The 136,032-nt window shown below is 42.2% G+C and overlaps 1 protein-coding gene across 1 annotated transcript; it reads left to right on the top strand.

The window, feature by feature from the left end:
* Positions 1-14,913: 14,913 nt before the first annotated feature.
* MYH15 (myosin heavy chain 15) lies at positions 14,914-132,444 on the top strand. The gene is made up of 43 exons (XM_048493758.1): positions 14,914-15,035; positions 18,226-18,372; positions 25,092-25,195; positions 26,144-26,287; positions 32,473-32,629; positions 39,227-39,254; positions 42,938-43,031; positions 44,153-44,173; positions 46,210-46,302; positions 53,704-53,767; positions 54,660-54,758; positions 56,601-56,704; positions 57,307-57,445; positions 61,225-61,343; positions 62,688-62,837; positions 63,357-63,527; positions 64,208-64,387; positions 66,150-66,282; positions 70,432-70,499; positions 73,059-73,146; positions 73,290-73,407; positions 76,204-76,327; positions 79,985-80,121; positions 80,750-81,005; positions 84,564-84,806; positions 86,835-87,011; positions 87,464-87,609; positions 90,185-90,275; positions 93,035-93,424; positions 94,563-94,689; positions 105,713-105,831; positions 106,285-106,481; positions 109,090-109,439; positions 111,107-111,231; positions 118,171-118,286; positions 118,899-119,091; positions 119,964-120,167; positions 121,984-122,109; positions 123,415-123,585; positions 124,093-124,197; positions 127,340-127,435; positions 129,597-129,734; positions 132,315-132,444. The coding sequence occupies exons 2-43, from the start codon at positions 18,282-18,284 to the stop codon at positions 132,330-132,332; spliced, it is 5,814 nt and encodes a 1,937-aa protein (XP_048349715.1). The 5' UTR covers positions 14,914-15,035; positions 18,226-18,281; the 3' UTR covers positions 132,333-132,444.
* The last annotated feature ends 3,588 nt before the right edge of the window (positions 132,445-136,032 follow it).

Below are 136,032 nucleotides of genomic sequence, written 5' to 3'. Positions count from 1 at the left end.
CATTCCTCAACAGAATCTGAATTCTATGCACAGTCATATTTTGATCAGTTTGTAGAATACAGAGGAAGGGAATATTGACTTGCACTTGAGTGCCTCAGAAAAAAGACTGCCTTGATGGATCATTTACTGTGTTAGCTTACCACCTTTCTCTCAAGATGCACAAATATACTCTTGCTCTGGACCAGAATTTCAAAGACTTAGCAAATAAGAATCATAGCAGTTGCTCTACTTAGAAGAAATCCCAGACCATTCAATGATCCCAGGGACCTTTCCTTAAACAGAAACTACCAAGACATTGCTTATGAAAGTCTGTTTTTAACAGCAAGGTGACTCATTTATCCATGAACATATTTTTCTCAAGAATCGAGTCAGCTTAATTCACATACCTATAGCCATGTATTCAGTGGTGGGATCCAAAAATTTTAGTAACAGGTTCCCATGGTGGTGGATTCAAACAGTGGCATAACGCCAATGGGGCTGGGCAGGGCACGACAGGGGCGTGGCCGGGCATTCTGGGGGCGGGGCATTAATAATTTATCTGTTACTGTAAAAAACTCTTACTGTAAAAAAAAGTTCCTAATTTCCAGCTGGTATCTTTCTGTCCATAATTTAAACTCATTATAGCAAGTCCTATCGTCTACTGCCAACAGAAACAACTACTTCTCCTCTAATTGACTGCCTGTCAAATACTTAATACTTTCAAATACTTAATTTTGTTTCTAGAAATCAAAAGAAGGATACTTTCCTTAAACAAGGAACTTTACCATATTTCTAAAACATGTTTTTAAAACAGCCCAACAGGGAGAATTATCCCGTTTTCTACCTTTGCTAACCAGCCACATAAGAAACAACAGGACTTTATGATATGGACCTAATGGAATTTCTAACAGAAAAGCACACCCAATTAGTAACCCCCTCTCGGCACACACAAATCATTAGTAACCCACTCTCAGGAACTGATGAGAACCTGCTGGATCCCACCTCTGCATGTATGGTTAGGAGGGAAACACCAGACTGGGGATCTGAATTGCTGGTGAAACTATTAGGGGAAATCTCAACTGGTAAGTTATCAGCTTATGCACTTGTGAGTAGCCATTCCAGCCTACTGTCCTAGCCTTAAAAGTGTTCTACATTTGAACGAGAAGAAGATCTGCCAGTATGAGCACAGCTTTCACCAACCTATGACACACAGCTATACATTTTTAGAAGTCTTTACAAGATGCTCTGAAAAACTCTTATAAAATAATCCAGTAGAATATCTGGTGTATTAGATTTTATTTTTAAAAATTTGTTTGCGTTGTTTATAGCCCGCCTTTCTTAAAGTGGATTGCACAGTGTAAGTCAATGAAATCAATAGGAATATCCAATAAGCAATGAGGTAGGGTTAAGACCAGTGGTGAGATCCAAAAATTTTAGTAACAGGTTCCCATGGTGGTGGGATTCAAACTGTGGCGTAGCGCCAATGGGGCTGGGCGGGGCACGGCGGGGGCGTGGCCGGGCATTCTGGGGCGGGGCATTCCTGGGCGGGGCTGTGGCAAGGATGCAGCCACTGTGCCGGTCCTTGGGCGGGAAACGAATGCACGCAGGCGCAGGCTGCCACACACGCCAGTGCACCTCCTGCTAGACTGCGTCAAGTTCTGCGCGCTACTGCTGAGAGGAGGGGCGTAACTAAGGCAAAAATCATGTGGCAAAATCACCAATTAGTAACCCCCTCTCGACACACACAAATAATTAGTAACCTACTCTCGGGAACCTGTGAGAACCTGCTGGATCCCACCTCTGGTTAAGACTGCAGAAATCCAAATCCCAGCAGAAATCTGAAACAAAGCTGAAACAAAGCATAAATATTAACACAACGTGTTAAATAATGAAGAAATCACGTAGGATAATACATACAGCAGCAAAGCATCTTCCTGAACCATTCAAATATAATATAGTCTTATTGCCTTTGTAAAAATATCTTACTGAATAATTAAGTTTTGCATAGTTTGCAGAATACCAGGAGACTAGGAGTATTTCTGACCTCATCAAGCAGGCAATGCCATAAGGTGAAGGTCACAACAGAGAATGCATGGGTATGGTGGTAAGTATTTGAAGTCTCTGCTTAGATAAGTAACACGGTTATGGCAGAGTGTAGGAGGAGAGGCAGTCCTGCAGATATGAGTCCATGGCCATGAAGAACTTTGTGATAGCCAATATTTTGAGTTAAACTCCATAAGTGATGTGCAGCTAGTGGGGTGACTGTAGAATGGGTGCATGTTCAGAATACATGAATGTGTGCTCTAATAATAGGTGAGATGTGGCATGCTTCATCAACTGAAATCTGTGCATGGACTTTGAGAGGAGACCAACATAGAGTGCATTACAGTAATCTCGTTTTTATATTACAGTGGTATGGATCCAGATCAGTTGAGTTAATGAAGGGAGCCATCTTCTGAGCTGAACTAATTTGGAAGAAAGCGTTTTTGCAGCTGTATCAACTTGCTTATCCAGCAAGACATCTGGCTTAGTAAAGCTATTTATTCTCCCTATGATTTCTTCAGACTTGGAAAGCAAATCTCTCTTTCATTCAGAGCAACCTTTTAAAGTAGGAAAACATTGGCTGCTGATAGAGATTTAAGTGGGCTGATTGGTAGGTAATAGCTTCATGTGACATGTTGGAAAAAACACTTTGACAATAATAGATAAGGGTCACCAAGTGCCACTGTCGCTATGTTATTTGTGTGATGACTAATCCAATCCAGACACACAAAAACTTTCCTGATTAGTTTCAGTTCCATTATCTGCTTTCTTCAAATTCTGGCTGTGACTGGAAATTTTTTCCAAAACATATGAAATATAGTTGGTTTAAAACATGTTCATCTAGATAACAGAAGGCCCATTTAGAAGACAATATCTAGCACATGAGTTCTTTTGCTAAATTTCCAAGACTATTTTAAAAAACAAAATGGCAAGATCTTGTTTGCTCAGGGCCTATCTTTCAATCCCTATATTGTAAGTCATCTCCCGTTTGTATGCACCAGATGGCCTTTAAAAAAAGGACATTTCTGTATGTAAAACCATCCCAGCCATTTGGCATGTTGCCTGCTTTATTTCAAAACATTAGAGCTTCTTCATCCTCTAAGGAAAAGACACTGACAAACTTCCAGGGAAGTCCTTTTACTTTGGCTATTTTAATCTGGCTATCAATGCACTCAACAGTCTATGGTCGATTCCCCATGGGGAAATTCTATCGAGATCAAACCAAGTTTGTAAAGAAACCGCACCTTTTCACTGGGATTTCAATCTCCCCACCGCAGCATGTGTTCACCGAAGACATATAGGCCTATCTTGGATTCCAGAAATGTAGCAATCTCCACTACCATCCTTTGCGGGTCTCTCCTGATTGGCTGGCGTGCCGTGTTGGGACAGGAACCTGAGGTTTGCTCGTTTGCAAGGATAAACATTTAAGTGTTTAGGCACTTAAGCGGGTTTTCGCTCGTTTGGAGGGGTGAACGGTTAATAGTTTAAGTGGTTTTTCATTATGCTAACATCTCTTGCCAAGACCAACAGTGAAATCGAAACCCGGAAGAGGCTGCACGTGCATCACTCAGAGTCCGCCAAGAGCTGATTGGTCGCTAGACTTGCGTCACACTCCACGGCGGGAATTTTAAACACGGATTGGACCCCTGTTCCTCCCCTCGAAATTGGATCGGAAGCGTGCTAAGAGGAAAAGTTGTACTTGCAAGCCGGTTCTGCTGGGACGCGGGATAAGGAGGAGAACGAGAGCCAGAAATGGGATGAATCCCTGTTTGTCACTCAAGCAGTGGGGAGTTCTTGCTGAAACTTTGATATTTCACGTGATTATCATACGATTAATGGACTGTGGGGAATCGACCTATAGCCGACAGTATTCACTGCTTGGTGAACAGAGGCGTAGTGCGGGCGGGGCAGGGCGGGGCACAACACCCCAGATGGAGCCGTGACAGAGGTGTGGCCACGCCATGGAGGGGGTGGGGGTGTTCCAGGGCATGGTGGGGGCGGGTGCTGCCGCAACAGGGACTCAGGGCGTGCACGCACCCCAGGCAGAGTTTCCCCTTGCTCCACCTCTGTCAACACCCTAAAACCCTAAAACCTGCAGTATGGCGATCCTTTACTTTGGTACATTGTATTTATGTATCAAAGAAACATCGGTTAAGATTCCTACACAATCTTTTTATTCACCCAGTATAATAGTATGGTAGTGTCTATCACTATAAACATCATTGATTCAATTGAATTCTCAATACGCATAAGAGGGACACACACTGTAAGAATGAATGGATCTTTAACAGAAACTTGTAAGATATGGCTATTTTTTATTTATATATGGACATGCTTATTGATACATGTTTTATTTATGATGTATTTACATGAGTATTTTCATAATATGAATTGACATTTATACGTTATAATGTTAAAGGCTAGTCCTCCTGTATATTATTGTAAGCATATGGCTTGTACTTTAATAGACTGAAGAATGTTGAGATCCAGAGAGATTGCAGACATTTTATAAACATCAATGCTGAGGAAGTGGACTCATTATATAACCTCCACAAAATGGGCCCAGAACCAGGGGGCTTGTCCTTGGACTATTTGGACTATTTGGCTTTTATGTAGCCTCAGATATTTGCATTTAATGTTAGACATCTTGGTCCCTGCTATGCTATGGGGCAATAATATGACTAATTTATAGGATTATTGTAAGATTAACAGAGCAATCTGCATGAAGTATCTTCTAAGCAGTACATATATGCTAAGAATTGTTATTAAAGAAAACTCTATCTTCTCCAGATACGTTTTCAGGACTTCTGATGATTCGCCTGACTTTGCAATTAAGGAGAATTAGAGCTGGTGTCATTTGTATGTTAGCAGCACATCACTTTGAATCCCCAGACAACCTGTATTTATATGTACTTAATAAACAGCACAGCAAACAAGATGTAACAGACAGCAGTACCCCAACACCACCTTCTGGAATCAACAAGTAAGAGTAGAACCACCAAACCCACTCCCAACCCAGCCAGCTTATCCAGAAGGATTCCATGATCAACAATATCAAAAGCTGCTGGGAGCTCTAGCAGAATCAAAAGGCACAGACTCCCCCAGACATGGACTTGTCCCCTGAGAAATGGACACGTTCTGACTGGATACGTCCCCTGAGAAAGTCATCAATCAGGATGAACCAAGGCTGTATCTCTTCTAGTTCCATGCCTGAATTTGGATCTAGATAATCTTTCATAGGAAGGACATGCAAAGATTCTGACCAGCAAAGATTCTATCATTACCAGTCTTTGCTTGAGGGACAGATCTAAACAATTTTAAAGAGAATGCTGAAGTATTTTAAGCATTTTTTAAAAATGTAATGAGCTCCATTGTTAGCTGCATAGATCTATGTAAAAAGATCTTCACACTGTAAAGTGTGGAAGCATTCAGAAATTATTTAAGTGTTGTGCATTAATTTTTTGTAAATATTAATAATCCAAGCCTATGTAGTTATTCAAGTCTAATTGCAATGGATTTGAAATGGAGTAACTTTGCATGGTATTGCACTGTTCATATAACAAAGGAAATGAAGTAAAGTTCCTTCTGAATGAATTTGCAGAATTGTCTGTTTGCTGTTTAAAGACTTATAAATTGCCTCCATGTGGCAGGCAAGCTCCCACACCTGTCTTCAATTGCTTCAGCAATAGAACAGCAGAAGCAGAGAAGGGGGAGAAGGGGGCTATGATATCACTTCCAGGTGATGACCTAGAAGTGACATCACAGCAGTTGCAATCTCCTTCTCCTCAGATACTTCCTTGGCAGCTAAAGGCCTGACAACCCTCTCTGTTAGCCACATATGTTTGACTTTGAATTCAGTCATACATTCCTGAGAGTGTATAACTAGACTGAGAGTGTATAACTAGCCTAAGGGCATGCAGCCAGCTTCTCTGACAAAGTGGATATTCCAAACCAGAACTCCCAGATTGTATTCCAGCATTCTGATAATAACAAAAAAAAATGTATTGTTCGTATCTTTGATAAGGAAGATGTTACCCTTGACGGCAACAGTTCCATCATGATCAATCTCTTAACAATTTGAGAGACAACTAAGATTTTATTGTGTAAAAAAAGAAACAAGAAAGTGTACAATTGAATTAGAATATTGAGGGTCATTACTGATATGTGTGTGAAGAAACACATGTTGTCATTTGCGAAGAATCTTGGGGGGAATCACACTGCCCCATATCTTCTGTTCAAGATTCTCTAAGCCCCCATGAAGTACACAGGCTGATAATATCTCCTCCCTTTTTGGTACAAAATCGAACAATTGATTTGGTCTGTTTCTGGGCCTGTTTCCCACTTATGTAGTTGTCAGCTCTGGAATGGGTGCAGATTATTTTTACTTTTGGGAAAGTAGCTTATTGGCTTCTCCTGCTAACAACTATCAGGCCATCCCTGACAACCACTGCCTGGTGAGCAGTAGGAGACAGACTCTAGCACCCCAAAGTATCTTTTGCAAACAGTTGAAGGAACCAACATCAGGAAACATAAACATTTCAGAATATGCTACCTTTGGATTGAAATCTGTGAGGAATGTCTCCCTGCTTTTCCAACTTTCCTATTAATACTCGCTAGAGAAAATGTTGAAGTGTCCCTTTAGATTAAACCTTCGTGCTGTAACACGGAGCCCTCATAGTTGGTTCATGAGTGTCAGTGAAGACTATTAAAAGGTCCAGGAACTCTGTCAGCCTCACTTCCTGAAACTGAGTTCTGCTGCTAAAGGCATGACCTATTTAGAAGTACTTAAGATACAATAATGATCGAATGTCAGCAAGACGGCATGAGCAATGACAGCTTTGAAATTTATCCCTACTTAGGCAAGAATGGCTGAGAAAGGGGGGCGGGGTGAGGGGAGCACTTCAGTATATGAATGTGTTATATTCTGCCAAGCACTCTTGTCCACTTGAAAACACATTAGAGATTAGGACTGCCAATCTGCTTTGAAACCAATAAAGCAGGTGGCATTACTTTCCTTTTGTGATCTGACACTTTCTTTTGATCTCTTCTTACACAACTTGTTAGTGACTATCCAGATACTAGGCTTTTTTTGAGACCAGGAATAATAGGGTATTTTCACACACCATGAAACCGATTTAATTACTTTCTTCAGCACAGGGCAAACTGTCATTCATGTACTGGATAGGTGGATGTGGCTGATTTTTTTTTTCCAAGAGAAAATTCAACCATCTGCTCACCACCTGGGCACTGTTTCAATACATTTCTCACAGCTTGAGAAAAGAACCCAGAGCACTCGGTGATGAGCTGACCTGATTTCCCAGTGAGTGAACCTGCTAATTATCATGGCTGCTACTGCATGCTCTCCATGGTGCACAAGTTCTGCATAGGAACTTCTGATAGCATCTGTTCATTGTAGCTTCCTTGGGGAAGCTACCAAACTTGGGTAAGCTCACCCACTATGAAAGCTTGCACTTGAACCTAGAATTCATACAGCAGAAACTGCAGAGGGAGCAACAGAAGAAAGCTTAAATATTGGGATCATTGCTGATGAATGTGCAAAGTGTTACATGCTAGGGCATGTGAAGAATTATTCGAGGCAGACATCCCGGTTGCATAAAGTCTGCCCTTCAGTATTCTCTAAACTCTCAGGAACTAAAACAGACTGATCTCTTCACAGATGCACTCCTTTCTTTGTTTAACTGAAACTCATTCATTCTTTTGATTCTTTTCGGTCCTTGTCAGGAATTAATTTTTAACAGTTACTTTATTTGTAAAGTCTTATTTTTGTACATGTCTGGGAAACTTGTGAGTCCATAGAGCCCTACAAGTTGTCTTTGTGGACCTGTAGTATGGTGAGACTTGTCTGCACCAATGCCAACCATATCACCAACAGTGCTAGTTATTGTATTGTCGAAGGCTTTCACGGCCGGAATCACTTGGGTGCTGTGTGGTTTCCGGGCTGTATGGTCATGTTCTGGCAGCATTCTCTCCTGACGTTTCGCCTGCATCTGTGGCTGGCATCTTCAGAGGATCTGATGTTGGGAAAGCAAGTGGAGTATATATCTGTTGGAGTGTCCAGGGTGGGTGGAGAAACCTTGTCTGTGAGTAACAAAGAAGGCAACCAGGTCAATAGTTGAGGGCATCTGAATAGAAGTATGAGTAACAATGAAGACTATAGCATGAGCGTAACACTGGAGATAGCAAGGTCACTGGTGGGAGCATCTGAATAGAAGTATCCTGGCCTTTGTTTCTTTTGTCTATCGCATACCATGCAGCTGTGGACAAGTCTACATAGGAACCACCAAACGCAGCGCACAGACACGTATCAAAGAACACGAAAGGCACTGCAGACTATTTCAGCCAGAAAAATCAGCAATAGCAGAACACATGATAAACCAACCTGGACATAGAATATTATTTGAAAAAACAGAAATTCTGGACCACTCTGAAAGCCACTACGTCAGACTACACAGAGAAGCAATTGAAATCCATAAGCACATGGACAATTTTAACAGGAAGGAAGAAACTATGAAAATGAACAGAACTTGGCTGCCAGTGTTGAAAAATACTAGAGTCAAGACAGTGTCTAACCAGCTCCACACAAACACAGGATGACCATAGACAAAAGAAACAAAGGCCAGGATACTTCTATTCAGATGCTCCCACCGGTGACCTTGCTATCTCCAGTGTTACGCCCATGCTATAGTCTTCATTGTTACTCATACTTCTATTCAGATGCCCTCAACTATTGACCTGGTTGCCTTCTTTGTTACTCACAGACAAGGTTTCTCCACCCACCCTGGACACTCCAACAGATATATACTCCACTTGCTTTCCCAACATCAGATCCTCTGAAGATGCCAGCCACAGACGCAGGCGAAACGTCAGGAGAGAATGCTGCCAGAACACGGCCGTACTGCCCGGAAACCACACAGCACCCAAGTGCTAGTTATTATTTTTTTCCCCTTAATTTTGAAGGGGTTCAAATCTAGAGGAAAGCACACGCAGCGCTTAAGATTATATGGCAAAACAACAAAAAGCAGTATAATTTAGTATTCTTTCTTGTACTAAATTTACATCACATAATAGCAAAAGAGATCAATATTTCTGAGTAATTATCATATTTGAAACTGAACCAGTTGCAACATCTTTTCTAAATGCCACCAGTACAGACACCCTCACTCAATGGAATGACTTGTACTCTTACATCTATGTCTTTTTTTCATGCTTTTGGAGTTTTTAAGAAAATGGCTGTAATTTTGCTGTGCTCCTCAGCTTTTCCCCACATTTGAATGAAATTTATTATCTGAGAGTATTATGATCAAATCCTAATCCATTTTTAATCCCAAAATATATGCATTGATTTAGGTACCATTATGACCATTAAAAAGAATAAGCAGGTTTTACCATAGCCAGACAGCCACTTGAAGATTATGGCATTACTTTTGACACTGTTTTTGTGTCTATAGAAGATAAATCTTATTGCATTCTTTTACAAGAGGCAATTGTATTAAAAATAGACTAGTCACGGGGATATCTTATCGAAGTTCATTTTGTTTCAGCCTTTAGCTAGAGAAATATTGACCAGCAATGTCCTCTTCAAATAACCTGTATAGTTTGTCTTATTTCTACACTGAGAGGAATAAGGTCAAACAATAGGTGACATCTGAATGAACTGGAATACTACCACACTGAAAACTGTGCTGTAGTAAGGAAGAGAAATCTGCCTTTCTTGACAGGTAACTACAACTTCAAATGGCACGGATGCCAACATACATCTGTAAAAGAGTTCTATAATGAAATTCTCTCCACTTCTAGTTATTTGGTACATAACACTTGATTTCTGACTGTATTAAATATTGATACAATCTTTCTCTTGTGATGTGAGCTCTAAAAACATTGCTACTACATACTGAGTTTTGAAATGATTACAGGTCCCTCATTAGGACCGTTTGCTCCAGAAACTGACGGAACCGGCAGGCTGTCAGAACTCTCTAGTTATTAGGTATGGTGACACATGCACACAAACACAGATTTGCCCGAATATGGTTCAGGGCCTATCTGTCATATGGCAATTCTAGTGGAGATCCAAATAGGATAAAATTAGGAATGAGGTTTATTAAGGGCAACAATGGAGGTTTTGTTAAAGATGATTAACATCACCTTTGTAAAGTGCAACAACAAGCTCCATGTTGAGTAACTATAATGTCCAGAAAGAAAAGGTTACTCTGGCAGGTGAACTCTATGGCATTATACTCCACTGGGACCCTGTCCCCCCTCCCCAAGCTCCATCTCCATGTTTCCAGGAATTTTCCAACCTGAACTTGGCAACCCTAACTCTAGGTCTTCACATCCCTGCTGAGTTCCCTCCCAGCACCAAACTCTCTGTTTCCCAGGCACAGCCCCCGAATTTCCAGGAATTTCCCAAATCACAGTTGGCAAAACATATTTATTTATTTATTTATTTATTTATTAAACTTTTATACCGCCCCATCCTCCAGGGGCTCTGGGCGGTGTACAGCATAAAACATGGTAAAACAAGTCACTAAAATCTTTAAAACAGCGGTAACAAACATTAATAGTAATCCATAAAATAGCTTAAAACTCATAAAACAGCAAAAAACCATAATACATAATAAAAGGCGTCCGACCCCAATTTAAAACCTACCCCCATGGATGGCAGGACCCCTCAATATGAGGGGACCCTGATGTAATCTGCCCTAGGGGCAGGGCATAGGGGCACCATGTCAGCAGCTGGACACTCCAAACAACACAGATGCTTACAGGCCCTGGCGGAACTCACCCAACCTGCAGGGCCCGGACAGCTGGAGGAAGGGTGTTCCACCAGGCCGGGCCAGTGCCGTGAAGGTCCTGGCCCTGGAGGCCAGCTCGCGATCACAGAGGTCAGCCACCAGTAAGTTGGCCTCTGCAGAGCCAGGAAGTTGGGACATATGGGGTGATGCGGTCCCCGGCACCAGGGTCCCAGGCAGCGCCAAAGCCCAAAGGTCAACAAACCCACACCTTGAAGATGATTCGGAATTCAACCGGGAGCCAATGCAGCAACACAGGCTGGATGTGTTCTCTGAAGGCGCCTCCTGTGAGCAGGCGTGCTGCCGCATGTTGGACCAGTTTTAACTTCCGAATCAAACGCAAGGGAAGGCCAGCGTACAGCGAGTTACAATAGTCCAGCCTGGAGGTGACCGTTGCATGGATCACATACACATTAATTGGTTCAGGTCTCTCTACTGGCTCCCAAACCCCTAATTAGAATATCTGGAGTTTGCTGAGAGCTCTGATAAAAGGTGCACTATCAACACACTCATGTCTCTGGAATCACTTACTGCGCAGACCATTCAAGCAACAGTATACTAGATATAATATATAAACAATAGCTTTAAACTTGGCTGGCTAAGAATAGCTAATTACCTCTCTGTGGAAGGTATTTAGGAATAGAACATTTGACCTTTACTTAAAAAAAACTTTTTAAGTGTTAGGCTCCAGCTTTTGCACGAGCAGATTCTTTGATGTGCCATTTGCACTTGCGCCTCCAGTTAACTGAACATAACTTGCAGTATTCCCATTCTAGAAGGAATTTCCTTTCAGATATGAACCCCAAACCATGTAAAGAACTGATATTGTCTGATAAACATGAAAGCTGCTACATTAGTAAAGAATTTTGACTAGAAACTATTCTAGTTTGAAGGAATGGCGTCTCAACTCGCTACAGTATTCCATTATATAGCAACAGAGCAGTTACCTGGTGAAGGACTGGCAACATTTAATAGATAAATGATGCTTGCACTCTGAAAGCACAGATACTCCACACTTACTGGAAGGTCCACAACTTCCAGTCTCAGGCAAGGCCTACACCCTCAGAAGAATGAAGTGACGATAAAGTGGTGATGTTCTGCAATGGTATAATTGATTTCAATGTATTGTCAAAGGCTTTCAAAGCCAGAATCAGCTGACTGTAGTTTTTCAGGCTGCATGGCCACCGTCTGGTAGTTTTTCTCCTAATGTTTGGTCTGCATCTATGGCTGGCATCTAAAGAAGTATGTCACGGCAAGATGTATTTCTCTCCACAGCACAGAGTGAAGTGATTTTGTGGTGGGCTTTATTTTGTCCAACTATATGGTGGAGTATAGTGGTGAAATCCATTATCCCATTTCAGAATGCCACTACTTCATCATCACTTCATTCTGCTGAGGATGTAGGCCTTGCCTGGGATTGGGAATTGTGGACCTCCACGGCCACACAGCCCATAAAACCCACAACGGCTGGTATAATGGATTACCTCTCTGTTCCCCTTCAGATAACAGGGAGGGGATCATATATTTGGATAGTCTTCAATTTAGAAACCCTCAGCAAACAGAAATTAGATGTGGTAGAACTTTTGTCCCTGATACGTTAAATAATTTTATGGAGATTTTGTACATAGATGAACACTCAGAATCGTATCTTCCACCTGTAGCCTGAAGTGGTACAGTCCAGAATGCCTTCTTCTTTGCCGGGTCTCACTCCAATGTGTAAAGAGGTAATAGACTTAGCTCAGAGTTCCATCCCACATACAGCTTGGCTTATACTGTGCTGCTGTTTTGGCCTCTTCATGATAGCTTCCCTAACTTTTTTTTAAATACACAAGTTTAAATTGATGATTTGTTTTCAGGCTTTACTAGTAACCAGGGTTCCTTCATATCCATTTACGCATTTTTTTGATTTTCTAAGATATCTAGAATAAGAGAAAGTTTTTTAAAACCCAGAACACTCTTCTAGGTCTGTCACTTTTTCCTATTAATGGGAACTTTGAACATATATCAAACGCATATCCAAGAGTATGCTCCACATTCAGACACAACCAGCTATGTGCAACTGTGTGGCTGTTGCCGAACTTAGAAAACTGACTTTAAAAGAAAAGGAGGGGAGCACATTTTGCCATGACATGCCTCTGAAGACTTAGTTTCCCCCTCTCCCACAGACCTATTGTCACTGTTTGTTGCTGGGCTACTAATCATTTAAATAATTAATGAGCAAGCCATTAACTCAGCCAGGGCTTATAAATAAAGCCTATGTTGTTTGGATACGTCTGTGCTATTGATGTTATTTTGTGCATATGTGTCTTTGTGATGCCCTATGAGACTTGTAGTCTTCTCCTGCACCTCATTTAATTAGCTGAACCAACTGTCACTGACATTGCAGAGAATTACTTTCACCTACTGGGTAGATACAAATTCAGCCACAAGACAGAAGGAAATGAAAATCCATCACCACAACTATTGTGCAGCCACAAAAGTGCCTGACAGCTGATCAAGTTGGATGGCTTCAAGTCAAGGAGATCTGAGGCTCAGTTCCTGAGTGGTCATGATGGTGGAAATTGGGGTGTTCCCCTCGAAGTGTGCAATACATGTAGAAATAACTGGCAAAGTCTATGATTCTTGTGTCCGGTTCGTGAGCTTCTATAGCAACACTGTCCTAGATAGATCTTTGGTCTGAACCAGTAAGGCTGTTCATCTTCAGTTTTCAATGCAGTTCTCCATGAGCAGACCTGCCATGGAGAGGTTATTCAGCTAAAAACCCACTAGGAGGTGCTACGTGTTAGAGCCATTTGGAGACATTCTTGCCTAAATGGCCATGTTCTCTTTGTCGATGACAGAGTGGGTGTCAGTGAATGCTCCTTCTCTCTTTTCTCCAGAAGGTATTTCCCTCCTCAAACCTGCAGGAATTTGGTAGAAACTGGGGAAGTTAGTGAGTTTACTCTATGCCCTTGCCTGTCAGCCATGACAGACTCACTCTTCCCACAGGAAGTTTTTCATGGTCCCACTGTACAACTGCCAGACTTTTTCTTTTCCATCATGATTCAGAAGGGCATGTAAAAATGTACTTTGTGTAGTGCAAAAATGATCTAGGTGGACAACTGTTATCTCTGTCTCCTCTCTGGATGAGGGCCATAATGTATTGACCTGCAAGTCTTGTCAAAGGTTTACTTCTGAAGCAAGGAGTAGCCACTCCTCAAAGTTGAAGTCTGCACTCTGGGACAAAGTCCTTCTATTGTCCGATGCCCCCCTTGGTCTTAGACCTGGAACATTTTAAAAAGATGTCTATTTCAGCTTTGGTATGATTGATGCATTTGTCGAAGGCTTTCACGGCCGGATTCAACTGGTGGGTTTTCTGGGCTGTGTGGCTGTGGTCTGGTGGATCTTGTTCCTAATGTTTCGCCTGCATCTGTGGCTGACATGCCATGGATGCCAGCCAAAGATGCAGGCGAAATGTTAGGAACAAGATCCGCCAAACCACGGCCACACAGCCCGGAAAACCCACCACAACAGTGGGTATGATTGGTTTAATCTGTACAGTGATGACCCCAAGGTTCAAATTCCTACTTGTCCATGGAAACTGGCTGGGTGACCTAGGGCCATTCATACACTCTCAGCCTCAACCCTGGCTAGAATTTGGATGGGAGATCTCCAAGGAATACCAGGGTTGTGACATGGAGGCTGGCAATTGGAAACCATCTCTGAAGATCTTTTGCCTTAAAAACCCTACAGAATTGTCATAAGTCAGTTGTAACTTGATGGCAAATAACAATAATCCTTTTTAATGTACTGTGAAAAGATTAGAGGGGGCATGCACAAGTCTGATGTTCACTCTTGTTTGACTCCCTTTTCTGAAGAACAACATCTTACCATGTTTCTAATGAAACTGTGTCTGAATAGTTGTTGCTTTAAAAATAAACTGGTAAAGCACAGCATTTCTTTTCATTGTATGCACTTTGTGAATGTTACATTAATTAATAGAAGGGTGGGAAGGATTAAACCAAAACCAAGTAGCAAACCACTCCCCAAGGCATTCCAGGCATGCTTCAATCCTGTTGTTTGTTCCAGGGTCCAGCAGACAAATATAGTAACAAGTCAAACAACTGATGCCTTCTACATCCTTATCATCAATGACCTTGGCAGCAGGTATATAAAAAGTCTCAAGTAAGCAGATTCCTGCTATTTGGTCCCTTACAGTGTGGGGTAGGTATCAACCTTTCTTTATTCTAAATATATTTATAAATATATATTTCTAGTCCAGAGTGCTTTAATGTTTTCTCAGTTATTGTGTTTTATGCTGCTAAGATGTAAAAGCTTTAGTACGTATACCCATAAGTACAGAGCATTGATTTAGTAGCTCTATGTACTGTCAATCAGTGCATGCATTGGAGACATGTCTTTTTGTTGAGCCCTGATAGTCTAAATGTTCAATCAACTGTAAGAACCACATTACTTTTGAAAGGAGATTTGTATACTTTTTATCCAGAAGATAGATGGAGGTCTTGTTTTCTGTCTTTCTAAAATATCTTAAAGGGCTTTTGAGTTATGCAGAATAAGCATCCTGGTGGATCAGCTTTCAGAGATATATATAAGTTAGAACTGAGCTGGAATTCTTTAGGAAACTTACAGACCAAGCCAGTTTGCATTGATACCACAAATGAGAAAATGAGATTGTGGGCAGAAATATTGAAAATTGTATTTCTGATTTTAGTTTCCTTTATATATTTCACTTGTTAAAATGTATGTTTTTACAATTGTTACAACAGAGGTAACATAATACATTTGAACTTTCCCACACTTCTGCACCCACACCACTGACATCCCACACAATACTTGCCTAGTCCAGGTGATACATCTTAATTACTAGTGTGTAAGAATCACATAATTCATGCTATTATTATTTTCACTGTAATACGTCATCTGAGAGCATCAGTGAACTTAATATTCATGCAGCTTTTTGAAACAGAGTGGCCTTTACAGAAGAGCTTATTGTGGCAACGTTTCAGTGAACGAAAGTCTAAGATAGATCATTCAGCTTTGATGCATAAATCCTTGCTTTCTTAAGAAAGATACCCTGCAGAGTTTCCTGTCTGGTAATAGGAGATCGCAAACTTGGGTCAATTGGTACTGATGCAGTTTTGAAGAGATTTTAAAAGTTAATGAGACCTCCAACACAATGAGTACCCTGCATTCTAGTTTTAACAAGGCTGTTTGAACATGGAAGAGTAACAGCTTCCATCATGAAAGCATAGATTTACATTGCAATATGAACAAAGAATCTTCCAGCTCCATCAAAAGAACATTCCTCTGTTCTGTTTAAATGCTAAAGTGATGGGAGTTCTGAATAATTGTGAATTTAAAGGATCAAATTCCATCTCATAAATTAGTGGAATGAACTTTGGGATGGAATTGTGATCCACTTTTAGCCTTTTCTGCAGTAGAATTCAAAGGAAGATCCTGGATTCAAAACAAATATTAGTGCTATTTAAATTTTGAACTATAATAATCAGTTAATGAGGATCATACTCATTTTATTAACTCTGAATTGTGTGTCTGATAACAATAATATCTGTGTTGTCTAATGCAGCACTTGTTGTCACTGACATCTGATGCTAAACACTGACTTATTGAAACTCCACCGGATTTAAAGCCGAGAGACGTTTGGAGGTGGTTTGTTTGTATGCCTCTATCGATGAGAGAGTTCTGAGAGAGCTGTGCCTGGCCCAAAGTCTCCCAGCAGGCTTAATCTATAGGAGTAAAGAATCCCGAACCCTAGATTTATCCAATTCAGGAATCCCCTAACTCTTAGCCATTATTCTATGCTGCCTTTAACCCTGAGTTAGGACAGATGAAAGATGCCTTTATTTCAATAGAAGGAATAATGTTTCAGTACTACTGAATTTTCAAAGGTGTTTAGGCCAATACTGGATTCTGCTGACCCCCACAGATAATAGTCACGAGATCAAAGTAATCAGCCACATCTGCATACCTCAGTTCTGGTGTTCTGTAAAGCAGAAAAGTGGCTTCATTTCATTTTCCCATATATATGGGAATATACACCATATATATATGACATCCCTAACAGCTTTGCTGATCTAACTTGTGCTGCACAGAAAGGGCCATTGTTAGAATGACTGGGCTTTGAGTCAGGAGACCTGGATTGAAATCCCTGTTCTTTCTCTGGTTGATCCTGAATCAGTCCCTAACCAAGGTCAAATGGTTGTTGTAAATAATATTAGGGAGGGAAACACCATGTATGCTGAACCCTAAAGGAACTTCGGCTTCTATTTTAGATGCCGATCATCATCTTGTAATATTTATAAAAGTGGCATTGGTACTGCATATGAAATGTTCTGATATCTGTAGCCATTTATTCAGTAAACAAACTGTGGATCCATGAGACATGGCTAGCCCATAAACCTGAAAGACTTTGCAAGGACTCAACCCCAGCATGTGTTTTGCTACATCTGGATTTAATGTTGGCACATACCAAGACAGAATCGATTCCCTACCCTTCACCATCGAACTGACTTCATTGTCTCCCTCATTCTCATCAATTATGATTTCCTGCAACAAAATCTTATGTTGTTTTCAGAGAAACTTAAACCCCAGCATCACTTTTCCTAAGATTGTAATGAAACCACAATACATTCCAACATCACTGGAATCTTAATTTATGAACTAGTTAATGAGAGCCGAGGCAGTCCTAGAACCTGTTTTGAGTGCCAAGTTATGGCTGTATGTCTCCAAGCATATGTATAATTCAGCTTAAAGCTGCATGGCACTTTTTGTGCTTCTTATGGCCTATTATGGCTAGAATGGAATGGCATATATTTGAAAAAGAAAAGAAAAGAAAATGAATGAATGAATGTATGAATCAATCAATCAATCAATCAATCTAAGAGAAAATTTCTAAACAGACACGAAGGCTGGCATTAGTTGTTACTAATTTTTCTTTATAAATGAATTTAATTGCAGCAGGATGTGAATAAATGGCTCAAAAAGGTTTTTTTTAACTTAATATCGCATTGAAAAATATTGTGTAGAGAACAGAAGTACAAGATACTGCAGCTCTAGTAGTGCAGCGATATATGAAGGGAGCAATGTTAAACAGGTCTTCTCATGTTGTTCAAATAGGGCTTACTCCTAGGAAAGGGGTTCTTATGATTACATTGTAGTACTCCTTCCCATATAGAGGAAACCTGTGCAACTTTATCACTTTTGTTTCTCTGCTGTGCTGTAGCTCCAGTTCTAACAGATATACGATGCAGTTTGTCTGGGGTGGGTACAGAGTCAGTGTGTAACTCCACCTGGACGCAGATGTTCTCTAAAAGTGCTTTGTCTCTTTCTCAGTCTTGAGCAATTTTATGTTCTGCATTTTTTTCCAAACTAGGTTGCTATATATACATCTTTGATTTTGGGAGCGCATTCACCAGCTTCTTTGCCAAGATGATGGACATGTCGGAATTTGGGGAAGCCGCACCTTTCCTCCGAAAAAGTGAGAAGGAGATTATGATGATGCAGACGGTGGCCTTTGAAGGTAAGGCACTATATTCTGTTAGCCTGAATGAATTGCTAGATCAAGTAATAGCTGATGAGCACATGTTGAGACATTTTATTCATCTGTAGAAATTATAATCCATGTTTATTTGCTTTGAAAAGCTCTCAAACCAGTTTACGAAAGTTAAATGTAATGCCCTTTAGCCAATGACGAAGGAAAAAATCAACCCCAAGAATCCCTGACTAATTATTACTAATCCAATGAAGCAAGAGTGTTGGGTCACTTCAAATGCTTGGAGATGTAGAATTTCTTGATTCAATATCTAAATGAAGACAGCTGGTACCTTATGAATATTTCTGGGAAGTAAGTTCCATAAATGAGATGTTGCTATAGAAAAAGCTTTGTGGCTAATTGGTTAATTTTGCACAGCAGAAATAAAATGTCTTAGGGATGTTTTAAAAAGCATTTCGGGGAAGAAGTTCAGACATTTCTGTTTCCTAAAACATCCCCAAACATTCTATTTGTCTCAACCTGGGTTTTTTGAAAATTGCTAAACAAGTAATTTTTGTTGAAGGCTTTCACGGCCTGGAAAACCCACCAGAACCAAGTAATTTTGGTTCCCCAACCCAGTTTGAAGATGTTTCCTGCCTACTAACAAAAGCAGGCAGGAAATGCTGTATTTCTCCTGCCTAAACATCTTACTTTCATTTTCACCTGTTGCGTTCACCATTTTGTGGGCTGCAGCAGATTCTCATGAAGATTCCCCACCGAAATTTCCTCTGTTTACCGCTCATCTGCGCATAATTTAGCTGTAAAAAGTGGATGAATAAAGTTTGTTTTGCCTAGCAATATGTGCATATTTGTGTCATTGTAACTTTGCAGACATCTCCCTGGAAACAAAAGGGAAAAACGACACGTGTGCAGGATCGCTAGGCAAAACAAACTTTATTCATCTACTTTTGACAGTGGAGGGCATGGATGAGCTGCAAGCAGAGGAAACTTCAGCGGGAATTTTCTCGGAGAATCTGCTGCAGCACACAAAATGACAAGTGCAGCAGTGAAACTGAAAATATTTTTGTGCAGCAGGCAGGAAAAAAGATCAGTTTTGGTTGGCAAAACCTACCTGCGGTTTGGGAACACAAAATGCCAAAACATTTTCTAATAATGTACTAAAGATGTTATATTTATTTGTGTGGAATCTGACTTTGTCTCAGGTTCAGAGTACAAGCAGGTCAGGACGTCACCAGGTACATCATCTTTTTAAAAAATATACAGACAGACATCATCTTTTCACATATCCTCTTACAGAGACATTTGCAGACTCAGCCCCCTTTATTAAAAGGCCCTCACTCACAGAGGTATTGGGGTTGGGGAGCTCATACACTGTTCCATTCTCATGCTACCACCATTTATTCATATACTATTGTATGTATATAAACCAAGATATTAACTTGTATATATGTTTCTTACTCTGAGACACAACTCATAGAGTTAAACCAAGCAAGAAAATAACTGTTAATATGAGCATAACTATGTAACTCTTTGAGAGCCAGTGTGGTATAGTGAGACTATAGAACAATGATTAGGATTGTTGGATTCATGTGGACAAAAAATGCCACATGGGACAGAGGCTGTTTCTGCACGGATGGAAAACAGCACCCTAGGAATGGTAAAAACACTGTCCCTGGGGTGCTGTTTGCACAGCTGACGCTACTGCACCACAGCAGCACTGTGCTTGCCTCATTCAAGAGGTGTGAAAACACTGCTTTTGAACCTTGCTTGGGCCATTTCTGCATGGCCAGAACAGTGGGGCTGCATCGGCATGGCTAATGCTGATGCAAGCCCCCGGGCCATTCACATGAACGGCCCCGCTGACTGTGCAGCTGCGGGAGCAGGCTCCGCATGGCCACGCAGCCCCCCAAACACCTCCTTACCTCTTCCTGGCTTCCATCGCTCTGTGGAGGCCAGAGGACATGCCTCCTGGCCTCCGTTCCTCCAGTCATCGCTCTGGCCATGGGGGCATGGCCAGTGGTGGGATTCAAATAATTTAATAACTGGTTGTTTACAAGCACCTTTTTAACGACTGGTTCTGCCGAAGTGGTGCAAATCTTATGAATCCCACCGCTGGGCGGGTGTTTGTCCCCTGGCCTCCACAGAGTGACGGAAGCCAGGAGGAGGTAAGGAGGCATTTGGGGGGCTGTGCGGTGAAGTTCAAAAGTTCATGCGAATGGCCCAGGGGCTTGCATTGGCATGAACCATGCCATGCAGAAATGGCCAGAGTCACAGTGAAAAGGTCAGTCAAAAATCCCCTATCATCTCTCTTACCAATGGAAAGGCTGGTAGGATCAAATGCATTTTCTTTCTAGGCCTGTGCTAACTCATACTTTGCTTTACACATTGGTCTTTACTATCCTCAACCCATGATTTATATTTCTGTTTGCTGCTCATTTCTTAAACAGTAGCATGATTTAGTACTTCTTTGGCAGAATTTCCATTTTACTTGACAAAATAACTTTCCCCTGTAAATTCTGTGATGACAGTGATGTTAGGATCTGGTAAGAAAAGCTATAAAAATGTGGTAGGCATCATCTCTTCATGGATGGTTAGCAGTATTATCTGAAAGCAGAGAACAGCTGTATATAACCTCAAAATAGACCATCAGCCTGCACAGGGAAGGACATTGTGATGCGCATACTGTTCTTAGAGGAGAAATGTACCAAACTTTAACAAATCCTCTTACCATTTATCCATACCGGCAATTCCCAACAGGATATATTTAAAAAGAGAGCTACTTTATTGCACGTGGGTGACCTATGGTCCATATGGCTTGAATTCTATTAAGCATCAAAATGAAGAATATGGACTAACATTTTTAAAGCTTCAGCCACGTCTACTGGAAAATGATGCATATGAGTGTGCTGCCCTCAGGCTGACTACAAATTGCCAAGGTCATTTGTTGCTCATAGGCACAATGTGTCTGTTTATTTCAGTGATTGTTGCTCTGTTTTTCAGACAAAAATTGTCCCAACTTGCTAACAATTAATATATGCAGAAAACATAATAAATTACGGATTCTTTACTGCATGCATCATCTCAAATTAATCGGCAGTTTAATTTAAAGATGACCAGGGTTGTTTTTTTCCTATTGTACGTCTCACAAAGGGAGGGTGCATTCCAATCAGTGCTAGGAGGATATATCATTCATTGCTGGTTTTTACATTCTTAGGATGACTGTGACCATTTTTTCTTCTCTGTCTCAGTAGGTTTTAAAGCATCTCTTTCAAATCTAACATCAGATACACAAACGTGAAAACACATAAAACTGCTTTGTTGGTCTATCACAGTCAGTACTGTCTACTCAAACAGCAGCCCTTCCAGGGTTTCAGGATGATGTCACATCACCTACTGTGCACTTATTTAACTGGGGATTGAACTGTGTACCTTCTGCATGCCAAGCAGTTGGTCTGCCATTGAGCCATGGCATGTAAACTGATTTAAGTCTGCAACATAAATTATGCTTCATTTTAACAGTCATGTTAAGATTACATCTTCCCTGTTGTATCTGTCACGCAACTGTTGAAAATAGGATGCTGGACAAGATGCACGTCTGGTTTGAGTTATGAGCACCTGCTTTCCAGTCTGCACCAGGTTCCTCAACATGGTCTTTAAATGCTGCCAACCATGTTGTGTCATACTGTCAGCAAGACTAGCCAGTGTTTCCCCCTTTCCTGCCACTGCTTTTTGGTCTCCGTCATCAGAGTAAATCCAGCCCACCCACCCCCCCCCCCCGCATATTGCCTGAAGTCAACCTCACAGGAGCATTGTTCAGTAGCATGCCAAGGAGCCAGGCAGGTAACTAAGGATACTCTCAACCACAATTTTATTTTTACAAGGCACAAACTCAGGGTATTGCAAAGGATAAACTTGAGCACAGTACGGAAAATTATCAAAAAGACAGGTTCTAACTAAAGTACTTCCCATCTATGCTGCATCTGATGCTGGTAGGTGCAGGATGCCCACTCTGGTGCATCTGCATCTCCCTTTCATGTCATTCCTGTCAGTCTTCCTTCATGGCAACACACATTTCCCCAGAATTCCCAGCCCCAAAGGAACAGGTCCCCTTTTCAGGCCCCATCTCCACATGTGTTCTGAAGTCTTCAGCCAATCTGAGTGCTAAGGTTTGGGTCTACAGCCTGTTGAAGCTGCACTTTCCAATTAAGAGGTGTTAACACATCAAAGGGCTGGCATGTTACCTCTTCCTACTGAAAGGATGCGCGGTTCCTGCTAAGAGCATCTTTTGCTGCCTGAGGGAAGTAGCTAATACCCTCCTACCCTTTGAGAGAAATTGTAAATACAACAAACATTTGTGTGTGGTAGAAAACATTTTATTAACAAAATTGGTTCAAGGTAAACAAAAGCGTCAGGTGCAGCATGGGGGTCTGATCTTCTGGTCTGTGTACTGGGCACCACAATGCTGTCTCCCAGACACCTAAATTTTTCTCAGTACGCCTGCTGATGAAAAATTATCACGCACACTGCAGCTGTGAGATTCCAGATGGGCGGTGGCCACTTCCTGAAGACTCTTTGCTGCCAGGGGCGCAAGCCATCTAAGCCCACGTCTTGGCAGGTGACCCCTTGGCTTGCTCCACCCCAAAACTCCTGAAGGAGGTTCCACTAAAGCGGATATTTGCCTGCTGCCCCCCCCCCAGCTAAAGATCTGCCCCCCGGCAAATGGGGAGGTGGGAAGGCCGTCCCCGGCCTAAATAGGCCGCCCGTCTCCACCTCCCCCCAGTGACGTCAGGGCGCCCCGCGTCATTGCTTGGCACCCTGAAGCCTGTCTGGCCCGTGCTTCATGCACTACCAAGCCTCGCGAGGCTGGGGAAGGAGGCAGCATCACGGAGGCTGTCCCTTCTCCAGCAGCAATGGCCGCCACGGTCAATCGTGGCTGCTCTTTCTTATTCTTCCTAGTACTGAAGATGGCTGGATCTTGTTCCATCATCTTAACGGCCAAGGCATCTCCTGACTGCCAATGTTACAAACTGCAGGCAGAAGCTTTCCCCCCACTACATGGTGAAATATCTCCCTCCACTTGTTTTGATGTATTGTATATGAACCTTGATTATTTGAATACTACATTTAACACCCCCCCCACCATGTCCACTTCTCTCAAAACTCTTGTGTTCCCCACCCGCACAAAAATTCCTCTTCTGTAATGTGTGCATTATTTAACTGTCCCTAGGTTTAACGCTCAGGTTCACCAGGGTAGATTTTTGAATATTCCACATTCTGACCATCTTTATCCTTGTCCCTTAGGGGAAACTGATACCTCTTTTTATATTCTTTTTGAATGCCTGACTTTGTAGGATCTTAGAGCATCTTTTATTACTCTTCCTTTAGCTTGCCATTCTGAATTTTCAATCTCAGTTGCTTTGTATGTTTTGTTTTGTGATATGGCTCCTAAAACTACTATAACAGTAGCAATTTTTTTCCAATCCTTTTATCTTTTAAGTCATAGCTGTTTCTACTGCTCAAGAGCATTGTCTCATGTAGGTTTGATGGGGGAAAGAAAAACAAAGGATGTATTTATTGTATATCCAGCCTGACGAAAGGCTGGCGTAAATAAAAAAGTTTCACATGTTTTGTGACATTTGGGTGAGTCATAATAAAAAGATATTACAGTTTCTATTTTCACATTAAATTGGGAGCCTAAATATATAAACAGCAGCAATGAAATATCAGTAGCCAGAAAAACATCATTAACGGTATAATAATATAGTCAGAGCAGCAGGAAATGATCACCAAAACAAAATCAAAAGCCAACCAGGACCATTCATCTAAGCAAGGAGTGAAAAAGTGAAACAAAATATAGGACGAAACCAGCACACACACCCCCCCCCCCAATTTAGAGTCCAACCACTAGCAACCAAGACACCAGGCAAATCTCCTATGAAACATATCCCTGAGGCGTGTCACTACCATTAAAATAGCCTGGTATACCACCTCTCTGTCAGCAGGGGTACACAGAGCAAAGCCTCCAAAGAAGATCCTAATGTGCAGGGGAAGCTCTCACTGTATCTTGTGAAATTTGCACTGTGACATGTATCCATCAAGTATAATCTGCAATGCATTTTGATAGATCAGTTTTGGCATGTTGTGTTGATGTGCAGATTTCGTCTTCCCTCACTCCTACATTCTCTAGATAAAATTGCGTTGGTTCTTTCGTTTTCAGCAGTTTCATAAATGTGAGAATCATGAATATAACTGCAATTTTTCTCTTTTAACAAATGGTTGTGCAAAGTCGTGCATAAAGGATGGATAACTGGGGCAAAGTGACCCACATCCCACGCCATTAGGATGCGACTTGTGTATTGCACTGTCACTTCCAAGTTCAGTTAGCCTATTGCCCAGTGCAGACTTGGCTCCAGCTCTTGTTGCATTTCCCTTTGAAAGGGCATGTGCTAGCACTAGAGTGGTCAAGAGTTTGACCACTGGATAAAATAAGATTAAAATCTTACCTGTTAACCCACTGGATAGTTTTGGACAAGCCACCCTCTTGTCTGTCTTTTCTCTTTCTTTTTTCTATCATGCTCCCTGTTGTGTGGGAATCTCTTACCTAGCAAGGTGGTTGTAGGAGCTGCTGAGTCAATAGAATCTTGTTAGGAAATAATAGAATATGTAAGCAGTATTATGCAAAACTGATACATTGTGCAGCGTTCAGTGTGCTTGCAAGCCAATGAAAGACTCCTTTCTTTTCCTAGGGAAGAAGAAATGCTGGATTCCAGATGATAAACAAGCTTATGTGGAAGCAGAGGTTAAAGAGAGCGGTGGTGGCAAAGTCACTGTTGAGACTGTAGATGGGAGGGTAAGGTGCCCCCCCCCCCGTCTGATTAGTCACCAGCACAAAACATACCAGACATAATGAGGACAAAGGAAAGATTTTGCTGTATTCATAAGCCAGAAACTCTTAAAATAGAAAGACACAAGTATCCAAGGATGGGATACTCTAGAGAGACATTTCCTTCCTGTTTCACCACATGGGAACCCACTGTTAAAGAGGCAAATCTCTTTTTAAATTGAGCAGTTTGTGGATCTTCAGCAGCGTAAAACTGCACATGAACCCTGTTTGAATCCTGGGTGTAGGCCTGAATAAGATAGTTAGGACCTCACATTCAATTGTCCCCAAGTGTTTGTAAAATTCCCTGGTTTTCAATCTGGGCATGATCATGCAGAAATATCACTTGTATGAGCCTGAGCTTGAACAGAAATAGTAAGTCCACAGCATTCCCACATTTTCTCAAGCTATCATGTTTTTGTGAGAAGCAGTGTGGTTTTTTTTCAGCCAGCATATCATGTGAAAGCACCAATTTCATAATATTGGTCTCTCCACTGAAAGCAAGTGGGTATTATTGTGGAGTCAGGGCCTAGAAAAGGGGAAGCAGTTTTTGAAGAAAATGAACCACACATGGTCTATATCAGGGGTAGGGAACCTGCGGCTCTCCAGATGTTCAGGAACTACAATTCCCATCAGCCTCTGTCAGCATGGCCAATTGGCCATGCTGGTAGGGGCTGATGGGAATTGTAGTTCCTGAACATCTGGAGAGCCGCAGGTTCCCTACCCCTGGTCTATATTGAGAGAGGTTAGGCCACTGGTCTCACTGAGTAGTACAACCGCAGGAGCACTGGCACAGCATGGGGATGGATCCTTGCACTGGGCGACCTGTCTGCCTTCTGATATGACAGCAAGGGCAAATGTTAGTTCACTTGGTCATTTTTGTAATAGGGGGAAGACTGTGCTATTTTTTTCTTGTAGACAATCACTGTGAAGGAAGATGATGTCCAACCGATGAACCCTCCCAAGTTTGACATGATTGAAGATATGGCCATGCTGACCCACCTCAATGAAGCGTCGGTGCTACACAATTTGAATAAACGCTACAGTAACTGGATGATCTATGTATGTTTAAATTTTTTTGAACTGTGTTATATAAGAGAAACTTTATGCAGTCTATCAACAGCTCCTGTTGAGAAGATGTCCTTCTGAACTCTCCCCCCACCCTCAAATTCTTAACTGACATTCATAAGATGCTGTTCTAGTTATCCATAGAGGGGTGTTCCTTTCTCTTTATTGTATTCTTATTCCCCTTTTCTTCACCTGAATGATCTATACCTATCTATATTTACTTCTTGTTTCTTAAAAAGTCCACTGCTTGGTAAACAGAAACAGAGAAGGCCCTGTGAACCAAGATACCCCATGCTAGAGTGGTCTCACCTAGGGTAGCCTGGCATTCTGTCTTTTTTTTAACCAGAGTTCAAGAAGGATTTTATCACACATTAAATGCTGAATGTGTGTGTGTGTGTGTGTGTGTGTGTGTGTGTGTGTGCGTGTGTGTGTGAATAAGCAGTGAAATGGTTATCTCTATGGACTTTCTTAAACAGGGCTTTTTTGTCATTCAGTGGTTCTATAGCCAGTCAGATGATGTTTTAGAATGGTTTCTGTTTTAGAAAATGTTTTACATACAGCCCAGTCCTATGGGGTGGGGATAGGGGAATAGGCTGTTGGAGTGGCAGTAACTCTGGGGGTGAGAGCAAACTGGGAGGTAGAAGATAGCTCATCCCCAGAACTGCATTGGCATCCAAGCAGGGAGCCAGGCTGGGGCATCCTCGGGGATGGTGCCAATGTTAGTCACTTTACAGGAGGTATAGTGTGGCTCAGGGCTCAGACTTTTGCCATCCTCCTGGGCGGCAAAAGCCCATTCAGCCCTAAGAAGGGCTTTCTGGTGGAGCATTTTTTCCCCTGCCTCCGTGCCACTGGAAAACAGGTGCAGCAGTGGAGGCAGGTGCAGCAGTGGCTGATATTTCTGAAGCTATAAAATTGTTTCTTTGTTCTCAGACATTCAGTCAGTCCTAGCCATGTGGTGAGACAACTGTTGAATAAATAACAATACACGATAGTATTTATTTTTTAAATCTCCCTGTTACCCAATCCTTTTAGCTAGCAAATTTTGTACTATACAACTTGCTAGAATCTGGGCCTTTACTGGTATCTGCTAAACTCAGCTAATAATGTATGTCCACCAATAGGTAGCCAATGGAGATCAGAACGGCCTTGCTCATGTCCCCTCCAATGTGAGGAGATTCCAGATGCCATTTGACGTTGTCCCTCTTTGCCTCTACTAAGTCACAGCAGCAACTGCTCCATGATCTTGGCAAACTAGGCAGTTTCAGTGTTTGTTTCTAAGGCAACAAAGATGTATCGATTAGAACATTTGGGAACTGGTCCAGGCTGCTCTGGTCTGTCCTTTGTCTCCTTGTTGCTTGACAGGGAAAGCAGAAGCAGAATAAATTATGCATAATAAACTAATATGCATATGTGGCATAATTTATTCTGCTTTCAGCAGTTAGCTTTTCTCAGCTGCTCTCTATGCAACAGAATTTGGACATTTATAGGACAGATTACAGAGTCTGAACATAAAGAGGAGTTTAACTCCATTTTTAAACTTATGTCTTATGAGTCTGAGACTGCTTATGTCACAGATGGTGCAGATTGTTTTGCTTTCTAAATGTCATCTATGCAGCTGCACTGATTAGGATTCATCATTTTGTCTCAGATGAAGAGCTGAGTTCAGATACTGAAGAACTGTGTTCAAATGTATAGTTGTGTATGATTATACAACCATAAAACCACAAAGTTGGAAAAGACCACAATGCAGGAAATTCACAATTACCTCACCTCATACCCCCCATAACCCCAGCTCCATGCTCAGAAGTTGGCAAACCTCACCACACCCACACACCCTGGATCCCTGGCCAATCTGACCTTGAGGAAAATTGCTTTCTGACTCAAGTATCAATCAGCATTACTCTGAGCATGTAAGAAAGGGTCACAAGAGCTGAGCACAGATGCAACCCTTCCTGCCCTTTCTCTAATGATCTAAGTTAACAAAATGTTGCTGTCTGATGGTCATCTGCTTAAAAACCTCCAAAAAAAGCAAGTGAGCCCACCACCTCCCAAGGAAGTCTGTTCCACTGAGAATTGCTCTGTCAGGAAGTTCTTCCTAATGTTCAGCTGAAAAGTTTTTTTTAATTTAATTTCGGCCTTTTAGTTCTGGTCCAACCTTCAGGGGCAATAGAAAATTGCTCCACACCCTCCTCTATAGGACAGCTCTTCTAGTACTTGAAGTTCGTCATCATATCACCTCTCAGTCATCTTCTCTCCAGGCTAAACATACTGAGCTCTTTCAATCTTTCCTCATATGCCCCCTCCAGACCCCTTATCCAGAAGTGTATCTCTAGGGTGAGGCAAATCATGACATGTGCCCTAAGTGCCATTCCTCAAGGAGCGTCAGCCTGCACTCTGTAGCCTCTGGTGGCGACTGTGCTCACCCCCAAACTCCATGGGAAGTTTGGGGACAGGTAGCAGTTGAACACTGAATCTGGCTGGCATTCAACTGGAATCACCCCTTCACATGGAGTTCAGGACAGGGTGTGCCTGTTCAAGGCTGGCTAAGTGCAGCCTCAGACTGAGCAGTCGGTCTGACCAGCTTCAGGATTATACTGCTGTCTCTGCCTCCCAAGCCCCACCTCCAGTCAGGCGGAGCTTGTGGGGTGCAGCCAGCAGTATTATGAATTTTAAATGTTTTAAATGTATTTTACGTAATTTATTGGACATGATATTGTATTGTGAACCGCCTAGAGCCCTTCGAGGATAAGGCGGTCTATAAAATCCAATAAATAAATAAATAAATAAATAAACCTGGAATTGGTCGGGCCAATGCTCACTTTGAGGCTGGATTAGACTAGCTGGGTTGAGCTTTAAACTGACTATTTAAAGCCTGCAGTTAAAGTTCAACCCAGTCTTGAATTGGGCTCCAGTTTTATACTGCTGGCTCTGCCCCCAAGCTTTGCCTCCAGTCAGGTGGAGCTTAGGGGAAGAGCCAACGGTATAAAGCTGGAGCTGGTCAGACCAAGTGTTCAGTTTGATGCTGGGATCCACCCAGTGGAGCCCAATATTTAACAAGCCCACATGAAGTTTGGGGGAGAAATGTACTGGAGTGCTTGCCCTGTGTGTCCCCTCAACAGATACACCCCTGCCCTTACTATTTTAGTTATATTTTTCTGGATATGTACCAACTCATCAATAGCCCTCTAAAACTGTGGTACTTACTACAAACTTATCACAGTACTCCAGGGGCGATTCCGCACACAAGTAAAATAGGTTTGACCCAGTTCCCTGAGAAGGGTACTAACTTAGGTCGAAGCCATTGTTGTTCCCCACTGCAACCAGCTTGATCCCAGCTCGGAGGGCAGAATCATTCTGTGCCTCTTTGCCGCTCCGTTCCGATTGGCTACTGTTCTACGGCCATGTTCCATCTATCCCCACACAAGTTATAAAAAAAACTGCCGCAGGAATGGAGGGACGAAGGTGGCAGTTTTTGATTGGCCGCTTACATTGGTATGCAGAAATTGTGCGCCATTTGTGCGACCAGCCATTGCTTCGAACGCAAGAAAGAAGAGGGGGAAAAATTAGGCATGATTTTCGCCGCAGCGGTTCTCCAGCTGTACGCATGCCTGAAACACTCAGCTGTGATTGACTGAATGGGGGACTCCTGGCACCAGAGATTCCGCACTTTACTGGAATCGAGCTGAGTTCGAGCGTGGTTCCCTGAAAAAGTAGTAGTTCCCAACTGGAGTCAGAAATTTGACCGTTACACGGGGTGAAGCTGGTACAAAACCATGTCGATCCCAGTGGTTGTGCGGAGCACTTAGGTCGAACGCAGCTCGAACTTAGGTCGATAACGCAAGTGTGAAATCGACCTAGATGAAGTCTAACCAGAACAGAGTAAAATGATACCATAACTTTCCATGTTTGGGACATTATACTTCTGTTGATACAATCCAAAATTGCAGTTGCCTTTTTAGCTTCTGCATCACACTGCTGGCTCATTCAGCATATGGCCTATAATTTGTTTAATGTATGGTCTACTAAGACCCCCAGATACTTTCTGCACATACTACTGCCAAAACAAGTCTCCCTCAGCCTAGAATTATGCATTTGATTTTTCCTACCTAAAGGCAGAACTTTACATTTATCTCTGTGGACATTTATTTTGTTTTAGCCCTGTTTTCCAGCCTGTCAAGATCATCCTGTACCCTGACTCTGTCTTCTACCACATTTGCTTCCAATTTAGTATCATCTGTACATTTCATGAGCATTCCCTCTATTCCTTCATCCAAATCATTTGTAAAGATGTTGAACAGCACAGCACCTAGGACAGATCCCTGAGGCACTCCACCTGTCATTCCTCTCGAAGAGGATGAGGAATCATTAACAAGCACTCTTTGGGTATGATCTGTCAACAAGTTACAGATCCACCTAACAGTAATAGGATCCAAACAACATTTTACCTATTTGTCAACAAGGATATTATGTGGAACTTTATCAAAAGTTTTGCTAAAATCAATATAAACTATCTCCACAGCATTCTCCTGATCCAGCAGTGATGACATTGATACAAGGATCTTGAACACATAATTGGTGCTTGACCTCATAGGCTTACTGTAAAGTAGGTTATAACATGCAACAAGAATGTTGTCACTGGCTGTATTGCAGTGGGTTGTAGTTCTTGTGTCACTCATAATGTAATGCTATAGAAAAGATGTGGGTATCAAACCAAGTGACATGTCTGATTCTGCACAGCACAAATATGACATACTGAAGATGGAAAAATGCATCTTGGGGAGGAACTCCACACATCTTTTTCCCCAAGATGTCTTCAGGACACCTTATTTCTGCTCGAGCTATCCTATTTTGGGGACACAAAACTACCACCTCCCCCCACCCCAGTCATCTGCAAGTCATCTCCTCTTGCTGTGCGGAGCTCAGGAGCTGAGGAGATATCTAATTTTTACCACCCAACAATTAAAATTATCTTCTCAGTGTCCTACGCTGCTAGCGTCCAACATTTTTTTGGTGCTGTTGGGATTCTCTTTGCCTGCAACTTTGGGCTTAAGGTTTTCCAGGAATGTTTGCTCTGCTGATTCCGATCCTGGGTACCATTTTAGCCCAAAAAGTACGTGGTTGTGCTCTGTTCATCCTGTCAATTCAGGCAATATATAGTTTTCCACTTAAATTTTTTTTTTGATGAGCTGTCTTTGAAGACACGAACACATGCATATTAGAAGTGGCTGATTCTCATATGCATGTGTTCGTGTCTTTGAAGACAGCTCACCAAAATTTTTAAAAAGGGAACATATATTTATTGCTGGAATCAGCAGGATGAGGTAAAAACAACTATGTACTTTTCAGGATGAAAGAGCACCCAGCAGCGGAGCCTGCAAAGCAAACATCCAGGGAAAACTTTCATCAAATGGCTGCAGGCACAGAGAATTCGTGCAGCACCACATAATGTCAGGTGCTAGCAGTGGATGAAACTGACAAGAGACTTTAATGGTCGGTCGTGTGTGTGGGGGGAAGCCTCTTTCTCCTCTGGCACCTTTTTTGTCTGTGCTGTCTGAACAAAAAATTAGGAGGCACCCTTTTTAAAGACTCCCCAGGACGTCTTATTTTGTGCATAATCAGCTATTGTTTCCCCCTAATCAAGCAGCATAGACTGCTCTTGGAGTTGAATTGATGGAGTCTGAGAGACTTTAATTCTTTCCCCAAATTTACAAATTACTTGCCACATCTTTGAATGACAAACCTAATTGAAACATCTTGTTTAGATGCAAGTGCTGGTGTTAATAGAAATTACTTCAATAATTATGTGCCCATCTATCGATAACATTTTATGCTGTTCTTCCTCCAGAAAACGCTTCAGCTCACAGTTCTCTCCTCTACATTGTATTCTTATAAGAACTCTCTGAGGTAGATTAGGCTGAAAAAGAGTGACTGGTCCAAAGTTGCTGTCAGAGCTTCATGATTTTTAAACCCCAGTCTTCCTGATCTTTGTCACTACACTGTCTTGTATTATGGTGTTGATCACTTTGTTGCTCAGTTTCTATTCTTTATTTAGGGACCAGCTTTTATAAAAATTGCTCTACTTACCTTGGGCAAAGTGTAGCAGCCACTGGGGAAAGCTGAAAATACCTTCCCAAACGAGGTTGGAACTTCTAATTGCTTCCTTTTGACTTCCTCTTTAGACTTACTCCGGTCTCTTCTGTGTGACTGTAAACCCGTACAAATGGCTTCCAGTCTACAAGACAGAGGTTGTTGGGGCTTACAAGGGCAAGAGGCGTTCAGAGGCTCCTCCTCACATCTTTTCCATTGCTGATAATGCATACCATGATATGCTGCGCAGTAAGTAATTTGCTCATAACATTGTAAGATGTAGAGATCCAGCTTCCTAAAGGAGGAGCAGAATTTGAGAAACATTAAGGGAAAAAACTGTTTGAAAACATTTGTTTTAAAGGAAAATGGCCCTGAATGTAAGGCTATTCCTCCTTAAAAAACGGGAAGGCTATATATAAAAGCAGATGACCCCAAGTTTAAATATCAACAAAGCAGCAGAAGTATAAATGGTTTTTATTATATAATAATCAATATGCAATAAATAGTATAGACCACATAAGAAAATAATTATTTTCAGTCTCTCCACCACTTCGCATTGTAACTGTTCACAAATAGTATTGGAACAACGCTATTTCAAATTTTAATAGGCAAGAGACTGGATTTTTAACACACACACCTCAAGCCAAACTACTATGCAAAGACTGAGGTCCCTTCTGCACATGCAGAATAATACACTTTCAATCCACTTTTAATCCGCTTTGCAGCTGGATTTTACTGTGCGGAATAGCAAAACCCACTTGCAAACAATTGTGAAAGTGAATTGAAAGTGCATTATTCTGCATGTGTGGAAGGGGTCTGACTTCAAGACTAATCAACATGCGGCACAGTCTTAAACAGAACTACATACTTTCAAATCATTTGAAAACTGACTTTAGAAGGCAAGAATTTCCCTTGAGAATTCACTGTTAAAACGCTTTCTCTCCCTTTCCCCCTGCAATGCTTTTGAAAACACTTTCCCAAGAGACTGTTTTGTATCACCAATCCAGCAAGGATATCTTTATTCTTTCCTATCTAATATGTATTTCTAGATCAAACCAGATCTGAACACTTCCTAGAAACTAAAATGACTAAACTGAAGATGTTGTACATAATGAGAAGACAAGTATTAAAGTATCATGAATATAGTGCTTATGTGCCTCTGTGATATACTTCCTAGTGCAGTGATGGCGAACCTTTTCAAGACCGAGTGCCCAAATTGCAACCCAAAGCCCACTTATTTATTGCAAAGTGCCAACCCGGCAATTTAACCTGAATACTGAGACTTTAGTTTAGAAAAAAATGGTTGGCTCCGAGGCGCACGTTACTTGGGAGTAAGCTTGGTGGTAGTCGGTGGCTTTGATTTGAAGCAACTGTGCAACTCTTCCAACAGATAAATCACGACCCTAGGAGGGTTTACTCAGAAGCAAGCCCCATTGCCAGCAACCGAGCTTACTCCCAGGTAAAGGATCATGTTTCAGTTTGCAGGAAAATCAGTGGGGTTTAACAGCACTTAACAGGGTTACCTACACTGCTTCCCCAAAATGTGGTCTTAGGTTTAATGCTAATAATCGAGCCCAGTGGCCCAGGCCAGCCTAGATGTGGGGGGCACCACTCTGTTGGCGCATGCCCACAGAGAGGGCTCTGAGTGCCATCTCTGGCACCCGTGCCATAGGTTCGCCACCACTGTCCTAGTGGTTTCCCAGTGAGCAGCAGTGGCGTAGTGATTAAGAGCAGGTGTACTCTAATCTGGAGGAACTGGGTTTGATTCCCAGCTCTGTTGCCTGAGCTGTGGAGGCTTATCTGGGGAATTCAGATTAACCTGTGCACTCCCACACATGGCAGCTGGGTGACCTTGGGCTAGTTACAGTTTTTCAGAGCTCTTTCAGCCCCACCTACCTCACAGGGTGTTTGTTGTGAGGGGGGAAGGGCAAGGAGACTGTAAGCCCCTTTGAGTCTCCTTACAGGAGAGAAAGGGGGGCTATAAATCCAAACTCCTCCTCCTCCTCCTCCTCTCCTCCTCCTCCTCCTCCTGCTCCTGCTCCTCTTCTTCTTCTTCTTCTTCTTCTTCTTCTTCTTCTTCTTCTTCTTCTTCTTCTTCTTCTTCTTCTTCTTCTTCTTCTTCTTCTTCTTCTTCTTCTTCTTCTTCTTCTTCTTCTTCTTTCTTCTTCTTCTTCTTCTTCTTCTTCAGGCCTAAACGGTCAAGATGTTATAACATTCATAGTTGTGTATCCCAAGTAAGGTTACCGAATTCCTGGAGTTCTCCTGAAATTACAGTGGATTTCCAGACTACATCCCTGGATGAAATGGCTGTTTTGAAGAGTTGCCTATGGTATCACATCATTGCTCAGGCCTCCAGAAACCCTACCCTTTCCCAAAGCATGAGGAAATTTTTAGGAATTTCCCCAAGCTGCAGTTGGCAATCCTAAACCCACAACTTTCAAAAAGGCAATAGTAGCCATGGAAGGCCTTGATTCATCCTATGTTATGGCAATGAGAAAAGGATTTTTCCTATTTCACACTGTTATGAAATCCAGAACTGACATCCTGAATTATTATCAGACTATGACAGAACTAGGATAGGATAACTACAGAAAACAGTGTTGTGTAACACTCTAGGAACTTTCCAAATCTCTTATGGTTTTTACCATATAAATTTGGGGAATTCCTAGACCACTATGTGACACACTTAGGCTAACACTTCCAGTTTTGAGTCCTGAAGTGTCATCACAGTCTTTTATAACACCAATTGCCCCTTCATTTTGCTCCTACTGATCCATGCAGCAGCAGAAGTCTGGAGTCAAGGCTGGAGTTTGCCTACCAGAGCTGCCAGTTTGGCACCCCTATATTAGATGAGTGTTTTTGGACTGACAAAAAAGATAAACTAGTGGGTTCCACATCAAATTAAGCCTGAACTCTCCCTTTCAACTGCAATGACTAAACTGACGCTTTCGTACTTTGGTCATCTGATGAGAAGACAAGAATCACTGGAAAATACAACAATGCTAGGAAAAGAGGAAAGCCCAACATTAAATGTATGGATTCAATCAAGGAAGCCACGACTCCACAGTTTACAAGACCTGAGCAAGTCTGTTAATGGCAGGATGTTTTGGAGGACACTAAATCATAGAGTTGCCATGAGTTGGAAACAACCTGACAGCACTTAACACACACATCTAAAATGTCTACCAACTCATATGTATTCACTTTAAAATGTCCACTCACAGCCAATTGCTGTAAAACCTGTGAGTTTTTGGATTTTCTCTGTCTTGAAAAAAGCTGAATTATTTATTTGTTTGTTTTAAACATTTTTATACTGCCTTTGAATCCAATCAGAATCTGCAATGCAGCGAACATACAAAACATACCATTTAAACTATTAAAATATATCTGCATATTGGTGTCAACTAAGTTCAGATCTCCAGGTGATCTCTCCCATAGATTTTGAAAAGCATGAGGGCATAGAAAGAACCTTGGGGAACCTCACAGGGCATAGGCGAAAGGTCTATGAATCCTGTCCACATCCTCGGACTGCACAAGGTGAAAGGTATTCTACATAACTGGTCAAACCAGTACCTTGTGACCAAACAATCCTGTTCTTTGTAGAGTACATTAGTACTACTAGGCAATTCCTGCTGGAATCACTAGAAGAGAAGTAAAAACTGGTGTGGAATAAAATTATGAAACATATCCACCTGCACAATTCCTTGCACTTTTATTTTTTTACTATTTGCAGTTTCCAAAACCAGTGAGCTCCCTCATGCAAAACAGCCTGAACAGCAGTATTTATGGGATATTATGTCACTTCCTTTCTGCTGGTGAATGAGTTTGTGCACTTTCTCCAGAGGATTCACATGCACAGTGAATCACCTTTCACAATAGTCTCCCTGTCTCTGCATAGCACCATTCAGTAGATAAATATATCCAAATATGAGACAACACTCACACGTTTTTTTTAAATCTAAAAAAGGTAAACACTTATCTTCCTTTGAGTAAATACATTTGATATACATTTAGGCGCTATAAGGACTGAGGAATCTGTGAGGGAACTAATTAATCCCTGTTCACAAATTACACTGAATGCATGTAGAATGCACACTTGATTTTTTCTTTATACTTGTGTTAATCACGTTTGTTAAGCATGTGGCATGTAAATGTTCTTTTGCTAGACATAACTGGAAAGAGATATAAGTGAAATTTGAGTTGGCATTCACATAGTCCTTGATCTGTCACTTTAAGTAATGTCGGGGGATTATCTTATCATAGTACTCTTTCAAAGAAGACATCTTAATTTTAGAATGGGAATAGTCTGGTTTTTAAAAATGGTGGTGTCTGGGGACTCATAATGCTTGTACTGCTCCAGTAGTCTGGAGTTACTCAGTTCTGCCTATATTCCCTGGATTTTTCCAGGTAATAATAATTTTAACTGACATGATCTTGAAAAAAAAATCCCTTTCAGCTGCTGTGACTGTGAACTGTGGTAAGGCACTTAAATAACGGTGATAAATGTTCCTTATACGTAGGTAAATACTGTTGTACTTGAAAATAATGTATTATTTCAAGTATACAGTTTTGATACTTATAAACTGTGAACATTCAGATCCATGTAGCTGGCTTGGCAACACTTATAGAACAGTGTCCTCAGTTTATAAGTGAAGCATGAATTTTCCCAGTGATTTGTTTGAAACCTCATCTGGATCTATGGCAGCCACATTTAGCAAACCAAACTTGATAAAGATTTGTAGCCACTTGAATTAAGCCTGGCACACTTACAGGAAAAATGTGGACACTCAAATTATGACATAACATATGATGTAAAATGTCATCAGCTGCTTGGTGTGGCAAGTATGTATACAGCAGATAACATTACAGTGTGTGTGTGTGGGAAGAATATCACCTTCTTCCATCAGAGGGCAGTGGTGATGCATGGCTTACAACTGGGAGACTAAAATTTGCAAAGGCTTAGAAATATATTACCAGGGAATTTTGGGCAGGTTGCTTGTTTATTTTAAAAGTTGAGCTGAGCAGTACAATAAAGTACAGTTTACATAGAAAAAATAATGTATCAACTTAAGAAATGAATTTACATTTTGGGCATTGTGTTAGAGCCACCTGAATTATCATAAAGGTTAGTATGTAAAAGAGCAGAGCAAAATATATAATTATAGTTGGCATAATACTATATTTTGTTCTCTAAATACTTATAATTATACCATCTTTAAATGTGAGGTACTTCCCCCTTTAGGAGGCATAAGCTACTGTTAACAGAGGAAAATGCTTTCCAATATCATTTCCAGCCTAGTTTACTTAGATCTAGACAAAGATAATTGGGTTGGAATTTATGTTTCCTTTTTTTGCCGTCAAGTCACAGCTGAATTATGGCTGCCCCATAGGGTTTTCAAGGCAACAGACATTCAGGGGTGGTTTACCATTACCTGCCTCTGCATCACACCTCTAGTATTCATTAGAGGTCCTTATCCAGTCATACAATACAACAGGTGTATGACTCATGTTTGCCACTCTTCAATGGGCTGATATTTTGTGAACCAACTGCTTTTAATTCAACCCTTGTAACTTACAAATAAGTTACTTGTTTTCCTGATATAATGCCAATGTCTGGGAGTTTTTTTTCCTCCTAAAGCTCTTCCAGAGAAGTAGACAAACCACTTTACTGCCCTTGGAAGACGTTATGACCTCTATGCAGCACTGTACCCAATTCTATTTTCTGCATTCTTGGAGCACCCCCATTTCTTCAAAAACAAAGAGGATTCATTTGTGGTATAGTGGTTAAAAGCAGGTGGACTCTAATCTGGAGAACTGGGTTCTGGTGTAACCAATCCTAAGTGCTAAACCAGAAATTCCACTATGTTCTACCATGCTTGCTTGCACAGGGGAAGTAAAAGATACATAGACACTTTCCAACCAGAATGTCTTCTTTTTACTGTTTTTCATGTCACAAGGTCTTTAATACGCTAATTAACTGCAACCTATACAAATTCATCCTGTATCTTCTTCTTTGCTCTCTTCATAGTTACATTGTTTGATAAGGCCTATGTATGTCAAACCTGAGTATTACCCTCATGTTTTTTTTAAAACCAAAAAGCTGGTCCAGTCAAAATATTTTTAATCTATTTGGGACAGAGTTGTGCAACAGCTTGTACAGCGGGAATCCACATAGCACTAAATGTAGGAAAGGCCCAACAGCATTTGGTTTGCAGTCTAGTAGAATAGTGAGTTTCACCAATCCTCCTAATGATGTAATAAACAAGAAATCCAATTTGCCAGTTCATTAGAGGGAAGTCTCATCAGATGGGCTTCTGGTTCACTATATCTTGTGTGCTTTAGTGAAATTTATTATTCTGGACATGTGTTCTATGTCTGCTGTGGAAGGTAAGTGTAACAGCTGTTGCATGGCTCCATTTCAAATGGATTAAAATGATGTAACTGGAGCAGTTTCCTGGTGTAAATTCTAAATATGACATCTGCTTGAATTCAAAGAAGTAGAGGATGAATTTTGATTGCTAAGTACATCAAAGAACCCACACTTTGGAAAGCAGCTAAATGAAGACCTTCAGCTTGAATTGCAAATTTTTATATGATAGGTAGGGGAACACAAGACTGAGACCACTGGTCCATCTAATACTTGTTATTCTTACTGATGCACAGTCTTTCCCTGCACTTGAGATCCTGTTACTTGAGAGCCCGAGAATTTAATCTGGGACCCACTGTATGCAAAACATTTGCTTTACCACTGAGCCACAGCACTTCCTGTTGCCTTTCACCTGTTCTGTTGAAGCTATACTGTAGACATGTAATGACATTTTAAGCTTGTTTTTCTTTTTCTCACAGATCGAGAAAACCAGTCAATGCTGATCACGTAAGTGGCTTGTTTCACGCTGACAGAGGTTAATTTTTCTGTGTGGCTTAAGTTTTTTCATTTACATGAAACAAGTCTAGTATGCATTCTTATTTGACAACTAGTTTTCAGTGTCTTCCACACTGGCATTAGAAGAAGGAGAATTTTCCCATTGGATTATATTGAATATTCTACCATCTGGGGTACATGAAAGTTGTAGGCACTTCTAGAGATTTTCTGTCTATAAATGGAGATGGAAGGATCCAGAAATTATTTGGATCCATTTATCTTATATTCTAATAGCAAAGTTGACCAAATCTTTGGATACTTAAATCCAGTAACTCGAGCTGTTAACAAGTCAGACAAAACTTTCTACAAAACTTTTCTACAAAACTGAAAAAAGCCTCTGGTTTGCCAAAAAACCAACCAACCCTGAAATCTAAAAAAAAATTACATTAAAGAGTTTTAAAATGTCAAAAGTTATAAAAGGAATACCTGTAGCTTTAAGCAAAGGATTCTGTCAGGGACTGTTGTTAGCCAATCACGATTTCAGGCTTGGTTGTGTCTGTAAAAGGCAGGGTGAGAGAGGAAGGCCCCTTCCAAGGTTATTTTGGCCTTTGAGGCAGGACTCACTGAGGGGGTGGGGGGGAAGGCCTGGCTAGCATTGCCAGCTCCAAGTTGGGAAATTCCTGGAGAATTTGTGGTATAGTATGAAAAGGCCAGGGTATAATACCCTACAGTCCATGATCCCAAGCAGTTATTTTCTCCTGGGGTAGAAGAAATCTATGTTGTCTGGAGTTTAGTTGTAATTCTGGGGTATCTCCAGGTCCCACCTAGAGGTTGATAACCCTAGGCCTGACAGCAGCCTCTGAGGAGGGTGGGATTTGAAGATGACAGGGACTTCAAAAGGGATTTCCATAGACTCCATCCTCCAAAGCAGTCACTTCCTCCCTTGGATCCAACATTGCCAACCTAAAGGTGAGGGCTGGAGATTGCCCAGAATTACAGGAGAAAATGGCTGTTTTGCAGGGTGGAGTCTATGGCATTATACCCTGATGAGGTTACTTTCCTACCCAAACCTCACCCTCCCAAGGCTCCATGCCCAAATCTCCTGGAATTTTCCACCTCAGAGCTGGCATCCTCAGAGGGGGACTGGATCTCAGTAGCTGGAAGATCCATTGTGATTTCAGCAGAACCACTGCCACCATTTCTGTTGTGGGGAGTGAACAAGGAATCAGGTGGGCAGCTGGGAAGGTGATGGAGGACAGAACAAGAGAGGGATAGTGTTGGGGGCTGAGAGACAGATAGACAGATTTGAAAGGGAGAGAGGATAAAAATGGGGATGGCAGGAGGGAGAAAGTGAGAGTCTGAGAGAAGTAGGGGAAGAAGACAGGAAGAAAACATGGGGGAATGGGGTAGCTGCTCCCACAATTTTTTTGCAGTTTCCCTCATTTGTATATAATGTTCTTGAAGATTAAAAAAAAGTTGGAGATAGCTGAGCTACACAAAGCAGGCAGAATGTTGCAGACAAGAGAGCACAAAATTCAGAGCCAAGAGTTTGTTGCTTCTTTGATCTGATATCGAGTAAGCTATTTTTAGTGCTCTTTTCATGATTGCTTTCTGGATGCATTTTGTGATTGCTCTTTGACAAACAGGAGGCATCTACATAACTGGGTGTGACTGTTCTCCAGGTAGCAGAATTGATCACTCCTAGCCCTCAAGTGCCTACCGGCCATGTGATGGCTAAATGGAAGTTCCACATTCAGAGGCACTGTGCCACTATGCCCCCAGTTGGTTGGGGATAGCAAAAGGGAGAGGCTTTAAACTCTGCCTGTGGACCTTACATGGCATCTGGCTGACCACTCTGAGAAACAGAAAGCTGGACTAGGTAGATCTTTGCTATGGGACCAGAGGCAGCTTCTTGGGTTCATTCAGCCAGATCAATGTGATCCACCAGACAGTACAACTGTGTGTGTCAGCCCACTACAAACTCAGTATGCTTCCTGTGCTTGTTGCCTGGGGCTGCACAAACAGCACCTATAGTATAGCACATGTATGTTTGGTTAGGTAAGTCTTGAGTTGTACATTCCTGACCTCACACAATCTACAGTACTTACACTTTAGGACAAAATAACTCTCTCCCTCCATAATGCATGACTCCTAATGCAGTGGTGTAGCAATAGCTTTCTGTATATTTCAGGGATATTTTAATAAATGAAAGCTTGTGTTTAAGTGGTTAAAATTTGCCTAAAGTGTATGAAGAAGCTACTCACAACATGGTTTTATGACATGGTTTATCACCCACACAGTTGCATGATGAGTGATCATGTGCATAGAAAGCAAAATGCACTTTCCAGGGCCCACATTTCAGTACTCTACTGCCAAAAATCAGGCTTCTGAAGAACACAAACTATAACACAGAGAAGTATTGTGGCTTAATGCAGTTGTATTATTGCCACAGCGTTTTCCACTAGTCATGCTGTGAAATTCAAAACAGTGTATTTGGCAGATAAACATACTATCTGGTCATCACAAATACAGATGAACTGATCCCTGATTTGTTCACTGGGGACTGAACCATTCAAGCAGCTACCAAACTGGTTTGCAGCTGCCCTGTTGTTCTTATCTTTGTTTCCTGGATGGGCCATCAGAAACTAACTTTTGGATGATTGGGCAGATCAGCTGGGAGTTGGCTTCTGACCCCCCCCCCCCCACATTTCACTGTATCCCTACAAGGTTGGAACATAGTACATTTGTTCTGAACAGGCACAAACAATTGGATGGTCTGTTATATTGTGCCAGATTATGATGGGTAAATAGTACATGAGCCAAACTGGCAAGCAGTCAAGCTTCACTGCTTTTCACTAGCCGAAGAAGAAGAATTGGATGTATATTCCGCTTTTCTCTCTTGTGAGGAGTCTCAAAATGGATTACAAACTCCTTCCCTTCCTCCCCTAAAACAAACACCTTGTGAGGTAAGTGGGGCTGAGAGAATTCTCAAGAATTGTGAGTAGGCCAAGGTCACTCAGCAGGCTTCATATTTTGGAACGGGGAAACAAACCTGGTCCACCAGATAAGAGTGCACTGCTCAGGTGGAAGAGTTAGGAATCAAACCTGGTTCTCCAGATCAGACTCCACTGCTCTTAACTATTATACGATGCTGGCCAGGGATCAGCCCTGCTCTGGCACATGCCATAGTTGCTTTGCATAAGAATCCCTATAGTGTCTGCAAAAAGACAGTCTCTATTCCCACCTGTGTGTTTGTCCTATGAGCCGCCTGATGTGTTGGATTCTTAGGAGAACTGCCTTGGTAGACCCATAGATTTTACTTGGTAAGGAGCAGAGCCAAACCTTTACTGCAACATGTAAGGTACAAATATTCATACATGAACTGTAGCCTGTTGTTGATGTGTGTGGTAATCTATCACCCCATGAGTTAGTAGCTCTGTAATCAACATCTAGTTGAGCAGGCATGTTATTCTAGCAAAAACATTGTATCCATATTCAATAATGAGTTTACAGCATAATACCAATGTTATGGGAGCTTCAGATAAAAGATGATTAACTTCTGTTACTTCTGGCAATAGATAATCTGGAAGAATCTTAATTTGTCCAGAAGAGCCTGCAACATGTAGTTTAGGTGGACAGGGCTGAAAGTTCAAAAGCTGGAGTTACATTATGCATTTTTTTTCTTTCCTCCATAGTGGAGAATCTGGTGCTGGCAAGACTGTGAACACCAAACGTGTCATTCAGTACTTTGCCACAGTAGCAGCGCTTGGTGAACCTGGGAAAAAGAATGTAAGTGTTGGAAATTACTGTTTTCTTTTTCGGTCCAACCAGTACTTAGTAAACAACAGTTGGAAGACATTCTGTCTGCAGGTCATTGGAAGCATGGGCTGGGCAGTTGTTTTCGCTTTCATCCTGCTAGATTATTGTAGTTTGCACGGTCTTTCTCTAGACGAGAATCTGTCTTCTAGGTCTGTGTTGTAATTGGACTGACTAAACTTAAGCTTCAGGGCACATCTTCACCATACATTGTAGTGTTTATAAGCAGTTTGACAGGCATAGCTTCTCCCCAAAATCCTGGGGACTGGTACTTAGTCATAGTACTGGATACTTTCTGTAAGAGATGCCTATAGCTCCTCACAAGGCTACAGTTCCCAGGGATCTAGTGAAAATTGGTCTAGATACACTTTGAGAATTTTGTAATTAGGTCAGTAGGTGGTAAAGACTGTACATGGAAGCATCTTAGTTTTACGTTAACAGAATAATAATATGTTAAAGCATTAAACTTCTCTTCGCTGTGCATTTTTTGTTCTGGATTTCCTTTCCCTGTATTGTTAGTGATCTTTTTAATCTAATGGATCCACTTTTTGATCTGATACATAAGCACTTTTGTACAAATGAATCTTCTCTTTTTCCTATGCAATACAACTAACCCATAGGCTGGTCAGTTATGTGGGGTGAATCAGAGTAGAAGACACAAGGGAAAATACATTGAACAAGGAACTGCAGTTTCAGACTTTGGGTATATTGGTTTGTAGGAACTGGTGGTTTAATGCTGACACACTGATCAACTGTTTGGGTATGCATTTGCTGCACAGGAACTCAGATGTATACCTATAGTTATGGAGTTAGGTGTGAAGGACGGTACATGGAAAAATGTTTCCATACATGGCTACTTCTTGCTGATTCAGAAGGAAAAGGGTTAAAAATGATACATAATTCATTTTAGGAATATTTATGAAACATAATGTATAATTATAAATTTAAGATGAATACGCAAAGTCTGTGCAAAATTACTGATGGGGAGCTAGTGATCAGTGATGTTGGATTGTACTTGCAAAACTGTTACGTTTGATTAGATATTTATTTAATTTTTTTATTTCCACCCCCGTCCCCAACTGTTCCTTTGTTAGCAACCAGCCACCAAGACTGGAGTAAGTAGAGGCCACAGTTCTTGAATTTATATTGCATGAAATTGTAGAAATATAATGAATGTTATTAATAAAGGTACAGAAAATACTTTTTTATGTCTAAAGTATAAAATAGGGGCCAAATGGGGTGTGAATGTGATACAAAAGATCAGCAATTAACACCTTGTGTGGTGTTTAAGTAGCTAACAAGCATGTCTTCTTCTGCTCATAGTGCAAATTGGTGCCTTGAGGGAGAAGGTTTTACACTGTGGAACAGGCATGGAAAGAAACAGAAAATACTGTTTTTATCCAACAGCCGTTACCTATCTTCAAAGAGAAGCCTAGTGATTAGCTTTTTTTTAAAAAAAGGCAGGAAATCCTAATCACAGATATTTCATATCTGTCTGGTATGGCATCTAACTCAGTTTATGTGTATTTGCTACAAATCAAAGGCAAGTACAGATGACTAGAAATGTGGGATAAACTTGGGTCCATTCTGCACAGCGCAAATAAGACGTTCTGGGGGACGTCTTTTAAAAAGCCACCTCCTTAATTTTTGTTCAGACAGCACGGACAAAAAAAGGCATCAGAGGAGAAAACGGCAGCCCCTCATTTCCTCCTGCCCGAGTTTAAAACTTTTGCGCCCAACATTTTGTGGTGCTGTAGTCATTCTCTGTGCCTGCAGCTATTTGATGAAAGTGTTCCTGGACGCTTGCTATGCAGGCTCTGCTGCTGGTTGCCTTTTCAGTCCAAAAAGTGCATGGTTCTACTCAGCTCACCTTGCCAGTTCCAGCAATATATAGTTTTCCCTTTCTAACATTTTCTACCAGCTGTCTTCAAAGACATGAACAGATGAGATGAAAAATCAGCTGTGATTTTCATATTGTGCATTTGTGTCTTCAAAAAATTTTTCTAAAGGAAAAACTATTTATTCCTGGAATTGGCAGGACAAGCTGAATACAACCAGGTACTTTTCAGACTGAAAATGTGCCCAGCAGCAAAGCCTGCAGAACAAATGTCCAGGGAAAATCTTAATCAAATGGCTGCAGGCACAGAGAATGACTGCGGCACCATGAAATGTTGGACATGAGCAGCAGAGGAAACTGACAAGAGCTTTAAGAGTTAGGCTGGAAAAATAAGATGTCTCTCAGCTCCTGAGCTCTGCAGAGCAAGAGGAGATGCCTCGCAAATGACTTGGGAAAAAAACAGTTGGTATTTTTGCATCCTCCAAATAGGATGGCTTGAGCAGAGATAAGGCGTCCTGAGGATGTCTTGGGAAAAAAAGCTGTGCGGGGTTCCTCACTAATTAGCCTTTTTACTGTCCTCAGGACATCTTATTTGTGCCGTGCAGAATAGACCTTGGTTATGCAACTGTATAGCTGAACATTTTAGCCTTTTCAGACCATCTATATCTATCTGTCTGTCTATCTATATTTGTAATGAATATTTCTCACAGACCATGTATGTGGTCTAGCCAAAGTGAATGTGCTAACATTCCATTGATTTCAGCTGCAGAGAGTTAAAAGGCATTTCATTTTAATACAGAAATATGTGTTCTGACTTCCACACAATTTGCTCTTATCCAACCCCTTTCCTTCTCATTCCTACTATGTCTTCTGCATAAACTATATGTTAATAGACAATATTCCAGTGTCTGCTAGAGTAGACGTCAAATCTGTAAGGCATGATCATGCATGGGGTTTATAAATGCTGAGGAATTAGACCCAAAGTATTGAATTGTTTCACACCACCATATTTTCACACAATGATTGCTGTTATCAATGGAAATGTCATTATGTGTTGCTTCCCTCCCTTTCCCCCAGTGATTCAGTCTATTTCGTGTTGCAAGATTAGGTTAATGGGAGAAATGTTTGAGCACAATAAATTAATCACTATATGAATGTATCACCTTGAACCAGCCTCAGATTCTGCACACAGTTCTGAGCTGATTTACTTTGACATTAATAAAAATGAAAATGCACGTTTAGAGCTGCACAGACATTTATGCTTCTCTGCAGAACTGACTTACTAAAATGTACTTCAAATCTTTGCATTGTAAGGGGACCTTGGAAGATCAAATCATCCAAGCAAACCCAGCCCTAGAGGCCTTTGGAAATGCCAAAACCCTGCGAAATGACAACTCCTCACGTTTTGTAAGTATGCTTTATTGCTGTGGTACAGTATATGTAAAATCAACAGTAAAATGCAAGCCTACCACTTGCCCCTTAGATCTCAGGTTAAAGTCAGCGCGGATGAAGTCCAGGCCCCCCTGAGGGATATAATCAATGTATCCCTGTCTTCAGGGGTTTTCTTGGGGATTTAAAAAAGTCACTAGTAAGGCTGATCTTTTTAAAAAAATGTTTAAATCCTTCTCACCCATCCAACTAGTGTTCCAGCTTGCAAGGGTAAGGTAGTTGAGAAAGCAGCTGCAAAACAGCTCCAGGGCTTCCTGGAGGTTGCATCACTACTGGACCCATTTTAATTTGTCTTTCAACTTAGCCATAGAATGGAGATGGCTCTGGTCACCCTCACATAAATAACATTCAGAGACAGCTGGATCAAGATGAATCAGTTCTGCTGGTGTCATTCATTCATTCATTCATTCATTCATTCATTCATTCATTCATTCATTCATTCATTCATTCATTCATTCATTCATTCATTCATACCCCGCACTTCCTCAAAGGGGCTCATGGCGGTAACAATAATTAAAACAACAATAAAATTATAAAAAAATTAAAACAGCATTATTAAAACCTAATATCGGATGGTGGCTTACTATCACATATCCCCCCACCCTCCCCCAGGAGGCTAAGATGTTAAAGATGTTAATCCGGCTGGTCATTAGGGAAAGCCTGGTGGAACAGCTCCGTTTTACAGGCTCTGCGGAAACTACTCAGGTCCCGTAGGATCTCAGTTGGGAGCATATTCCACCAGGAAAGGGGCCAGGACCAAAAAACCCCTTGCCCTCGTTGAGGCCAGCCAGATGGTTTGGGGGCCAGGGATTATCAGGAGGTTCCCCTCCGAGGACTGGAGGGCCCTATTAGGGCAGTAGGGGGAGAGGTGGTCCCTAAGGTATGTGGGTCCAAGACCGCTTGAGGCCTTAAAGGTTAAAACCAACACTTTGAAAATAACCCTGTACTCGACAGGCCACCAGTGAAGGTGGCAAAGGACAGGTGTTATATGGTCCCTATTCGAGGCCCCCGCCAGGAGCCTCGCAGCTGCATATTGAACAAGTTTCAACTTTCAGATTAGATTCAAGGACAGGCCAGCATAGAGTGAGTTACAGTAATCTAACCTGGAGGTGACCATTGCATGGATCACCATGGCTAGATCAGAATGGGAGAGATATGAAGCCAACTGCCTTGCCTGGAGGAGATGGTAAAACACAGTCCAGGCTGTTTTAGCGACCTGGGCCTCTAGGGAAACTCCAGAATCCAGGATCACCCCCAGACTGGTCACAGCGAGGCTAGATGTAAGGCTTCACCATCTAGCACAGGCAAACTACAGTTGGCTGGCACCTCCCCGTGACCCACCCACAGGACCTCCGTCTTTGCTGGATTCAGTTTCAGCCTGTTAGTTCTTAACCAACCAGCCACAGCTTCCAAACACCGCTGGAGAGCTTCAGGGGCCAAGTCCAGCCGGCCCGCCATTGTAAGGACCAACTGGGTGTTATCTACATACTCATGACACCGCAGCCCAAAACTTTGGAGCAGCTTGGCCAGGGGGTGCATATAGATGTTAAAAACCATCGGGGAAAGGATTGCTCCCTGCAGCACCCGACATTCAATGGGATATTGCCTGGAACGCTCCTCTCCTGACATCACCCGCTGTCCCCGGTCTTGGAGAAATGAGTTCATCCAGCAAAAGGCTGTCCCCCGTACCCTGACCTCGGCGAGGCGGTGGACCTGGCAGCAGCATTTGATACTGTTGATCATGATCTTTTGACTCACCTCCTTGCTGATAGTGGAATTTGGAGGTCAGCCTTGCAGTTTCCATGCTCTTTTCTCCAGGGACAGGAACAGAAGATGCCGCTGAAGGGTTGTGGTGTCCCTCAAGAGCAATCCTCTTCCTAGACTGTTTAACCTTTATATGCACCCCCTCTCCCAGTTGGCCCAACTGCATGGACTGGGGTGTTATCAGTATCTCACTGACACCCTATTATATCTGTTCATGGATGGCCAGCCGGATACCACCCCAGATATTCTCGCCAGTTGTTTGGAAGCTGTAGTGAAATGGGTGAAACAGAGCTGGCTTAAGTTGAATTCAGTAAAGACGAAGGTCCTGTGGCTGGAATGGGGAGACACAGGAAGGAACGGCTACCTATAAACTCTTGATGGGATTCAATTAACATGTTCACCAACAGTCAGGAATTTGGGGGTGATACTTAATGCCTCCTTGTCAATGGAGAGTGAAGTCACACAGGTGATCAAATTGGCATTTCCCCATCTTTACCATGTCAGGTTCCTGCCCCCCTACTTGTCACATCCTGACCTAAATATAGTGATCCACGCTATGATCGTATCCAGATTATACTATTATAACTCGTTTTATGCTGGGCTGCCCTTGAGCCTGTCCCAGAAACTCCAGCTGGTGCAAAAAGCAGCAGCATGGCTCCTCACAGGAACTGAGTACATATGTCCAGTGCTCCACCAGTTGCATTAGCTACGAGTGGAGTACTAAGTGAAGTTCAAGGTGTTGGTATTAACCCTGAAAGCCCTATCGGTCAGGGGTCATTGTATCTGCGGGACTGCCTCTCCCCATACACCCCCAAAGAATGTTACACTTCATGAATAACAGCTTGCTGGTGATCCCTGGCCTAACAAGTGTCTGGCTGTCCTTGACCAGGGCCAGAGCATTTTCAGCTCTGCACCTGTCTGGTGGAATGCTCTATCAGATAAGACCAGGTCCCTACAGGACTCATTGCAGTTCTGCAGGGCCTGTAAGACAGAGCTGTTCCACCAGGCCTATGGCTGAGAATATCAATGATAATTTTCCAACAGAGCTGGCCTCCCTGCCCCTTCCTTCTGTCCTGTTTGTTCCTTTGTCCTTTCCCTTCCTTTCCCCAGTTATAGTCATGATTTGCACCTAGATTACATGTCTACACAGGATGTATTTTAATTTCTGTACTTTGTAAGCCACCGTGAGCCTGCAAGGGGAAGAGCTGCCTAAAAATTCAATAAATAAATCTATTTTGAAACATAGTCAACTTAGCAGCATAAAAGTCAATAACCATAACAACAGAATAAAATGTTATTTTTAAAAAATTCCTGGAGGAACAAGAAAAGGGTTAGGAAGAATCATTTCAAAAAATCAGTCAATGCGATATTAAATGAGAATGATTGAATCCAGCACTGAAATTAAATAGATCAGGCGCAAGTGGCAACTGAAGGGAGAGTGTTCCATAAGCATGGATTCAGCACAAAGAAAGCCTCTTTTCAGGGAGCCACTACCTCACTGTGGATTATGGGAAGATGCAGAGAAGTTAGGGTTGCCAGCCACCAAATATGGCCTGGGCTTCTCCTGGAATTACACCTAATCTCCAGGCCACAGAAGAAATAACAGCTTCTGAAAGCGGAATCTATTGCGTCACACTTCCACTAACCGCCCCCCTCTCTCCAAACTCTGCACTACCCCCAAATCTCCAGGAATTTACCAACCCAGTGTTGGGAAGTCTAAGGGAAGGGCAATGGCAGATGTCCTGAGTTGTCAGCAGACAGGAATCATTATGTTCCTTTTAGTTATTTATAACTAAACTCCAAAAAGCATGTGATACCTTTTATTAGAACTCCCAAAATAACACAAAAAGTATTCAAACTTCACAAGTTCAGCCATAATGCTTTGTCAGGTTAGAAGCTAAACACTAAAAACTGTCACATCTTCTGTTGTCCCACTTTGAAGGAGTTTATGTGTTGAATCTCGTATTAGAGAGGTCTTTGATTCTCTGCAGTTTTTAATATTTTTATTCTGGATCAATTAATTTTCTAAGAGTATAATTTGATAGCAGCTCTGTCCAGTATCACTTATCTATTCATCTGTGTGGCACTCTACATAAGGTGCAGACAAGAAGCATGAGAATCAGGGCCTGAAACATTTTTTTAATCCAGCCTGCTTATGAGTTTTGTCATAACTCAAAATCTTGCATGTTGCTCTATGTTTTTTCGATTGTTCTAATAAAAGAATAAATTGATCTGTCTCTTTATTCTGAGGGTCTTTTGCAGGACTCACCATGGGCAGCCATTTTGCTTTCATTTGCTGAAACAGTATCGCACAAAGAACAATTACACTATAGCCTTCTCATGGAAAGATGTCCGGAGATGTGTGTATTAATCCGCCACATCTTCCTGGATCTCATTTTTGTTGAAATGCTCTGCAGGGTCCTAGTACCTGCCATCCCCCGCCCCTAGTACCGTGTTTCCCTGAATATAAGGCAGTGTCTTATATTAATTTTTGCTCCCAAAGATGCGCTATGTCTATTTTCAGGGGATGTCTTATTTTTCTGTCTTCTGTTCGTCGGGCATGCTTCCAAACAAAAACTTTGCTATGTCTTACTTTCGGGGGATGCCTTATATTTCGCACTTCAGCAAAACCTCTACTATGTCTTATTTTTAAGGGATGTCTTATATTCAGGGAAACAGGGTAGCTGCCCAATTCTCCTTTAAGATTAAAGAATCTTATTTAAGCTCTGGCTTAATCAAAACCATTATCCTCTCCATTGTTAAACATAGCACTTTGATAAAACAGTGTTTATATTGCTCGGGATGGATATTAGCATCACTTTTGTTTTTATACAGTTACTCCTACCATGTTGTAAGCTCTGTGCTGCTGTAAAAAACAAAATGGCTGGTGCAACTGTATAAAAACAAAAGTGTGGCTGATAGCCATTCAAAGCAATAGAAATGCTCTTTTATCTGAGTGCTGTGTTTAACAATGCAGATTCTCTAAGACTAAAAGAGAATCTGCAGTTCTGTGACATGCTGGGGCAAAGGATGCATGACTGCATTGTCATCTTTTGGTGAGAAAGGGTACGCTGCAGTACCACTACAGACTATTTGATTTACAATAACTTCAGCCAACAGGCCCAAGGTTTAGAAAAGAATTCAACATTTATTAAATAGGCACCATGTCCTTCATATCTAATGTTTATTTCACAGGAAAATCACTGAACTGAAAATGGGAAATGATTGCATATACATAAATAACAAGTCATTAAATGTTATGAGTTCAAAAGGCTCCTATATATGTGCAAGTTAGTGTGTCGGATAAGGATCTGAAAGATCATAGGTCTGAATTGCACTGTGGCATGGAAGCTTACTGGGTATCCTTGGGCCAGTCACATTCAGCCTAAATTACCTCATAGGTTTTGAAGGATAAAATGGAGCAAAAGAGAATAAGCTACTTTGAGGAGAAAGGTACGGAGGAGGAGGAGGAGGAGCAGCAGCAGGAGGAGGAGGAGGAACAGGAGGAGGAGCAGGAGGAGGAGCAGTAGTAATTGTTTGAATTTATACTCCACCTTTCTCTCCTATAAGGAGACTCAAGGTGACTTACAGGCTCCTTTCCCTTCCTCTCCCCACAACAGACATCTTGTGAGGTAGGTGGGGCTGGGAGAGTTCTGAAGAACTGTGATTAGCCCAAGGTCACTCAGCAGAAATGTAGGTCTGTGGAAACACATTTGGTTCACCAGGTAAGCCTCTGCCACTCAGGTGTAGGAGTGGACAATCAAACCCTGTTCTCCAGATTAGAATCCATTTGCTCTTAACCACTATACTACACTGGCTCTATAGCTGAAGTACATAAATAAATAAATTAGGTTATAACTGTGACATCAGGAATACTTAGACCAGCTTGCAAAGAAGAGAAAGGGATGAGGAATATTTGATAATGTGTTATGCCTTTCTGTCTGGGAAATGACTATTCAACCGGATGGATGGTTGAAAACCACTGGAAAAAGCATAACTGAAACAGCTCTCTTGTACCAATTCCATCAATAGCAGAGAATGCAGCACTGGTCAAGTGAAGCATACAAGTCATGCATAACAGTCCCTGAGGGTTGCAGAGACAGCTATCTGGTCATGAGACTACAGAATTGAGCTGCTGTTCTAATTTTGGCATGTGAATGCAAAGCTGCAAAAACTGCAGCCTGGGTCTGCAGTTTTTCAGCTTGTGCTCTGTAATGAGTGCCATGGAGATTGTAGCCTCATCAGGCACCTGAAAAGCAACACAATATGTTATGTCCGAGTTATATTTCCTTATCTCAATTTGTTCATCTAGGGAAATAAAGCTTGCTTTCTTGAGGAACCATTGGAAAGCAATCACTGCACCATTTAATCCAGACCCCCTACCCTAAGCCAAGCTCCCCAAATAAATACCTGTCTAATTTTTCAATACAATCTCTAAGAAACCACAGTCTACACTTTACTATGTGCCTAATCTGCCTAAATGATGGCTTACCTGCATTTTTATTTGTTTAAAAATGAAATGATGTTTGTATAAGAAAGACAGATTGGCAATGGTGTATTTTGTGAGAAATTCTCAAAGCCTATTTTCCAACTCATATGATTTTTATTTAACAGTTGTGAATTGAAAATGCAGTAAAATATTTTAGAAAAAGAACATTGTTTAATATTCAGGAAGTGAAATTATAATTTTTTGCCAGATTCAAATTTGTGTTGGTGTGATGTTGCATGTGGCCTTTTGGCTGCATAAGCAATATCATTTAAGTTTATTTGGTAATGAAAATCAAATATGATGATATATTTGATAAGTATATTTGATAATGTGTTATGCTCTCATGATTGATTGATGCATGTTTTCATTAGTCACCAGCGTAATGCAATGATGAGTCCTGTGGGAGAAAAGGCAGGCTACAAGTAACATAAATAATTTGGAAAATCCAATCTTTGTCATACCAAAGTTCAGAAAAATACAGGCCTTGTGTTTATCAGTGCAGTCATAAACAGAGTTACACTCTTCTAAGTCCATTGACATTAATAGATTTACAACCCAATCCCATGGATGGGGGGGGGGGATGTAGGGATTTGTGGAGATGGTGCAGCCCTATGTTGGCAGAAATGCCTTCCCTGAGGCACTTACCCCTGGCAGAGGGGCACATGTGCTGGCAGATACCTGCCACAGGCTCCTGGGATCCTTGACATACCACATCAGCACCCCAGCACCACCACCAGCCCTGCCAGCAGAGCAGGGGAGTTCCAGAGGTATGACCGGGGCGGAACTGACATTAGGCAGCTTCCACCCCAGCGTTGCCTCCAGATGCACACTGGTCCCAGGTTCGAACCTACGCCATCCCTTTGGGTATGTGGGTCCATGAAGCCCTATGGAGGGTTTTCCAGCAGCAGGGGACTTTGCTTTTCCTTTTCCTCACACCACTGAAAAGCCCTCTGGAGGCAGTGGGTGTGGCAGCTGTACCATCCCCACTGGCCCAGGCCTCTAGATTGGGCTGTTAAAAGGATGTAACATGTTAATATTGTACCTATCTATTTTGTTGTTTCTGTGTTTTTATTAACATGTGTTTTTTCTTCTTCTGTACAAATTAGGGTAAATTTATCAGAATCCATTTTGGCACTACAGGCAAACTATCATCAGCTGATATTGAAATCTGTAAGCAATATGTTAATTTATAATTACTAAACTATACATCCTGGGTTGGATCCAGAGGTGCCTTTGAATGCATATGTAACCTCAGCTTGTGGGTTCTGTGGGGCAGTACTTGGAAGGAGTTGCAAAGAACCAAATTTAAACAAAACAGTTTACTTCGCTTTACAAATAACATTAAACATCAACATTTAACATTTACAATTCAAGGTCCTGTTCAGGTTTGCATTTCAAGTCCTTATATTTACAGTCTACTGATATTGCCAAGTCCAATTCTTCTTTGCTGGTGGTTGGTTTTGAAGACTTCAAAGGCTTGGTGAACGGGATTCAAGATGATGAAGGTTCCCAGAAAACTCTCACCATTTACATACACAAAAGAAAACCCTGAAACAATAAACTCCAACATTTACAACATAGCAAAAACAACAACTACCTTCCCAGTAGTTCCCAACAATATTGCTATTACCTTAACAAGGTGTTAAGGGCTTATAGAAATCAAGGTCCGAGTCTGGTAGCCTTGTCTTCTGCAAAGAGCTCTTGCAGTCTTTCTGCTGCTCTGAGTCTCCACCCCCTTACTGGGTCAACCCATTCTGGGCCAATCCATGGCATGGGGGTTACACATACAATTAATTTGTGCTGATCCAAAGGTGGTGGTGGTGGTGGGGTTTTCCACAGTTCCTTTAGATTCCCAGAAGAATTGCAGCCCCCATGCTGTTTCTCCTGCTATTCCAGGGAGTTCCATCAACGTTAATTAGCAGCTTTTCAGGTGGCACAGGAAGCTATGGAAGACAGGGAGGAGTGACTTAGATCTCTTCCACAAGCAGACCTCCACTTGCATTGCTTTTGATCCAACCCCCTTCAACTTGATTCTCATTCTAACTCTTTACCGTCCAACTAGATCTGCTGGAAAAATCCCGAGTGATTTTTCAGCAACCAGGTGAAAGAGGCTATCACATCTTCTACCAGATCTTGTCAGGGAAAAAATCTGAGCTACAAGGTAAGAGTAAAGGCAAGATGAATTGATGTTGAGAGTTAGTATTTGTGTGAATAGATAAATGGGCAAAAGTGTGGCACGGAAGTTATTTTGGTTAATTTAATATACTTAATTCCACACACACACACACATGCACACGCTATTTCCTGATTCAAGTCAGGCTATGGGCAGCTAACAACCTGCAAAATAGTAAACAGTTAACATAAATGTATTATGGAACTGTATGGTTAAAATTTAAAATCCTTAATAAAATTCAGCTGTGGCTTCACGGCACTTTGCACACACAAATTTATCAGAAATGTTGAAGCAGTTCCTTACGTTGTATTAGGAATCATATAAGGAAGGGTCAAAATATTGCAATAAAGGACATAATCCAGAAATTCAGGTGATGCAGTCCCTGTGTAGAGTTGATGAAGGTGTACCTTCTTATATGGACATCTTTTTTTGTATTCTTCATATTTATATGCAGCAATTTTTTTAAAGCGCTGTCATTATACTGAGATAATTCATATTGTCAGAAGATTGTGAGCTAGGTGGTCCTTCTAATATATTGAAGAGAATTACTTTTATCTATGTACTAAATTGCTGTTTGGCAAATGCAGTAATAATCTCATTTAAGTTCTTGTCATCCAGTCAGAGTGGCCCATCTGCTAAATCCTTAACCCAGTTAGCCTTTGCAGTGGTCTAATTAAGGAAGATTAAAGGAACTGTTTCAAAGTAATTTTGCTCTAACAGGATTTGGATGCACAGTATTGTACTGTGAAAATGTACATTCCATGGTAAATTGACTATTCCCATGCCACATGTTAGCAGAAATTCATGCATCTATAAACTGCCATCAGCACTTCTTGTTAGATGTCACAGTCAGCTGATTACAGCCATAATTATAGGTTAATTTCTGTCTGGATCTGAGGTCAGGGTAAGGCAGAAGAATCCAAAATCAAGCCAGAGGTTGACCAACCAGAGGTTCAGAGCCTGAGAACTAGTCAAAGTAATTTCAGGACCAGATCAGAAGTTAGGATTTGCGATGACCTTCTGAAGAGGGCAGGATCATGGCAGAGTCAGACAAGGAGACAGAATCTTTAGATCAATCTAAGGGACAGTGACGGTCAAATGCAGGCAGGGGTCAGGTATCCAGGGAAGATTAGAGCATCCTCAAATTACTAACAAGTTACAAAGACTAATAAGAGCAGCCTGGAAGTAATGGATGTGGATCTCTAGATCTGATTTCATTGGCCCCCTAATCTCTGTCTGGGGCCTACAGTCAGTGTATAGTTGTCTTCTGGCCATCTTGGGGATGGCACTATAGAGCAACAGAGAATGAGCCTGCTACTTCCACTGCATGTTGGGAGCTCTGACAGCACAGTGAGCAGTGTCCTGGAATCTCTAACCCAGAATTCTGGGTTTCAGCCCTACAGCACATGATGGGTATTGTCTTTGGATACCTATCCTGTTGTCCTAACATATGCTCCAAAACTAATGTGTATCTCTATGCAATGTCTGCAATGAATCCCAGTCCTATGCTCATTGGTGTATATGTAGGGTTTAGAGCAGGTTTTGACTATGCATCAGTCTCTGGGGTTGGTCTAGAAGGTTGCAGTCTGCCTCTCTCTGTGCATGGAGAGCATATGTATTTTGACTACATGAACAGGTCTCCTAATTTAGACACTGTTATCCAAACTGTGCTGGCATGTCTTCTTGCAGCAATACTCCCTACTGTGACGTGAGCAGGAGGCTTGTCTGTGTTGTTACACTTATGCAGAATTTTGACTGCTGAATGAGATGGTGGTTTATTAATATATCAGTTCTCCAGAGTTGAAGCTGTTTTAATGTTTCCATTTGCAGATATGCTACTAGTGTCTACAAACCCATATGATTTCCACTTCTGCTCTCAAGGTGTAGTTACTGTGGACAATTTGGATGATGGGGAAGAGCTGATGGCAACTGATGTAAGCTGATGATCATTCTGGTCAGAGATATATTTTAAAGGGCATTGATGTGAAGAATGAACCAGTGTAATTTTACTGGATACAGAATGGTCTAAACATGGCACTCCTATTCCCTGACTTCTCCTGTTGCTTTATGTCATGTCAGAATAGCAGCCACAGGTACATGCAGGCACAAACTCAATAACATTTGCATATACAGGGTATAAAAGGCACCAAAAATGTTGTGTTCAATATCAGTTTGAGTAACTTTTTAAAAGCTTTTGCATTGCTGGGAGGTATTTTCACTGAGACTAGAAAGTGCCAGGAAGAACAGAAGAGATAACTCTCAGTGACTTCTGGAAAGCAGTTCGCTATGTGATATGTGTATTTGAAAAAATACCACATTTTCATGTATTTTAGAAATGTTTTTCCATGCCATTCCTTGTACCTTTCAGGCTGAAAACACAAAACAGCAGCCTCTTGGTCCAATAGTTTCTGCTTTGAAAGATCAATACCATGACAAGTACAATCACCAGCTGTGCAGAGAAAGTTCTGGAAAATAAAGCTGCCTGTTGTTTTCAGAGGCAAATAACAAAATGTCCTGTTCTTTTTACTTTTTACAGCAAGCCATGGATATATTGGGCTTTGTTGCAGAAGAAAAATATGGCGCCTACAAGCTCACAGGTGCTATCATGCACTTTGGAAACATGAAATTTAAGCAGCGACCCAGAGAGGAGCAGGCAGAGCCTGACGGCACTGAAAGTAAGCCATTCCCTCTCTCCCCTCTCATAATGTCTGTGTCCTGATGAATGAAAGTAGTGCTCAAAGGATGGTGGGATCATTCCACTTTCTTCTCACGTGGAACCAACGTGCTGCATTTGCAATAGGTGCAAATGTCCTGGGATGGGTGAAGATTGCACAGAAAAGTTAGAAGAGAAGAGCTGATTTTTGTACCCCCCCCCTTTTCTCTACTTTAAGCAGTCTCAAAGAAGCTTACAATCACCTTCCCTTCCTCTCCCCACAACATGAACCTTGTGAGGAAGGTGGGGCTGAGAGAATCCCAAGAGAACTGCGATTGGCCCAAGGTCACCCAGCAGGGTTCATGTGGAGGAGGGGGAATCAAACTTGATTCTTTAGATTGGAGTCTGTCACTGTTGTAGATGAGTGGGGAACCAAACCTGGTTCACCAATTACAGTACACTGCTCGTAACCACTACACCACACTGGCTAAGAAATTGTTGAATGGCACACGCCTGTCTAGACAAAGCTAGCTGGAAATTGGCTCTGTTGAGGTTTTGGGCTTTTTTTCTGCAGTAGAAAACTGCAGCTGCCTCTCTGAGCAATGCTAGATGGTAATAACCTGGGTTCTACTTCATCTAGACTTTCCCATGTTAAAACTGTTTATGCAGCTGGTTTGGTCTAGGACAGTGATGGCGAACCTATGGCACGGGTGCCAGAAGTGGCACTCAGAGCCCTCTCTGTGGGCATGCACACACAGAGTTCGTCATGTGGGGGGCGGAAAATCACACCCCCCCCCCACACATCTAGGCTGGCCTGAGCCACTGAGCACGATGTGCGTGCACCGCAGTGAGCAGGGAGGATTCGACTGGCAGGCCTGGTGCCTGTGCTCTGGGTGGCTGCTGCCTGGGGGGTGTGTGTGTGTGCAGAGGAGACAGAGATGCTAGAGAGGTACAGAGCAGGATTTGCTGGAGGCTAGAGCAGGTTAGCCCCTGCTCGAGCGGGTGGGGTGGAGGAAGAGGGAGCTAACTGATTTTTTCTAAACTAAAACCTCAGCATTCAGGTTAAATTGCCAGGTTGGCATTTTGTGATAAATAAGTGGGGTTTGGATTGCAATTTGGGCACTCGGTCTCAAAAAGGTTCGCCATCGCTGGTCTAGGAGCACTAACACTTCAGAAGCAGTTGTTTCTCCATGTGCCTCTTCTCTAGGATCTGCTTGCATCTTCCTTTTTTTTAAAAAAAAAATGTGAGTCTTATCCATAGAGTGTTGTGTAATGGCCCTCTACTGGATTTGACAACTTGTACATATCAACATGAATTAAGCCCACAGATTAGGATTGCCTGATTACGTTTTTTATCTTTTTCTTTCCCCATAACACACAAAGTGGCACACATGATGTGTTCCTTTTCAATCTCATAATAATCTTAGGAAGTCAGTAAGGTTGAGAGAGAGCCCTAGCCCAAGATCATCTAGTAAATTCTTCAGCCAAGTGGGGATTTGAACCCAAGTCTCCTGAGTTTAAGCCCCGCACAGCAGTGTTGTCTGAGGCCTGCCAAGCCTCTCCCCTCACATTTTCACAGTCCCAGGCAGGCATCATAGCAAATTTACTGAGGTCCTAATGGGTTATATTTGGGTCATAAATTGTGCAAGAGCAAGAAATTCACTGCTGTGAATTACTTTCATGTATATTCATCACACATGAGAATTTGTCTGCAACATTCATGATGTTTTCTGTGAATTTAAAGCAGAGAATGAATTTGCTTGACTGATTTTTGTTTTTGTCCATGCATATTTGGCTGTATGATTTGTGAGTCAAACCAATATGATTCACTAAATAAAGGAATCGTCACCCATTCTGTCTATTTCACACCACTACATTCTTCTGTGTGATTATAGACATTGGTATGCAACCAGGTAGAGAACTGATTTTGTGAATCAGGATGTAAGCTACAAGCAATACCTTGAATCACAGCTGCTGGAACAAGCGTCACCACAATCATATCAATAGCTGACCATTTTCCAGGTGTACAGTTAAGGTTTCATCAACCATTCTTCATGTGGTTGTGCATCGGTATTCATAACTGGAGGCAAGTTTAAAAGTGTGGACCTCCTGTATGCTTTGCAACATGCTGAAAATTAGTTCCGATCTACTTATAGTTCAGATCATTTTGCAAGTACAATTCTTCTGTAACGTGGTCTAAGATGGGTGTTAGTGTGAACTAAGTTAAACCTGCTCTGTGCCTTCCAGTTCTCACCCAACTCTCCTTCCTAAACTTCCTTAATAATATGTTCAGCTCTGAATTCGGTTTTTCCTCTTGAATGTTTGCACAAAACAAGGCTAAAATTCTTTCCTCCTATCTTAAAACCTCTTATGTGGTCCAAATGTACAGGATTATTTCAAGGATTACTAATACACGGAAAGTGCTTTGTCAATTCAAAATGAGCTTGGCAAATGCTTATTATTTCTTTCTCGCTCCTCCTCCTTTGCCATCTTCAGTAATACCTCACAATTCTGCCCATTATTCTGTACTGCCTGCTGTTGGTTAAGCGTAACCCTTTCCCTCAATAATCTATGATCAGATCCTTCCATTTCAGTACCACCACTGCCATTTTAAAGCAACCTGAATGATATACCCTCTGAGCAGGGATTCTGACACTTCTATGTTCATCATAATGCAGAGATTTTTCTCCTGGGACTAAATAAATGTCAAAACACAGCATAGCAGCAGCAAGATGTTCAAATACACAATACTGGAAGAAAGGAAAACTTAAAGTAAATTAGGATCTGTATGTAGGACTAATGTTTCTCCCCCTCCCCATGCATTTAATAGGTTATAAAAGGTAATTGTGGTACAATAGATGTTAGTTGTGCTTTAATTTAATAAGTATTGTGTTTCTTTTACTAATATAAAAGGAGTCGGGCCGTAATTTATTGCACTTTTTATATATTATCTTGTATTTAAACCATCATTCTCTTGCATTTTCAACATTGTTTCAACTGTGAATCCTTAAATTTCAAGACTGGGCCAAGCAGAGAGAAGGGAGATGCTACTACAAACCTGTGCAACCTTGCAGAAAAATCTAAAAAAGAATGAAAAAGGGTTTTTTAAAATAAAAAAGTCCCAAAATCTTACTTATAGAAGTGAAAGCAAAGATTTTATGACACTGAAATCTTGGCAGACATTTGAGAAAGGAGATGCTAGAGAGATGGGTTGAGGAGGTAAGCAGTTAGGCATGGTAATGGCAGAAGCACTGGAGGAGGCAGGCAGAGCAGTGATGGGGCAGAGAGAGCAATGGAAGGCAGGCAAGTAGAGTGGGAGTGGATAAATGAGTATGGCACTACTGCCACCAGGGTTCACCCTTCCCTGTGAGTTTCTCTCAGGTCCCTATAGGTGGATAGTGGGTTGGTTGTTTGATGAGGGGCTGGCAGAACAAGCAAGGGGAGGGATTGGATGATATCTTGTATGCAACTCCCTTAGGTCCCCCTCTTTTATGTATGCAGTACATTGTTCTTTATTTCATTCTGTATTGTGTTTTTTTCCTAATTTTGAAATCCAGTCTTATTGCATTGTTTATTTTATGTCTTATACTGTTTTTAACTGCATTATTTTTAAATTTTTGTAATTCACCTTGAATCTTAGTGAGAAAGAGGGGTATAAATAATGTAAACAAATAATTATCCTTTAGAAAAGCGCTCACGTTTTGGCTTTAAAAATATGCTGGAATTCTCTCTGAATCCAAGGAAAGAGGAAACTGTGATCTAAATAAATCCCTCAACTCAAATGTGTTATTCTTCTACCAGGTGCTGATAAAGCTGCTTACCTAATGGGCATTAACTCTGCTGACATGCTTAAAGGCTTGATGCACCCTAGGGTGAAAGTTGGAAATGAATATGTCACAAAAGGTCAAAGTGTTGAACAGGTAAGGATGTGTTTAAACTACTTGGCTCCAGCCTGATACTCAGCCCTGTACATTGATTTCTCCACTCTGTAGCTATTATTATTAGTCATTTTTTTTTTGCACTTCTTCAGTCCAATCTTAACTATGCTTTCTGGGAAACCAGGCCCATTGATTTGAAAGCGGTCGTTTCAGGTAAGTACATTTAAGATTAATGTATTTTAATGTACAAGTTCATCAAATTGACTTTAATTTGTTTATCCCTACAGCTTCAATATTGTGAAGTCATTAACAGTGTAGCTCTCAGCAGAGTTACAACAAACTTTGCTTAGGATTGCAGTATAATTGAACTTCTGTAAAAGGAAGAATTCATGCCAATACTGTGGTCGGGGGAACAGTGAATAGTGAATCCTGCTGAGAAAACTCTATGAGCCACACTGAAGTCTATTTAGGAAAATATGCTGTGTTGTTGTGTTGTTGTATGTTTGTGTTCTAGTATGTTTGTGTTCTAGTAGCATTTTCTCCTGACATTTGTTCGTGTTCTAGTAGCATTTTCTCCTGACGTTTCACCTGCATCTGTGGATGGCATCTTCAGAGGATCTGAAAGTGTGTGTACTTTCACTTTAGATCAGGAGGTTTTCACACATGCATACACACAAACACACACATTTATATAGAGGTATAATTTGCAATCTATTAATTGTATTAAAATTATAACTTCACGATGTTAAACTGGTTTATGCCATACTACCTCTTCAGCATTACAAAATCCCAAATTATAAAACATTTGATGGATTTGTGAGAATTATAGTCAAGCTTCACTATGTTACAATTACCAAACTCATGATGCAGTACAAATTAAGAAAGATGTGTCTGAGAAAGACTGGTCTATTCAGTAATAAGTCTGCAGAACTCATGACACTGTGCCATTAGGCCAATATGCACAATATATATTAAAACACCCAGTTTCTAGATTATGTCAGAATAGTAAGAAAGCAATGAACTGGGAACATGGAGAATTTCAGTTCAAGCCAGTACATTTGCTTTGGATATGTGTTGCCTTTTGATAACATTACTTATTTTGCTGTTTTTGTACATGTGGGGAATTTAGTACAACAAATAACTGACTTTCCCAAGAATACACAATGAGTTCAGGGCTAAACTGAAGTATGACCAAATATTCTGTCATCTTGATCATACTGGTCAAGCTTCTTATTTATCTTTGGATAAATAAATGGACTGTAACCTTAACGTTAGAAGTTTAATAGACAAGTAGGAATCTGAAGAGAGATGTTGTCTGGAAATCATGAAATACCGCTAGTTAATTTTTCGTAAATATCTAGTAATCACATTACATCTTTGCTGTAGGTTACCTATGCAGTTGGTGCTTTATCTAAGGCAATTTATGATCGAATGTTCAAGTGGCTAGTTACCCGCATCAACAAGACCTTAGACACTAAGCTGCCAAGACAGTTCTTCATTGGCGTATTGGACATTGCTGGCTTTGAAATCTTTGATGTGAGTAATTGATACCAAAAATATCCGTACAATCAGTAAGATGGCTTTAGGTTTTCAGGGTTTAGGTTTTGTTCCCATTTTACAGTTGTACAGAAGATAAAGTTTACTGAGGACGAATCCCCACTGGGAAAATAAACCTTGTACCCCCCAGTTCCATAAGATACAGCACCTTTTCATCCTGGTCTCTGCCTCCCCACCACAGTGTGTGTCTGTTGAGGATCAAAAACTGTTGAGGATCAAAAACTGTTGAGGATCAAAAACTGTAACTATGTCCATCTTTGACTGACCTTACCTGGATTGGGATTGGGAAAAGATGCTTCCAATAACCCTACTTGGCATACACTGATAATAAGTTCATATATCCAACTGTACCTGAACTATGAATTATGCTGTCACAGTCTCCATATTAACCACCTTTGACTGACAGATATTCTTTATATATTTTGTGCTATTTATTCTGCGCATTTGCTGCAGTTCCTGCTTTAATCCTATGCAAATTTATTTTTTATGACTTCTTAGTACAACAGCTTTGAGCAACTTTGCATCAATTTCACAAATGAAAAACTGCAACAGTTTTTCAATCACCACATGTTTGTCTTGGAGCAAGAAGAGTACAAAAAAGAAGGCATCGAATGGGAGTTCATAGACTTTGGCTTGGATTTGCAGGCCTGCATTGATCTCATTGAAAAGGTATGAGAAAATTGGCTAGGACCTCTATTGATTCTTCTTCAGTATCTACTGCAACTAAACAAAGGCACTGCTTGGGGGCACTGGTGACTGATACGTTTGTCCCCTGAAGATACATTTATTCCTTTGCCAGTATTGTACCTGCCACATTCAGAACAACCAAGGGCGTGTTCCTAAACAGATAAACAGTAAAACCAAGCCCTTTCATTAGTTTTTCTGTTAGCTATCTTTGAGATCTGCCAAGCTGAATGCAGTTTGCCAGCATGTGTGGCTGCCCGCCAGAGGATTGAGACACCTGCTCGATTTGCTGCCTACCTTGGACTTCCAAGACAGGGAGGTTGTCTGTCCATGGCTGTGCCCAGTTTAGTGGATAATAATGATTATAAACTGGAGCTGTAGTAATGTTGGGTTAGTTCCTAATTCATTCATTAAGATTTTTTTTTTCAAAAAATCATTCCATGTAAACACTTTGAAAACTAAAGTATCAATATTATGTCAGCAATCTGTATAAAATACAGCATTTTCACACAGTGTCACCAAGTCTGGTAGCAGTTTGAAAAGTCGTATGTTAATGACTATGGCAAGAAATTCCCCAGAAAAAAAGTGTATTCATGAATGCGAATTCATACAATGCCTTTGATGAAAATGATTCTTACTGTTAGGTTTTCTGTGTTTCTCAACAGCCCTTGGGCATCTTGTCTATCCTTGAAGAGGAATGCATGTTCCCAAAGGCTACAGACATGACATTCAAAGCCAAGCTCTATGACAATCATCTTGGCAAATCACCCAACCTGCAGAAACCCAGGCCTGATAAGAAAAGGAAATACGAAGCTCACTTTGAGCTTCTACATTATGCTGGCGTGGTAAGTCTTGCAGATGTGGTCATGGTGGGTTTTCATAATCCCACATTGTGCTGAGATGCAGGATTATAACAGTGTAACATTATTTATTTATTTTGCGTGTTTAAAATATTTTATTGGTGGAGGGAGGGGTAGCAGAACAAAAATCGCTAAGTTACAAAAGAAACAAACGAACAGATCTATTACCTTTGAAAAGAATGTAGAGGGGCCAGGAAGGGAATTTTCAGAGGAAGAAAGTTCTATAACTCTAAGGGCCTTTCCCCACTCTCGTTGTTCCCCTCCATGCCGCGCGCTGCTCTCAGCGTGCTGCATCCCAGGCGCGCGCCCGGCCATCCCCACGACCCCGTGCTCTGTGCGGGGCCATCAAAAGGCGCCGTTAAGAAGAGCGCCTGGGATGCTGCGTGCTGAGGGGTGCGACAGCAGCAGCTTCGGGGCGGCTGCGCTGTCGCCGCCCCTCTCAGTGAGGAGTGCCGAGGGACCCCGCGTAGCGCGGGGCTTAAGGTAAGTGGGGAAAGGCCAAAAGCTCTGCTTTTAGTTGATGTCAATCTTACCTTTACAAATAAATAAATAAATGGACCATGAAGGAGGTTGTTATAGAAGATCTCAGTTGTCCAGGAAGTTCACATAGGAGGAAGCCATTTATTTCTCAGTTACTCAGACATCCAGACCATTTAGGAGTTTAAATGAAGCAGATTGAATTTGGATCACAAACATTTGGATGCTAGCTCAAACAGTGTTGCCAACCCCTCAACGTGGGGCTTGAAGTTCTCCAGGAAATACGGCTGAGCTCTACACCACAGAGATCAATTTTCCTGGAAAGGATGGTGCTGTCAGAGGTTGGACTCTATGGTATCACATCTCTGCTGAGCTCCTTCCTCTCTCCAACTTCTGCTAGCAAGCATAAACGTTGCCTTGCTGGTTGCTCTAATACAGCATTCTGTTTCCAACAGTAACCAATGAAAGAGCATAAACACCAAGGCCTCACCCAGCATTGCCTTCTAGCATTGGTTTTCAGAGACTTTATTGTCTCTGACTGTGGAAGTTTCTTTTAGTCCTCATGGTCATTTGCCATTGATGTACCTCTCATTTGTGAATCTGTTGAATATCCTTTCAAAGCCATCCATTTTAAGAGACCACCCACTGGCAGCGAATCCTACAATTTAACTATTTGTTTGTATATAATTAGCTTAACTGGCAAATTTGCACAATCTGATCAAAGGAAATCTGACCCTCAGTGGTCACCTGAGAATCCAAGAGTCATTCTGGATCAAGGCAAAAACTCACATCTTGTCCCTAATTGTATACAGGTTGGGATCTCACCCAAAACAGTAATTTCTTCTACAAACTGGTCCATTGAGCCCCCACCACCAGCCACCAGCTCTGTCTATCTAGGCTGGGTTTAAGCATGCATGAAATTCTGCAGAATAAATGGGCCCAATTGTTTCAGCCTTTAAAGAATAACGTTGTGCTGGAGTTTTCATGTATTTTCACACATTGTCCTGATTTGTACTTAAAGTTATAATAGGGAAAGGATTCAAATGACATGACTCTGCATAACACTGATTTTATAAAGTGAGAGGACTTGAAGAGATGGAGAGATGTGAAGGAAAATGAAAGTGCAGTTATTTCAGTGCTGGTTATAAAAGGAGCATGAGTTAACCCCCTGGAGAGGCTGCCCTTCAAGAATGCTATTGAGGTGAAGAATAGATTTAAGAAAACCTCAGTCTTCCTCATTTTCCTTACAACATTTCTTCTGTGTTCCTAGGTTCCTTATAACATCGTTGGTTGGCTTGAGAAAAACAAAGACCCACTCAATGAAACAGTGGTGGGCATTTTTCAGAAATCTTCCAATAAACTTCTGGGGAGTCTATTTGAAAATTATATCAGTGCTGACAGTGGTAAGTGCCGGGACCTTGTTATTTTATTTTCTAGATTAGAACTCAGAAAAGGCATGAAAAAAAAATCCAAATCAAGATATTCCAATGATTTGCAGCTTTCAATGTAATTTTCTTCATAACATGTCTGTGGGAAACAGAAATATTGTCGTTTCCATTTACTCAAAACAGTTGGCACACAGTCGCATTAGTAGGTCACTCAGCCTGCTTGCTGGCTCGGAACAGAATGACACCGCCCATGTGACTCTTCACACATTACATTTTTACATTGTATCATTTAAGTCCTTTGCAAGTACTTGCAAATGTGTGTAAAGGTTCAGGTTTTTGACCTTCTTCACCTTAGGAAAAAAGACTACTAAGGAGGAATATGACAGGTTTGTAAAATCATACCTTATAAATGAAGAACTTTTTCTCCCTCTCTGAAACCATTAGAACTTGGGAGCATGACTGAAATTTGAACAGCAGATTCAAGGCTGATGGGAAATAAATATTTCTTTACATACTGCATGGCACATTTTTGGAATTCACTGCCAGAAAATGTGATGAAGGCCACCAGGCATTAAAGAGGTTTCTGCAAATTTCTGGAGGATAGATCCATCGCTGGACTGTTAATAGTTCAATGGAACGTAAATGTTTAAAGGCACTGTACCCATGAATACTTGTTGAGTGGCAACAGCAGCAAGGAAAGGCTTTGCCCTCTATGACCAGGCTTGTATGACTTTCCATGTCATCCGTTGCCGTGGGAAACAGAATTCTACAGTAGATGGGTCACTGATCTGATCTAGTAGGACTCTTCTTATATTATTATAAAGTATGCATGCTAGGAAGGTGAAATTGAATATAGGAACCCGATGAGTAGACTTCTGATAGAAATGTCACTAATGTGATCCATACAGAAGGACATACCAGAGTACCATGGAATGTCAGGGGCACGAACAATGAAAGAATACAAATTCACTAAATAATACATGAAAAGAATACATTTGCCACTTCATCGGAGTCCTTGACCACGGATGGAGACTCTTTTTCATTCTGTGATGCCTCCTGCACTCCTGCATGGATGAATGAGCACATACTGAATTGTTTGTGTGAATCATGAACACAAGCTCCACTTATGCATGCTAGCAGGTGCATGAGATGGTTGCTGGCACTTTTAGGAACCAGGTACTTGCTGGCAGGCACTTTTAGGAACCAAAATATCTAAAAAGAATAAAACAGAGAAGTCCAAAAAAATAAGAGTGTGAATTGGTTCATAATAGATGTGAGTAGTATTATGTCATTCATTGCTCTGTAAAAACAGATTGTTTTAAATGGAGTCACTGACAACGTAAACTGCAATAGCGTAGAGAAAACCATAGCTTTTATGCTGCCTTTCTCAGCTGCATAATTACCAATACTGTGTATTTAATAAGAAAAGCAAAGAGAGCTTCACTTTATAGTAAATCTCTTGATTCTGAAAGTCAAGTGGGTAATTGCCGCAGAGAAGTAATAGTTCTTAAATCACCATTTCTGTGTTTTTTAGAACAGGGCAATTTGCAGGTTCCTGCAAAATGATGTTAAGTAAGTAGGACTGTGACTCATTACGGAGATTTAGCTGGTATACCCTACAGCCATAATGACTTACAGCATATTTATTAAGAACCTCATTGGAGTAGATGTAGTTGTCATGAATTATAAAAGGGAATCTAGAAGACAGAGCCAAAGTGCCAGTGCCACAATGCAGACTGGGGAAGGAGCTGAGTCGAAATACCAAAGCCTGCAACTGGCCAATCACGAGAGATAATTAAATATTGTCCAGATTTGCCCATGGGGATTGCCATCTGCCAAAGAATATTAATTCCTTCGAATTTCTTTTCTAGCCTTCATAATATGTCAGCCATAAGCTATGGCCATCTTAACAGCATCACTCCAAAGCAGCATAAAAGACATGATGCAATTCACTTTCACTTGGTGTGTTGATGTTTGGGCACAAATTGTCTGGTTTAACCCATTATAGGACTTCAGAATGAAATTATCACATTGTATTGGACTTCTTGCCTTGACTCAGTTGTTGCTCCCCACTTGCTAAAATCATCACACTTCAGTCTGATTATTGCATCATAGAAGCACCATTTGTATTAAAACTGCAAGATCTGAAGCCCAGTACATCAATATTCATATATTTATTGGGACTTTTTAGCCATAGTGCCCATTTTCTGTGCCCATTTTCCAAATACATGTATTATTCTGTTTTGTAAACAACCCAAAATCTAATTTACTTGGCCATAAGTCCCATTCATCTCAATTAAATTTACTTTCAAGTAGCATTTCCCAGTAGGAATCTACCTCTAGATTATGATGCATGATGAACATACAAGTTTTTTTTTAATTTGCTGAACGTCCCTTATGGCAACTCTTGCTAGAAGGCAACAGGAAACTACAACTTGCCAGCATGCATACACAGAAAAAAATGTATGTGTCATCATCACGCCTGACAAGATACAGGTTGCATGCTTTTCATGTTATAAACTCTTAAGATTGGAAGTGACCTGAGGGCCAAAACTACAGGTTACATTTTGTAACCAGTTCGTTTTGTAACAAGTGGGGTCAGATTCTCCCACATTCAACTTGTTTTCCCTTCAGCCACACAGCAGCTGTAGAAAATGTCATTTTAAAGGTCCTTGGGAGGCCAATTAGGCCCAGAGCTGTGGTGTGAGAGAATGAGCAGTGCCAGCCACCAATGCTGTTTTCTTGAGCTGAAGTGACCTCAGTGGTTTTTATTTGCCCTATTTGGGAGCTGCACATGCATGGAATACTGTGTATATCTCTGGCCCCCACTCATTACATACATGTTGTGTGGCCTAGTTCTTTGCTGTGCTGCTCCAGCAAACCAGACACTATTGCACTGAGCAGAAGGGTTCCAACACTAGTGCAATGCCAATCACCGTGACAGAGTATTAGTTCCAGAATAAGCAGCAGCATCATGACTTTGCAGAAAGTTGTTCCTTATCCTCCTGGTTCGACATTGTGATACTCCACATGACTCCTCTGTGCATTCAGTCAGTTTGCAGACAGGGAGAGCAAACATGAGTGCGTGAAACCCCACCCTCCATATGATCCATGGTGCTTGAGCACAGCATTTACATATGGAGCGAATCTATGAATATGAGTGCCAACTCCACACAGCCACTTTTCTCAAATGTTCTGATAATGAAGAAGGGAAGGAGTTTCCCTCACATGTAGCTGCTGTGTTGGAATGGGGAAGAAAAGATGTGAAGCCACCTATATCACAGTGGTCCATTCCGCATAGCACAAAAAATGCGTCTGTGGGACATCTTAAAAAGAAGCAACTTCCTCCTTTCACTCAGCACACCCAAAATAAGATGTCCATGGGACATCTTAAAAAGAGGTGGCTTCTGCGTGCTTTCTAGCCTGCAAAGGAACCAGAAAGGAGAAGAGGCTGTTCCCCATTTGACCATTTTGCTCTCTGGTCAGTTTCACCTTCAGCAAATGCTGCCAAATGCTGCCACAACCCAAAATGTTGGGCACAAGCTGAGGGTGAAACTGACCAAACGGTAAGGCAGGAAATGTAAATTGCTTCCTGAGCTCTGCATTCCACACAGCCAGACAGGAGACTTCTTGCAGGCAGCCTAGGAGGGAAAGGTGCACTTTGAAGCTTTTTTTAAAAAAAGATGTCTTGAACAGAAATAAGGCATCATGGGAAAAAAGCTGTGTGAGGTGCCTTCTCAAGACACTTTTTTTGTGTCCTCGAGACATCTTAGTTCAGCTGTGTGGAACGGACCAGTGTTTAATAACTGAAAACACCAAAATTGGCAGCCCAGTGAACCTGGTTTATGACATTAAGTTTGTAATGTCTATTTTTTAAAAAATTTATCCCGACCTGGATAGGTCTGACTAACCTGCTCTTGTCAGATCTCAGAAGCTAAGCAGGATTGGTTATGGTTAGTATTTGGATGGGAAACCACTAAGTCCAGGCTTTGTGATAGAGAGCCACACAATGGCTAATGACCTCTGTTCCTCATGCCTTGAAACCTCATGGGGTCCTCATAAGTCAGCTGTGACTCGATGGCAACAAAAATCTTTTATGTCAAAGCTGGAAACAGATCTTAAACTTGGTGGCTCTGTTTTCTTTCTTTGTTTTTATATCATAAGCTGACCATGGTGGAGAGAAGAAACGCAAGAAGGGTGCTTCTTTCCAAACAGTTTCATCAATGCACAAGGTAATTTTCAGGTTCTTTTAAAAGTATACCTTGGTAATTTTTCTTTGTCATTTCATCACCAAAAGGCTGGTGTATTCAGAATGCTGAAATCAAAATGTTAGTAACTGACCTTGCAAGACCTGAGTTTTCAGCTTCCTGACTCAATACTTTTTAAGATTATATTTTATTGCTTTTTAAAAAATTGCCCGATTCAGCTAAATGTCTAAACAATGTTTCAGTGCCCCAGTCCAGCAACATTGGCACACCCAGGCTAATGCCAGTCAAAAGTGTGCTGCCTGAAGCAAAACTCTCTCCCAGCTTCTTCCAGGATCCAAGCATCGCCTACTTTGTGAGTCCTTATTGTTAGTTAGTATGGTAAGATTTGACAGCACTGATCGCTTATTGGAGGTGAATAGAACTTGAACAGAGCTTTACAGGCTCCATTGCAGTATTCAAGTCTAAAGGAAACAATATTGGCAAGAAGCAAGGGGAGCTGATGCTGGATCTTTCTAGTTGGTTTAAAGGCAGACTGCTCAAGGCCATATTTCAAAGCAGGACCTTAGTGCCAGGGAACAGTAAAGGATTTAATCCATCTTTCCCAGTACAGTTATTCTTGTTTAAATATCACTATTCCACCCTCAAGAAAGGAAAAAAACCCAGGTACCTTGCCCTATCCCCACCTTTCCCCCTTCCAGCGTTAACAGCAGCATCACAGGTGGAGAGTGTATGTTGAGTGCTGTCAAGTTGCTTCTGACTCATGGCAATCCTATGAATCAGGGTCCTTCAAAATGTTGTACTAGGCCCCTTCCGCACACGCAGAATAATGCGTTTTCAAACCACTTTCACAACTGTTTGCAAGTGGATTTTGCTATTCCACACAGCTTCAATGAGCATTGAAAGCAGTTTGAAAGTGCATTATTCTGCATGTGCGGAAGGAGCCCTAGTGATAGCCTTGCTCAGGTCTTGCAAAAACTGAGGGCCATAAATTGCTTTATGGAGTCATTCCATCTCATGTTGTCCCTTCCTCTTCCCCTGCTGCCTTCAACCTTTCCTAGCATTATTGTCTTTTCCATTGACTCTTCTCATTATGCGATCAAAGTATGACAGCCTCAATTTTGCCATTTTAGTTGCTAGGGAGAGTTCAGGCTTAATTTGATGTGGAACCCACTTATTTATCTTTTTGGCAGTCCAAAAACACTAATCTAATATAGAGGTGCCACATTGGCAGCTCTGGCAGGCAAGCTCCAGCCCTGGACTCCAGGCTCTCACTAAATCAGTGGTTCTCAACCTGGGGGTCGGGACCCCTTTGAGGGTTGAACGACCCTTTCACAGGGGTCGCCTAAGACTCTCTGCATCAGTGTTCTCCATCTGTAAAATGGATAAATGTTAGGGTTGGGGGTCACCGCAACATGAGGAACTGTATTAAAGGGTTGCGGCATTAGGAAGGTTGAGAACCACTGCACTAAATGGACTGAGCAATAGAAGTAAAATAAAGGGGCAATCTGTGTCATGATTCGTCACTGGAAGTGCTGGCATAGTGCCACATAATGGTCTAGGAATTCCCCAAATTTCTATGGTAAAAACAATGAGAGATTTGGGAAATTCCTAGAGTGTTGTATAACATTCCTAGAGTGTCACACAACACTGTTTTCTGTAGTCCTTCTATCCCAGAGGCACATAAGTACTGTATTCATGGTAACTGATTTTTCTTATGGCCCTTCCTGACCAGAAGATCATCTGACTTGTTTGCTGCAGAAGTTGAAGTTTTGAATAGTGTAGGCTGGATTGCACTAAAAAGATTTGCAATGGTGGGTAAAAATTCAGTTTCTATTTCTGGCAATCAATTGGTTGACATTCTCACAATGTTAAAGGAGGCACAGCAGGGAAAGGAATATATACAGGCATCTTAATATATGTACCATACAAGCCAGCAGGAGTACTGTGGAGACAGTCTTCTTTTAAGGTTCTTTTCTTTACCACCAGCAGAGTCAGCCTAAAACGTAGGAGGCTGAATCCAGGGGCAGGTAGTCATGGCTACTCAATGGAACCACTGGATACCCTTTTTGTTGTTTTCCGCTATAACCCTTTCACTGAGTGAGAGAAGAGGGCATGATAACTGCTTTGTGAACATGAAAGCTGAGGATCGTCTCAGGGTAAAGATACATCCTAGAAAGAAAACTGCTTTCTTTTGGGCAGTTTTTCTTCTCTGTTGTGAAAAGGAGGAAAAGAGTAGAAAAGCCAGGAGTATGCTAGCAAGAGTGTAGTACGAAGTTCAGTTTGGCTTTATGTCAAACACCTTTCCCCCTATGCTCACCCTGACTGTGAAGTAAAAAATTCAGTTCAGTGTAAATTAGCACTAGCAAGGAACAGATAATAAAAGAGGCACAATAGCCTCAGCGTATGTCTGCATGTATCTTTGTGTTTCAGCAACTCAACAGCTACTCTTTGTCCCATATGGATGGATGGTTTATTTATCAGGAAGATGGTGTTCAATTATGTTATTAACTGAATTTGGTACACAGTGCACATCCACCAAAAAGTGTTGCCTTGGCATACTTCATTTCCTTTTCCTCTTTATAGGAAAATCTAAACAAACTGATGACCAACTTAAGATCCACAGCTCCTCATTTTGTGCGTTGCATTATTCCCAATGAAACAAAAACTCCAGGTAAAGACATTTTATTTGATCTTCCTTTTGACAATTTCTGCTTCCGATATCACATATACAAATTATTGGTAGAATATGAAAAGGCTGTCTTCAGTTTCTTAAGTCTATTGCTTCATTTTTCTTTTGAATTTTTTAAAATCCAGGCGCAATGGATCCTTACCTTGTCCTTCATCAGCTCCGCTGTAATGGTGTATTGGAAGGAATTCGCATTTGCCGCAAGGGTTTTCCAAACAGAGTTATCTACGCTGACTTTAAACAAAGGTAAGGTGAAGTTAACAACCTAGCCAAGCTGCTGGTTTATGGAGTCTTTGTTCTTATCTCAGTAAAAACCCTTTCTTATATATTCCTTTTGAATCATCTTTGCCATGATCTGAAGAAATTAGATCTTCTAATCTAAACAATCAAAGCTAAATCAAAATGGAAGTTCAGCAAATTCAAAAACACTGTTCAGAAAGTAATATTGAAATAATGTTTAGAAGCAAATTATACTTAAATTTAATTGTACCTCTTTCTTATCAAAGAGCCGCATTGCATAGTGGTTAAGTGCTTGCACTGCCACTCACATGGTCAGGAGTTCGAGCCCCCTGTGGGTCAGATATTCTGGCAGCTGGCTCATGGTCAACTCAGCCATCCATCCATTCCTTGGTCGGCAAATGAGTACCTAGCTCATAGCTAGGGGGTAAAGAATAACCAGGGAAAGCAATGGCAAACTACTCCACAAAAGAGGCTTGCCTATGAAATCACTGTTCGCAGTGGTACCCCAGGGTCAGACACGACTGAAGGGGAAACTTTTCTTTTTTACTTTCTTATCAAGTAAAGTGGTTCCGAACAGGCTATTATGGGCTTTCTGGATTGTGTGGCCATGGTCTGGTAGTTTTTGCTCCTAATGTTTCACCCATATCTATGGCTAGCATCTTCAGAGGCATGACACAATAAGATGTGTTTTTCTCCATAGTATAGTGCAGAGTGACTGTGTGGTGGAGCAAATGTTTTGCCCATCTGTTGGGTTTCAAACCTTAAGCCAATAAACAGACTCTGTAGTGTTGATCAGTAGCATTTATTGATGAGGCATCGAAGCACCAAAGTTTGGCAAAGCCAGTTTTGACAAACCTGGCCTTTGCCATCCCCTTTAATCCATTGCAACTCCCCCCTGCAGCTTTCCCAAGAAGTTGTGAAAAACAGTCCCCGGAGCTGAGGTGCCCCAAAGTCGGTGGCAGATAGTAAGTGAAAGCCACCTGGTTCCTGCTCCCACATGAGCCTTCTGAAAATGTAGTCGGAATCTGAACACTGAGGAGTTAAGAATGTCCTCCCAAAACTAATTTCCTGTCAGTTTAATTTTTTTCTTTAAAAATGATCAAAGAACATCCCAAATCATTATTAAAATGTGACAGTATGTGTAACAAAGGTGAATTCTGCACAGCATAAATATAATAGGCTGAGCGTTTTGGGAAGGAACTTCGCACAGCTCTCTTTCCCAAAATGATTTCAGCCCATTCTATTTCTCTAAAACCAATTTTTTCGAAAATTGCTAAACTAGCAATCTTTTTTTTTTAAAAAAGCTCGGGTTGAAGATGCTACTGCATGAACACAACAGACAGGAGAAGACTTATTTTCCCTGCCTGCTGGCCTATTCCCCCCTCCCTTCTACCCTTCCACTCTTTTACTTTTGTTTCTACTGCCATCCGCCATTTCAGGATGATTCTGCCCCTCTGCCATTTTGTGCAGTCTGACCAGCATGTTGTAGGCTGATTCTCTGACTGCCTGCGAGGTTACAAAGTCCCCCAAGCACCTTTTCTCCCTGTGGCAGTGATTATGTTTGCCATTTCAATCATAGATCTACAGTAACACATTCATTGCATGAAAGTCCCCTTTTCCCTCTTTTTAAAATTTTGTGTGTTGAAAATGCGACACTATGCAGATACACTCAGTTGTAGCCTAGACTGAGTAGATGGACAGACCAGATTCTCAGGTTCACAATCATCACAAGGCCAGGCGGTGGGGAATCGTTTCCATTTTGTAATAGTGATTTACTATACTGGAGAAATAGGAGGGGTAGGACTTTGAAACGTATGACTCAAATCCACTGTGATGACCAGTGAAAGCAAACGAGACAGGGAGCACTGGATTCATCCAATTAGATGGTGGACAAAAAGGAACAGCCAATCAGAATGCAGGAAAATTGGCATGGCTGCAAGGATTCATTTCTGTATGCCTTCAAAGATAAGCATGTGTTGTAAAAGTGGTTTTTTTTAAAAAAACACTTGTTTTCATGAGCTCAAATGGCTTCCTGAATGGGTAAAAGGCAGGTTCATTTATACTGATTGCAACTGTTTATAAATATGCTGTGCGGAATCTACCAAAGTGTGCCTGGTGGCAACTGTTTCACAGGAAGGGAGGTACCAATGTAAATCAGACAGCTGAGAGATAGTTTCATGTGGGTCACTATTGTAAGCCCAGATCACACCATCCAGTTTGTTCTGGGGATCAACACCACAACCTAGTACTCGATGAACCCTGCAGCTAGCGAAGTACAGTTACTAAAAAGTTTGTCACTAAGCATGTACAGAGCACATTCCCTTGTCTTTCTGTAACCTCAATCTCCCATTCAGTATGAAGAGTTTCCCAGCAAGATTGTGCCTCTTCTTTGTTTTTGCTTTAAATAACTAGTGGGTTTATTTTAATCGTGAAGGAAGAATTGAAGGGCCAGAATTACTGCTATTATTGTTAGGAAGCAGGTGGCCTTGATGAAGCTACATCTGAAGAGTGCCGGATTGCTCAGACTGCATTCGAGAAGCTCCCTTGTAAAATATGTTTTGTTACGAAAACTGCCATGCAGGAATATTTAAAACCTTTTGCATTTGTGCATTAACATTAGAGAATGGGGTGGTTTGTTTGGCCAATTAACTGAGCCTATTTGGGACTGGGCATCTGGCAGCTCAAGTCTGTCTCTTCTCACTTCAGTTATCCCTGTCTTGGATTGGTCTGATGGTGTTTTCTATGAACTAGATGTAAATATCAGTTTCATTTATTTACATGTTCTTTATTGGCCATTATCAGGTATCGTATTCTGAATCCTTCTGCAATTCCAGAGGACAAGTTTGTGGACAGTAGAAAAGCTGCTGAAAAACTACTTGGCTCTTTAGATATTGATCATAATCAGTACCGCTTTGGGCACACAAAGGTAGGCCGTTTCAGCCTTGTCTTGCACTCGAGTGAATAGTTAGGAAGCACTAGATGTTCTTGGGGCTGGATTTAGGGCCACATGTTCAATCCGCAGTATCTCCAGTGGAAAGATTAGCTAGCAAGAGATGTGAAAGATTTCTGCCTGAGACCCTGGAAACCACCATAGTAATAAAGGCAGGTGTACAACAAGTACAGACAAAAGAAGTTACACCAATGTGTACTTGAAACTCACAAAGTGAGTAATATCTGAACCAATGGCCTTTTCTGCACATGCAGGATAATGCACTTTCAATCCACTTTCAGTGCACTTTGAAGCTGGATTTTACTGTGCAGAATAGCAAAATCCACTTTCAAACAATTGTGAAAGTGGATTGAATGTGCATTATTCTGCATGTACAGAAGGGGCCAATGTTTCATAAAATATGAGTCTGTCATTGTTTTCTGGCGACAACTCCAGATGTGCTCAAAATAATCCAACATGTAAGCATGAAGTCTTATTTGGCTTTAAACCTCCAGATTTGGTTTTATTTCGGTCATTCTTTCTTAAGCCAATCTATAATGTATGCATTCAAACATCAGTATATATAAATTAAATATTCCACTTATTCTTACAGTTTTCAAAATCAAAAGCCCCATCCCATATGCACTTACATAATACATACAAGATTTTTCTTTCTTTTCTCCTCTGGGAGTAAATTTGTTTTTCTAAAGCTATATAAAAATAAAATACTCATATTACTCAGTTGTACCATTTCACATGAGCCTTAAATGATAAGACTTATCAGTGTGCTAATTCACCTATACAATCTCCAAAATGTATTCCAATTTTCGCTCAAAAGGCTCTTCTATAGAAAAACAAAAACAGATGAGGAATTACTATCATGAAGCAAAGTCCAAATTTTAATAGGTATGTTCAAAAACAGTACACCATAACATTCAGAATATATTTCATAAAATAAAAATAAACTTACACTACTGTACTTACTGTATAAGTATAATGTTTACATACAGAAGATATTCCCAAATGTATGTCAAAAGGAGAAATATTAACGAGCCAAACCTTTGCTACAGGGCTATGGAGCAAAGCCAAACCTTAGTTGGAGCCCTCCGAACAATGGATAAAATGCCCTTTCCGTACACTAATACAACAGTTAGAATCTGCTCCTCTGTGCAAATGTTGCCCAAGCCCTCTGCTAATGATGGTTTCTCCTTACCTCTACACTGTACATCATCCTCCATTTAAAGTCACAGGATCTAGTTTAATCTTTACCCATTAGTGATTTACCTGACCTGAAGCTTATTTATTTAGACTCAAGCCAAACAAAATATGCCCATGGGTAGATCCCCTGATGAGTATTTGAGCTGCAACAGCCGGTTTGGGTCCAATTGCATAGGGGTGCTTTTTCTTTTCTGCTGCTTTTTTCTTTTCTCAATTGGAAATGTTCCCTCTATTAATAAGGCATGGATGGGACAAAGACAGCTCCCAGATCAAATGTAGTTCATCGTGATACCTATATCATGTGTAGTCCAATAGTCATTTGTACAGCATTTGATCCCTTGTAAGGAATTCCAGTGGGAAAAAAAGATACTCCATTCTAATAAACCTGAACCATGAAGCACCACAAGGTTAGACATACTTAAGTGAATTGATTTCAGGGGGCTTATTTGTGCCCAACTCTCTGTATTATATTGTACTATATTCTCATGAATGACTCATGGCATTGTTCATGAACCTCTGTGAAAAAAAATTAATGTCATTATAGTTCTTCAGATTAAATGACCAGAACAAAAGCAAGCCATAATGCATGTTGTTAAATAAAATTAAAAAGAGGCAGGGAGTCGATCAGTCAAAAGATCAATAGGTACTACCCGGAGAGGTATAATTCTCAGGTCTGATTATACGCATTGCTTTAAAATTGCTGCTATCATTTCTATTAGCTAAATTTTTCAAGTAAATGAATGGGTAATGCAAGAGAATTGAACAGCAAGTATAAGCATTTTAAAAAGCAAATAGAGAAGCACAGAAAAAAAACCTCAGACGTTAAAATCTTGAGAGGTATCGCCATCCTTCTCATCTGTCTCTGTTTTTTAAAAAAATTATGTGAGTTGTTTTTAGTAAAGTGAAGTGTGTTTATAATGTTGTGTAGGCAGTAGCACAGTAGCAATTTTAGTTTGTCTGATGAGCATTATAAACTAACAAATTTCATAGTCCTAGCATTTTGGCTAAAAAAATCCAGTTTTGTTTGGGCTTATGCCTTATGCAAATTAAAACCGTGAGTATTTGCAGTATTTTTAAGTCACGTGTATAAATGGCAATGAATCAATCAAATCAGGAACACTAGCAACAAAAATAAGTAGAGCTCATAAGAATGACAGACAAATAAACAAAGATATGCTCATATGTCCCATTCCCAGATAATTTGATTAGACTGGATAGTATCACTTCACCTGAACCAGGCACAGGATTTTATGCTATATAATTATTACCCAGTATCTTGTCCAGAAACCTGCTGGTGAAGTCAATACCAGTCAGACTCACTTTTTGTAATTATGTTTTACAGCTCAACTTAAACTGTTTCCCATCTCATAAAAAGGGGAAATTGTTCCATTTGTTTTCGTTTTACTGTATTAACTCAAAAACAAGAACCTTTCTAAAAAAGGGGACGACGACTTCAGTTTGCATACAAATTCACAACTATGCAAACTTACAATGTATTACTGTTGAGGAGTGCATGTAGAGAAAGGCAAGAAAGTTCACCTTCCATTAGCAGAATAGAAATGTTGATAGGTGCCCTTTGCCCTTCCACACTTTGTGGTTGATCTGGAAGAAACGGGATGGGGAGGGGGAGAGAGAGAGAGAGAGAGAGAGAGAGAGATCATTAGTGTCTCTATCAGATGGTACAGAAACTTCAAGCAGCCTGCATGACTCACATATGGAGATTCTTTACTGCAACTGGGTTTGGGGGGGAAAGGAGACAGGGAGAAAAGAAAGCCAACCTGAGCTACCCTGTGGAAGTAGAAACAAGAAAAAGGCCCATGGATTCTCCAGTCACAGAGAGGGGGGGTAAGGGAAAGAGCAAAACAACTCTGCTTTGTACCCACCCAGTAACCCCTGGAGTAGCAACACTAGAGTCAGCAAGCCCAACTAGGCTTGTCAGGTCCCCCTTGGCCTCTGGTAGGGGGTGTGGGGGTAGGGTTACAACTCCAGACTGGGAAATTCCAGGAGATTTGGGGATGGCGCCTGGGTAGAACACAGCCTTCAGTGGGGTACAATGCCATAGAGCCTCCCCAACAAAGCATCCATTTACTCCAGGGAATCTGATCTCTGTAATCTGGAGATGAGCTCCAGGAGATCTTCAAGTCCCATCTGGAGCTTGGCATCTCACCAGCAGATGACTTACCGTATGTATGGTTGCAAGGAGTGAGAGGAGGCAGAGCTAGAGGTGGGTGGGGCTTGAAGGAGAATAAAGGAATAAAAAGGAAGATATAGGGTGGTGGGAGAGAACACTTCATCTCTTGGGGGATCATTTTAAATCCAAGTTCATCCACTTTTTGGCATTGTCCTCTCTTTTTTTAGGGGGTTACCTTGTATTCCAAGGCAGGATCCTTCTGAGTAAATATGGGTAATTTACTAAGCCTGTTGTCTTCGTTTCAGGTATTCTTTAAGGCTGGCCTCCTGGGTCATTTAGAGGAAATGCGGGATGAGAGATTAGCAAAAATTTTAACACTAATTCAAGCAAGATCCCGAGGCAAACTGATGCGCATTGAGTTTCAGAAAATCGTCGAGCGAAGGTATTACAAATATAGTCTGTTTATATCCAATGGGCTGATATTGGACACAAACCAGTAATGGTTGCCTTTCAAAGCTGTTCCTTCAGCTTGGAACAGTATTTCCCAAGTGATGAGCAACTGTAGGTTTGACTGCTGGAAAAAGAATATAGCCATGCATCACACGCCGTATCTTGAAGGAAGACATGTTCATGGCTTTAGGTATTATGAGAGTGCAAAGGGAGCATGAAATGCAAATGTCTTGAGAGTCCTGTCTCATCAAGTGTTCATTGTGCGCAAAATACATCTTCTGTGCACCCTCAATGTGAAATTCCTGGTATTTGTGCCTTTTATTGTCCGGCTGTCATAAACCTAGCAATTGTCAGAGGCATCAAGCTAGCTGGCTGGAGAGGTGAAAGTGGGGCATATACTTGCCAGAAGATGTGGGAGTATGGAGTCTGAGGGTGTGGAGCTTGCCCTCTGGGTGGTGCCTGTTAAGTGAGCTTTCTGGACAACTGAGTGCCAGATAACAAATTCTAAAATACCAAACATGTGGAAAAACCCAGGGACTAGCTTAACCTTCCCAATTTCAAAGATTTGATGCAAGCAACTTCAAATTTCAGGGTGTAGAATGTTTTCTTCTTTTTTCTAGAGATGCACTTCTTGTGATCCAGTGGAACATCCGAGCTTTTATGGTTGTGAAAAACTGGCCTTGGATGAAGCTCTTTTTTAAGATCAAACCCCTGCTGAAGTCTGCAGAAACAGAGAAAGAAATGGCCAATATGAAGGAAGAATTTCTAAAATTAAAGGAGGCCTTGGAAAAATCTGAAGCCAGGAGGAAGGAGCTGGAGGAAAAGCAGGTGTCCTTGGTTCAGGAGAAAAATGACCTGCTCCTCCAGGTTCAAGCAGTGAGTGGACCCTAATTGTGTTTTTTCAATTGACCAAATGTGGCTTGGAGCACAGACAAGAAGGAATCCCTGAATACCTTAAAGATTAAACATTTGATTATGGCATAAGATTTGGTGAATTATCCCATTTTGGCAGATGCATGAAGTATTATTTTTCACTTTAACCAGAAGTCTCTGTATTATAGTGTTATATCTTATAATATGTATGGTATGTATGTGCTGTCAAGTCAAAGCCAACTTATGATGACTCCAGCAAGGGTCTTCCAAGGCAAGTGTGAAGCATGGAAGGCTCACCTCGGACTCTTCTCTGCACCGTGTGCTTGCAGTGGGCACTCCTTGCCTTTCTCTGTTTACACATGAGGAGGCACTCCTGGGTGCAGTTTTTCTGCCGAGAACTCTCCTGGCCTGTTCTCCTAACTCTGCGCATCAACTAATTCTTAAAAGCACAGATCTTAAAGGCACTTATTCTTATAGGCACAAGGTTTTTCAACTGCATTTTTATTGATATTACTGTTCCAAAAATAATCCCCCACCCCGCAAATGAAAGAGCAAAGTGACTCCCTGAACCACATACTTCCATTATGCTATAGCCGATATTCTCTCTCCAGCCCACCACTTCCTCCTGCTGCTGGAGGACAGAGGCTTGTTATTTCCAAGCACTCTCACTATATCAATAAAATGCAGAAGTCAGTGTGCTTTGGCTAAGTTTGTGTGAGTGAGCTTCTTTTCTTTCACTTGAAGGAGCTGGCAACATGAAAGGGGGGCAATCGGTAGGGATGGATGGCAGTGGGAGGGATTGGGAAGACTGGCTGTGGGCAGAGGGAAGATGTCTGGGGCAAGTCTGTCGGTTTTGGCAGTGAAGCAAAATTAAGATTGTGTTACAAATTATCTTGCTTGCTGAGGAGAGAATGAAAAGTAGAAGTGGGGCTTGAAGAAATGCATCCATACAAGAAATCTTACTTCGACAGACATCTTCTTCTACCATTCGGCAAACACATTGTGTGTAATTGGCCAAGATTTGCCATTGCCTTTCTCTGCAGAGTCTTCCTTGGTGATCTCCCAAGTACTAACAGTGCTTGACTTCTGCAGTCTGATGACATATGCCATCTTCTATCCTATTCAGGAATATAGTGCTGTATAAATCATATAATGCTTATTTGTATATTAACTGGCAGGAAATAAATTCATGTGGTGTTATGAATAGATGAAAATTGATCCTATGACCAAGCCAGAACTAATTTTGTAGGTTACTCTGTAAACAGCAAAAATAGATTTCATCAAATACCAGTGCTGCTTTGACCGAGAAGAGAGATTATTAAATGTTTTCACAATGAAACATTTTCTACCTTTCTCAATATAGCTGACCAACTATATAAATGCTTTTTTAAAAAAAGTTAAAATTGTAGAAAGATCAGATGACCCAACTGTTGTCACAGTTTCAAGTAAAATTGCCAGTTCTTTTTTAATATATTGGATCTATGCTGTCCATAGTGTCCAAGCAATTTTTAAAAGGATAATAAAGAGATCGTAGAATGTGGTGAATTTTAAGGAGTTGTCACTCAGCATTAGTGTTTCTAGGTGCCAGCCAATAGTTGCCTGTGAAAGTTTCACAAATCATTAAGCACAACCACCTTCAAAGCAATAGAATTATCATCCAGGGAAGAGTTAGGATTTTTAGATGACAAAATCCTAAAAGAGTTAGGATTTTTAGATGACAGTTGGAATGCTGGGAAAACACGATCTTCCAGCAATAGAAGTGGAATTCTGAGGAACAATCTCTATTTCCCAAATAAACAAGTAACAGCAGTGTTTAGGCATCTATTCATGGAAAGACTCTCCGATATCTGCAATGTCATATATGGAAACTACAAAGGCAAAACCTGATTGTATATATAATTAACAGGGACAATATGGAAAATCTTTCCATACTCTTAATGTAGAAGAAATATATTGTTATTTGATAACTGAATTCATAATTAAATATCCATCAAACTTCTCTGTTACTGCAAAATATAGACATTGGTAACATTCATATTTAACTGTTACATGTATGACAGTGTGTACATTTAGTATGATTTTGATACTTCCCAGTACTGCGTCTTGATGTCAGAATTGTAATATAACAACTGGTCTTGATAATTTGTTCGGTGAAGAACTGCAGCTTTAGCTTCATTCTGCATTAGTTTACATTATATGTAAATAAATGAACTGCAAAACCTAACAGGCTTGGATATAAATACTAATGTTCATATCTATATTCCAGTCTATTGAGTCTGTTACCATGGTAAATCAGTGAATCAAGGAGAGGTTAAATTTGGAAATTTGGCATTTTACACACAGTTTGCAATTGTGCTATAGCACTAGCAAGGAGATTAAAAATTACCAACCCACACCCCCAAAACACGCTTGAGGGATAATGTCGTGTGTCAACGCAAATGAATGTTTATTGTTGCTATTATACACAGCCATTTTAATGTGCAGAGTAATTATAATCTTCGTCTTGTACACCCTTGTAAAGCCATGTGGGAGATCATTATTTTCAGTTGTAAATGAGAAACGGAAGCTGAGATAGTCAGTTGGTGTTAGTGTTATTTGCCTGCATCTCTCTGTGATCAGCTCTTTTCCCCATTGTGATGCTTTTCCCATGGAACTCCCTATCTAGATAGACTTGTTCCTGAATTTTTGGGGTTATTTAGAGGCATGAAAAACAGTTCTTTTTAAAAGAGCTTTTTTTTATCGGGGGCGGGGGGCTTATGTTGCTGATTTATTTGCCCCCCTGGCTCTTTGCCTTTATCTTTGCCTAGCTGTCCAGCACAGTTTAGTGGTTAAGAGTAGCTGACTCTGATCTGGAGAACCGAGTTGGGCTCCCCACTCCGCCTCATGAAGCCTGCTGGGTGACCTTGAGCCAGTCTCAGTTCTCTCAGAACTCTCAGCCCATGCAAAGGCAGGCAATGGCAAACCACCACTGAACTTCTTTTATCTTGAAATCCCTATGGAGTCTCCATTAGTCAGCTGTGACTTGACAGCACTTACACATATAGCAGAGATGTCACTATATGATCTGAAAATTGAAAATCCTTTTATAGTTTCTCACATCTTAAATGAAATTGTAGTGCTCTTTCTCCTGACCAAACTAATAAAATCTGATAGTTGTATTAGTGTTAACACAGATAATCTTTTCTATTGCCAAAATGAAAGCACAAGGGGGAAAAAAAGGAAAATCTTGCGAAGAAAATAGGATAAAATGCTTACTACAAATTTGTACAAAAACTAAAAGACAAGAAATGGCATACTGGTGCATTATTGTGAAGCAGACATTTTGACAGAAATCGAGATTTTCACTGTTGTATTCACTGGGTTACAATGACATAAGGAATACATAGCCTTTGGAATTCATGTTAATTCTTTTTGTGAACTGTTCATGATCTGAATATGTTCAAAGTCTGTGGGCATAGTCTCACTGAAGAGAAGTAAGTTGTGGATATGAATCTGTTTGCTAAAGAACAAGTTATGTGTCCTAGACTAGCTAATAATATAGCCTTCTGTAAATCTTGACAGGAGCAAGACACCCTGGCAGATGCTGAAGAACGATGTGACTTGCTGATTAAATCCAAGATCCAGCTAGAGGCCAAAGTCAAAGAGCTGACTGAGCGGGTGGAAGATGAAGAAGAGATGAACTCAGAGCTGACATCCAAGAAGCGAAAGCTGGAAGACGAATGCTCTGAGCTGAAGAAAGACATCGATGACCTTGAAATAACACTAGCAAAAGTCGAGAAAGAAAAACATGCTACAGAAAATAAGGTGTCCCAAATACTTTCCCATAAAAACTGCTGTATATGATGCTAGATAATATGTAAGTAGCGCATTTTCTTAGATAGACTTGTAGTTGAGAAGGAGATCGGTTTTACTGTATATTAAGCAATCTAGTCCCCCTTCACTGTAATAGCAACCAGCCTACTTCTGGAACAAAAAATGCTCTACTTTTTTTGTTGCTTACATTAATATCCCGTACCTTCCCCAGTTAATATTTATGTGGAAAAACAATACCCTCATCTGATAAATCTAGAGACGCCACTCTCTAGGTGGTGTCTAGAGATCTCCCAGAATTATATCTGGTATCCAGGAAACAGAGATCAGTTTCCTTGGATAAAAATGGCTACTTTGGAAGGTGGACTCTATGGCATTAAACCCCACTGAAGTCCCTCCCCTTTCCAAACCCCACACTCCACATGCTTTACTCCCCAAACTCTCCAGGAATTTCCCAACCCAGAGCTAGCCGCCCTAGATAAATCCGTCCATCAGAAATTTCTGTGATCACAACGGTAAGTAATAACAGAATATGTTAAGCACTTGATATCTGGGCCAGTATTTGATTGTCCAGATCTTCACATTTAACACCTAAGTCATAGGCCGTTTCCGCACGGCGGCGGAAACGGCTGGGTCGGCGCATTTCGCGCCAACCCGAAGACACTGGAACCGTCCACACAGACGGTCCCGGGAAGAGGCGGGACGCCGGCGCCGCGGAGCGCCGGCGCCCGGCCGACCCGGCGTGTCCCTGGGCCTCCGGCTCTTCGCCGAGGCCTGGGGACATGCCCCCTGGCCCTGTGTGCCTGCTCCAGCGGCGCAGGCCAGGGGGGCGTGTCCCCAGGCCTCGGCGACGCGCCGGAGGCCCAGGGACACGGTAAGTGCCAGGTGGGGGAGGCGGTGTGAAGCCGCTGCCGTTCGCTCGGCAGTGGCTTCATGGCGGCGTATTCCCTAAAAGAGCGCTTCCCAGCGCTCTGGGAATACGCCAGCTTTGGGCCGGCCGGGCGTCGCGAGGGCGTCGCGGCTGTGCTGCAGCTGCGGCCCCTGTGCGAATGGCGGCCTGGAGACAGCGTTTTTACCGTCTCCAGGCCGTCATTTTCTGCCCGTGCGGAAACGGCCATAGAAAGTAGCTAACTAAGTCATAATTTACTTACTCCAGTCTTCTAGCAGTTTTCCTTTCTTTCCCAGTGGCATAGGAGGTTAAGAGCTCGTGTATCTAATCTGGAGGAACCGGGTTTGATTCTCCGCTCTGCCACCTGAGCTGTGGAGGCTTATCTGGGGAATTCAGATTAGCCTGTACACTCCCATACATGCCAGCTGGGTGACCTTGGGCTAGTCACAGCTTCTCGGAGCTCTCTCAGCCCCACCTACCTCACAGGGTGTTGGTTGTGAGGGGGAAAGGGCAAGGAGATTGTAAGCCCCTTTGAGTCTCCTGCAGGAGAGAAAGGGGGGATATAAATCCAAACTCTTCTTCTCCTTCTCCTTCTCCTTCTCCTTCTCCTTCTTCTTCTATATGATATCTGGGACATAATTCATGTTAGTGCACCCAGTTGAAGGCTACCATTGCTTGGGTGAGCAAGGAATTAATGGTGTTACTTTGTCCCATGTTGATCCATGGGCTTTGTGCAGTACAGCTACAGTTCAGGTAGTTCTTATTAGTTCTCTCAAGTAAAGGATGAAAACAGAGGTGGGATGCAGCCTATTCGCACCTATTCTGTAGAACCGGTTGTTAAAATTTTCTCAGTTTGGAGAACCGGTTGTTAACGATTAACTCCACTAGGAACAAGGCGGTAATCTCTGTCCTTGGGTGCAACAAATCTCGTCAAGTGAGGAATGCCCACCCTGCTCTGGAACGCCCCACCCCCGGAACGCCCAGGCCATGCCCCCACCACATCACGCCCCACCGACCCACCACCATCGGAACCTATTGTTAAAATTTTTGAATCCCACCACTGGATGAAAAGTACCAGGCTGAAGTTGATTTTACACAAACCTCTGTCTGTGCCCCCTCCCTCTTCCCCTTAGGTTAAAAATCTGACAGAAGAAATGGCATCACTTGATGAGACTATCAGCAAGCTTACAAAAGAAAAGAAATCTTTGCAGGAAGCCCATCAGCAGGCCCTGGATGACTTGCAAGTTGAGGAAGACAAAGTCAATACCCTGAGTAAAGCTAAAGTGAAATTGGAACAGCAAGTGGATGATGTATGTTTGCTCTGCTATGTATTTACCAAAGTTGTTTTTGATACCGGGGAAACTTTAAAAATCTGTTTTGTGCTAGTTAAATATCAGGCCCATTATTTGCCATGTAAGTTAGTATTCAGACTTAAAAACTAGCCCATTACATACCTGTGAACATAAGGTAGATGGGAAAAGCACATTTTTTGCATTTCTGTAAAGCTTCGTGATTGGGAAGGAAATGGGTATTTCCCCCTAGTTCTTTTGTTTTCATCAGTGTAATAGTTTGGATGCTAGAGAACAGTTTGAAGACACAAAGGGGAACAAGGAAGAGGTGAATCTGGTACATTTCAGTATGGATTACAAAACAAACACAAAAATCCTACTTCTCAAAAGTTGCCATTTTCTGTGGTCCATGAAGCTCACAAATTATTAAAGAACTGATTTTTATCTAAACTTGTCTTTTTTAATCTCTGCAGCTTGAGGGTTCTCTTGAGCAAGAAAAAAAAGTGAGGATGGATCTGGAAAGGGCCAAACGCAAACTGGAAGGAGACTTGAAACTGACTCAAGAGAGTGTAATGGATTTGGAGAATGATAAGTTACAAATGGAGGAAAAGTTAAAGAAGTAAGATTATGTTTATAATATTAGCATTGGTTTAAATTATAAAAAATACTGTGCATATGACTCTTGCAACTTTCTAATATTTCATACTTCCTTAATTTAAAATGTGAAAATGAAGTATTAATCATAGTATATAATTTTACTGCATACTCGGCATGCAAAACTGGTGGTTTGCCATAGTGAACAAACCCTTGTTTTTTAGTCCCAGAAAGACAGTAAAATACCAGAGATTTAAGTAAGCTCCTAGTATGGAACTATACATAATTTTTATTTGTTGGGTGTCAAATTGTGCAGGGTTGCTATATGCCAGATTAGAAGTAGGGTTGCCTGGGAATGTAATTACATAAACTTGGGACATGGAAAGAACCTACCGGAGGCCCTGGAGATCCTTCAGATTTGTCATAAGAAGGTTAGACTTTCCATTCTAGTTGTTTTTCTTTCCCATCTGGTGTAGAATCTGGAATTCAGTTCTACATTAGACAGAGTGAGTGTTGGCAAGCTGTTGGATCAGAATATGGCAATATGAAGCCAGGCAGCTTCTCCTGCCAACACATACAGGATCACATTACTTAGACTGAGAGCATGTTCTTTTTGTCATTGTATGGCAACCGCCAGTTTTCTTAAGGTACTGGAAAAACAAAGATACTTTAATGTGCAGTGTACGGAAGGGGGGCATCAATTGCAGCCAAGAGAGTTAAGTGTATCCAGCTGAAAGAAGGTGGCATGTGGAAAGCAAGAGTTCGTGTGTGCCTTATATAGCAAGAGAGGTGAGAGACAAGGGACGTTTCCCCACTTACCTTTGCTGCCCTTTGCTGCGGGCTACTCTCAGCGCGTGGTATCTCTGGTGCATGCCCGGGTATCCCCACGTCATCAAAAGGCACCGTTTCAAGGAGCGCCAGGGATGCTGCGCGCTGAGGGGCGCAAGAGCGGCAGCGTCGAGGCGGCTGCGTTGTCGCCGTCCCTGTAGTGGGGAGTACCGGGGGACCACACGCTACTTGAGGAGAGTAGCACGGGGCTTAAGGTTAGTGAGGAAAGGGCCAAGGAGTCTTGCTGAAACCATTAAGTCCATGCTTGTATAGGTGGCTACTCAGAAGGTTCCAGTTCCAAATACAGAGATGGGAACAGTGAGAAGTACCAAGGAAGACTATTTGAAAACTTCTCAAGTCAAATTAAACTGTCAGCATTGGAGATGAAGATATGGTCAGCCATAGGCCCTTTCTGCACAGGCCAATAAGCGTGGGTGAAGGGTAGGATAGACCCGTACTGGGCGGGAACTTTGCACAGTTCTCACCATTAACACGGGTCTAACCTACCCCTCACTTGCCCTATTGGCCACAGAGTGAGCTTTTTGAGAATTGTGTTTTTAGCTATAATTTTATTTAAATGCAGCTTACATGCCATGGCCAAGCGAACAGCTGCGGCTGTGAGCCCCTTTGGGGGCTGTGATCAAGCCAGAGAATTGTAGTCCCCGGCTCCCACCTGTGCAGCTATGCAGGTGTAATAGGCCATAATATGACTTTGGGTGGCTGTTCTGCCTCCCTGCAAAGCAGCAGGGATCCAAAATGACGCACTCGCCTCCATACAAAGATGCGTGCCCTATTCACAGGACAGCCAGCCATGCAAACAGCCCAGGGTGAGGATGGGTTTATGTAACCCTCCTCTAACCCATATTTATTGGCCTGTACAGAAAGGGCCTTAGTTAGCAGAAGAACTCAAAAGAGTTGTAAACAGTGGTGGGATCCAAAAATTTTAGTAACAGGTTCCCATGGTGGTGGGATTCAAACTGTGGCGTAGCGCCAATGGGGCTGGGCGGGGCACAACGGGGGCATGGCTGGGCATTCTGGGAGCAGGGCATTCCTGGGCAGGGCTGTGGCAAGGACGCAGCCACTGTGCCGGTCCTTGGGCGGGAAACGAATGCACGCAGGCACAGGCTGCCACGCACGCCGGTGCACCTCCTGCTAGACTGCTTCAAGTTGCGCGCTACTGCTGAGAGGAGGGTGTAACTAAGGCAAAAATCACGTGGTAAAATCACCAATTAGTAACTCCCTCTCGGCACACACAAATAATTAGTAATCTACTCTCGGGAACCAGTGAGAACCTGCTGGATCCCACCTCTGGTAAAGCATACTTGGGTCATCAACATCACCATATCCATTATGCTAAGTAGCATATCAGGCAACAAGTGTTCTCCAGCTCTTGGGGCATGTCTGACAGTAAAGAATCTTTCAGAAGTGGAAGAGTGAAGATATGAGTGAGTGATAATACACCATAATTTGTGCAGTTATGTTTCTCTCCTTTGTTGACTTATTTGTGTGTAACCACTCCCTTTTTGTATTTATGCATCTCTCTCTGTGCGTATAAAGTATATACTTTTCTATATAAATATTTGTTAATGCTCCCTGCTATTCCTTATACGGGAGCCCAGTTTTTTGCTACTCTATGGGTAGCAATTGCCATAGCAATATTAATAATAATAGTGCTTATTGCTTCAGATATGGCAGCCTTCTTAGTAACCAATAAAATGATCTTACCTAAGCACTAGTTCTCAGCTTCAATAAAGCATACATTGCAATTACAGGAAAGAATTTGAAATTAATCAGCTGAATTCCAAGATTGAGGATGAACAAGCCATAGTGATACAGCTCCAAAAAAAGATAAAGGAACTTCAGGTAATAACTCATGCTTTGTTGTGGATACATAGGATAATGTACAGTTCGATAGCTATAGTTTCTGAGCATACTCTTGCATCTGAACTTGAGGTTATTAGAATCCATTGCAGAATTTTAAACAGTATAAGAAGTCCCCTCCTGAATCACATCCAATGTATATTTAGTCCAGCATTCTATTTCTAGTGGGTGTCACTCTAGAGAAGCCCACAAGCTGAGCATGAATGCCACAGCTGCCTCTTGCTGTTTATTTCCAGCACAGAGCATTCAGAGCTCTACTTCCTGCGAATATGAAGATACCATGTGAATCTTACAGCTTGTAGCCTTTAACAAAAAATTTTGTTCTGTCACATCATGGCTGACTTATGGGAACTCCATAGGGTTTTCAAGGCAAAAGTTGTTCAGAGGTGGTTTGTCATTGCCTGCCTCTGCATCACAACCTGGACTTCCTTGGTGGTCCCCCATTCAGATACTGACCAGGATGAATTAATAGACCTATCCTCCATACTCAGTGGTGGCGAACCCATGGCACTCCAGATGTTCATGGACTACAGTTCCCACAATTGGCCATGCTGACAGGTGCTGATGGGAATTGTAGTCCATAAACATCTGGAGTGCCATAGATTTGCCACCACAGGTCTAACTCCTTAAAACCATCTAGATGAGTGACTCTTACTAGGTCTTTTAACAGGGAACTAACAGCTGGGAACCAACAGAAAATCATAGCTGCATGGTGAATGTGCAGTTCGGACATTTCTTTCCTGTAGTCTGATTTTTCCTTACAGGTTAGTTTCCCCGTCTTCATCTAGGATTTTCCTATCTGTAACTAACTTGCAACTGCTCTCAACATTCCATATGCTCTATGCTTGTAAAAGCCAAACATAAAAATAAAATATACATACTATCATGGGTACATTGAAATGTTGAAGTCATATGTGATAAATACAGATTTACATTTCCATAACCATAAAATGTACTCAGTGATTTTGGCCAAGTCACAGTATTTCAGCCTAAAGTAACTCATGGTATAACTGACAGTGCCCTCCTATGCAGAGTTTCTGCCCTCTAAAACTAGTGATTTCAGTAGATTTCTGTGTAATTTTTTTTGTAGATTTCCTGTCCCCTTGAATTCCTTGGAGGAAAAGCAAGAGTCACATGTGTGAGAGATAAATTCCTTCCTAACACCCTTAGAATAAGAATCCTTAGAAACAAAGGCCCTTAGAAACAAAGGCAAAAACACCGTCCCCAGGGAGACGTTCGCACAGGGGGCACAGCTGCTTCGCAGTCGCGCTGCCCTCGCTCCGCCCGAGGGGTGAAAAGCCGCTGTTTTCCAACCTCGCTTCCCCAGCAAGGTTTATGGAAAATGGCGGCTTGGAGCCACTGCCGTTCCAAGGCGCCTTCCCTCCCCCCATGTCCGGGTGACCTACCTGCCCTGCGGCCCTCTGGCGCGTCACCGAGGCCTGGGGACACGCCCCCTCTGCCCTGCGACTCCGGAGCGGTCGGGCAGGGCAGGGGGGCGTGTCCCCTGGCCTCGGCGACGTGCCGCAGGGCCGCAAGGCAGGTAGGTTGATCTGACGACGGCGCAGCTCTGCGCCGTCGTCCCAGGAGGTTCTGGGACCGTTAATGCGAATGGTCCCAGAGGGGTCGGGTCGGCGTTATCTACGCCGACCTGACCCCTTCCGTCGCCGTGCACAAACGGCCAAAGGGTCAACCTTTTTATATCACAGATATCAGTTACAATTTTATACCTGTATAGCATGTAAAAATGGCAGCACTTCTCTGAGTTAAAGAAGGAAGCTAAATAACCAAAATAAAATTTCCACCAATGTAACCACCCCTATTTTGATGGAGAAGCTGATGACATGAAAGCATGTATGGAATCTTATTCCTGAACTGGAGGAAACTTGGCACATATAGGTATGGTTCTGGTGCTCTTAAGTGGATACTGACACTTACAGAAAGAAGCAGAAGAAAGTAAACAAAAGATACAAAATGTCTTTTGGATATGATATCCATAGCAGAATGCAAAGCATCTTCCTTTGAATATGGTCAAATGTTTCAAGCACCCAGGGATATGTTAGTCAGTAAAAGAACAGGCTGTTTCTCAAAGGAAACTGCTGTGAACTGTTGGATGGGTTACACTGGCTCCAAAGTTTACCCCAAAATAGGAACTCTTTGAGGAAAAAAACCCATATCTTCTTGGCTAGTGATCTGTAGAAGTTCAATGACCTCATTGGGCTTACAGCTGTCAAAACTGTTCTTGGTGTTCTTCTGGAGGGTAAGGGATCACCATTAATAATTCTGCAACTCGTTTCTTGACCAGAAGCAGAATGTGTGACTAATCCACTCTGACAGTTCTAGTTCAGAGGTGAAACATGGAAAGGGGGCATAAAAGTTTGAAGTTACCCTCTATCTTTATTCTATTCCCCTCATTTCACAGTGGTACAAAGCAATCTTCATAAGAAAAGCCAGCATTTATGTTATCCTTCATCTTGTTTTGATATTTGTGCCTTCTTTCCCCTCATAACTAATCATGTGCTGATGTCTTGTGGACGTGATGCAGATGTGTTGACCAGTTGTTAACTAATAGGTAACTAAATGTTTTTCAGCTCTTAATGTTCTTGCGAAGGTGTGGAGCTAACATCTTCATTTTGAATGTGGGGAGTTAGAAGTTATATCATACAAGTTAGTCTGACATCTTTAAAAGGAGGCTCTGTAAAGGTTTGGGTGTTGCTATTGTATAATGTTGTCCTGTTTAATAGGCCCGCATAGAAGAGCTGGAAGAAGAACTGGAAGCAGAAAGAGCTGCCCGAGCAAAAGTGGAAAAGCAAAGATCAGACTTGGCTCGAGAGCTGGAAGAGCTGAGTGAGCGGCTAGAAGAGGCTGGAGGAGCCAGTTCAGCACAGCTGGAGATGAACAAAAAAAGGGAGGCGGAGTTTCTGAAACTGCGACGGGATCTTGAAGAAGCCACGCTGCACTACGAAGCCACTGCGGCCACACTGAGGAAGAAGCATGCAGACAGCATGGCAGAGCTTGGGGAGCAAGTGGATAATTTGCAGAGGGTCAAACAAAAACTTGAGAAAGAGAAGAGCGAGCTGAAGCTCGAAGTGGATGACCTGTCATCCAATATGGAGCAGTTGGTTAAGGGAAAGGTAAAAACTCTGGGATTAATCTTGGTGGTGACTGACTGCTATCAAATCTCCTTTGTCTTCATTCCAGCAATGTTAATAGCAAGGAATAACCTCTGAATATTTTTCTCATATACCCAGACAATATACATTGTCCATATCATTGTTGTCTGTTTCTAAATCTCCATGCATGAGTTTAAACCAGTGGTTCTCAACCTTCCTAATGCCACGACCCTTTAATACAGTTCTTCATGTTGTGGTGACCCCAACCCTAACATTTATCCATTTTACAGATGGAAAACACTGATGCAGAGAGTCGTAAGCGACCCATGTGAAAGGGTCGTTCGACCCCCAAAGGGGTTGCGACCCACAAGTTGAGAACCGCTGGTTTAAACCAACACATGGGGCACAGGTATTTTTACACTGGCAGAAAGCATTACAAGCACAACTTGTTCGAGATCATTTTGTCAGTAACTAGCCAATAAGTTTGATATATAAAAAGCAATCCCCAGACGGCTTTGAGAATCAAGCTATTCTTCTTCAGGAAGTTAAAGCTAGTATATTTATTTAAGAAAAATGAAGATGGGAATTCGTCTTTCTCAATATGATCTTTGAAAAAGCATCCCCTCAACTTATCTTGGATAAATGACATAGAGAAAAACTGCAGAACATTCCTCTGGGAATATTTACTTTTTTGCAATATTAGGAGGAATCTGTTAAGAAGCATGGTCTTACAGCTCACAGATCTGTCATTCTGTTTCAACTAAAATGAGATTTTTCCATTATATCAGTTCTATTGAAGAATTCAAAGCTGCTATTAATTAAATGCCTGATACTCTTCCATCTGGCCGCCCACTACTATGTAGAAGCACTATTTTGTTTAATGATTCCAGTAAAAAAAAAGAAAGTACTACAAAAAAGCCTATGTATAAAAGCATACATAGGTATTTAAAAGGACCTAATGTTAGCTGCTTTATCCCCTAGCTTCTGTGCTAGTATTCTCATTGCTTTTATTGCCAAGGTTTTTCTTTCTGCTTGTACAAAACAAGTGTGCCATTAATACTCTTTGTAAGTTTATCAGAGATTAGGCTTAAAGGAAAAATGAGCGAACAACGCATGTTGTCTGAATATGGTACAATAACCTTGGTTCCCATTCCATTAGGCAAATGCAGAGAAATTGTGTCGCACTTTTGAGGACCAGCTGAATGAGGCAAAAACAAAACTGGAAGAGATCACCCGCCTGGTGAGTGACCTCACTGCCCAAAAAGGAAAGTTGCAGACTGAGAACGGTAGGTTGGACAAGTGGCTGTCACAAACACAGGAAGCCTGTCAGAACCATAGTTACAATTGCACACCAGTAGATACTGCACCATGCCCCTTTGTTTCCCTTGCTCCTCTGTCTTTGATTCATGTGATAAATAGGTCAAAACTATTCATTACACTTCATGTGAGTTAACAGTGGGGGTGTTGCAGCAATATTGCAGTTCCAAGTCCCCGATAGCAACTCCTTTGAAAAAGCAAAGTAAGGACCCAATCAGATTGGAACTGTGGTGCAGGTTTACAGACACTATTTTTAGAAGCTAGTGCCCCCCCTGCCCCCAATGATGCAGTTCCAATTTAAATTGGGTTCTCATTGTGCTGTTACACAGTAATTCCCACTGGGGTCTCATAACTGCAGTATGGCTACCACTCCCTGTTGTGAGCGAATGTAAAATGTAGCATGTAGACTGAATGGTATACACCAGAGGTGTAGCTGGGCTATACTGCACCCGGTGCACTCTCTGAGTTTTCTACCTCTCCCCTGTGATGCTCCCCCCTCCCCCCAATACACAAACTTACCTTAGTTCAGCCTGAAAGTGCAGGCTAGAAAAAGCGGCCTGTTCACTTGAGGCTGAAAATGGTGTGGTGGGAAGTGTAGTTCCCACCAGGCCATTTTCAGCTCCAACAGGCCACTTTTCCAGCCTGCACTTTCAGACTGAACTGTGGCAAGTGCGAGGGCCATTTTCCACCCCCCAGGTGTGCGCCTGGTGCAGTGTGCAGCCCCCCATTCCCCTGGTAGCTCCACCTTTGGTATACACTGTAGGGAATAGAGAAGAGACACAGAGAGTATTCCTTATATCCCCAAACAGCTTGTTCTTTGGATCTCTGAATCTGTTGTCAGTCCATACAATGGCTTAATAATCCAATTGGGACATATCCGAGGAATGTGGGATCAAATTCAGGTATCATCTCACCATCATGTGTCTCCTTAGCTACCACTTTGTGGCAAGGGTGGATTCCACACAGGAGAAATGTAACGTCTTTAGGATGTTATAAAAAGCGTTTGGGGAAGAACTTCGCACAGCTCTTCCCCAAAACGAGTTCAGCCTGTTACATTCCTCTCAATCTGAGTTTTTCAAAAATCGCGAAACTAGTGATCTTTTCCCCCCAACCCGGGTTGAAGGCAACTCCTGCCTGCTGAGCAAATGCCAGCAAGCAGGAAACACTTTAGTTCTCCTACAAACCTATTACTTTTGTTTTGCTGCTTACAACCGCCATTTTGTGTGCTGCAGCATATTCTCCGTGGAGATTCCCCATGGAGGTTTCCTCCACTTGCTGCTTATCTGCTTGCAGCTCAAAACAAAACAAAAAGGGGAAAACAACACATACACGGGCTCACCAGGCTAAACAAGCTTTCTTCATCTACTTTTTACAGTGAAATAGCAAACCAATGAGCTGCAAGCAGAGGACACCTCCATGGAGAATCTGCTGCAGCACACCAAATGGCAGGCACCACTGTGAAACTGACAAGAGCTCCATGCAATAGGTGGGGGGAAAAGATCCATTTTGGCTGACAACACTTCTATTCTCCCGGGCTGAGGGAACACAAAATGCCAAAACGGATATTTTTATAACATCCTAAAGATATTATATTTTGCTGTGTGGAATACCCCAAGATGGATATGAAGGAATAATTTACTCTGTCTTTGTCACATGTAGGACCTGGTCTGGATCTGCCTATTGCTTCTCTGGATAAGAACTGATTGCTGTTCTATTAGGTCTACCATTCCATGTTGCTGTTTGTGCATATTTTTATATGTTCGTCCATGTGTTGCAATATGGGAGACAGGGCATCTCTGCTTATGTCACACATTGGAGTGGCTTCCAACATCTGCTGCCTGCTACTGCAGATCTAAATTAGATCATTCAAAGGAATTTTGTGTTGCACAAATGTTCTGTTCTTTCTATACACATTTCACTCATTGATAGTTTATTTGCATTCAACATGTGCCTTCGCTTTCTGTTATCTTTTCTCAACTGCTGGCTATTTCCCCCCCCAATACAATGGTACTATTTTATATTGTTAGCTTTCTGGGACTGCAGCAACAGAAGTGGCTGACAAAAGTTGCCAGAAAAGCAGCCCATTTAGATATACAGGAATTCCATTTAGTGATTTTTACCCTTCTAAAAACATATTCAAAATCTCTACATGGGATTTGTGCAAGAGGACAAGCAGCCCATTGAGCTGAGATCTGTCTCGCATCCATGGTGAAATGCTGAAGGAACCATGTGGCAAAACCTTAACAAAAGATTTGTTTGGGGTATTTAACAGACCCCCTAGCTGAAAGATGCCCAGGCCTTCCCCCCCCCCCCCCCCAGCCAAAACGACATGTTGCTTGTCAGGGGCAAATATTCATGATATTGCAGACTGGATTCCCAAACTGATCAAACCTACAGATAATTTGTTATGGACCATGTGGGAATGAATAAAATGGTTGTGAACACCATCGCATACACTGAGGCAGACTTTGAAGTTCTTGGGAGACAGATGAAGGGTGTAGTTCCTGGCACCTTTTATTATGATTCTAACGGGGGCGTGTAGAAGGGCGGAACGGGGGGAATTCCGGGAGAGCGGGAGAGCGGGAGACTGAGAGATCATCATGTGATGCATGATCTCATCTGGCTGCTACGTGCGGAGAGGAGCATCAGCGTCTGGGCCTAATCCTCACCTGGGGGGCAAGACCATTGTCCCTTTGTCCGGGACACCCGGTGGTTGTGAGCCAGGTAGTTCATGACCTGTGACTCATCGGGGGATGAGGGGTGGGGGCGCTGTGCGACCAGAAGGCCGTAGGAGCGCCGGTGGGCCAGTGCTCTACTTACGGGGCTGCTGGGTCTGCGGTGCATCCCTACATCTCCTCCTTTTACATTTAGAAGGAGGCCAAATGCTAGGGGGCGATTTAAGGGGACGCTCGTCTCCTCCGCCGTTTGGCCAAGCTGGCCGAGCTGCTTGTGCAACATTAGAACTTGGTTGCGATGCAAGGGAAAGTCGAGGGGTTTCTTACACATGTTACAGGCAATATTAGATATACATTGAATGAAACAAGATCCGACGATGAGGCACACAATCAAACCAATGCAGAGCTGTACAATAACACTTAACCATCCCCCCGGTAGCCAGCTCCAAAGGGCTGACCACCAGTGGGGCAAAACGTCATACTTCAGATTAGATACAACATCTTGCAGTTCACGCACTTTCATATGAATCAAATGGGAATTATCAGAAAGATTAAAACAACACATATCATGTACATTCTCACAACCTTGATGATGCAATAACAACAAATAATCAATAGCGGCACGATTATCTAAAGTCGCTTGACGAAGTTCCTGCTGCTCGGAGGCCAGAGCATCCAGAGCAATGGAGGTGGAGTTGATGGACTTCGCAAGGGCACAGGCCAGCCCGGCCAATGGTCTTAGCGTTGTAAGAAGCGAGTCCGGGGACTCCCACTAGGGAAGTGGCGAGGAGACGAACTCCGCTTCGGAGAGGGCAACCGCGTCTCCGGCAAGAGGGTCGAGGGGCAGAGTGGAGCTGGCGGCGACGGCGTCCGGGCTCCCGGGGTGGAGCCTGAGGCAGGACGATGGTGAGGCGGCTAAGGCAACAGAGAGTCCCGGCAGAAAGCCAAGCAGGGATGTAGTTGAAAGTTCTCTCCCCGCAAGTCCAGAACCAACCCCTTGGGGAGCAAGATATTTCCATACACGGGGGAATGTCCTCCGGGTGTGCGCGTGCAGTTCCAGTTGGCCGAGCCGGTGAATGGGCCCGGGTCGGTCTCTCGTCTTGCCGCGCCGGCAATGCGGGCACTAGTATTGGACTTGTGATTGGCGACAGTCTTGGTGATGAGGGAGAGAGCGCCGGCCGGGAGGGTTTGGACGACGGGTCCCCAGTCAGCGCTCATAGAGTACTTGATGGATGAAGCATTCATAAAGGGGCTTAAACCAGACTCCGCTAGGAAGTCTCCAGGGGCTTTGCAGACGGGGAGCAGGCAGGAGCTTAGCAGGCTCCCGACTTCCTAGGTACTGGCCCAGGCAGAAGGATCGAAACGCTGGCAGCGGCAGCAAATTTGCTTCCAGATGTTGGTTTGGTCAAAGCTCGTCAGGGTGGCCGACTGCCACTGGCAGGAGGCAGCAGAGCAGGCAAAGGATGGTGGTCAGCCGAGTTGGCAGTGATGATTGCAAAGAGGGCGCACAGAGGTTCTCGAGGCGTCTCGGGGTGGCCTTGCTGGCGAGCAGCTCTTGAGCTTGGCTGGCGGTTGCTTTGACATTCCCCCAGGTCATCGGGTCCTTGGACCCGTCTTTAAGGCCGGTGGCGGCGTTCCCGTTGAGGCCGCTGGACGGGATCCTCCAGAGAGATGCGTTCCATCTCCGGGGTGGGTTGTTTTCCTCCTGGCGCCATTCCATGGGCTGGCCCGTCATGGCGAAATCGGGATCCACAGGAGATCTGTAGGAAGAAGGACTGAAACACACCCTCCTTCCCAGGTTATAGGAGGGGCCCGATCCCGCCAGGCTTGGAGAGCCGATGGCGGGAGAGTCAAAATCAAGTTTTGTTGGATTTAGTGTTTGATATAAGACGACTATATACGAAGCAGCTTATCTTGCAGCCCGCGTAAGGGTTGCTTCTAATGCAGTCTACTGGGGAGCCGCCCTCCTCTTTCTTTAAATTGTTTGACAGGAAGGGCAGAGGGTAGGCGATCCTGATGGAAGCTGGCTTCAGAAGCGTCATCAGGAGTGCGTCAAAGCGAGGGTCCGAGCCTCGAGGGAGGAGGGGGCAAGCGGACCCTGGGGAATTGTGGGTATGCATGCTAAATTTGCAACACAAAAGAGGGCTTGGATGCGCTTTTGGGTGGTGGATGCATCCAGGAGACAAAGCAATTAGGCGATTAGGGGTGAATTTCACACACAAAAGGGGGGGTATTTCTTTGCAGGGAAAATATACTTACCGTGACCTTGGTGGTTAACGCCGAGAGGCTGGAAATGGTGCTGAATTTGTAATCGAATTATCTTGGGGAATTGCCGCCCGCTGAAACCGCTCCTTAAGGGGCGGCTTCAGCCAATAGGCGCCTGGCCTTGCACACTGTGTTCATACAGCCGCCAGGCGCTGGGCAACCACAACCCACACAGGTTATGTGTGAATTTGGTCTTGACAGCATCCCCTTGACTAGAGAGCTCCTTCCGCCCTGGCCGCCGAAACCATTCCTTAAGAGGCGGTTTCGGCTTCAAAGCATGGCGATGGTAGCCACAAGCCAAAGCAGGTTTGTTGTTAGGGGCATAGTGGCGGCAGCCTCGCTTTTTAAACTGGGGCCTGTCCTGGCAGTTACTTTCCTGCGGTACACCAGGGCGGTTGCCCAGATTTCTATCCAGGGAGGGCCAGTCAGCCAATTGGCCCTCCGGCTTTGCCCTGGTTGAAAAAAATAGAGGGAAGAGAAGAAGGGAAAAAAGGGGGGAATAGTTTCCTTGCTTGGAAGTTCAAAGAATGAGTTTCAAGAAGGCACAGTGGGATCAATAATCTCTGTGTGATGGGGTTTCATCACATCCCAAGACTAAGAGTCGTTTGACCACCTGGCTCATGCAGAAGTCCCTTCCCCAGAGATTGACATGGATGTCCAGAATGATAGGGAGCGGACTACAGCTGAGCTGCCTTTCGAGCCCTGGAGCTGTTTGCCTTATGTGGACCGTGCATTGGCGGATGCTCACGTCTCGGCGGTTTGTTTTCCCCACCCAGATGTGCGAGACAGGAATGCTCCGGTTGGCCACTGGAGTCAGGAAACCCACTTTCGGCTGCCTCCTGATAGCCAGGTCACATCAAGCCGCCCGGTGTCCACCAGGCATTGAACAGACACCCCTCCCGGTGAGCTCCAGATATGGGCGGGGAGCTTCCAATGGAGTCTGTCTCCACCGCTTCGTTGATGGTAGTACTGGCCTGCGCCCTGATGGCTACCCGGGGCACAAATGGTAGTAGCCTTTATTACAGCTGTTGATGGCGGGCAGCGCGTGGGGCAGGAAGGAGAGTCCAGCTGTGCGCAGCTGGTTCCAGCTAGGCAACTCCTATAGCGGGGATGTTACGTCCAGACTTGGAGATGGATGGGTCCCTGAAGTGCGTGGAGTCGATTACTCCGAGGGGGCGATGAACAATCCCTGTTCAGCCGGGGAGGCCTTTTAGCTTGCACCAACCCAATGGTCCCAGTAAGGGATGGGGTGCATACATACTGGAGGTTGGGGCGACGTGAGGACCTAAGTGGGGAACTTGAAGGAGATGGGCTGGAGTGCACGTGAGCCCGAGGAAGATGCCACGAGAGGGGGTGGGTTTGAGGAGTGGGTCTTGGTGTTTGGGCCTGTTCTAGTACTCTCCTCACTTGTGGTCCTGGGCTGGGGGGGGAGATGCTGCCGGCCGAGAAGTTTCCCGATGGGCAGTCGCTTCTCCAGTGGAAGCCTCTCTGGCACCGGGGGCATGGCGGGTTTTTGGCGGCCTCGGGAGCCTTCATCTCTGCTGGGGAAGACCCTCCTCCATCGGGATTGTGGAGAGAGCCCCCCATGGGGGCTGCCCTCCCCACTCCCTCCGGGAAGATGTGTGTCTGACCTGCCATAATTAAAAGCAATCCATCCTGGAAGGGCTGTCCCCTGGTGGTGGAGAGTGCTTTCACTGGCCGAAGGCTAGCTTGGTGGCGGCGGAGGATCCGATGTCCTAGCAAGCCTTAAAGCATGTTAGCCAGTTCAGGATCTTTGCCTAGGCCCGTGAGTTTGCTCTGCGGCACTCAGTGGAAGCGTTCTCCTTGGCGAGGCGCATGAGGAGCTACGTTTACAGACCTCCTCTGCTATCTACCTGCACCTCTTGAGAGCCTCCTGGAGCCTGTTCACAAATTCAGCGTGGGAGGAGCTCTTGGGGTTTTACTTGCGGATAGGCCCGAGGAGAAACTTTGGGTTGGCTGGCCGGCGGTGGGAACCTTGATAAACGCATACTGGCAAGGCAAGAAGCATTCAGAGGCGACCGTGGGGTGAGCGCTCTGGCAGGGCCTAATCCTGATCGTTGGGGTTGGCGAAGGCATCGAAGCCGTAAAGCTTGTCATGCTGGCGGATTGCTTAGCCATGCGGTGCCGCCCGAGGCGGACTCCCCTAGCGAGACATTGCTGGGCCGGAACTGTCAGCTTTCCCAGATCACATATTGTGCAGGGCTCAAAAAGACTTGCCTTATGCGAAAGGTGGTCTTCCAGTCATCCGGAACCATTAGGTGATTCCCTTGCTAGGAGCTGCCTCTAGCATGCCTCTCTACATAGGGGCTGGTGACTCTCTACGTCTGCCCGCGCTCGCTTTCGCCGAAGCCCGGTGAGGAAATGTTATAGCCCCTACTAAAGAGGCGGATTACTCGACAACCCGCCGAATAACGCCATCCTCCCCTCGGTATCCGGGTGAAGTGAGCGGGGCATAGAGCGAGGATATCTCGGCATGCGTCTTCCGTCAGGGTTTCACTTTTTACCGCAGAGTCATATGGCTAAATACGTTCTGGCGCAGGGTTTTGAAACCCGCGCAGCATTACGTGGGCAGCTGACGGGAGGTGCTATGGCTTCCAGAAAATGAAGGCGGAGACAGGAGTAGGCGGCCGTGCCGTGGGAGAATTTGAAGGAGGCAGGGGAGCAAAGGGGCAGAAGGAGGACGAAGCGTCCCGAATTTAGGAGGATAGAGAAAATTCCGGGGGCCCAGAAAACTGGAAGTTTGAAAGATCGAAGGAGGGCGCCTACAGCAAGCGGGAGCCATAGGTCTCGCAGGCTGATGTAGGCGACATAAGCATTCAATCTCCACGTCAGTAGCAGTGACACCGGCGCGCGAGGCTCTGTCGCGAAAGAGTGCGCCCGATGTTTTCCCAATCCTTAAGATTCAATGTCCCCCCTCCGGGTACCATGGACATTGAGCTTCAATCTCCTCAACTAATTTGCGCCAGCTCCCTCTCTTTACGAGGGACCCTGCCGCGTTTCGCTAACGCTTTTAGTTCGTCCCTTAACGATGCTTGTCATAAGCCCTGCTCTTTGCAAGCTCCTATACTTACCGGGTGTTCACGTCGGACTGAGAGAGGTGATGTCCCTAGGACTACGGGTCCCTGGATCGCGCGCCGATCCAGCCGTGACGGGCGATACCGAAGCGTGATGGGTCTCCTGAATGCGCCCGATCCAGCCGGACGTCCGGGTACCGCGGCCCTTTCCCAGGCGACAGTAAGCAGGGTGGAAGAGTTACCACGAGGATTCCCGGGTTTCGGCACCAGCTTGTAGTCGCGGACCGCGCTGAGGTCGAAAGCGCAAGAAGCGCAGACGAGACGCGGTGATAACATCTGGTGGAGAGTGCCAGCAGGCGGGAAGCCGCTGGGTGTCCGTGCGGTTCCTAGCGTGACTTCTGCCGCCGTGGCTGGTTCCTGGCACCTTTTATTATGATTCTAACGGGGGCGTGTAGAAGGGCGGAACGGGGGGAATTCCGGGAGAGCGGGAGAGCGGGAGACTGAGAGATCATCATGTGATGCATGATCTCATCTGGCTGCTACGTGCGGAGAGGAGCATCAGCGTCTGGGCCTAATCCTCACCTGGGGAGCGAAGACCATTGTCCGCTTTGTCGCGGGACACCCGGTGGTTGTTTTGTAGTTCATGACCTGCTTGACTCCATCGGGGGATATGAGGGTGGGATAGCGGTCGCGACCAGAAGGCCGTGAAAGGCGATAGCCGGTGTGCCAGCGCTCTACTTACGGTGCTGCTGGGTCAGCAGTGCATCCCTTCAGAAGGGAATGGGAGCAGATGTGGTATTCCCGTCAATCCTTCCCATCAGAGGAAGAGGTACGCAAATGGAATAGAAGATAATGGAGGTGAACCACTGGCTGTGTTGGTGGTGCTGGCAGGAGCGATTTGGATTCTGGGACTATGGGCTAGGTTTTCTGGAAGACAGCCTACTAACACACAATGGACTTCACCTTCAGTGAAGGATATATTTGGAAGGCACCTGGGGGGAATTCATCAGGGGAACTTTAAACTAACACAGCAAGGAGGAAGAGACAGCCAACACCAGGATTTCAGTGAAGAAGAGCTAATGACAGAGGCTCGTTTGGGAAGGTCAGGTCAAATTGAGTCAAAGGTATGAGGCTTTAAATGCCTATGTGTCAATGCCCAAAGCTTGGGCAATAAGAAAGAAGAGCCTGAATTTCTAATGGTGACAGAGAGAGAGATGATTTAGTAGGCATCACAGTGACTTGGTGGGATGATTCCCATAACTGAAATATAGTAATGGATGGATGAGTGGTTCAAGAAAAATTGAAGGGGTCAAAGAGGAGGCAAATTGGAGCTGTCTGTGAGCAGAGGGTTTGCTTGTGAGGAAATGCTGGTGAAAGTGGATAACAGCCCAGAGAAAAAGTGTCTGGTGAGAATAAGGGAAAGAAGGACAAACAGTACTGTGGTTGTAGTTTGCTACTGACTGCCTGATCAGGGTCAGGAGGTAGATGCTGTCCTCCTTGAGCAGTTTGACAGTGTATTCAATCGCCATGACCTTATAGTTATAGGTGACTTCAATTTTCCTGATATGAACTGGGAGACAAATTCTACTAAGTGTCCAGAGTCATACAACTTCCTGATGTGACTGGCTGAAAATTTCCTTTTTCAAATGATGGAGGAAGCTATGAGAGGCTCAGCCCTTCTTGACATAATATTAACTAACCAGTAAGAGTTGGTAGATGAGGTGAAAGTGGCGGGAACTTTAGGGGGAAGTAACCACATCTTTCCAGAATCCTCTTTGCTGTGCTTGCCATGGAAAGTTTGTAGCCAGATATGTGTGTTAGATTTTAGTAGAGTAGACTTAAATGGGCTCAGAGATATGGTGAGAGTCATTCCGTGGGCAAAAATGTTGGAAGGGAAAGGAGCAAGTGAAGGGTGGGCTCCCATAAAACAAGAGTTCTTGCAAGTCCAATCCACCACTATTCCAGCAAGATAGAAACGAGGTAGGGGATCCAAGAAGCTCATTTGGGTGGACTGAGAACCGCCATAAGGAGTAAGGAAGCAAAGGGAAATATTGAAGAATTGGAGGGAAGAAAATACCGCTAAAAGAGTACCTGTGGGTTACTAGGCACTGTATGTGAGTGATCAATGAAGCCAAAGCTCTGAGTGAACTGTGGCAAGCTGGTGAGATGGACTTCATGATCTAAACCAGGGGTAGGGAACCTGCGGCTCTCCAGATGTTCAGGAACTACAATTCCCATCAGCCCCTACCAGCATGGCCAATTGGCCATGCTGACAGAGGCTGATGGGAATTGTAGTTCCTGAACATCTGGAGAGCCGCAGGTTCCCTACCCCTGATCTAAACACACAGGAAAAGTGAGCAAGATGTAATTCAAAAAGAATAAGTGCAGAGTCTGCATCTGAATAACAAAAGTGAGAAGCATGCATACTGAATGGAGGACATGCTTCTTGGTAGTAGTGTGTGTGGACAAGATATTGGAGCACAGGTGGACTGTAACCCAAATATAAGCAGTCTGGGAACTTTTTTAGCAACAGTGGCGTAGTGGTTAAGAGCAGGTGTACTCTGATCTGGAGGAACCGGGTTTGATTCCCCGCTCTGCCCCCTGATCTGTGGAGGCTTATCTGGGGAATTCAGATTAGCCTGTACATTCCAACACATGCCAGCTGGGTGATCTTGGGCTAGTCACAGTTCTTCTGAGCTCTCTCAGCCCCACCTACCTCACAGGGTGTTTGTTGTGAGGGGGGAAGGGAAAAGAGTTTGTAAGCACCTCTGAGTCTCCTTACAGGAGAGAAAGGGGGGTTATAAATCCAAACTCTTCTTCAATAGTAAATCTCTGCATTTTATTTTTATTTACTTATAAAATAATATTTACATACTTATTTACTTATAACTGCAAGGCACAGCACAGTCTACTCCTTCCCTATTCCTTGTCCATCTCTGATAGCTGAGGATGATTATAAATATTAAGAAGCTTGCCTTGATTATCTTTATGGGGGGGGGGGTATACCTACTTTGCAGGTGAAATTGCAAGGCAACTGGAAGAAAAAGAATCATTTATAAGCCAGCTTTCCAGAGGGAAGTTGTCTTTCACTCAACAAATAGAGGAACTTAGAAGGCAGCTTGAGGAAGAGACCAAGGTAATTCTCCCACCTGACTTGAAACAGTCTATTCATTTTTAAGATTTTGCCATTGAACTGGAATGGAACTATGTATTCAGTAAAGTAAAGCAGTAAAGCAGTGAAATTACACTGATTTATATAAGCTGGGGGGTTTAGTTCAGTCTGTAATTGCCAACAGGGAATAAACTTGAAATGTTAAGATAGTCCATGTGATGTTACAGATTGTCAATGTGTTGCTTTGGGAAAATCTAGATTGTACTTTTGGGAAAATCTAGATTGTACTTTGGATCCAGTGGAGATGCAGCATCTTAGGGGACATTTTGGGGTGTAGTGGAAGGGGGGAGGTAACAGAGTTGTGTTCTGTGGGCTGCCTGCAGAAAGACTCCATTGTATCCAACCCAGTTCAAGTGCCTTGCAATAGCTATTCTGACTACCTTTGCATGTGCTAAATGTGGTCCTCCTGCCATTCAGGCCAAGAATGCTCTGGCCCATGCCCTGCAAGCTGCTCGCCATGACTGTGACCTTCTGCGTGAACAGTTTGAGGAGGAACAAGAAGCTAAAGCAGAACTACAGAGAGCACTCTCCAAGGGCAATGCGGAAGTGGCACAATGGAGAACAAAATATGAAACTGATGCCATCCAAAGGACTGAAGAGCTGGAAGAAGCCAAGTAAGTGATATCAAGGTTGTCTTTCTTTGCTTCAGGATGTATCCTTTAAAACCAGCGACAGCACAAGTTGTATGCAGAGCAATGTGCCACATTCTAAGAGAGCTATTATTTCATTCATTAACTGCATTATTTCTTACAGTTATTCTATTGTGATCATGTATGTAATGCACAAAGGGATACCTTTTTGAATGAGAACCTGTCATGAGCCTAAAAAAAAGGAAGAAGAGTTTGGATTTATAGTCTTCTTTTCTCAACTATAAGGAGTCTCAAAGTGGCTTACAAACTCCTTTCCTTTCTCTCTCCACAACAGAAACCTTGTAGAGTATTTGGGACTGAAAGAGTTCAGAGGGAAGTGTGACTAGCCCAAGGGCACAGAGCAGGCTTCATGTGTAGAAGTGGGAAAACAAACCTGGTTCACCATATTAGAATCCGCCACTCATGTGGAGAAGCGAGGAATCAAACCTGGTTCTCCAGATTAGAGTCCATCCCTTTTAGCCATTACACCATGCTAGTTCTCTGGACTACTACTATTTTTGCTGAGTTTCACATGTAGAAAACAACAGAATTAGCATGCAGCTAGCATGAGTGTGGAATTGATTCTGGATGACGTTATCCCTGATTTTATCATGTAACTGCTTAAAACACCATTGAAGGCTCCATGGAGGGTCAATACAACTGCACACAAGTAGCATAAGGTATTGATTTGACCACTGGTCCATGCCAGGATTTGGGTAGCAGTTAGATAGAATCCAGAATGGAAAACCAGAGAGATCAAGGGATAGTCCGAGTGACAAAAGCCAGATCAAAAATCAAGATGGTATCATCATAACAGAAGCCAACATCACAAGAAAACCTACAGGTTAGATGCCGGAAGATCAGAAACATACATGAGGCAGCAAGCACATGAGGAAGTCCACAAGTCCTTGAACAAGAAAGGGCAGAAACCTAAACTGCAGAATCATGGATCAGGATCTGAGTTCACAAGGAAAACAAGGGCCAGTGATCAGGAACGATCAGAAATCATGAGACCAGAAGTAAATAATTGTTGAAAAGATTGAGTTCCAACCTGGAGTTTTGCAGTTGCTTCCTGTCTCAAATACCTAATGGATGGTGCTCATGGGTTGAGCCTGTCTGAGAGACACACTGCACAATGTGTCTGGCTGCAAGTTGGAACAGGGAACTTAATTACTCCCATGGCACTGGGGGAGGAGAGGCTCCAGCCTTCCAAATAGCCCCAGAAAGGTCCTTTCAGTCTGTTGTGAGGTGCTTGGGTAAGTAGGTCAGTGAGTGGTTTCTCCAAGTGGACTTGTGGCCAAACATATTGTGTAATTTGGCCCTGAGTCTCAGTGTTTTTGAAGTCCTACAAACTGGTTAATTCCCAGCCTCAGTGGCTTATCACCTTGGGTCATCAAAGGTCCAAATTCTTGGGTCAACATTTCATATCCTCACAGGTCTTTAATTCTACTAAATTGGGCTCTATTTGTAAAAAAAGAAAGGAAAAAGCCACACATAGCCATTTTTAGACAATTCCAAAAATTTTCATTGAGTTGTCATTTGAATCAGTATCCTAGCTTCATTCCTTGTTGTTGGAGCCTATTGCTGAGTGACATTTTTGGAACAAAAAATATGACTCCACTTTTTTTAGGATTCATGAAACAACACAAAAATGATATACACTCCTAGTCACAATAACATTAAAGTAAATTAGAAGAGAAATGCTCAAATTGGAGCTAACACCTTGATGGAGCATGTCAGACCAAAACAAGTTAGGTCCAAGATTCACATACATGAATGAATTTCATATCTTAGTTCCTGGCTGTCTTAGTTCCTGAGGTGATCTCTTTCCCTCACCTTCCAGCAACTGGTTGTCCTCATCACGTCATACAGCTTAATTGCTGGCTTACAGCTGTACCCTTGCCATGGCTTGATTCTGCCTCAGCAGGACCCTACCTTCAGCCATTGTCACCACTGACGTCAGTAACTGGTGACAGGACTCTGTTGTTAGGGACAGGTCTACCAGCAGAGACACTACCATGATCCTTTTCCTACTGCTACCCACTAACTGTGGTGCCTGGCCCAGGGAGGTTGCCCTCAGAGGGGCTGCTGTGGTGGCAGCAGCCTTCTTCAGGTTTCTGCAATCCAACCACTGGTTGGTATATCTGAGCATAGTTCTGAAACCAAACAGCAATGTGAAAAATGTTACTGGTATGCTGTATGAGTGCATACTATCACAAAAATAGCTGTGTTACTGAAGCACTAGAAGATACAACAGGTGCACCCAGAACCTCTTGCAATGTCACATGCAAAGTTGGGGTACAGCTTTTAGATTGTGTGCAATTTCATGCCAGCATGTTTTTCAATACTTCAAGTACCATGATATTTTGCATGGCTACACTGCACAATGTGGATGTGCCACCATCAAATACTGTAATATGTTCTCTTCACATTGCAGGAGATTCTTAGGTGCACTCCTAAAATTGTGTGGTGCAGCCACTTAAGCCAGCAAAATATCCTGGGTCAGGTGATTGTGCCTGTTATCTTCTGTGGTTACAGCTAGCGGAAATCTTTACTTGTTGAATGTAATCTAATGGCAGGTCTCTTCTGATAGGAAAAAGTTAGCAGCTCGACTCCAAGAAGCTGAAGAAGCCATTGAGGCAGCCAATGCTAAATGCTCTTCCTTGGACAAGACCAAGCACAGACTGCAGAATGAGCTGGAGGACATGATGATTGATTTAGAAAAGGCCAACTCAGCAGCAGGAGCCCTGGACAAGAAGCAGCGTAATTTTGACAGGATCATCGCAGAGTGGAAGCAAAAGTATGAGGAGTCCCAAGCAGAACTTGAAGGTGCCCAGAAGGAAGCCCGGAGCCTCAGCACAGAGTTATTTAAGCTGAAGAATGCCTATGAAGAAACCCTGGACAATCTAGAAACCTTGAAAAGGGAAAACAAGAATCTGCAAGGTAGGTCATGCACTCATGAAGCAGATGGCAAACTTAAGTCAGTGACTTAAGAGAGGGAGAGCTCACTTAAGTCCTAGAAGAGTGTAACCAATGAAATTCACCAATTCATTACACAAAATAGGAAAGATAATTATCCTGTCTGTCATAAAATCTGTTTGGTCTGAGGGACCGAGACAACTGTTGATGCCAGACTAGACTCCAGGCTTCCTCAGTGATGTCAGCCAGTGTCAGATTCGTCACATCTACTGAAACACAACATGAACTTCCTACATTGGAAGTGGAAGATTTAGTGGGAATGTATCCGGATACACATCATACAACCTTTAAAAAAATATGGAAGGGTGTCAGTTGGAATACATAGTAACCATGTCTCCCGCAAAAAAAAAATTACCTCAGAAATCCGTATTGTGTGGTCTAGAGATCATGCTGTGGTCTATAAAATGAGACTTTGCAGAATGTCCTGCAAAAGCTTGACTTCTACCAGTACATAGTTTGAACTGATTCCCTGTGTACATTTATTTATTTAAATATTTATATCTCTACCTTACCTCTGGCTCAGGGCGGCTCTATAATAATTCTGTTTTTGCTCAAACTGTCTAGAATAACTAGTCCACATAATGGTAACCATAGTTGTTATGGTAACCATATTGTTTGTTCAGATGTTTTTCCCTGTTCATCTATAAAGTGGGTGGAGTGGGAAATAATTTCAGCATGTGAGTAAAGGGAGTTGAACATTCTCCTCACTCTGCATTATGTCCTTTTGGATCAGGCACATTTCTCCAATCCTGTCTCTCATACCAGAAGCAGTCTGGGCTGGACCCAAAAGTACCTGTAATTGTGGACCATGGAGAGGAAAAGTTCAGCTACTCTTATCCCCACTCTATTTCATGTTAAAATGAGATGCACATATCCCAGCCCCATTTTTATTATTATTATTATTTATTTAATTTGTATACCGCCCGATCCCCGAAGGGCTCATTTTCAAAATGAAAGAGAGATATGTGAATAACAAACATCATATTTAACTTGCTTTTACTGTTTTGGTGATCCATCATTGCAATAGTCTCTTTCCTAGTGATGGCAGGGAGGAAGGAAGCTGGCCTATAACTATCAGCAAATGCTCTTGTTCCTCCGCCCCCCCCCCCCCCCAGTGTCCCACATAAACTAGCTCAAGTCCATCAGTTTAAACCTAGAATGGCTATCCATAACTGCCCCCTAGGAGGCTTTCTGAAAGCACTCCATCAGCATCTGGCAACAGCATCATTGAAAGAAGAGACACAAGAAGGGGGTAAATAAAGAAGAAACACTATGTGCATCAGCAGATGATTGTGCAGAATTTCACTGTATTCATCTGCAGCAATGACTTTCATGCGTCATTTGTGTAAGTTGCTGTGAGGAAAGTGGGGCAAAAATGTTCAGAATGTATTAATCTAATATAACCGCTATTTCCTTCGCATACAGAATGTGTTTTTAGATTATGTTATTTTGGCTGCTAATCACGGTTAAATAGAGCTCTTTCTTGTCATACAAAATATGTGATTCCCAAAAGGTTATTTGACTGGAAAGAGAATTCCTCCTCCCCTGCCAGATAATGCTCTTGTTAAATACAATTTGGTGCATTGAGGACTTCCTAAATTCTATTGTTGTATTTTCTGTAATATTTTCAGAGGAGATTGCTGATCTCACTGACCAGATCAGTGAAGGAAGCAAGAATCTTCATGAGATAGAAAAAATGAAGAAACAGATTGAACAAGAAAAAGCAGAAGTCCAGCTGGCCCTGGAAGAAGCGGAGGTATGATAGAAGGAAAATTTAGCATTATTTCTTAAATGCATACATTCATAATCAAATAGAGTTAAGCAACGTCTATGAAGCAACTATTCCATGTACACCACTCTGTTAGGGAATGTGAACATTCAAGGCTTCATTATGAGGTGCCACAATGCAACAGTTTGTTTTGTAGGAATGCCAGGCGACTTCCCGGAACCTTCAGTAGAATTTGGAGGTCAGGGACAGGTTCACCAGCATCATGCCAGCATGTGATGTCACTTCCAGTAAAAAAACGAGAAGTGACATCTAGGCAAAGCTCTATGATTCACCATAATTCTATGGTTAAATCCATAAGTTGTTTTTTTGCCGAATCCTACAGCATTGCCCTGATGTTGTAACACAACATCCAGTTTTCTTTGGAATTGATATCACACACTGGCACAATGCCAGTGCACCCACTCACTTTCTCCACTGCTGGCCTTTGAGGGACTTGTGGGCAACACTGGGGATTACAAGGGATGGCTAGCAACCCCTATTGTACATTCATGGGGTTTCTGAGTATGTCTATATTTCTATTATGCTTTTCAAATCCCTTAATATCCCTGTCTTGAAAAACTTTGGGCAAGTTCCTCCAGTGTAAGGAGCCTTCCACCAACTTAAGTGGCTCTCCTTCCATTTGCTTTGGGAATGGTAGGATGCTGGCCCATCTTCTAGGTAAGTATTTTTCTTAGGGATTTCGCTATAAAAAAGACCACTAAAGCAGATGAGCTTCCATGAAGACAGCTTTTTCACCATTACTGATCTTGACAAGACTGAAGGAAGTGTCAGGCTCGCTGTTCCCAGGCTCACTCTTTCTGTTTGCATGAGGAAACAGGAAGGCCCAACAGGCCATCTATGGATCAGGGCTGTGCCTTAACGACAGAGATAGCTAATTGGGATGCTTGCAGACTACATGGAGCCTGAAGCAATTTTTTTTGTCACTGAAGGCTCTATTTTAAAACATTTGCATGTGATGTTACATCTCTCTTTTATAAATTATATGTAACTTATAAATTTGAATAACAGTATATAGTAGTATCCCTGAGAATGTCATTGTCACAGAATCTTATCTAATATCTATTTAGCTTTCCTTGTTCATAGTGGTTCCCATACATTATTGTATGGCAATCCTACAAAAACTATGTAGATCAGGAGTCATTATTTTTCCCATCATACAGATGGAGGGCTGATACTAAGTATAAATTCACATTGTACGTTCATGGCAGGGAGAAGACGTAAATAGGGGACTCCCAGGTCACAACTCTTCCTTTTAGCTCCCATTCCATGTCAGTTCCAAGTTCAGATCCTTAACTGATAAATTACTTTTCAATCAGTTCAATCTGCCACAAACCCCACTAGTTTGAAAGAAGATGCCTTCTCTGATTTTCATTGATGTATGTGTCACAGCAAGCATTATTTTGGCAGAGGCACTCTCCCTTCTCTCTCGCTCAAGAAGGGATGCCTCTTTAAGATAGTGTCTTGTCCTCTGATGGTTTTTAAAAATAATTATTTGTATTAAAATAATAAAAACAATTTTGAAATATACTATCTGATTAATCAGAATCCCTTTTAGTTGATCAAATTGTGTTTTATATAATTAATCAGCTGTTTATTTCAGCTCCTCCGAGGACTTGTAATCTATACGCATGAAACCCTTACTGCTAGCTGATACTAACCCATGCTAGCCATACTAAGATAATTGAACAATTGTGTGGCTTTGGGACTTCAGAGGTTGGCCATTCCTGACCTAGAAGATATCTCAAACTCTTATACAACATGTACTAGTTCAATAGAAGACTCAGGTTCCTCAGAGTCGTAAGTGTTCCTGTGGGTCTTGGAAATCTGGGAACAAATGTGCTACATGAAGCAAATCTCTTTACGTGCTAATTTGCAAATCCCTCAAGTCAACTTGGCTACATCTGAGCTGGAAGAGTGCTCAGATGTTCCTCAAGCAGGCTTTGTTGGAGAAACATGTGCAAACAAATGACTACATTACCTGATAGTGCATGAAGGAGCAGTGGAGGCAAGTTTGCTAATGTCATCAGGCAAATGCAAGTATCTCTTGAAGCACTCAGAAATCACTTTAAATTTGGGAAAGTATTTTTTTTTCACATCAGCTGTCTCACACACACATTTCTGGCTTCCATATATATTATCTACATTTTCTTGATTTATAGACCCTTTGTGGGTTACTTCAGTGAGCTGAAATCACAGGGTTTGTTTATGATGTTGCAAGTCAATTTAATACATTCCAAGGTATTTTTCCTATATTTTTAATATTATATTTTAATGAGGTAGCTCCTCGTCCCTTCCATTTCTAGCAGCCTTTGAAATTCATTGATGCTTGAAAATCAGTTCTGAACAAACCTGTCTAGATCATTTTATTAACCTCCTCCTTTATCTTTCAGGGTATTTTATATTTTGCAGGGATTTCTCCTCCAAGTAAAAAGGTGTTGATATCGGAGCTGAGCAAACAGCATGTTTTATTCCACTGCTCTGAGAAACTGGGCTTGATATGTGTGTGCATTGCATTGCTATTTTGGTTAATTAGCTATAATACATCCAATTGTGATGTATTCCAGACCTTTACTTTGACAGATAATCGTAGAATGTGCCATGGTGTGATTTTGCAAAAGCATCAGTACAGCAAATCTGTAAACGAAATGGGAGTGTTTTGCTCTTCTCTTTTTCCCAAGCAATGTAACTTACTAACAACCTTATCCTATGCATTTCTGTTGGCTCAGAAGTGTTTTCATCGCATTCTGCTAGCCCTTTGGTTGTCAGGATTGCACAGAGGGGGGCCACTTACGATCCCTTTACTGCTATTGCTGTTATGTAATTGCTGTGTTTTGTGCCAGGCGAGCTGTTGGGTGCAAGTCACTGCTGCACCAGCTCTTGGTCTGGGCCTTTGTCCTGATGTTACCAATCCTGTGTGCCAGCCTATCAGTACGTAAAATGGTCATTGGTAATTTGCAAGAAGCAGTCTTTATAAATGTTATGTGCTTCTCATTCACTTCAAGCAATGAGAAATTCCAATAACAGTTTTGTTTTCCTTGGGATGAGAGAGTATTGCATACATCATTACATTTGCTTTATTTACACACATACAAGTAGAAGTGAAGAGGCATTCCTCTAAGGCAGCTGATCATATCTGATTCCCCAGAGGGAGAGAAAGATAAGGCGCTTTAATTTCAGTTTACTCACACCTCTTTGCCTGCCTCTCTATGAGTGTTTTCCAAACTGTTAAATGTTGTGTTTTCACACATATTTGCATACTGTCTCCCCCAATTCCTCCACCAGGCAGAGGGGTAATGGTTTCTTCAAGGTATTTAATTCAAAAGAGAAATCTCTCAATGATTCCCAGTCAAGAAATATCCACAGACATTAGAATATCTGATTATTCTTTTGTCTTAGCCTGATAAATATATCTGCAGCTACTTCAGACCAAACTATAGTGATAGGCCCACTTATAGTAATCAGAGATGGCTGAATGCAACAAGTGTGTGCACTAAAGAGCATTTGAAATCCTGATTCAATCTAGCTTGTTCTTTTCAACTCTCAAGACCCTGCACCACCACTCCACAGCTGAGGAAACATTTCCTATTCATGTGAGGCATCAGCCTCTTACTACCGAATTAAGTAAAAGAGCTGGTCTGTGTAGGCACTCAGAATTATTTGTAATCAACAGCAGTGTGAGTTGAAGGGTGAGGGGGGGGGGGATCCCGTGCAAATAGTGCATTATGTCTCAAACTTTACCAGTGATGAAAAATGTCTCATTCAGAAAACATATTCAATCTTATGCAGGAACTTTGTTTAAACAATTTCCATCTCATTCTTCCTTTAAGGTACTTTACAAAAAATAAAACCATGAAAGATAAAAGCAGTCGACACAATCAACCCCTGTAGATAGAGAGCAAAACATGTTTTTAAAAGTATTGAAATAGCAGGCTACATTAAAGTAGTTGTCACGATAGGATCTGCCTGCCTAAAGGCTGACACATTGAGAGGGTATTCTTTGGTTTTGTTTGTTAAAGCTTCTTTTCTGCCCATGTGATGCTGGTGGCAGGTAAGACATTTTTCTGCCTGAGGGCGCCACCATTGCTTGCTTCTTGCTTCACCTGCATCCAGAGGCGTAGCTAGGGAAAATGGAGCCCGGTGCAAAATCTGAGGGGGCCCCCAGTATTGGCGGCCACCCTCCCCCACTACAACCAAAGAACATTTTTTGCACCAGGTCATCTCAAAGTCACCATAACATTATAGAATATGTCCCCACTCACAAATCGGAATGCAGCAATGAGCCATGCCACACATCAGAAATAAAAATTTTGACAACATTTTCAAAATGCTTTCAAAATGTTTAACACTGTTATAACACCTTAAAGTGTTTTAAGTGTCATATGACTTAAAATGCTTTCAAAATGTTTTATTACTGCTGAAAAGGTAACTGGCAGGCCATTGTGTGTTGACAAGATGTTACACTAGATGAACTACTGGTCTAATCCTGCAGGGCTGTTCTTCCTTTGTCACTGACTTCTTTTTTAAATAAAGAAGTCAGCTGAAATATTTTGTAAATTACCTGAAAATAGACTCAGTGTCACTTTTTCTTCCATGAGGGATCCATACTACCTTTCCCTACGCCTATACCCATACTATGTAGAATCTACCATATAAAGTTGCCATTTTCTCCTGGTGAACTGATCTCTGTGCTTGGAAATCAGTTGTAATTCCAGGAGATCTGTTGTAATTCCAGGAGATCAGCTGTAATTCCAGGAGACCTGGAAGTTGGAACAATATATGATTGGCACTCCTTAGCTATCTATTATGTATCTGAAATTCATTCTGCTATCTATAGTGAAAAACCACATTATGAACTTACTTTGAGAGACACAGTATTGTAAAATTACATGCCAAAATCTATACCAAAAACAAAATAGCCATAGGCAACTAAAATAGTAAGGAGGGAGACTGGAAGGCATAAAGATAGATCTTTTTCAAGTAGAATCAAGTATGCCACACTTACATCACATACATGTACCTGTATAATTGTTTTAACTAAATGGCTTATGCAACTCCATTTAATAGCATAATATTAAAAAAAACTACTAATTAAAACTTTGCAGGTTCAATTGTTCAAGTTTCATGGCTGAATGAATTCTAGCATCTATGAGATTAATTTGTAAACTCTTCAAATTCTGAATCTCCTGAATCTATGCTGCCTGTGTGCTGTTTGCATAATACAGTTTTTAGTGCTAAATCTCTTCCCCACTCCCCCAGTTGGCTCCATCCCATTCCCAGCCCTTTTGCCAATTTTCAAGCCCACCCTCCTCTCCCGTGAGGCAGAAGCCTCCAGAAAACTGAAAGTAGAAGGGGGTCATCTTTTCTTTTAAAACCTACCTTCATAATGTTTATAACTTAGAGCATGAAGCCATGATCTCATCACTATTACTGTAGCCATTTTTGTTAAGGGCAGAAGCTATTTAGGGTTTTATTTGGCTATTACTTTAGCCATTTTTGTTAAGGGCAGAAGCTATCAGCTGCAGAAAACAGACTTAAGTTAGGGATCATCTGCCAATTCCCATCTCATTTCACAAGCGTTCAATGTGGAAAAGATACATACTCCTCTTCCCTCTTCTTCAGGTGTCCTGCCGATCACAGAGAAAGGTATATGGACAAGGCGGGGGGAAGGAGGAGGGGTGTGTGGGGTGATTTTCCGCCCCCACATGACCCAAAGGGCCTGGTGCACCAGTCCCCACCTTTCCCCCTGGTGGCTACTCCTGTGCCTGCCCCCACTGTCCCACCCCTGCTGCCACAATTTCTGCAGTGCCAATGTTCTTGCCTCCATGCTTCCCTGTCCCTCCTTAAAAGCAGCATGGCAAGCCACTGTTTCCTTACAGGGATCCCCAAACATTTAAAAGATTGCTTCCTCTTGTGAGAGTTGGGTCATCATTTTGGTTGCTAAGCAACCATAGTAATCATGGTTGTCAGAGTAACTGAAACGATGGCTGAATATTTGCGAAGGGAAAGGCCGTATTTGACTTGGCGTGCTGCTTTCAAACAGAGCTGGGGAAGTTAGAGAGGAGGCAGGCAGGATCGGCTGCTTTGACTCCGGGGCAAAGACAGGTAGAGGTAAAGGTGGGGAGGAGAGGAGAGGGCAGCAGCCACTCACAAAATCTGCTGCCTGAGGTGACTGCCTCATGATAGAACTGGCATTCTTTAATACCATCCTCTTTCTTGACCAATTATGTTTCTTCAGTAGGCAGACATTCATTTACAGCAATTCTCCTTTGCCTTCTGTTATGTAAGACTGAAGGAGAGAAGAGGGTGGAGATCTGCAGTCAGATCTCCTACTTTTTAAAATTCCTGTTAACAGTGGTTGAGGTGTGGACACTTATATGGGGACTATATTGCTGGGAATGGGAAGTAATCCTTTCTTTGGAATGCTAAAATGAAGTAACTCATACACACTCAAGAAAAATATATGGTACTCATCATAAGAACCTGTATTTAAAACCTGTATTTAAAAAGTTGCATCTGGCCTTAATGAGGAAAAAAAACAACCCTGAACAAATATATGTAAATAGTGCATTTTATGTAATGTGTTCAATATGCGAAACTTGGTTTTCTGTTTTCAAGTATTTTCATGCAGACATAAGGAGGCTTTTTGTTTAGGGAGGGCATAGCGCAACAGTTAAGATGAAAGCCGAGGTAATGATGACCCATAGCATCACCCTATCATAGCTACTGTCATTGGCTTTTGATTGTCTCCCAAAAAATCCCTTGAAATTTGAAGGTTATCCCCTTGCATCTGTACTTTGCTGTTCCTATGGTCTACTGTGCTATTGAATGTAGGACTGGGCTGCACATTTCATAGTTTGTGTTGGAACAAAGAGATGTGCACATAAACATGCATATTGTACTTTTTAGGGGGCTCTTGAGCATGAAGAAAGCAAGTCATTACGTTTTCAGCTGGAACTTTCTCAAATTAAAGCGGACTTTGAAAGAAAATTGGCAGAAAAAGAGGAGGAAATGGAAAACTTCAGGTATGGTATGCTCACTAGGTGGCTAATAGAATTGATTTCTAAAAGAACTACTTATGTAGTAGGAAAGAGAGTGCAACTAACAGAAGGTGAGATTTCTAGATTTGACCTTGTTTTTTTAACAGCTAGACACACCAGATCTGTCTCTTACACCTCACTACAATTTCTCATGCTAGTTCTGCCAGTAACACATTATGTAGAGGAGAGCAATTTACTTCTGCTTGCGTATCTGTTTTGCCATCTGCACACACTGTCTTAATTTGTAAGAATGTTGTTAGGACTGTTTGATAATTACTGTCTGCACAATATGTTGACAAAAGATACACTAATAAACAAGACACAGTAAACAACAGAAAATGGAAATCTGACTTAAGAGTGTTCTCGGGAACAGATAAAAAATGAAGTGATGCTGCTGTAAGATTAATATCAGAAGTAAAAATCATAGAATGACATTCTTGAAATATAAATGAAGAAAAGTGGTGAATTTATATATTTGCTCTTGAAAATGCAATTGTGATAAAATTGCCCTTTTTGATAACAAAAAAATGCATGGTTGAAAATTAAGAGGAAGGAACCCAGTACCGTATTATCTATATATAATTACTGCAAAATCAGGAGAAACCAGCAACGTGCCATAGACACATTGCAGTCCACTCTGGATTCTGAAGCTAAGAGTAGGAATGAGGCAATTCGGCTAAAGAAGAAGATGGAAGGAGACCTGAACGAGATGGAAATCCAACTGAGCCATGCCAACCGGCATGCTTCTGAGGCATCAAAGACCACACGGATCCTTCAGGCACAAATAAAGGTACTCTTTGAACAATACTAATGAGAGCTGTTCATCAACCAGAACTACCACCATCCTCCATAGATACACTGGCCACATTAATGAAACATGGAGTTACTAACCCTGCCTTTCTCTCATAATGCTAATAAGGAAGCTTGGAAGCTTCCCATGCAAAGTAGAATCAGAAGGAAGGAAGTGTGCTTAACTCTTCCATTTACTGATTATCTTCAGCAAAACTCTCTATGTATTTAAATTTAAAGACCATCCCCAGCCAAACTCTTAAACAAGAAATGAATCCAACTGGGGAAAAGTCAACTTCAGTGGAGTATTAGTTGGTGAGAATTCTCTACTCCCTGTGTTTCCCAAAACATCTGCTAACGAGGGATTAAGATTACTCCTTGGCATTGGGCCTTTCCCCGCTTACCGTAAGCCCCGCGCTACTTGAGGAGAGTAGCGCGGGGTTCCTCCTCCCTCCCCACGGCAGGGGCAGCCACCACGCAGCATGAAGTCAGCTTCCCGACAGCTGCGCTGTCACGCCTGCTTGGGAGTGGCAGCTGCATCCCAGAGGCAGCTCTTCCTAACGAGGCATGCCTTTTGACGCACTCCTTCTGCAACAGAGCCCGGCCGGGGTTGTCAGAGGGACACTCTGGCTGCTTGGGATGCCAACGCCATGAGAGCGAAGCGTGGCATAGGGGGGATGGAAGGGAGTGGGGAAAGGCCCATTGTTGGAGGCCCCCAGTTCTGGTAATAGCCCCAACTGAGACTGTCTTGGAAAGCCTCAACTTACTATATAGTTGTGTTTGTTTCCCAGTATTTATGCCCAGTTGCCATTAGGCATGCTGCTGTTCCTTTTCAACATACTACTGTTTGGGTTCCCCCCCCCCCACCCCAAGGATTTGCAAGTGCAGCTAGATGATACTACACACCTGAATGAAGACCTAAAAGAGCAGTTGGCAGTCTCTGACCGAAGGAACAGCCTTCTCCAGTCTGAACTGGATGAGCTGAGGGCTCTGCTGGACCAGACAGAGCGTGGCCGTAAATTGGCAGAACAAGAGCTGCTGGAAGCCACTGAACGTGTGAATCTTCTCCATACCCAGGTCAGATTGTGTATGAATTCTGCAGGCCTTTCCCCCTCCCCCCTTGATCCCTCTGTGTAGCAAAAACTGTACATTGTATAGCAATAACTAATGATAATGGTGTTTTTTGGGACAAAATATAACCTCATTAGCACGTATACACAAAGGTTGTTAATTCCAAAATGGTAGAAGAAATTACAATGTATGATATGGTGAATGTCCGCAGTGCCTCTACATAATTGTTCTTAGAACACTATAGTGCCCTCTACCACCTCAGAATTATCTGCTTAAGAAAATATTTTTCCTGTGAGTATTATGACTCCTGCTTTGTGCTGTTTCAATTCAATCTCTGCCTATTGGTTTCCTTCCTTATTGCACGCATTCTGCTAAAAAAAAACTTTAAAGAATTATCCACATCACAAGACATTTTACAGTGTTCACTGGGATGTTCCTATGCAACTCTTTTAAAATTGGTCTTCCCTATCCATGGCTATAATTTGTGACTATAATTAATAAAGCCTTTCCTTATTGCTAACATTTGTTTTCCTGTCCAAGTTCAAATAGAATGATAGCTACTGCTGCCTCTGTGCGCTTTCCATAGAAGAGAAAGTCAAGTAGATTATTAAACATTTCAAATATCTCAGTACAGAAATTATTTACCTTATTGTTTTAATTAGTTCAAGTAAAGGGTCAGTCAAGCAGCAAATTAGATATTTCTTCAGTTAGTTGAGTCTTCCCTTTTGAAATACCCATTCAGCCACAGCAATTGTCGCTCATTTCTCCTGGCAGCTCTTGCATGATGGCTTACCACCCCCACTCCGAAAAGATGTGGAGAGCCCTTGTGCTGTCCACCTTCCATAAAAAATGTAAAACAATACTTCTGAGGTGGGCATTTTGCAGTTCTGTCCATCGAGTCCATCAGTTGGTTTTGAAGAAAAGTTGTACGGTGATTTTGGTGGAGTGTGTCTTTTAATCATTTCTTGCCCACAAGTCAGAGTTTTTGTGAGTCGCCATATTTGGTTGGAAAGGTAGCCTATATTTAAGTAAACAGGGTGTATCCATTCAATGAGAATGTATTATTATTTTCATGGGAAAGAACTAAGTGTGATTCCCTGCCACGTATATAAATAAGCTGACTTACTGGTGCTTAACTCTGGCAGAATTATGCCTTTGGTTATTTTCTTCACAGATTGGTATAAAATTATCTTCACAGGCTTGACGAGGTGCTTGATTGTACCACATAGTGGGCTGCACAGAGAGCTTGTATGTATTTTATTTTGATGAGGGAAGTTTCAAATTGTCTTTTTCTGTGAATTCTTTATAGTGGCATAAAACATACCCCATTTTATCTGAGAAGAGATTCTTTTCTATCACCTAATAATGGGGATCTTTTAGTCCAAATAATGAGGAATTCTCAGCCCATGACTGCAAAACAAGCTACATCTTTAGCTCCCCAGTGAATTAATTTCACTTGCAATTTTTTCTTGTCTAAGGACTCAAGACCAGTGCTTTTGTACGGAGGATTTTGCTTTGAATCAGGATGTTGGTCTCATTGAACTTCTGCAGGGCCATCCTAAGCAGAGTTACATGTTTCTGAGAGTTACACCTTGCTAAGCCTATTGGCTTAAATGGATTCAGGGTATAAATCTTTTGAGGATGGCACTGTTGGTCTCTTCCAGCCCTCTGATTTGTTGGTTAATTGCACACACTCACTTGTGCTGCCTGGTATAATGTACAAATAAGCTTCTTAGGTTTTAAGCCATTGTTGTATTTTGTCAGAGCAGTGCTGAATGATCTTGTGTGCTGAACTTGTGTGCTTTTTCCTTTCAAAATTAAGAACACAAGCCTGATCAATCAGAAGAAGAAGCTGGAAACTGATCTCACTCAGATGCAAAGTGAAGTAGAAGAAGCTATACAGGAGTGCAGGAATGCTGAAGAAAAGGCCAAGAAAGCAATCACTGATGTATGTAGACTATTCCTTCTTTTTCTGCAGGTTCACATTGCTTTGTTCCTAGTTTGCTGGTCTTCTGCCTATCCGCTGCATCTTTGTACATAGGCACATCAGGGGTTATCAAGGCTTCTGTATGTAGATGTACTAATAATTGTTTCTCTTTTTTCAAGGATAATTCATTTAACATATTTGTCAACATACAGAAGGATATTTGAACTTTTGTGAGATCAAGTGACATCAGAAGTCTACAATTTTGTTTCCCCTAACTCTTATTTCATATGTGAAATCTGATGAAAATCTCTAAAACAACAGTAATTGTCTGCCTCCCACATTCTAGAGTTTCTAGTTTTGCCTGTTACCAACTGTAGTAATAATTACAAATGTGCCCTGTATTGGTTTCCTACATACAAAGAAACTAGAATGTAGATATTCTAAACAGTAAAGCTCTACGGAATCGAATGTTGTGATGATGAACCCTCGACTAATGAGGGAGCAGGACTCATATTGGTCGGAGTTGATTGCCCCGACATTCGATTCCCCACCCACCTCCGCAAACAGCCAGGCCGGTCATTTTGTCTCTGCCCTGGAAGGGATAGCTTTGCTGCAGATGGTATCTTAATAAACAACTGATTTTTTTAATACTTCCATTTCTCTCCTCAAACTTTCTTATTTGGCTTCTGAGTCTTTGAGAACATAGACTGTTACCCAATAGACGTAACAGTAGAAAGTTGCCCAGTTGTTGTTTCTGGGCCTAAACCTAATGATTCCTCCTTCAAATGCCAAAATAGTCATTGAAAGGACCCCCCCACACTGCTTTTTACTGTCAGAAATCAAGACTTGAAGTCTGGCAGTGCTGTTGTGGTTGCATACAAACAGCCACCAAGAACATACATTTCTTAAAGCTATGGGTGCTACTTTTATTATTTGGAGGGTTACCCTTCTCATTTTATTTACAGTGTTTATTTTTTTGGATTTCAGATTTTTCTGCAATCCTTGGGTGATGTTCAGATTTGTAGTAAGATCTATTTTGTCTATTCATGGCTAGCATCACAGGTACCCACAGGTTGGGCTATTTTGGAGACTCAGAAATATTGCTGTCTGTAACAAACCAATGCCAAATGAACAAAATATCCATTGTGGCACATAACTCTTTAAAGCACTGTTTAAGTAAAACTGTACATCATATCCTTACTTATTCTTCTTGAGTATTCTTCAGAATTTCATAGTTGTGATAAAGACTTACACCAATGGGGTTTCTGTTTCTTTTATTATATCACCATCTCCCCTGCCTTCCTAAGATCTTTTATCTTATTCTAGGCATCAATGATGGCTGAGGAACTTAAAAAAGAGCAAGACACCAGTGCTCACTTGGAACGAATGAAAAAGAACATGGAGCAGACTATTAAAGATCTGCAAAAAAGGCTTGATGAGGCAGAGCAGATTGCTCTAAAGGGAGGCAAGAAGCAAATTCAAAAGTTGGAATCCAGGGTAAATTTCTTCATTACAGGCAATTGTGTTGATGTCACATTACCCTCACCTCCACCACCCAACACACAGAAAATACACAGACCAGGGGTCATAGAATTTCATACATGCAGTGATAGACTACAAGAAAGAAAGAAAGAAAGAAAGAAAGAAAGAAAGAAAGAAAGAAAGAAAGAAAGAAAGAAAGAAAGAAAGAAAGAAAGAAAGAAAGAAAGAAAGAATAGCTTTAGTTCCTGCACCAGATGCAGTACACTTTAGGAAATTCTTACTTGCTCATTTTAAGGTCATAATGGAAGATCAATCCTTGATGGAATAGTTATATTTTAATGCACAAGAAATAGAAAAAGAATAAGTGTGCAAATGTGTACCCTAAAACCTTTAGAATATATTTTTGAAGCACATTCCAAAGACTTATTCGTAACACTGAATGTTTCAATTATTCCTGTGAAGCAGCAGTACTATGCAGATGATGCTCCCAGTAGAACTTATAAATTCTGTGTTCTGGTGCAGATACGTGAAATGGAAAATGAACTAGAGGCAGAAGTCCGTCGTAATACAGAATCTCAAAAAGGAGTCCGTAAATATGAGAGGCGTATCAAAGAGTTGACTTACCAGGTAATAATAACAATTGACAGCAATTAATATTAGAAGTTAAAGACCTGAAATGCTAGGTCTGTCCATGATGTAAAAAACATTAGCAAAGATTTTGTATGATTTTGATAGCAGCTAACAATATTAGCTGCTAACAAAATCTTTGCTAATGTTTTTTATGTAGGGTGGTGAGAACCACAAAGGATTGCGAAGAGCTCCAAGCGGACCTTGATAAATTAGGTGAGTGGGCTCAGAAATGGCAAATGCAGTTCAATGTAGCAAAATGTAAAAGGATGCACATAGGGGCAAAAAATCCAAACTTCACATACACGCTACAGGGGTCAGTGCTATCAGTCACAGACCAGGAAAGGGATTTAGGCGTCTTAGTTGATAGTTCCATGGGAATGTCAACTCAATGCAACCGCAACCTTCAATAAAAAAGGCAAACTCTATGCTGGGGATCATTAGAAAAGGAATTGATAATAAAACTGCAAAGATTGTCATGCCCTTATATATAAAGCAGTGAAAATTAAGCGATAGCATCTGGATTGGGGAGTACTGTGTCCAAGTTCTGAATTCGAAGCACATCTCAAAAAAAGCGATATTGAGGAGATAGAAAAAGTGCAGAGAAAGGGGCAACAAGGATGATTGAGGGACTGGAGCACCTTCTCCTATGCGCAGTTATACGCAGCTGCAGCGTTTGGGACTCTTTAGTTTTGGAGAGGAGGTACGCTGAGAGGGGATATGATTGAAGTCTACAAAATTATGCATGGGGTAGAAAATGGTGACAGAGAAAAATTTTTCTCTCTTTCTCACAATCACCAGAACCAGGGGCATTCATTGAAAATGCTGGGAAGAATTACGAGACTAATGCGAACACAGGAAACACTTCTTCACTAAGCGTGTGATTGGTGTTTGGAATATGCTGCCACAGGAGGTGGTGATGGCCACTAACCTGGATAGCTTTAAAAGGGGCTTGGACAGATTTATGGAGGAGAAGTCGATTTATGGCTACCAATCTTGATCCTCCTTGATCTGAGATTGCAAATGCCTTAACAGACCAGGTGATTGGGAGCAACAGCCGCAGAAGGCCATTGCGTTCACATCCTGCCTGTGAGCTCCCAAAGGCACCTGGTGGGCCACTGCGAGTAGCAGAGAGCTGGACTAAATGGACTTTGGTCTGATCCAGCTGGCTTGTTCAAAAAAAAATATGCTGGCAGATGTAACCATTGATCTTTGCACTGAGGCATGGGAGAAAGAGGAATGGTTGTTCTGTCTTAATTGCACATGCCAATCTCTCTCCCCACCCCCTTCTTAGTTCCCAAGTCCTTCAGTGTGAATGGAAGGGGGGAAATGAGAGCAAAGGTTGTCAACTGAGGTCTGTCCCTAAGAGGGGAGATTTGGTCCAGAGACTGCTAGCTATTGATTTGTCTACATTACAGTCATTTCCTTGAACTACTCATATTTTCATTCAATTATGAAAAGACCGGCTGCAGTTATGAACAGTTCATTTGACCAATCTGAGTTAGTAGCCATATTGAAAGTGCATGAAAAACTGTTCCTGTCTGTCATTACATTTTTCAAGAGTGATAAACAAAAAGAATGCAGAGAGCTTACAGAGCCAGCATGAGAGAGAATATCTCATAAGACAAAGCCTGCTTAGAGGACGTCACCTTTCCTTTCTTGGTAGTTTTGAAGTCTGTGAATTGAATCTCATAGTAGTTCTGCTAATAGGATGGGGATATTGATCCTGCAGAAGGATAGATTTGCTGTAGGATCCAATGTATTTAATCATGGTGATTAAAGAATGGTAGAAAGTTTGTCGTCCTAACTCATTCCACTAAGAATGTTTATGGGAGAAATAGGAATTTTCAACAGCATTGCTGATCTACAAGAAACAAGGAGAGGGGGCAATGTTGCAGTAGCATCTTCTCAGTACCAACAGCATTCATTCTTCTTCTTGCATCTATAGTCTTTCAGCTTAAATATGTTTTTTTAATATAATTTATCCTCATTAGAACCCTGGGAGGTAGGTTTGATAGAAAGGAAGTGGCACACAGGAAGCCACTCAGTATACTTTGTGGTTGAGTATGAATTTGAAGCTAGATTTTCCACATCTTAACCAGAGGTGGGATCCAACCAGTTACTAATTTTTTCTGAGTGCCGAGAAGGGGTTACTAAAGCAACCTCCCTGCCCAATAGGGACTGGAGGTGCGTGTGTGCGGTGGCGCCACTGTTTGAATCCCACCACCATCAGAACCTGTTATTAAAATTTTTGGATCCCACCACTGATCTTAACCCAGGAACTATCCAATGCATAACTTCAACCCTGACTTAGCTGAATAACTTGCAATTGTTGTTGAGAGACAGTGTGGTACCGAGAACAGAGTGTTGAACTTGGGTGCAAGTCAGTTCAGTTGCTGCCCAGCAAGGGCAGGAGAGAGTCCCTGGCTTCTGCCCTAGTAAGGGCGGATGGGGGGCCTCCCAGCCAAGCCCCTTGAGGGCAGGCATCACATTGCCAGCACTGCGACGTCATCCAGGGGAGGCCAGTCAGGACCTATAAAAGGCCAGGCCGGCCTTTATGTCGGCCATGTGCTATGGCCAGCCAGCGACTTGCCCACCTACCTCTCCCTTTGTGCTTTGGTGATGTGTTAATGCATGCTTCTTTGTCATAGCCATTTGGTGGTTTGATGCATGGGAATTGATCTGAGGGGGCCGGGGGAGGGGAGCTAGGGAGCATCCCCCCCTCATTTTGGTATGGAATGCTACAGCAAGAGGCCAACTGCCTAGCTGAGCATCACAGCAAAGCTCCAGTAAGAGACTGACTGCCCACTGGAGCTCTGTAGCAGAAATCAGATCAAAATCCCATGCTGCGCCTCACGTTTTTTACTGCACAATAAACGGTTGTCTATGGCCAAATAATTTACCCCAGCTAGGAGTGTGGTGTGGTTATTGGATCAAGGGGCTCCGAGAAGGAGTGGTCCCATCCTCGGGCGGCAACTGATAACCTGTGAAGTTTCCTGGGTAGTTTTGGGTGTGCATTTATCTCAAACAGTGGCAGTAGAATAAAATGGAATGTTTCCATGTAGGCCATTCTGAACTCCTTGGAGGAAGATCAGAAAAAAAAGAGAACTCATGTAATTATTTCTCTGTTTTTACTCCAAAGGCAGAGGAAGACAAGAAAAACTTGACAAGGATGCAAGAACTGATCGATAAACTTCAGCTGAAAGTGAAAAGTTATAAACACCAAGCAGAAGAAGCTGTAAGTGCCGTAGGTTTGTGCCGTATAATGCGTGGACATTGTCATAACTGATAATAAGTGATATTTTCCCCTTCTCTGTTTGAGACAAAATAACCAAGAGACAGCACCCTCATTAGGGAAGAAAGGTAGTCCATGGAGGTCCTTGTTCAGAAAGGGCACGTCCTTTTTGAATTATTAGCACTTGAATTACAATCACGTTTCTTTTTCTGAGAATACATTTTCTATATTTTACAATAATGAAATAGTTTGTGCTGAATGTAATAGCAGTTGGATCCTGTGGCACAAGGGCAGAGTAGGAAGTCTGGAAATCTGGAAATCTATCCAGCCATAAAAGTACCTCTTCGACTAGCTGTACTTAGCTGTCTAATTAGCCCAGGATTCTGAAAAGCTCAGCAGTGTATCTTTCCTTTTGAAGATGAACTTGTGTGACTTTTAAAAGTACAGAGGCAAACATGAAAATACATGGAAAATACTTACTAAATGGTCTGTGCTGTCTCTCCCCATGACCCCAGTGCTACAAGGTATATCCACTCCTACAGGAATGATCTATTCATTTTTTCCCCTACCAGTAATACATGAATTTCCAAAAAGGAATCTAATTTGACAAAATCAGAATAAATTTGGTACAGTAATATAGTTTTTTCTGGTTTTCGTTAATGATTTTATTGCAGAATGAAGCCTTTGTAATTTTTAAATTTCAGAATTATTTAATGTTTTAACCTCCCCCCACAAATTGATGACATGAGATACAATCCACTATCTAAATACATTTTTTCATGCAGAATGATATTGATTCAGAATCCTTTGTCTTAGTAAGACAAATGAAACTCTTCTGTCTTAAAACCTTTCACTCTGTATTCTCTTCTTTCCTCAGTGAATGTAATAGATTGATCTTCTGACTAAATTAATTAAAGGGAAGAAATGAAGTACTATGCTTACCGAACGTCTAACATACCTGGAGATCCAAAGTATAGGCATGTGGTTGCACAGCTTGAGATATTCTGCTTAGAACCAGTGTTGTCAAAAACTAAAATAAGACTTCTCAGGGCTGTGTAATTGGTTGAAACATGATCTGCCTCATGTCCCCTTTTTGAATTCAAATTCTGATATCTCTTGATTAGTTCATAAAGTAGATGATGGGCCAGTCTTATGCCCTGATCCAGTTTGTGTTTTCCTAGAACAGTGTTGCTCGAACAAATGGAGAAATTACTAATTGGAGAAGGGTTGGGGTAGGGTTGCTAACTCTGGTTTGGGAAATTCTTGGAAATTTGGGGCAGGCTGGAGGAGGGAGATCAGCAGGGATGTGATGCCATAAAGCCAACCTAAGAACATAAGAAGAACATAAGAACAACCTCTGACACTTCCATTTTCTCCAGGGAACCTAATCTCTGTGGTCAGGAGATTAATCATGATTTTAGAAGAGCTTCAGGCCCTGCCTTAGGTAGATTACCTTGTTGGGAGGTTGAGGTATTTTTGTACTTCACTGGGTTCTCTCCCTTAAATTCTGAATATTGACCATGCTATTGTTCCATAGAGATTTTCCACTCTTCTTATCCCCTTATATGCCTGTCTGTTGTTGTTCTTTTGAAAGACACCATAAAATTTGAGAATCCTGTTCTTGAACATTTACTGTTTCTTTTGCACACAAACTTTTTTGCTTATCAGTTAAACACTAAGAATTCCATATAGGGATTGCTTAAAAACATTGTGCCTCCCTAATCTTGCTCCATCCTTGTCATTCTAGCTGTATCCCACTAAGAACCAGGCAGCAGGGAATGGGTGCAAGGTTGTGTGCATCCTCTTACGCAAGCCATAATGGGTCACACAGGCTTCACTAGCAGTCCTCATCAGCCAGGCAGTGGTATAGGGGGTATGCATGGGTTGCTGCTCCAAGTGGCCACTTAGTAAGTGTCAGACCCAACAGTGCTCTAAAACTCTCAGTCTACTAACAGAGGAAATCCTCTATTCACTAACAGAGGAAATCTTTTAAATGAAACTTATTTTCAGAGCACAGGTGGAATGTAAATTTCAGGAGGCTGAAATAAATACTTGTTTACTGATACATGTTTGACGTAGCCCTGTCCTTTTTCCAACTTATGCAAGACCATTTTTAGCCATATCTCTAGAATCAAAGTGTTTTAATGTACATTTTTCCTGATAGGAATCGCAAGCCAACCAGTACCTTGCAAAGTACCGAAAGCAGCAGCATGAATTGGGTGATGCTGAAGAACGAGCTGAAATAGCGGAATCTCAGGTCAATAAACTCAGGAGCAAGTCCAGAGATATTGGCATGAAAAAGGTATGTTAGAATATCTGCTAGAACTTATAAGGCAAGTCATACCTCTCTTAGGACCGGTTTATGTGTCTGGAACAGTCTTTCCTTTTTTTCTCTGCCCAGCCCCTTTGGAGGAAGGAACAGAGATCTGGTCAGATGAATTGCAAGTGACCAAAAAATAGCAGAAACCTGCTAGCGACCCATCCTTTCCTCTCTTGCAGAGCTCATACAAGGAGATGAACACGTGCCAGAATCATTGGCTATCACTTGCTGTGGAGAGGAAACTTGCATTCTGTTATCACAGTTAACCATGGTTTTCTAAACTATTGTTAATTGTGACATCTGAATGTTGACCTTCCAACAAATCATGGACAGTTCAGGAGAACTAAACTGGGGCTGTTTATTTCAGATTGTCTGTTGTTTATCAATCACAGTGTGTAGTAACTGTGGTTTGTCATTGCAACTGAATTTGGAAATCCCACTTTGGTCAATAACAGCACCTATGCAGAGATGGAGTCTATAGTGGGCAATGCGGAGCAGGTGAAACACCCACTCTGTCCAGTGGCATCCAGCTGTCATTGACACTTCCTGATCAACATCCTTTACCTTTGTCTGACCCCCTCCAGTCATTCTCTTTACACCCATTTCCCCACTTAGTATTGACTCAGAAAGCATTAGTGTAAGGCTCAAGCCTTAGGGCAAGTGTAAAGGAGAACAGTGTATCAACTTAGACTGTGTAGATTATTGCCCCAAACCATTCTGTACACCTAGATTCCACGCAGGCAGGTGATGTTTTCAGCATATGAAGATCACCTATTTCCCCTTCCCCTCTTCTGTTATCTATTGAGTGCAAGGACGTAGTTAAAGAAGGGGGAATTCTTGGGTTCAAACCCCCCATTACATGTCCGAAGCGCCACCCCCGTTTGTGGTTTTTTTTGTATTTTTAAGTGGTTTTTGGTCTGCAGGAGGCATGGTTTTTAGGCTAGCAGCACCAAAATTTCATGGATTTGTTGGGAGACTCTACTGATGATACCATCCAGGTTTGGTGAGGTTTGGTTCAGGGGGTCCAAAGTTATGGACTCCCAAAGGGGGTGCCCCATCCCCCATTGTTTCCAATGGGAGCTAGTAGAAGATGGGGGCTATACCTTTGAGGGTCCATAACTTATTAAGGACACTAAAATTCTTAAAATTTTTAAAATTATAATGATAATATTTTGATTATTATTGATTTTATGTGTATCTGAGCTGCCCTGAGCCTGACTACAGTGAGCTACAAACAAACCAATGAACAAACAAACCAATAGGAACATCTTTCACAGGATCCAAAATTTCTGTCAAGGCTTCTGGGCCTTGGTTGCAAATAAAGTACATAGACTGTGTGAATCTATTCCATACTGCAGTGCCAAGTGCTTCAGTGTATTATTTTAGTCTAGGGCAAACTAATTAGAGGGTGCCCACAACATATTAATCATCTAAGTTATATATTTTTACACTTGTAATGATGCCTTAGGAGCTACTGTAATTAATATAAATATTAGTTTGCAAAGGTGCAGTCCTAGGATTATTAAAATCAATGTGTAGTTTGACAATGGACTTTGTTAGAATTTGGATTACCCCCTTCCCCCAACCAGCTATAACTGGCAGTTATAACTTTGGCATTGGTTCATGTTAGTTATTTTGGCAGTCATAGCTCATATTTTCTGGTTCTTTCAGCATAATTTTCTCTAATTATGGGTATTGAGAAACACCTTATTCACTAATGCGTGCGATGAAAGCTCCCACCACACTGTGAAGGCTATGGAGGAGGTCTGTACTGGCACATTGCATACTCATGTGATGCTGTTGTCATGGCCACCATTCTGGGGCTCAACAGGGGAACACCAGACTAGAAAGCATGAATGCTTACCACCTAAGTGAAGAAGTAGAGCTTCAGCTTTATAGGAAGTTTATAAAAGACATATATTTGTGACCATTTCTGCAGTAGATGGAGAATATGCCCACATCTCTTGATGATTTCTGTGACAAGCATTTTTCATAGTCTGGAAGAAAACCACTATTTGACTAAGGGCAAAATCACAATTTATGAAGATTCTTGTTTTAGGACTTCTAAAAAGCAAGATGTAAGCCATTGTGCCAATTCCAGTTGAGGAGGACTTTTTAAGCATTTTCATTCACACCATTTTGCTGCAGAAAGTTGTGCTTCCCAACTGCATCCCTAATAATATGTTATTTTCACACACAAACACACACACGCACTGAAACAGGTAAATTGGAATATTAGTGACAGTTCTTGAATGCTGAAGCACCAAGCTTAGGAAGCCAAGTGAGCTCTCTTTGTGAAGGAGTGTATTGTCATACACAGAGGCTACAGTGGGAGAATCAGAAGAGGAAACAGGAACAGGAGTGGGAAATAGAAATTGTGCCTGCCTGTTTATTTACTTGCTTCTCAGGTGGATTTTGTAATTGGCTACCTAGACTCAAGTTCCTTGGAGTTCAGGAAGTCTTAATTTCCCAGTGATGTGTGTAGAATTGCCATCTCCAAAAGCCATGCTGCGTTTTCTATTGTGCCTAAACTCTGTTGACACCTTTTATAATATCTTTCAGGTTCGTGATGAGGAGTAAAAATATTATGCCTGATAAAGGACAGAATGGTGATGACACAATCTATTACTTTAGTCCAAAGCTGAGGCAGAAGAAAAACAGAAATCTTAAATAAATATCAAACTTAAATTAACTGCTGTCCTTACTGTTTGCCTTTTCTATTCTGTTTTTTCAAGATTTGGGATTAAAATGGCAGGAAAACAGTGTCTGCGATGGCCATTATATTATATTAAGTTCCCTGTTCATTTAGGATGTGGGAGATAATGGACACATTCCACTGGGAACATTTTTTTTCTGCAATGCTCATTGAAATGAATTACACTGTTCAACAGCTGTGTTTCCTTTGCACTGGGCTTGTGTGGTCCAAGCCTAAGCCATTTCTGCTGACATATGAGTCAAATAACCCACTATGAATGGGGGATCTGGAAGGGTCATCTAGTTTAAAGTCAGGGTGATTAACCAGAAACCGTTCACAATATACCAAAGGTTCAGTTCTAAGTTTCTGGGGCTCATAATGTTCATAATGAAGCTTATATATTTATGTACATCATTTATACCCCACCTTTATCAAACAATGAAGACCTGCAGGCAAAGGACCTTACCCCAGAAGACACTCAAAATCGTGACCTTTGGAAGAGACAGTTACAAAACTGACCCTGCACATGCAGGAAACCAGTTCGGAAAGAAGAGATTTATATCCTGTCTTTCTCCTTAGCGGGAACCAAAGAAGCTTACTTGGGTATCCTCTTTTCCATTTCATCATCACAACAACCCTGTGAGTTTAGTTAGGCTGAGAATGTGTGTAGAATTCCCATTCCATGCACAGGGTAACTTAGCAAGCTTCCATGGAAGAGTAGTGTGACATTCTAACTATTGCACCACACCAGCTCTAAGCACCGCATAATCTGTTCTTATACGTGCATATATGCTACCTGAAAAATTGTTAAATAATAACTACAGACTAGAGTTACTGGTCATAAACATGGCCCTTAACTGTTAAAAGGTCTTTTTCACACACCTCATTTACTACATATTGAAAATGTTTTGGTTTTTGCCCTTTGCCACAATGTGAGACCATGCTGACCTGAAACATTATATGGCTGGCTTTTTTTTCTTATTTGTTGAAGCAGTGCTCTGCTGGTGCATTGCTTCGTTGCTTTATTTATTTGTTAAAACATTACTTCATGGTTATGACAAAAAAACCTTTTTAAAAAGCAAATGAGGAAATGAAGAGGTGAGAGGGAAAGAAGCAAGCAAGAGACACACACAAAAATGGCAAGCCAGGCTCTGAGTGAGGAAATGAAGAGGTGAGGGGGAAAGGAGTGAGACGAGAGACATAAAAAAATGGAGAGCCAGGCTCCAAGGGGAAAGTTGAGTGACAGCACAGGGGCATTGAAAACAGCCAAGCTTTTTGGTTGGAAATTTAAAACATTTCAAGTATGACCACACTGCAAGGGTAGTCAACTCAAAAACATTTCAAGGGCAAAAAATCATCATAAAAAACATTTCAGAAAAGTTGGGTGGTGGTGGTGGTGATGACGATGATGATGACGATGATGATGATGATGATGATGATGATGATGATGATGATAAACCTTTAATCTGCATTAAAAATACAGAGTCGAAAACAAAAATCTGAAATACAGGGGAGGATCAACATACCAGAACTTTTCCCATGAAATCTGCAACCATCTCCAGTTTCACAGATGAGCTATTATTTAACAAAAAACAAGTCCAAAGATTAGGAGGAGGGTGCCATAACAGAGGAGGGATCATACAATGACAATCAGGTCTAAAATCAGCGTATTTGGGACAATCGAGTAAAATGTGCAGCATTGTCTCAGGAGTATTAGTGCAATGAGAGCAAACCCGGTTTTGTTTAGGGGTCCTCGAAAAACGCCCTTGAAGAAAGGCTCAGGGGAAAGAGTTGCACCTAGCTCTAGCAAGGGCCCAAAAAGGTGGCTTAAAAGGTAAATGAAATGTCTCGAGCACCAATGGGGGAATCGAAGCATGGAAGTCCAAACTGGAAATATTTCATTATTGTTCTGGAAACATTCTAAATGGCTTGTACAGAAAGGGCCAAAGTATTGTACCAAAGATGTATCCTAGAATCCCTTGAGATCCTCAGCCTGAGCTTTGAATCTCTGAACAGGCTGTTAAGATAGGAGACATACTAGCAAGTGCACAATATTACTGAAGAAATAACTCAGTGGCCCTCTAGTTCACATAAAACTGGAGGCATTTGGCTAAGTATCGGGAATTTTGTTTAAAATTTAATGGAAATTGTCATGGCTCCTATGAAGCTGTCCTGCATTACCAGAAGAGAACATAATTTAAACAGGGGAAAGAATGCAAGTGTATTGGTCATTTTTTTTTAAAAAAAATCCTCTGTAGGCTTTTAATTGTGGGGAAGGAGTGGTGGGGACATGCTTTGGTAAAGTAGATATATATGTAAAGGTAATCATTGAACTTTGCCCAAGCTACATTTAGAGCCAAAAGGAGCTTCCCATTCATAGCTGGTCATCCAGAAGGGGTGGGTTAATTTCTTGTACTGCTAGGTCAAAGACAAGCAGCATAGATGTGTTTTTAGTGTTACAAGAAGCTATGCCTTGGCAGAATTAAATGCTCTTCCATGCGTTTTCTCAAATATAATTCTTGTATTCTGACAGGCTACGAAGAAATAATTATGTGCTGGTGATTCCAGACTATTAGCACATTCTTAAGAGAGTAAATGACAAAAGAGAAAGCTTTGTCTTTAACTTTGGAAAGTGTACCTCTGTCACCGAGTTCCATTTTTCCTTGTCAGTAGACAAAAGTGGCATGAATGCATAATCTATCCTGCACAAGGGAAGCTCTTTTTCATTATCCAACTTTTGTAATAAAGCATGAGCAGTGATGTTATTTCCAGCATTTTGCTAGCTGTTAGTCACTTCTTGCCTCACACTGACAGCAGGATGAAGAGTAACCTGTGGACTTAAATGCATAATTCTTAATAACTGACAAAGCAATTAAGGATTTAGGCCATGAAAGTATCCTCAGAAAGACTGGGACCAGATGAGACTCTCATTTTCAGCTCCTCTTAGAATTTACTGCAATCACTGTTCATTTAAAAGGATAAATGATTTATATCTTCGCTCTATTATTAATCTAATAATTATTAATCTAAAGACTAATTTCCAAATAACTACATTTCTCCCCCCAAAAAAACCTATTGTATTTTACTGGAACCACAGAATCACTGTAATTTACATGCACTGCCCATTATGAGTAGATATTAGATGCATTTGTGGGACCAAATAGCAAAACATACTGACCTGCTAAACTCCCACCCACATTCCTCCAAGTGGTGCTGCAGCAGTGGGGGGAGTTCAGAGGTAGGGTGGGCACCGCAGCTGGTAACACACTGGGGGTGGGCAGGGGGCCGTAAAATGAAAATTGCTCTCTGCCAGAGCATTCCTTTCATTCCTTGGATCTATTGAAGAAGCGGAGGGGTGGGTGATTTTGATGGTGCTCTCCAATGGATGCAAGTGCTGGAGCTAAATTGAGAACAACTGTAGCAGGAGAACCAGAGATTCAGCCCCACCAATTCTTGCTTTGAACTGTGGGGATCTCTTTGTCACTTCTGGATAGGGTGGTGAGAGGCGGGGCAACTTGCATTGGGGGAATAGGAGAGGAAAACGAAAGCAATCCAGACTGCCGGTGGAATCAAGAGGCTAGCAGT

This window comes from Sphaerodactylus townsendi, linkage group LG04 (genome assembly GCF_021028975.2).
Source record: "Sphaerodactylus townsendi isolate TG3544 linkage group LG04, MPM_Stown_v2.3, whole genome shotgun sequence".
NCBI classification, from domain to species: domain Eukaryota; kingdom Metazoa; phylum Chordata; class Lepidosauria; order Squamata; family Sphaerodactylidae; genus Sphaerodactylus; species Sphaerodactylus townsendi.
Note: the sequence above shows the minus strand (reverse complement) of the source record. Positions and strands in the feature narration are given on the sequence as shown.

Bases quoted from the DNA above. Each gene is read 5' to 3' on its own strand.
- MYH15 (XM_048493758.1), top strand. From the start codon at position 18,282: ATGATGGACATGTCGGAATTTGGGGAAGCCGCACCTTTCCTCCGAAAA. The intron at 64,388-66,149 runs GTAAGTCTTGCA...CTGTGTTCCTAG, and splicing joins TTCTACATTATGCTGGCGTG to GTTCCTTATAACATCGTTGG. The intron at 123,586-124,092 runs GTAAATTTCTTC...GTTCTGGTGCAG, and splicing joins TTCAAAAGTTGGAATCCAGG to ATACGTGAAATGGAAAATGA.